The sequence below is a fragment of the Callorhinchus milii genome, unplaced genomic scaffold (assembly GCF_018977255.1).
Source record: "Callorhinchus milii isolate IMCB2004 unplaced genomic scaffold, IMCB_Cmil_1.0 Scaffold3, whole genome shotgun sequence".
NCBI lineage: Eukaryota > Metazoa > Chordata > Chondrichthyes > Chimaeriformes > Callorhinchidae > Callorhinchus > Callorhinchus milii.
The window spans coordinates 51,131,962-51,265,073 of NW_024704744.1; the positions used below are offsets into that span (position 1 = coordinate 51,131,962).

The 133,112-nt window shown below is 40.9% G+C and overlaps 1 protein-coding gene across 2 annotated transcripts; it reads right to left on the bottom strand.

The window, feature by feature from the left end:
- Nucleotides 1-4,087: 4,087 nt before the first annotated feature.
- Nucleotides 4,088-64,406, bottom strand: scara5 (scavenger receptor class A, member 5 (putative)). 2 transcript variants are annotated; one of them, XM_042333655.1, is made up of 9 exons: nt 64,198-64,406; nt 61,052-61,197; nt 56,004-56,135; nt 40,884-41,558; nt 27,373-27,453; nt 26,315-26,413; nt 24,942-24,995; nt 17,414-17,605; nt 4,088-6,147 (listed from the first exon to the last, which is right to left on the bottom strand). In XM_042333655.1, exons 2-9 carry the CDS (start codon nt 61,170-61,172, stop codon nt 6,011-6,013), a joined length of 1,491 nt encoding a protein of 496 aa, XP_042189589.1. In that variant the 5' UTR covers nt 61,173-61,197; nt 64,198-64,406; the 3' UTR covers nt 4,088-6,010. The 2 variants fall into 2 exon arrangements, with proteins under 2 accessions (XP_042189589.1, XP_007891089.2); XM_007892898.2 differs by having other exon boundaries at nt 26,306-26,413.
- Nucleotides 64,407-133,112: the final 68,706 nt, after the last annotated feature.

Consider the following 133,112-nt stretch of genomic DNA (forward strand, 5'->3'; position numbering starts at 1 on the left):
ACAGAATATACTGTAAAGTGAATTTACTATATTTGTGGGTGAAACGCAGCAGCCAATTACGCACAGCAGTGTCCCACAAACAGTCATGGATTGATTGAAGTGACCAATTTATTATTGTTTTTTTTCTTGAGGGATTATTATCAGGCGTGTGGAATAAGGAAACTTGCCCAAAGTTTCACCCTGCCGGGAATGAAACCCAGGTCTCTTGCTTGCGAGGCGAGTGCTCTAACCACTGAGCTACAGGACTCTACAATATGTTTTCAGTACTATAGTGTACCTGTACATTGAAAATGTATAGAAATAGTTCAAAAGGGAGTTAGATAGGCACTTGAAAAGGTAACATTTGCAAGGATATTGGTAAAGAGTGGAGGGGTGGGAGGATTGGGTAGCTCTTCCAAAGAGCACAATGGGCCGAATGGACTCCTTCGGTGCTGTAATATTCTATGATTCTATGATTCTAGCTGATACTAAGAGGCAGGTGTCTCCATAGACCAGTCCACAATGTAAATGTTAAACTTGTTATTGCCATAGAATTGTACATATTGTACTGGAATATACAGCAGTGGAAAACATCATTGCAACCTATCTGGTCAGTCCTAAACTAAAAAAAACATACAATACTTTCTCTCATACTTCTCTCAAATAATGTTTTCCCACATACCTACTAAATTCCCTCTTGAATATGCTGACAAAATTAACCTCCCTACTATAAAATGTAACATTTTGTTTTTGATTTTTTGTGTTTTCTTAAAGGAATACAGAGAGTAAAATATAACTTATAATCCCAACAAATGTGCAACCTCATTCTAATAAAAATGGTAGCCATATACCCAAAATGTTAGTATAAATGTGTTTCTGTTACTGCTAATTTTATTTGGACTTAAAATAAAGTAATACAGTCCCCCACAGTACTTTTACGGAAAAGATGGTCTATACAGATGGGAAGTTAAACTTGCAGAACACATAAACACAATTCATTGAAAGCAGATTTACAGGGGACAGTTTGGGGAGATAAGAATCAGCTGAGGCCTGTGGTTGACTGACAGGTGATAGAAGATATGATTCAGGGTGTTTGAGAAAACATACGCTAAATAAAAACTATCAAAATAGTGAAGAAGGTGTTGAAGAATAAACTCAGATTTGTTTTATCTGCAGTAATTCAAGGACCATTACAGCTAAACTATAGACACAGATGAGAGCAAGAGATGGCCATGAGGTGGAGCTATAAAATAATTTGCAAAAACAGATCTTTGCAGCTGGATGAAATGACAGTATTTGTAAAGGAGATGGTAACTCCTGGGGAATGATATAATAATAATAATCTTGCATTGTATCCCTCATCTTTCACGGTGTTCATTCAATCCCACAGTGTGACCTTATCTCCATACCCTTCCAGGTTTATATCCTTCACATTTATCTACTTCCCTCACGATGGACTCTGCATCTACCACTTTACTCTGAGAAAAAAAAATCCTAAGCCCTCCTTTCGCTCATCTTGTGACTATCTTATAACCCTAGTCACTGACTCTCCTACTAGTGGAAATAGCTTTTTCCTATTTACTGTGTCAAAACCCCTCTTAATTTTGTACAACTCCAACGGGTCCTCTCTCAACCTTCTCTGCGCAATGAAAATAGATCCAGCTTTTCCAATCTCTTCTCTTAATTAAAGCCCCTGATCCATGGTATCATTCTTGTAAATCTCCTCTGCAATCCCTTCCAAGGCCTTAACATCTTTCCTGAGGCAAGGTAAGGTTTCCGAAACTGAACACAGTTGCAACCTAACAGTAATTTGTACAAATTGAGCATTATTGCTTTACTTTTGTACTCAACTATGTATAAAACTCAGAATACTACACTATTAGCTTTTCACAGACATTTCTAGTTGTGCTTGCACTTTCAAGGACTTAGGTACCTGCTCTCCCAAGTCCGTTTGCTCCTTGAAGATACTGTAATTTAATATATACTTCCTTCCTTTGTTTTTTTTCTACCAATCACAAATCTCATCACATTTCATTAAAATTTATCTGTCCATTGCACTAATCTATTAAAGTCTTCCTGAAGTCTCTTGCCAGCCTCCTAACTAGTGACCAGGTTGGTATCATCAGCACTGACCCCTGCAGCATATCACTAATTACCATTTACCAACCCGAAAACTGCCAACCTTTTGGTGTCTGTGGATGGTGTGGAATTGATGACTTTATCAGATTCCACATTTTTTGTGTTTTCTTAAAGGATTCCAGAGAGTAAAACAGTCATGGATTATGTAGAAGTACATAGAGTACAAAAGCAAAGCAAATTATGATCCATATATTCTCAAAAGTTTTTTTGGGTCAGCTGGGTATCTGACACGTGCGGAAATCGATCACCATGCTTTGTTCTTGTCCTGCCCTCCACCCCTCCTGATCCCAACCCTTTGTTTGCATCCAAATCCGTGACTGTCCAGCAGCTTGGGACATCCTCCCGATGTGAAAGGCATTATCCAAATGTGATTTGTTGTTGTTTATCTTCCATCTCTGCAGCCACTTCCTGTTTTGCCACAAATCCACCTCACTACATCACACTCGACCCTGCAAATGGACTGGACAAAGCCTTCCACTGCACCCTCAGGAGCTCAGATCCATAAAGAAGAAGTGTTTTCACACAGGTCTTACCTGCCACAAGCTTGACTTGCTTTGGGTTCTTCCTGTCCTGGAGGAGAGGTAGTTAGAAGTAAACAGAGGATGAGTGTCTTTGCTCTCGAGAATAATTGTGGAGAAAGTGAGGTAAAGCATTAAGATGGAGTTGTGGTTTTAGGAGAATATCCCTAGATTTCCTCAAAGTAACATCCTTCCCCTGTTCAAGATTCACACATTGTTCTCTACTTTATTCTTGACTAAATTTGTGAATTCAACCATTTTAGTGCTAAAGGATAAGACCATTAATTCCATTGTCTAATAATTCTAAACAAATAAATAATTCTTGCATTTGATATAGTGCTTTTCACGTCTTCTATGCTGTGAAGTGAATTGACTGTATATTTGTGGGCGAATCTCGGCAGCCAATTGTGCACAGCTGTGTCCCACAAACAGCTGTGGATGGAAGTGACCAATTTATTATTGTTTTTTTCTAATTCTACGCAGCTTTCGTTATTACTGATCAGATACTAAGAATTGGGACTTCTCTCTTTCCTTGTTTTGGTCAGCAAGGTATCAGACACTCATGAAAACCTATCATCATGTCTTCAAAATCAAACTACTGAGGTTTCCACATAAGTATGGTTTCCTTTTGTCTGGAATGGAGTTTGCACTTCCTTCCCAGAGGGACTCACCCTGCTTACCTCGTTCTGAAGTGTTTAGGCGCAGATTGGGTCTCTTAAATTGCAAAGACTTTGATATAATAGAAGCTACAATACTGCAGTGTTTTTTCACACATGGTTCCTTTCTCTAAATACTGGATCTTTTGAAAAGTGAGCAATATGAGATCTCTTTGTGTCTCATGTGCACAGTTTAAAGTTATGTTTTCTGTAGGCCAGAGATATAACTTTTCCTTGCGAGTCACTGCACTGCCATTCCATTCCATTCTGTTGTCTAACTGAGAATTATCTAAATTCCTCACTCATCTGGTTATTCCATTTGAATGGGACGTGATCCATATCCACAGCAGAATAAAATTTAACGGCTGCACCATGTGCGTCTTGTAAAAATAATTTCTGAAATAAAGATTGGTGCAACTATTGTGTAGAGCTCTTGTATTTCCTTTATTTTATTATGATTTACCTAATATTGCTGCTTTGATCTGATTCCTTCCTTATGACCGTCTCTTAGCCCTTCAGTTTGCCAACAACACAAGCCTTTATTACCTAGAAATGCTGAGATGAAGTTTGTGGCATTTCTTGTGTTACACATTCCTTGTATTAATGTGAAATGCTGCAAGCTTTACCCCAGTGTTTGTGGAACATTGCGGTGTGAATGTTAGCTGCTACATTCGCCTACAAATACAGAGTCACTTCACTTTACAGAAATGTCAAGTGTCATGAAATGTTCTCAATGTTATTGATAAAATATCAGTATTATTATTTTATTATTGAAAGTAACAGAGAAGCACCAAAATCAATGCCACATTTTAATTTGCAATTATTTTACATTCAGTTTTGTAAGCTGACGTTCAAATAGTACCTGTAAGTATTCTGAAACCATTGCAGACATTTATGTACAGGTGGATGTGTGCAGCATACCATTCATTTGTTTGGGGTCTTACTATTAATGACTGAATTAACCACATTGTAACATAAAAATAGGAATTAATCACAATCTTTACAATTCAAATAAAAGTGAAATCATATAAAAGCCCATTCAGAAACTTAATTCTTTGTAAAAATACTCCCAAATTATATTGATTATAACTTTGTAGAAAACTAGCATTTCCATCTGTATTTTTGTACTGCTTTGATCTTATTCCTATTGTAGTAACTGGGTCATTCAAAGGAGTTACAATAAATGCATTCCCAAAACTTCCTTCCAGAAAAGCAGAAAACCTGTGTGGTGATAGATAATAGTTCTCCCGTAGCATTTTGCCACAGACATATTTGGCCAATTGGCTCCTTTCTATGCTGAATATTTTTATGGACTGATGTGAAAAATCTCATAGCACTAGAGCCAAATAGTGCCTTTTGCTTTGAACCACCACTTTTTGGAGCAAGTTTCATCAGTTGTTCTTCCCTCAGCTAAGAGAACCACACAATGGTAAGATGTATCTGGGCTACGTGGAATGATAGAGTAGAACTTTTAGTGGTAAGCTATTGAATACTCTACAGTGTAGTGCAGATAGGTTACATATCCTTTTAGGGGACAAAGTAGAGTATTGGGGATTTAAATGACACAGAACTGTTACAATGCAAAGTAGGTCACTCTATGTCCTCCAGACATCAAACTCTAAACATCCAGTTACTTTTATATTTTCTTCTCTGCAATTTTATTTTTCTTTAAATCAGTTTCCAACATGTTAGATTGAGGAATTGTTAGGCTTTGAGTTATGAAAATGATACCCTTCCATATTCAGAAGTAAGGAATATCATTACCAGAACTCTGGAGGAGAACGTCTCGAGGCCTGTTCTCACATATTATCGTTATTGTTAAGTAATATCCCAAAGTAGACCCAATATTTCTGATATGTGAAAGTGACATCTAGATGTATGTTACTATTATTACATTATTAATTACTTTTATTACAGTACTGCATATATCATATTGTTTATAATTCAAAAGTATAAACTTTAGACTGCATAATCAAATATTCAGCTTTGACCCTCTCTACAGTTTTAGCTTAGATTTGTATACAAAGAGAAGCCCAGGATGTTTCACCCTCCTCCAGGAAAGGGCATGATTTCCACTGAGCAGCAACTAATGACACGACTGAGATCAGAAACCTGTCACGAGAGGAATCATGAGCACAAGTTTGTATCACACCGCTCTTGTGCCTTGGAGCACCAATGCATTGCACTATTGCATTGCCAATTACAGATTATTCTTTAAAAACATGCGTGACATGACGCCGTAATACATCGACTATGTAACTGAATGGATTAAACTGCATCTGAGAAAATAAAGGTAACCAGTTCTGATTTTTGTCTCAGAGGCTTGGAGCATCAATCTGTCCCAGATATACACAACACAAATATTTTAATATAGCACCATAGTTGGAGCAAATAACAACAATTAATATTTATTGTGTTGTTGCTTATCAGAATTGGTGCCAGGATTCAGCAGATACTGTAAGGAAATCAGGCCTATTTCCTTTAGTAATTACCAAATAGCTTAACTAATATTTGTAATAATGACCTTATCACTTTCACACATAATACTTATGGAATAACATTGTGGATATTATGCCATCAAATTATATTGAAATGAAAAATAATGTAGGTTCGCTTTTTGTTAAAGTTTTCATATAAAAAATAGACCAAGATTAAAAAAATGAAGCCCAATGAAAGCTGATGATGCCCTTTAAAATGATTTAGGATGTTCTCCTTGAATCAGGTGACCTTGCAGGTTACTCCAGCATCTTCTGCATGACCACAGTTAGTTTTGCCCCATCCCGAGAATTTGCATTGAAGAATTGTGTCCTCTATTCCTTCACAGGCAACATCATCCATCCAGATACGACCAGTACCTGCATACAAAACAACACAGCCGGCCAGTTAATATTCTTTAGGAGACAAGTCAGTTTGCCAACAACTTTTTTTGTAGTTGACATTTCTCCTAGGAGAGATAAAAGCTAATCACAATGCCTGTTTTTGAGGCACCATCTGAAACACTGAAGTGAATGTTTTGAAGTTGAGCTGAATGGAGAAAGAAAGTTTACTAACTATTCCACATCTCTCAAAATGCAATACAAAACAGACTGTGGGGTAAAATTTGTTCAACTCTTTAATATCTTCCTTGCAATAAATTGCCCAAAATAAGGAACACATTAAGAACCACTGGAGACTTATTCTTTGCTTTCTGCCAACGTTCGTTCTCATACTCTGTACTCAATTCTGGCCCCAAAGCCTCCTGTTCTTCCTGCTAATTTACCAGTAACACGCTTAATAAAAAGTCCCAGGAAATTGAATTTACACAGTCAATTTTCTAACATAAGTAGTTGAAAGATTGATTTTATCCCAAAGAAGCACTTTTAACTCAGGATTGCCTCACACTCTACCAAACGCTGAGGCTCTAAGGCAGGAAAGGCAATTGCACACATTTTGCCCACGCCCTGGCAAACCCCGGGTGACAGCAATTCTACTCTGCCACACCCCATCATGTCTTAAATTTAAGATTACAAAATAAAGTGAAAAGGCTGCACTCCGACATTTGATTGCCGACTTATAATAGAGGGAGAAACAATTATAGTGCTAATGCTAAGGAGAAAAAATGACTGTGTTTCATTTCCATGTGACTTTCAACCCTCATATTGCACTTGAATGTGGAGTTAAATTGTAAGCATAAAATGATTGAGCCAATATCAGTTTACTTAATGTTACCAAATATATACACCACTTGCTTAGTGTTAAATCACACCTCTGCTACTGCATCAATGCTGACCTCTTTCTTTTCTCTTACTCAGTGTCCAACCCCACCACTACACGCTGCTCTGAGACACTATCTTGTGCGAAGGGCGCTATATAAATGTAAATTGTTATAGTTGAAATTGATAATATATTACAAAAAGGCCAGGTTGAGGTAACAGGAGAAAAGAGCAAGCTTTAGAAAGCCACTCAATTTGCCAAGTTGGTTTAGTTTGATTGATCTTGAATGCCAAGAGAATGCCAGCAACCCCAATGGTAGTATAGCAGTTTAAATGTTTTTTTCTTCAACAACAGCATGTAATTATTGTATGAATTACCTATATTAAACCCAGAGCATATAATTACAGCTAGGCATCATTAGCACTGTATAAATCCAGCCTTGAACTGTGCGTGCTAATGGACTGTATTGCCCTTCACTCTTTCACTCTGCCTCCACTCAGCACATGCATTCTCATCAATTTCTGTTTTGATCCAACATAATTAGTGCAATGAGAGGGGAGATCTTGCGTTCTGGACTATAGCTGCCATGGTCCGTTATCATGCATAGATTTCTCTGTTTGGAATGCTGCTAGATGTATTTTGCCCACAAAATACACAATCGATTCACTTTTCAGTATATTCTGTGAAGAGCTTTGAGATGTCTTGAAGACGTGATAAGACATTATATCAAATGCAAGAAATATATATTATGTGAAAACATTACATTAGAATACATTAGAATGTACAGTACAGAAACAGGCCATTCGGCCCAACTGGTCTATGCCGGTGTTTATGCTCCACATGAGCCTCCTCCTGCCCTTCCTCAACTAAGCTTTCAAGCATAACCTTGTATTCCTTTCTCCCTCAAGTACCTATCTAGCTTTCCCTTAAATACATCTGTGCTATTTGCCTCAACAACTCCTTGTGGTAGCATGTTCCACATTTCCACTATTCTCTGTGTGAAAAAATTTCTTCTAACTTCCCTATTTGATCTATTTGTGACTATTTTATATTGATGGCCCTGGTTTTGGTCTCCCCCACAAGTGGAAACATCTTCCCTATGTCTACCCTATCAAAACCTTTCATAATTTTAAAGACCTCTATCAGGTCACCCCTTACCCTCCTCTTTTCAAGAGAAAAGAGTTCAAGAATGTTCAGCCTTTCCTGATAGGTATAACCTCTCAGTTCTGGGATCATCCTTGTAAATCTCCTTTGCACCCTCTCCAATGCCTCTACATCCCTTCTATAATGTGGGGACCAGAACTGCACACAATGTTCTCAGTGTGGTCTAACCAAGGTTCTATAGAAGTTTACTATAAATGTCCTGCTTTTCATTTCTATCCCTCTAGAAATAAACCCCAATGCCTGGTTTGCCTTTTTATGGCCTTGTTGACCTGCTTTGCTACTTCTAGTGAATTGTCAATGTGTACCCCTAGATCCCTTTGCTCGTCTACCCTATTTAGGTTTTTATTCTCCAGGATGTATGTGACTTCCTTATTGCTTCTGACTAAATGTACCACCTCACATTTTTCTACATTGAAGTGCATTTGCCATTGAAATGCCCACTCAGCAAGTTTATTAATGAATGTCTTGCTGTAATTTTTTGCAGTTTTTCTCTGTATTAACTACTCTCCCCACTTTGGTGTCATCTGCAAATTTTGAAATTGTATTGCTGATTCCCAAATCCAAATCATTAATGTATATTGTGAACAATAGTGGTCTCAACACTGATCGTTGTGGAACACCACTGCCCACCCCCTGCCAGTCTGAGTAGCTACCCTTTACCTCTAATCTCTGTTTTCTGTTTTGTAGCCAGCTTGCTATCCATTCTGCTATTTTTCCCCTGACTCCACATGCTCTGACCTTATTCATTAGTCTATTATGTGGTACATTATTGAATGCCTTTTGGAAATCAAAATATATTACATCTACCGCATTACCCTTGTCTACTTTTTCTGTTACCCCTTCAAAGAATTCAATGAGGTTAGTCAAGCATGACTTTCCTTTTTGAAATCCGTGCTGACTATTCTTTATTATGTTTTCCATTTCTAGATGTTTTTCTATTACCTCCTTCAGTAAGAATTCCATTATCTTTCCTACCACTGATGTTAAACTGACAGGTGTATAGTTCCCTGGGCTTGTTCTATTTCTCTTTTTAAATATAGGTATAACATTAGCTATCCTCCAGTCCTCTGGCACCATTCCCTTTTCTAATGAGTTATGTATATGTGTAATAGTGCCTCTGCTATCTCTTCCCTCGATTCTTTTAATATACGCGGATGCAATCCATCTGGACCAGGGCTTTTATCCTCTCTGAGTTTCATTAGTTTTTCAATTATATCTCCCCTTTGTATCTTAAATGTATTTAAATTATTTTTGATCTCTTCTACTGTCATGTCCACCTGATCCGTCTCCACTGAGGCAAAGTCATTATTTAAAATTTCTGCCATATCACTGTGGCGGCCTGTGAGCTTATCTTCTCCATCCCTTAGTGGCCCTATTCCTATTTTGATTTTTCTTTTGTTATTTATATGTCTGTAGAATATTTTACTATTTCTTTTTATATTCCTTGATAATTTAATTTCATAATTCCTCTTTGCCTTCCTAATTGTTTTTTTGACTATTTTCCTGACCTCTTTATATATTTTTTTGTCATGCTCTCCCTCGTCATTTATGTATTTAGTGAATGCCTCTTTCCTGAGTCTCAACTTTGCCCTTATGTCTTTATTCATCCATGGTGTCTCATTATTATTTAGCTTTGTCTTGCTTTTTAGCGGAATATATTTCTCCTGGACTCTATTGATCACTGTTTTAAATGTTTCCCACTGCTGCTCTATCTCTTTTGTTTGCCAATATTGTTTTACGGTTTATTTTCCCAAGTGGAAAGTGAATGGAGGACAAATCAGATTTCAGCCTGTCAGAAGGTAGTATTGAAACAAAAAGCATGTCTTTCTGCTTAATTAGTTAAATCACAATCTATAAATCACAGACTATCCAGAACTCTGCAGCTCAAGTCCTCTCCCAGACCTGGCTCCATGAGTCTTTCACCCCCATCCTCACCTAGCTCCAATGATTCACCATTTCCCTGCAGATCAAGTTCAAGATCATTGTCCTCATGTTCAAATCCCTCAACAACCATGCTCCACCCTATCTCTGTGACCTCTTGCATCACTAGCATCCTCTTTTCCCCCTCTCTGGAACTCCATCCTGGAGTGTTTCTGCCTCACCCTTTAAGGATCACTTTGAAACCTTTCTTTTTCATCGGGCTTTTGGTCACTTATCCCCCTGTTTCTCAGCTCCTCCCCATACCAAGCTTGGCTCTGTGAAGCGCTATGAAAGATCCTCCCAACTTGAAAAGTGCTGGACAAATATGCTGTTGTTGTGTTAGAAATAGGTAAATAGGGTTATTCTCCCGCATTGGATAAGAAAACAATTTAGTATTAGCTGATGTACATATTAATCAAAGAATTTGTCCACAAGGCACTTTCAGGAAAATACAGGCTTCTTAAATGATGAACAAATTATAAACAAAACCACTAAGATATTATATAGCATGGTCCATGGTGTTTGGAATTGCATTTCAAAGTCTTAATCAAATGCAGGCATCTGGATGCAATCACCATTTCCTTAAAAGCCCTAGGGCCATCAATTACACATTTTATCACCCTGACAAATGCAGCTGTGCAGCTATCACATATCTTTTGTTTTCTAAACCAGAGAGAGAAAAAATGCTTTTGACATACTTTAAATAGCTCGGACTCACTGGAACTGTTGCTTTGGTCTTCTTTTTCAAACTGGCTATGTTGAGGGAATCAGTTATAACAATTCCATTTAATGCTCTCAGATTGTTTTTTGGCTACCTCCCTTGCAGGGCATTTCTAATTTATGTCAGTTCTAAGTACCAATAAAGGTGTCAGAGATCAATGTCTCTTTTCACAAATAGAACAGTTCTTCTTCTGTGCGTGGAAGAAAGAACCATTGTGTTATTTTCATCCTTTCTAGGATTTCAAGCTGCCAAATAGCTCTATCATATTTCATTCTGCCTGTATTTATACCAAATCTTAATCAGTGTGTGATATGAATCATATTCTTAACAATCAGATTATTTTCAAATCTCCATATTTCAGTACCAGATGCACCACTGAAACACAAGTTAGCTGACCAGTACATGACTGCTGTTAGTACTGGTTTTGTTCTTTGTCAGATTGTTCCATGGTTTAACATTTGCTTTTTGGTAAATGCAAAGAATCAACTTAATGCAGACTCTAAATTCCAGGGGCATCTGACTAATGTCAAAAATACATAACAATTAGATTAATGTGCTGGCAGTCCACTGTACTTGTCCCACATGGGACTTGGATTGGGCAATTCAATAATAGCTGGGGAAATGTAGTGTTTCATAACAGATTCAATGATTATGTTGTAATTGCTGTACGCAATTAGCTGCTGCAATTGGCCCACAAACTATACAGTCAATTCACTCTACAGTATATTCTGGAAAGTGCTTTGAGACGTCTCGAAGACTTGATAAGGCACTATATCAAATGCAAGGATTATTATTATGATTATTATATAGACATTACACTTTACAGAAACAGAAGCTTTATATCAAAATCATAGGTGTTATATCAAATACAAGGATTATTATTCTTATTATAAATACACTTTAGACAAGGTTTGATATTAGCATAATTTTTGGCTGTCAAAATGTTGTGGATCTACTGTGAATGTCTGAAACTCATTGGCTTAAACCTGACACCAGGTTTCTGATTCCATGCATAAGAAAGTGAAAGCAACAGGATGATATAAACTTAAAAGTATATGTTGAGCATATAAACAGAGGGCAAGAAAAAAAATCTGGTTTCAAATAGCCCTTTCACAAGCTCTGAAATGCACTATCTTACGAGTTTACTATGTAGAAAAGAATGGAAAGCTACAATATCATAAGAGTGATCCCTGTGTTCATTTGATCTACTGCCTTATAATGTCATCGAAATATTTGAAACTCCACAGCATTTCAGTGTAAAATGTATTTTCAGGTGAACTTGACAGCCAGCTCGCGCGCAGAAATGTTCTACAAACAGCCGTGAAGTGAATGATTGATTTTATCTGGAGGATTGTTGGCCAGCAAACTAGGAGAAACTCCCAATAATAACTGTCCAAGTGAATTCCAATGGAGTCAGATTCAAGGCTTTGGTTAACTGATTGTTGCAAGTGAATGACAATTGTCAGACTATCAGAATATATGGTTTTATATATTCTGATTGTCCTGACACCATAGAATGAACCATTTCCATTCAAACTGTGTTAAACCAGTAACATGTGAAGCAGCACTGAAATGGCATTATAATGACGGCTCTGATAGTTTTCGGATGGCCCATTTAATGTGATGAATCCTATTCTTTTCTGAATTTTTGAAATTCAGCTTCTAAATTAAACTATATTTAAATTTTACAACAGAATATTTATAGCCTAAGACTAATTGGAATTTTGGATCTCCCTTGTCTTTATGATCATGGATATCCTGCACTTGTCAGATGTCCAATGATCAACTAGTAACTATCCTCATTGTGTGTATGTAAGTGGTGTGTGCTGTTGGTGAGGTAGGAGGTGAGTGGGTCTCATTGCAGCTGAATTGGTTATCGGATTACATGCTTTGCAATGGATTGTCTGAATTGAGTTGCCTTCAGGAGCCCACTTTCTGAGGGAGGTAGATCTGCAGTACTGCAAGACCTTACAGACCAGCCAATTTGACACCATTTGCAGAACTTAGAGGGTCAGACTGTGCACAAGGACTATTTCCACTTGGCTTCCGTTAACCCTGCAAGCTAAAGCCCTAACTAGTAGAGCGATCCTAGCTGGTGAAGCAACAGGAAGTTTGCCAGACATCTCATTGAAAAGCTATTCAGTTTTAGTTGGTGAAATAGGCTAAACAGTACCCCAACACAGATTCTAGGGACCCCAAGCCTTAGCTCTGGCAAATCTGCAGCTAATTCTTTCCAGAATTAGGTAAGTAGGAAGAGAATGCACATTACATTCAAGACACAGGAAAAGTTCCATAAGTAGGTGGTTTGCATATGTGGAACTCTCAGACTGATTTCAATACTCTTAAGCATAGTAATAGGTTTCTGCATATATCAGTCACCTAGCTGACCCCCCAAAAAATACACTTCAGTTGAAATCAACTAATGGTTAAACATTTTGTTCAGTGTTCCAATTATTGCTTTTGGTGATATGACCACAAATGGGATTTCCTATCAAATAGTTATTGCTAAAAGTGTACACATAATGATAAACAGAATTTATACCCCTAACTGAACACAGATTGGGAATCAAATATGGGACCATCCTGATTATATGACTCAGTACCACATGGGACAGTCAGTATCCAAATTGAGAATTCATAAACAATATTCTTTATGAGTAACCCATGTTTTTTCCTGCTATCATTGCACATAGTGGATGAAGAGTTGTGTTCTTTGGCTAAAACCATAACACCGTATGCCAGTTATCAAACTTGTTTGTGGTTGCTGACTGTGATCAAGGGATGGAGAATGGAAATTATTTGTTCACTGACAGTGTGGTGACAAATGTGTTTGTTCTGCTTGTCACTTAGATGTATATGAAGTGTTGAAATACCATCTGGGAAGAATCTACACCAATACCCTTTTGTCTGAGTATAATGTTCTCCCTGGTGCTTTAGAGAGCAACTCAAAACTGATCTTGTCACATCTGGAAAGTCATAATTTTTAAATTAGAGCTAAGGTGGTTAGAAGTGAGATCAGAAACCATTTATTCACACAGATGGTTGTGAGAATGTGGAATGCACTGCCCCTGAAAGCAAAGAAGCAGAATCAGTTGGGATGTTTAAAAAAAAGTTTGGTATTAGGGGATATGGAGAAAAGGAAGGGGAATGGGATTAAGAGTACTCGCCTCGCAAGCAAGAGGACCTGGGTTTGGGTCTCGGGCAGAGCGAAACGTTCGGCACGTTTCCTTACTCCACACCCATTATTTACCTATCAGTATAAAGGAACCTGGTTGTTAGTCGATTGGTGGATCGCTTTTCCTGGGGTAATAATCCCTTAAAAAAATAATAAATTGGTCACTCAATCCACGACTGTTTGTGGGATACTGCTGACAATTAGCTGCTGCATTTCGCTCACAAAATATACAGACAATTCACTTTACAGTATATTCTGTGAAGTGCTTTGAGACATCTCGAAAGACATGATAAGTCGCTATATCAAATGCAAGGATTATTGATAAATTGGCCATGTTGTGGTAAACTGGCAGAGGAGGCTCAAAGTAGGCTATTCAGCTTCCTGTTCTCCTATGCATTCAAATCAATCTTTCCAGCTGACTTGTGCTTTAATTGTGAAGAGAGTGTGGCATGTTTACAATAATAACATTTTCAACTCTTTGTTTCCCTGTTTATGAACTGCATCATTAGTTTGGACAATGTTCAAAATGTGTTCCATCAAGTCTACGTGCGGGTTGTCTTTGAAACTGAGTTCTATAATAATATAAAATAATAATCCTTGCATTTGAAACGCGGCAGCCAATTGCGCACAGCAGTGTCACAAACAGTCGTGGATTGAAAATAACCAATTTATTACTGTTTTGTTTTGGAGGGATTATTATTAGGTGTGTGGAGTAAGGACACTTGCCCTGTTTTCGCCCTGCCTGGAATTGACCCCAGGTCTCTCACTTGCAAGGCGACTGCTCTAACCACTGAGCTACAGGACTCCACATCCTTATACCCACATAAATTGGACTTTGCATTCATGTGTCTGTATGACTCAAAGCAGGACATTTTCTTAGTTTCTGAAGCTATAGGTCTGGAACCATTTTTATACAAAAGCTAACATAACTCAAATTTGTTGCAGATGTTCTTTGCAAAGCTTTAACTTTTTTTATATATATACAGATCTCTGACTGGGCAGATTAAAGTTGGACGCTTGGACAGAGTTGGTAAACCAAAGCTCATTTGTCAGTTGCAGTGGTTCAAGTCTTTTCTTCATCCTAATTCCCACAAATAAAAAATAATCGGTCATCCATCTAATTGCCAACTATGGGACATTTGTGGCACAGATTAGCTACACATTTGCTTCCATAAAAACGCCAAATGGACTTAAAAGTAACTTCAAAGTAAAGTGAGGTGTTGAGATGTTTTGACATGATAAACCACATGGAAGTTTTCTTTGTTTCATTCTTTCTTCAACCGCTTATGTTAACAAATGCTGACTTGTTTCCATGTTTGCAGCCAAAATGCTTGTATAAATTAATCACTCTCACCTCTGCACTGTCTGTAGTTTACAGCTGGATTTATATTACGAGAGTGCTATACTAATCTAGTTCCTATATTGTAAGCATGCTGCATGAGTCCTGCATGCTTATAATATAAACCACATAATGAAAAATTGGTGATTACTTTGTGGTGCCCAGGATAGAGAACCCTTTCAGCTGTTATATATCTCGACCACCATAGCCACCACTCTCACTGCTCTCAGTTACTCAGTGGCAGCCGTTTTTTGTTCCGTACATTTGTAGAATCTTTAATATTGATTCTTTTTTCTGATGTAGTTCCAAGTAATTGCAGTGGAGCCAGATTTTTTTTACCAGGAAGCAAAGTCAACCTGCTGTTTATGTATATCTCTCAATTTTCACAACAATAACAATAACAAAATTACATTTGTATAGCGCCTTTCATGTCGGGAAGACGTCCCAAGGTGTTGGACAATCAGTGTTTTGGACTCAAGCTGGAGGTCGGGATTGGGGAGGGTGGAGGGCAGGGGAAAAGGAGGGTGATTGAAGGCACAGGCGAAGAAGAGGATCTTGAGACAGGTATTGAAGAAGGCAAGGGAGGGGGCGAGGCAAAAGGCCTGTGGGATGGAGGTCCAGAGGGTGGGAGCACATTGGTGGAAGGCCTGCCTGCTAATGATGGGGCGGGTGAGGTGGGCGACGTGAAGCAGGCTAGAGCACGCTGAGCGGATGGTTGGGGGTCAGGAGGTCGCAGAGTTAGGTGGGAGCAAGGCCATGGAGGGCTTTGAAAGTGAGGACCAGGATCTTGAACTGTACTCTCTGTGTGACGGGAAGCCAGTGGAATTGGGCGAGGATTTTAGGTAAATAAAACTGTTAAATGTTAATGGCTTTTGTGAATCTAGCTATCTTAAGAGTTACTGTGTGTGGGTTTTTGGGGGGGCGGAAGGGAGGAGATCAATAGTCATAACATAAGTAAGATATTAAGGAATACCAGGTCCAAAACACTGTCTGTCCAGCGTCTTGGGACATCCTCTCGACATGAAAGGCACTATACAAATGCAATCTTATTTTGTTATACATTCGCTAACAGCAGCAACTGTTTTGCTTGTTGTTTATGTTGGTGCATGGCAGACCCCATTGTGGCTTCATCAGTCATAATTTAGCAATTCACAAAGAATGCAGAAATCATGGTCCTATCTAAGACTAAACAGATAGTCCTTGGCATATTAACAATTGTGGATAAATTAACATGTTTTGGGGATTGCAGCTGTTTCAAGTTTCTAGACAAAGAAATCCTAAATGACTCCCTCTCGTTGACTATGCCAGGATTGGAGGTCCAGTCTTGTGGAGGCGTATCATTGACAGTATAGTCATTTAATGGTTCTTACATGTGAGCTTCAGCTTTCTTAAAGAAACATTCTTTATACTGGAATGTCAGCCTCCAAAAAGATGTCTTCAATGCACCATTAGGAGGTGCCAACAGACTCAGACACACTGGTAGGATCACATCCAGACTTGACTCTAGCACCAAGATCGAATGCAGCTCCATTACCCCCTCCCCCTTGCTTCTGATGAATCTTTGAACATTTAATTAATGCAGATATATTCTCCCCATATACACACTGGATTGCCTGGGCAATTGCACTTTTCCTATTGTTAGACCAGCAATGGTGTGAACCTCCTTGTCTCCCCTCCCAATGAGACTACCAGGAACTGAAAAAAAACATAATTATTGTTTTATAAGCATCCAATTTTAATGTTGTTGCTAAAGCCATATGAGAAAGCTATTTACTTGTTCACTAGTGAAATATTGTGATGGGAAGCCAGTGGAGTCAGGCGAGGATGGGGGTGGTAGGGTCACAGAGCCTGGCGTGAGAGAGGACACAGGCTGCAGAGTTCTGGATAATTTGCAGTCTATGGAGGGAGGAGTTATGTATGATTGTTTGATTAAAGTTAATTGCTTGGTCCACAACTATGACTGCTGTGAACTTGTACTTCCTTGACACCCCGTGTCCACTACAATATGTATTCGGACTGAATGAGGCATTTTCGATTAAATGCTATCCTGTCAATTGATACACATTTATATTTTTTGACAAAAATAACCATAATCAGAAAGCTCTTTACCTTGTCCAAATTTGTCTGCCGAATGAACTTCGGTAGCCTCTTGATAACCAAACATCTTGCAGATCACATCTCCATCAATTTTGTCCCATTTATCATCACAGACTGTTCCCCACAGCTTGTCGTAGAAAATCTCCACTCTGCCCTCGTGAGGTCCTGAGCCATTCACTAGCCTTAGGACTGGTTCCATTTCTCCTGATAAGCAAAACAGCAAGAAGAAATTGATCAGCTTTTGAGCTACTTGACATCTGGTTTGTTGTGAGTAGGTAAGGAATGACTCTTAGAATGTCAGTACTGACTTTGAAAGATGAGCTTATTTTATTCTATGCTGTTTGGTAAATCTGATATCCCCATTAATGTGTTTGTACAATGGGATTTCTTTAGTCAAAGTTCACATGGCCAGACTTCTAAATTAACTAAAACGAGAAGAATATGATGTGTACAGCATTGCAGACCCGAGCTGGTATCAAGCGGGAGAAGAGAGAGGAGAAGGAGGTGACCAATGGCATGGTCGAAGAGGAGGGTTTTGAGGCTGGACTTGAAGGAGGTTAAGGAGGGGGTGAGGCGGAATGATTGAGGGATGGAATTCCAGAGGTTGGGGGCAGAGTGGCTGAAGGCTCTCCCACCAATGGTGGGGTGGGTGGGTCGGGGACGTGGAGCAGGCCAGAGCCGTCTGAGCGGAGGGAGCGGGCAGGTTGGTAGGGGGTTAGGAGGTCACAGAGTTAGGGTGGGGCAAGGCCATGGAGGGCTTTGTAGGTGAGGACCAGGATCTTGAACTGGGATCCTCTGAAGGATAGGGAGCCAATGGAGTCGGGCAAGAAGGGGGGAGATGAGGTCACGGGCTGCAGAGTTCTGGATTATCTGCAGCCTGTGGAGGGAAGAGTTGGGAAGGCCGACAAGCAGGGCATTTGTATACTCGAGCCTGGAGGTGATGAAGGCATGAACAAAAGTTTCAGCGGCCTGAGGGGTGAGGTAGTGGCGGAGTCGGGCGATGTTACGGAGGTGAGGGAAGGCAGAGCGGGTCATGGCTTGGATGTGGGGGAGAAAAGACAGTTGAGGGTTGAACAAGACATCTAGGTTCCTGACTGGCTTGGTGAGTTAAAGTGTGCAACCATGAAGGTCGATGTTGCCAGAGCCTGAGGTGCTGAGGCACTGGCGCGAGCCAATCAGGAGAGCCTCAGTCTTGTTCACATTCAACTGTAGGAAGTTTGCCCTCATCCAGGACTTGATGTCCGTCAGGACAGCAGTGGTCCTGGAGTTGAGGGTGGAGGCAGAAAGATAGAGTTGGTGTCATCCGCATACATATGGCAGTTGACCCCATGTCTGCAGATGATGTCACCAAGGGGAGCATGTAGATATTAAAGAGGAGAGGGCAGAGCCCTGGGGGACGCCATATGTGACAATGCGGGGGATGGAGGAGAAACCGTTAGAAGCAACAAAGTGGAGACAGTGAGAGAGATAGGAATCGAACCAGGCAAGGGCAGGTCCGCGAAGATTAAGTAAAGAGGAGAGGTGTGTATGAGGATGGAGTGGTCGACAGTGTCAAAGGCGGCAGAGAGATCGAGGAGGACAAGGAGGCAGAGGGAGCCCTGATCACAGATGTTCAAAATGTCATTAGTGATTTCACTAATATTTGATAGGATCTCTAGGGTTAAAATCATGTTATGTCTCTAAAATAGCCAATATATAGAATGCTAATCATAAGAAGTGCATTCTGACATTGGCAGACACAATCCAGCCTGTGTTAACTCCGGAAGTGAATGGAGCGACACCTGGCATTGTTTGAATTTCCATTTGTGGGAAAGCATATGTCCAGCAATTTTGATTGCAGTCGAGCATTGCACTGAGTTGACTGCTGTATGTGTGTTTGCATTGATAATTTCCCCATAGGGTAAGCCACTGAACATGATTATATGTACAATAAAATTTATATTTATGGAGTGCCTTTCACATCACGAGGACATCTCAATGCTCTTGACACTGCTGGCAAGGCATCTGAACTGTGGGTGGGAGCATGTGCAAATAAAGTTATTTCGAAACACATTTAAATCCTCAAAACAAACTTAAGCAGGGAGTTGTTATTGAAGGATAAGGTCACGGCCTTCTGAAACTCCATTCTTTCCCAGTGAAAATTACAACAACCTTATTCCCAGGAGTTTAAATTGCCCTGTTTGTAACCTTAAAAAGCATCTGCAATAAACTGTGAGCAACGTTAATCTCAGAAATGAGTGAATCCTTAGTCAACTCCTGAGATATACACTTTGTCACATAACTCGGAGCTACCTTGAGCACTTGGTCACTAGGCTCAGGCCGGGCTTGTCCTGCCAGTGAGGCAATCCGGTCACTTGACTTGCTCGGGTGGTGGTGAAGACATGGTTCAGGTCCGCATTGTCCTTTGACAATTTGGGGCCTGGAAGACTTTGGGGGGGATTGGGGCTTGTCCCTGGGGACAACCCTCATTCCCAAAGTGGAACATTTTGATCTTATTTAGTTATTGGGGCGAGAGCAGGTCTAACCTCACTCACCAGTATAAAAAAAGACGCATTCAGTGGATAAGATAGTGACTTGGGAATTTACTTCATGCAGAGGGCAGTGAGATACTGGAACTCGCTGCCTGAAGCAGTGGTTGAATCGGATAGTTTTGATGTATTTAAGAAGAAGTTAGACCTCCACATGAGGGAGAAAGGAACAGAAGGATGTGGAAGTAAGGAATGGGTGGAGACTCATGTTGATTATAAACACCGGCACAGACTAATTGGGTTGAATAGTCTGTTTCCTTGCTGTAAATCTATATACTTCGAATCGTTATTGTGTTGTTCTGCTCTTTGAGCAAATATTTACTGATCATTAAAACAATGTTAGCAAGAGGCATGGCCAAAAATAAGAAAGAGAATCACATCAAGATGGCTGTGAGACATGCTTGGGAAAGCTCAACAGTAACACAGTATTATTGTTCACTTCAACTTCACGTAATATGCATTTGGGTAAGTAGTTGTATATTTATGTTCTCCTGATTTGAAAGGCACCATTCAAATGTAATTTATTGTTGTTATATCATTTAATTTACAGCATAAGTTATACCTTTAAGTAAATGTAATAATTTGGATAATTTCATATGTTGAACAGAGGTTTACGCCCTCTTGTTATATCTGAAATGGTTATACTATTTTTCTATATGGTTTTAAATGTAAGACAGGGGTGGTGGGGGATGGGGTGGGGGGGAATGTGGTGTAAGTGATATGATAATTATCACTGATGATATTCCCTCCAACTATTTGATGCTTTAGTGTAATTGCTTCACAAACAATGTTTTAATTTTTTTCACCTTGAGCTAAAAGAAGTAGGCTCAGATTTTCATGGAAAGGGAGTAAGTGAAAAAAAAGCTTCTATTCTCTCTTTACTTTAATATTTGATTTGGTCACAGATAGTTTGACTAAATAGTTATATTTAGCTACTGTTGTTCAGATTTTCATAATAAATTATTTTAGAAAAGTTTTCTTTCAACTTATAAATGCAAGATTGAAACAATGCCCAGGTGTCTCTCCATTCACTCCACAACAGGTAATGTCTGAAGCGGCTGATGTGACTTTCTTCTTGCAGAAGTAAATCATTGCAGGCCTTTGACTTTAATGTTCTGATTGAATGAGAGGAAGTCTTGCACAGATGTCCCAACTTGCAACAAAGGGCATGAAGAACTTAGAGTTTTGTTCCCAAATTCTGGTTCATCCAAGGAACATAAATTGAATAAGTAACAGACGCTCTAATCCAATTTATTGTGCAAACCTGAGGGCTATTACTATCAGGCCTCATGGAAGGTAGCTTGATCCATTTCAGTGCACACTGCAAGCATGCTCAAAAACTGAAGATTAACTGAAGAATAACTGTGGATTATGCTGAATATTTCAGAGTTCTGGAAATGCTTTAAATCTTATGGTTTATGGCTAGCAGATGCAGGTGCTGGAAATGCTTTCAAATGATTATGAGTCAAAGCAGCCCCACAGGACTTTGCATAACATTGCAATGGAAAAAATGTACATGCATGTGTTGCATACCTGCCCTAAGAGTAAAATGTTGAAATGTGGTTTGGTAATCTTTACAGGAGAATTTCCAAAAAGAATAATTAAATAGCAGCTAGTTAAGAATATACAAACAACAACCTCAATGTACATTAACATCTTATTTAATTTTAACATTGGCAATATTTTTCCCTCCTGGTGATTTAGTAAACAGCCAGTGGGCACTAAAACAACCCGAGTGCAGGTAACAGACCTACACTATAAAGACTTAGACCATTTACAAGATGTTTAATCAAGCAGCAGTTCTAAGGCTGAGGAATTGGCTATTAATCTTACTATAATTTGCTAAATTGTATTATGGATTATGATGGATGGTAATTTTATGATCTTATAACATGAACAACCCACAATAAGATCACACTACCAAGGTCAACAAGAATAAGACACTTGGCTCACATCAATACATTTAATATCAAGAGACCTGAGGCTGACATTCCTTTCATTGTTACACTAAGAGCTTTGACAGAGAGCCAGGTAAGACTCAGAATGTACTTTATAATACTCCATCATAACGCTCTGTCTATTCTTAGATGTCTTGGATAAAGGAATTCTAAAAACTTATGTTTTAAATCTTGCCGAGCTTTTGGCCCCATTGCAACTCTCCATAAATCCCTCACTCATGTACCCTCGCTTTCTGTTTTCAACCCTTTTAAAGACAATCTCTTTGATCATGTCTTCAGTCAATTGCTTCACAACCTCTCCATAGCCTCCTACCATCTTCCAATTACCACCTTGCTCAGGTTTCCGCAATATCTCTGTTAAGTGCTTTGAGATTTTATTTTTTGGTGAGAGAGGTTAGACCCCATTCACCCCTGTTAAGCAAATTAAACCAAAATGAGTTCCTCAAGGGAACGAGAGTTGTCTCCGAGCAAGCCGAGTGCTCAAGCTAGTTCCGTATTCCAGTGTCTCTACTTTCTCTTTATGAGGGTAGATCAAACTCCTCAAATCAGAAGTAATGCAATACCGATCCCAACCAACAGTGATCTGAAGGCATTGTTCCTGCCTGGAGCTTAATCCTCCCCTTGTGCATAATGGGGAGATTCAGTCATGATGTTGTATATACAAGTGAATGGCAAAAGGAGATCTTTCTGGCAGGCATATAGCCTAAGGAGTAACTGATAGAAACAGATACTACATTTAGTCTTAGCCCAAAGGAGAAGAGAATTATCCTATGTGAAAGATGCTATATAAGTGCAAACTGATATTGCTGCTGTTGGAGATGTTTCACCACTAAGTACAACCTGTGCACACAATTAGGTAACAATGTGCTTCACAAACTACTGAATTTTGACTGTGCTTTGCTCATCTCTACCCATTGCTACCCTCCCCTCCACACACCTTCTTCAACTCCCCACTTCCAGCTTGGGTGCACAGCCTGCTGTGTAAAACTCTTTGAGGTACTCTCCTAACGTGAAAAGTACTACATAAATTAAGGCTCAAGTCTCTTGATATTAAATTTACTGACATGAGATAATTTTTATTGAAGGGTCTTATTCTTCCTGAAAGTTAATTTAGTGACCTTGGTGGTGTGAGTTTATTGTGGATGCTCCTGTTATAAACTCATACCACTTTCATTAATCAAGTTACCATATGATTTTGTACTGAACTTTGGGCCTAAGTCCAAACCTTATTTCTAGGCCAGAAGAATGTGGATTCTGCATTTCTCCGCCAGGCAAATAATTAGTAAGGCTAAAACGTTAAAAGCCATTCCAACATTCCAGCAACTTGATTTAGATTAAAAATTTTGTTGCATCAAAAAAAGCAAGGTGGCCTGACTGAGTGGAAACACATAGCCAACAACAACAACTTGCATTTATATAGCGCAGGGGGGGGAAGCAGGGAGATCGAAAGCACGGTCGAGGAGGAGGGTCTTGAAATGGGTCTTGAAGGTAGCAAGGGAGGGGGCGAGGCGGAGGGACAGCGGGATGGCGTTCCAGAGGGTGGGGACAGAGTGGCTGTATTGTATGGTGATAATTAGCACATTGATTGATTATAAATCCCACAAATTTCATGCCGTAGATGCAGAATCTATAGGGTGACATTGGTTGTATTCTTCCTCGATATGGCATTTTAAAAAGCAATGCAGAGTGATGCATTTGGATGAACCAACAAACTTTCTTCAAATGAAATGTTCCTTTTTTTTAAATAAGTATCATTACTTTTCTTTCTAGCAACCACAGTAATGCCTTTCTGCAGCACTGACTGTCTGACTGTCCATCTCCAGTGCATCTGGTTTCTTAGAACCAATGCTTTGATACTTACACCAACAGCAACCAGGGCCAGAATAAATAAATGCTTGGTAAAGTGAAAGTTAGTGCTCATACTGATATTGATCAGATCCTATTTCATCACCAGAAGTCTGCTGAATCAGTGTCCTTTTTCCATGAGTCAATTTAATGGCTTGGTTATATCTATAAAGAGGGTATCTCTTCCATATTGCAAGATTAATAATAATTCTTGCATTTGATATAGGCTTTTTATGTCTTCTAGATGCAAAATGCCCACAAATTAACAGAATAATAGAATAAATTAAAGATTAACCTTCAAATCTACTAACCTACCTTTCACAAATTACTGTATTTTGGGGATAGGCTATTTCAGGTTTATGATCCTTATGAATCTTTCAGATTTGGGATCCTGCAAAACATCACAGGTAAATGGCAGTCCGGGGATGTTCTGGGCAATGCATTCCACATTATCACAATTCTTTGTGTGAAGAAATGCTTTCTGAATTCATTTTTAAACATCTTACTTCACCCTCTTCCCCCTGTGTTGTGGGGGTGAGTTATCCATAGATTTAGCACTGTTTTATTTTCTTGAAGTTTATTGCTCTCTATTGTATACTATATAGCATATAATTTATTTGTAGTGCTGCAGGACAAGCAGTGGTTGAGACATTGAATTCTAAAATGTGAGATTTGCAAATGTTGTTCAGCCATTCAATGAAAGCTCATTGGGTTTTTTCATTTTACAAGTGCAAAGGAGTACTTGTTAGTTCTTTGGGTGAGAATCTGGTAAGACTGGAAAACCGTTGCTGTTTAAATCTGGTCGCTGCTCAACATTGATCATTAATAGGTATTTTGCTTTGTCATCTGTATAATTTCACTAATCTTTGAATTGATATTTTGCTAACATCGGAAGAACTGTGCTGTACCAAAAGTGAAACACTGCATGTTCCCACTTGTCATCTTTTTTCTGTTGCTGGTAACTCATGTATGTTACCAGATATAAGTGCCAGCAGAGGCTCAGGGCTTCCCCACAGGGAAGTAATAAAATCAGATAGTAAGTACCCCTAGGCTGTGTATGGAGCCCTGAGGGTTGCATTTAAGCTACAGAGACCTGGGAACTGAGCATATGCCCATCCTCCTGTATCTGCATGTTATGGGAAGACTTACAGAACAGTGTAAAATAGTCAATCGATAAAAATAGTTTCACTTTTGTTCAGAGATTCTTACCCATATCGCCTTTGTCTCCTTTGTCTCCTTTTTTCCCTTTGTCACCTCTGCGACCTTGACAAAGAAGAGAAAGAACGAACATAAACATAAGTGTATACAAGTATGGTGATGTGAATTGAATTTAATAGTGATTTTCCTATATTTTAGGAATTATCTTATTTTAGGAAACAGCTATAACAAGAATAACAACAACTTGCATTTATATAGAACTGTGCGTCCAGGATAACATCTCGGATCATTGCTCCATAAAATATTAATGCTAAAAGAACATTAAAGCACAAATATTGGGGTCTAAGCCACAACGCTTTGAAGTGGGGTTAATAAGAAATCTGTGAGTGTGTCATACTGACATGCAGAAGCTTTCACTGACGTGATCTACTCTTGAAGTAGAGTTTCTGAGCGTTGGCCTGACTTGTGTAACACACTTCTAGTTACTGGATGGAGTTCCCCTCAGTAAACCTTTGGCCTCGGACAGTTGGAATTTCAGTTCTCCCGAGGCAAATAGACCTTAGGAAAATATTAAGCAACACAAAAATAACATTGTGCCCAACATAGGGCCTAAAGTAGGATTTCTTACCTCAGGGTTCAAGAAAATGGCCTCAATCAGATCCATAATGGCGGAAGCAATTTATCTGCATAGGGACACCACCTTCTGGTGTTTCTAAAAGGATTTCTAAAGTGTAGGAATGCATTTAAGATTCCCTCAAATTTTACTTCATAGTGTGTATTAATCACAATCAAAAACAGATGCTTTACAACAATAATAACAAAACTTGCATTTACATAACGCCTAGCATGTAGGATAGTTTCTCAAATAACTGTACAGTGGTGGGGTTGGACATGAGAAGCTGAACAAACAGGAAGCAGGAGGGCTTGGTGCCCATAGATGTGGTTGAAGAGGTGGTGTTGAGTATAGATAGTGTAAGGTGTTATTTGATCAAAATACAATAAAAGCTGCTTAAATAATAATCCTTGCATTTGATATAGCGCTTTTCACGTCGGGAGGACGTCCCAAAGCGCTTCACAGAATATACTGTAAAGTGAGTTGACTGTATATTTGTGGGCGAACGCGGCAGCCAATTGCGCACAGCAATGTCCCACAAACAGTCATAGATTGAAAATGACCAATTTAATTATTGTTTTTGGTTTTGGAGGGATTATTATTAGGTGTGTGGAGTAAGGAAACTTGCCCAAGGTTTCGCCCTGCCTGGAATTGAACTCAGGTCTCTCGCTTGCAAAGCGAGTGCTCTAACCACTGAGCTACAGGACTCCACAAGAGAGAGCTTGGAGATGGTAAGTTCAGGCAGTAGTATAATGTGCTGAAGTATTAATACAGGTTTGGGTGTGGATATCAAATAACATACCCCAACCACCTTTTTGTCCCTTTGGTCCAGAGTATCCAGGTGCTCCTCTCTCCCCCGGATCTCCTTTGAGGCCTGGTAGTCCAGGAAGGCCAGGCAAACCTTCTAACCCTAATAAAAATAAATAAAGCAATGAGTGATGGTTGGTACATTTTTTGACGTGTCTAAAGACAATCACATTGCATTTACACAACTTTTAAAGTTGAGGTAAACAGGTTCCCCCCCTAACAAACACTGCAATCTTGGGGTTTGCATAGGCTCAGGTTGGATGACAGCACAGGCCGCTTCAATGGTGCAGCGATTGGTTTTGGGTGAAACTATTTGACCAAAGTGCTGGTAAGGGGGTTGGGGGGAATTGTTCGCTCACACCAGTCATTGACTGGTATATCTCCAGCAGTGGACTATCCCAGTTATAATTATCACATTCCACAGCCAAGTCTTGCATTCTAATATTGCCATTAGTAAAGACTTGTAGGGTCCAGAGAGAAAATTATGAATAGAAACAATAATGTGAAATAATGCCATAATAATAATCCTTGTATTTAATATAGTGCCTTATCACATCTTCGAGATGTCTCAAAGCGCTTCACAGAAATATACTGTAAAGTGAATTGACTGTGTATTTTGTGGGCAAAATGTGGCAGCCAATTGCGCACAGCAGTGTCCCACAAACAGTTGTGAATTGAATGACCAAATTATTCTTCTTATTTTTTTTGAAGGGGTTATTACTCCCGGAAAAGTGATCCACCAATTCACTACCAAGCTGGTTCCTACTTACTGCTAGATAAACAGAGGTGTGTCAAGTAAGGAAATGTTTCGCCCTGCTTGGGAATCAAACCCAGGTCCTCTCGTTTAATTGGAAATTAAGTTAAACATTTATTACATGGGAAGACTTTTTAAAGAGTAGCAAACACCTTTCTTTACAATACACCTAGTGGCATCAGAACCATGCTAAACTACCTTTGGGAACTTATTGGTTCTTAAAGTGTTGGTTCTTAAAATGACTTTGCCAGTTTAAATGAAAAACAAATGATGTTTGTTTTGTGTAAAGTACTCTCAGTAACTCTTACCTCTTAATCCAGGATTGCCAAGTAACCCAGGAATCCCGGCTACCCCTTCTTCACCTTTGTCACCTTTTGGTCCAGGAGGCCCTGAAATATTGAATTCTCAATGAAACAACCAACAGCCTTGACATTGCTTCTTCAGGAAAAACAGAACACCACAGTTAATATCACAATTTAATCTGGTTTTGTAATAGCCTTTCTGTTTTTTATCAAAAAGGCTATAGTCATTGCTTCTCTTAACTTTTCAAATTGCTGCAAAGCATACCTTGCATAAACCTGGTGTGATCTGATGCGACCTGTGCAATCCTAAATACATTGACATTGGTGTCCAACCAACTGTATGAATAATAATGATAATAATAATCCTTGCATTTGGTATAGGGTTTTTCCATTGGGAGGATGCCTCAAGCTCGTCGAAGGAAATGCTTCTAAATTGCAGTGTTGTGGGCAAAATATAGGTGGTGCAAATGGATTTGGCTAATGCAATGCTTGCCTAGTCTTAATGGACTATTTTTAATATTACGAGCGATCTTACTGCACAACTTTATTAAGATTACTACGAGCATTCTGATAAACTACCCCGTGTGAAAATGCTTTACAAATGCAAGTTGTTCTGGTTGATTAAAACCTAACATTAGTTAGCAGATCTTTGCCCTTCTAGGGTTATAAACCAGAAATAATAATTCCATCCATTGGATTTCATCTCTATGTAATATTTCAGGACTTAACAAATAAATACCTTGAATCCTTCATACATAAAATTGGACAATCTCCTTCCACAGCAACAAAATGTTACTATATTCACTGGAGCAATTCAGTATCAGCCTGTTCACAGGAATACTACTATACTTCACAAAACCACTATAAACTGTACTGCTCCATAGACTGTAGGAACATTAACCAAATACATTAAACACTGCTCTAGAAAGTAAACACCATCAAACTGACCAAAAATAAAAGTAGAAACCAATAATAATATTAAATTGTTCATTTGCTCTCACGTTCTCTGTCTCAAGATAGACCTCCCCCTTTCTGAATTTTTCATTTGTAATTTATTTAATTCATTCTTTCCTCAGCTCTACTTACACTCTTCCTTACACTTTCACCACAGCTTCCTTTTCTCCTGACCTGCCTGCAGTTGTCCTCCATTTATTTCCCCCCTCAGCCAGTAATGCCCATTTTAATCTTTAAATGCTCCAGCTACTTTACAATATAGCCTCAATGATCCATTTACGATATACCCAACAAAAACAAGTAAGCAAAATATCTCCTTAAATTAAACAAAGACCCAATAGATAAACAGCATACTACACGAATGCCAGACTGAATGACATTTACCCATTTCTCACATGTATTATACAATCAATTATGCTAATTGCATAAATGGTATTGAACTGGGTGAACATCCTTATATCATCCCAGCAGTTCGGAGCTTGTGTTTATCTCACCTTGGGATCATCATATAAATCTTTATGAATCCTGTCTATCATGTATAATAGAAGTTTCAAGTAGCATAATAGAAACTGGATGCTTCTCTTTCCATAGACAAGATATCAGGGAGCCTCGCACAATGTTTGACAACATTATTCTGTAGTACTTGTGGGTTGTAGGAGTTTCTGAGTCCTCTGAGTTTTTTGGACAACCACACTAGCAGGAGAGGTCTCACTCTTGTTTGTATGAGACGCAGAGTTACTGAGCTTGAGGAGTGGTTGGAGCAACTCCATTATTTATGAGCAGGAGAATGGCTCCTGAAACATGCTCCCAAAGATAGAGAGGAAGAGTAAGGCAAGGTACAAGTGGAAAAATAAGTGACTATCACTCATGGTAGAAAGGGAGACGGATAGGGTGAATGTAGACAACTCATGTGAGTCTTGAACTGTCCACTAAGTATTAGCACAAGGGCAATTAGCTCTAGAAATCTGTGATGTAGCCAATAATGATGTCTCAGGGGAGGGCAATTATGAGCAATATTATTGCACCATGAAGAACAAGGAAATACCAAAGAAAATAAATACTGTGCCAAAGAGCTGGAGGGTTGTTAGTATAATACCTCTATTCAAAAAGGAGGAGAGAGATAAAACAGGAAATTATTAGCCAGTTAATCTCACATTCGTACATAAGAGCATAAGAATTTGCAAGGCGAAATAACACCAAGGTCCATCTAGTTTGCTTGACATGCATGCCCCAAATTATATACTGTATCCTGAGATAATATTTTCTAGCAGAAATCTACCTAATTTGTTCTTGAAACAAACAACATTTTCTGCTTCCATTGTATGCTTAGGAAGTCTGTTCCATAGGATTACTACTCGCTCACTGAAATAGTGTTTCACAGATTTTTTCTGAATTTAACCCCCTTCAATCGCAGGCTGTATCCTCTGGTTCTACTGTTCAGTACAAGATAAAACAGCTTATCATTGTCTACATCATCTATTCCCTTCAGAATCTTAAAGACCATAGACCTTAATCATACAAACTGCTCAAGTCTATAACAAATGATCAAATTAGTAAACACTCAAAAAAGGCAGGTCAAATTTGTGAAAGGCTGTCCATGCTTGACTAACTTAATAGAAGTTTGGGAGGGGCAATATCAGAAAGTAAAGATAAAGGGAAGACTCTAGTAGTGTAAATTTCTAGAAGACATTTGATAAGATGCTTGTGGCAAAACATAGCAGAAAGTCTTAGAAGTAGTCCACAGCCTTGCTCCTCCCAACCCCTGTGACCTGTTATCTCTGTATTGACCTGTCCATTCCCTCCATTCAGTGGGCTCTGGCCTGCTCCACCAAGGGCAGTCAGCTTTCAGCTTCTCTGCTCCACCCTCTGGAATTCCATCCCACAGTTCCTTCGCCTTTGAAGACTCTCCTCTTTGACCGCGTCTTTGGTCACCCTCCTACCCATACCCTCCCTGCCCACCACCCCTCCTGATCTCAAACCCCAGCTCAGGTCCAAATCCCTGACTATCCAGTGCTTGGGATGTCCTCCCGGCTTGAAAGGCACTATAAAAATTTAATTTGTTGTTTTTAGATACATATAGCTTTTTAAGATTAGGAATGCAAGTATGAACAAGAGGAGGCCATTCAGCCCATAGAGCCTGTTCTTTTATTTTGTTACCCATGAACAATCTTTTAATTCCATTTGGGTCTTCCATACCCTTTAAAACTCTTACTTTGCAATTATCAGTCTAGTTCCCTCTTAAACATAACAATTAATTTTGCATCAAAAATGTTACTTCTAACCAAAGAAGCTTTCAGTTGAAGGTTAAGATCTTTTGTTTGTCTCTTAGTGTCAGAGTGCAGAGTGTCTGGCTTGTCAATTCCTCTTAGTACTTTAACCTCAATCAGATCACTCATATACCTCCTTAGACCTAGGGAATATAACTCAAGTGCCCAGCCTCTCATCAAAGCCAATTTCTTCACCCCAGGCATTAATCTAGTGAATACAATAGATGCTCACCACCATCCATAGGGGTGGGCTCACAAAACTGATAGGATAAATCAAGACTATTTTCAGTGATTCGTGAATCAAGAATAAGGGACATAAATTTAAGTTAAAGGATTTTGTTTTGTACACAAGGTTAGAATATGAAATGCATGAATCGACAACAACCTTTAAAGGGGAATTAGATAAACACTTGACAAAAAACAATACTAACTTCAAAGAGCAGAGAAATGGATTTAAAACAAATAGTTCCAATGAGGGTGCCACATCAAACAGAATGCACCAAATTACTTCCTTCTTTGTTGTAAACTTTGGATAACACAAAGCAATGCTCTTTAATTATCTTTCCATTAGCTAGTCTAAGCCTTACAACAACAACATCTTGCACTTATATAGCGCTCTCCATGCAGGGGAGTGTCTCAGAGCGCTTAACAATGGTAGAGTCTGACTCCAAGCCGGGGGTGGAGGTGGGAGGTGACTGTAAGCACAATCAAAAAAGAAGGTTTTCAGGCAGGACTTGAAAGGGGGGAGAGAGGGGGCAAGGCAGAGGGATAGAGGGAGAATGTTCCAAAGTTTTGGGGCGTAGTGGCTGAAAGCGAGACCTCCAATGATGGGTGCGAGGGACAAGGAGGAGACCGGTGCCAGTTAAGTGGAGGTGCCAGGAGGTGGTGGATTGGGGAGTGAGGAGGTCGGAGAGGTAGGAAGGTGCCAGAGTGTGAAGGGATTTGAACACGATTGTGAGGATTTTGAAATCAATCCATTCGGTGATGAGGAGCCAGTGGAGCCTGGTCACAACTGGTGAGATGTGGGTATACGGAGTTTGGTCCAGGTCAGTATGCAGGCGGCAGAGTTCTGAATGAGCTGGATCTGTTGAATAGTGGAGGTGGGGAGATCGGCAAGGAGTGCATTTGAGTAATCCAGGTGGGAGGTAACAAACGCATGCACAAGGGTTTCGGCTGCATTTGGAGTAAGGTAAGGTCGGATGCGGGCAATGTGATGGAGGTGGAGGAAGGCGGTCCTGGTGAAGGACTGGATGGGGGGCAAGAAGGACAGCTGGGAGTTGAACCGGATACCTAGATTGCGAACTGGTTTGGTGAGTCTGAGAGAGAGCCCAGGGAGGTTGAGGAGTTCAGATCCGCTGGAGTGAATATGTTGATGGGAGCTAAGGAGTATGGCTTCCGTCTTGTCCATATTCAGCTCCAGGAAGTTTATACTCATCCAGGCCTTGACATCTGTCAGAAAAGCTGATAGAACATCGGTGGACCTGGAGTTGCTACTGGAGGAGGCAAAGTAGATTTGTGTGTCATCTGCATACATGTGGAAGTTTACCCTGTGTCTGCGGATGACATCGCCCAGAGGAAGCACATAGATGAGGAAAAGAAGAGGGCCAAGGAAGGAGTCCTGGGGTACCCCACAGGTAACTGGTTGGGGGCAGTAGGAGAAACCATTTGCTAAGTTGAAATGGAGGCAGTTGGTTACATAGGACTCCAACCACTAAGGTGGATGAGGGAAGAGCGGTGGTGAATGAGGGAGAGGTGGTGGAGGAGGATGGCATGGTTGACTCTCGAATGCGGCAGATCCAGGAGGATGAAGAGGCAGAGGGAGCCCTGGTCACAGGTAGAGAGGACGTCATTTGTGACTTCGCCTTATTGCTTTATTGTAGATCTTACATGATTTATTTATTTTAGAATCCTGTAAAGATTATTTACTTTTTAAAACTATTTGGCTACAACGGTTGCTATGTTCATTTCATCCCTGAACTTTGGTATTTCCATTGGGTTTTGCTCTTCACTCATTGCTGCTGACTTGAATTTATTGCCAAATTTGTGGTTCTTACAGAATGGCCACCGTCCAGGGCTGAAGTTTATAAAGTGTAACTTAACTACCTAGAGAGTGTTTATACTTGGCTGTGCCAGTCAGTGACAACTCATCAAGGATCATTTGCCAAACTTTGTGGAAAATTGAGTGCTGCTTGGTTAGGATGAGGGTCACAAGATCTCCAATTATGCAACCACATATCAAAGATTAAAATTCAATCTGCATACTCAAGGCATGTTCCCAAACTGCATGACATTTATGTGTTGCTCTGAAATATGACAAAGCAATTTATAAACAACTGGAACACTCAAGCAACGAGCCCAATGGAGTGAACTCACCACTGCTCTTTGGGACGTCCTGCTGACGTGAAAAGCGCTATACAAATAGAATTTGTTGTTGTTGAGCTGTGAAGGGAGTGAGTTGGGAACGGAGTAAGACTTTAGTGAAGGAATTCGGTGAGATTGGGAAATCCTTGTTGTTTACCAACTGAAATTTAAACTTAACCTAATAACAAGTCAATTAACTGGTATTAGATGTTAACTAAAATAAAAACAGAAGTCACTGGGAACACTCAGCAGGTCAGGCAGCATCCACAGAGACAGGAAAGTGAGTTAACGTTTCAGGTCGATGACCTTTCATCAGAACATACCTTAAGCTTGCAGTTGTGACAAAAGGTCATCAACCTGAAACGTTAACTCACTTTCCTCTCTCCATAGATGCTGCCTGATCTGCTGAGTGTTCCCAGCGACTTATGTTTTTATTTCAGATTTCAAGCATCTGCAGTGTTTTGCCTTTTGATTAGGTGTTAATTGTCAGCTAACCGGGTGAAACTAGTTCTATTTGAGGGGTATATAGAGGAGAGACTTGCAAAAGTCTCACTTGAGCAGAGAACCCAATGGAGCGAGCTGGGAATAAAGTAAGACTTTAGTGAAGGAATTTGGTGCAGAGGGGGAAGGAGGTGCTTATTTAAATTTGTTTTTAAAAGAAACTTCTGGGAATATGGCAGAACAGCTGAAGTCTGATGCATGAACATTGCGTGCCATGTGGGAACTCCAGGATGCTTTGCTTGTACTGGACAACTACCTGTGTAGAAAGTGCCTCCAGCTGCTCAAGCTCAGGGTTTCTGAGCGTGAGGAGAGGCTGGTGTCACTACAGTGCATACAGGAAGCTGAAACCTTTATGGATCACATGTTTCAGGAGGTGGTCACCCCACAGCCACAGAGAATTCAGGAGGAGAGTGAATGAGTGACCACCCAGCACGGTAGGAAGAAGAAACAGGCAGTGCAGAAATCCCCTGGGAGTGCGACATTCACAAACCGGTTTTCCGTGCTGAATACTGGTGAGGGTGATGATACCTTGGGGGAGTGCAGCCTTAGGCAAATCCATGGCACAGTGGAGCAAACAACTCCACAGGGGGTCACCGGGAATTGTGGCAATGCAGTTGCCATTGGGGATTCATTAGTCAGGGGGATAAACAGTTGTTTCTGCAACCGCAGATGTGAGTCTCTCACATGGTGTGTTGCCTCCACGGTGCCAGGTTGGAGGGTGTCATGGAATGGGGGCAGAACATTCTGCGGGAGCAGGAGAACAGCCAGAAGTCGTGGTCCATGTTGGAACCAATGACGTGGGAACGAAAAGGGTAGAGAACCTACAGGCAGAGTTTCAGGAAGTAGGGAGGAGACTAAAGAGCAGGACCTCAAAGGTGGTAATCTCTGGATTTCTCCCTGTGCTTTGTGACAGTATATATAGGAATAACAGGTTAATGTGTGGCTGGAGAAATGGTGCAGGAGGGAGGGCTTCAGATTCCTATGGCATTGGGACCAGTTCTGGGGCAGGAGGGACCTGTACAAGGTTGTTTTGGTTGCACCTGAACAGGCCTGGGACCAATGTTCTCGCTGGGAGGTTAACTAGTGCTGCGGGGGAGGATTTAAACTAAATTGGGGGTGGGGGATGGGCGTGGGGGACGACGACCAGGAAGTAGTATCAGAGAGGAGAAACAAGGAACATAGAGGACTGGGAGAGACAAATACCTTTGGAATAAAGAGTAGTCCAGAAAGAGGAGGGATCAGACAGGGGAGAAATGCAAAGCAGACTAAAACGGTTTTGGAGTGTATGTGCATAAATGCATGGAGTGTGACAAATAAGGTTGGTGATCTGCAGGCACAAACTACTATATGGAATTATGATATAATGGCAATAACGGAGACTCTTCTAAAAAAAGGGTATTAATGGGAGCTAAATATTCCTAGCTACAATGTATTCAGGAGAGATATGGAAGGAAAAAGAGGAGGGGCCTGGTAGTATTGATCAAAGATACTGTTCCCTGGAAAGGGATCATGTGAAAGATGAAATCTATTTGGTTAGAGTTAAGCAGAAGAGGAGCTGTTTCGCTGTTGGGTGTACACTATAGACCACCAAATAATAATAATAATAATCCTTGCATTTGATTTAGCGCTTTTCACGTCGGGAGGACGTCCCAAAGCGCTTCACAGGACACACTGTAAAGTGAATTGACTGTATATTTGTGGGCGAACGCGGCAGCCAATTGCGCACAGCAATGTCCCACAAACAGTCGTGGATTGAAAATGACCAATTTATTATTGTTTTGTTTTTTTGGAGGGATTATTATTAGGCGTGTGGAGTAAGGAAACTTGCCCAAGGTTTCGCCCTGCCTGAAATTGAACTCAGGTCTCTCGCTTGCAAAGCGAGTGCTCTAACCACTGAGCTACAGGACTCCACATAGTGGGAAGGAGATAGAGGAGCAAATCTGCAAGCAGTTTTCAGAAAGATGTAAAAACAATAGAGTAGTGATAATGGGGGACTTTAATTATTCTATCATAGACTGGGAAGAAAACAGTGTAAAGGACAAAGAAGGGGAAGAATTCCTAAAATGTGTACAAGAGAACTTTCCAGATTAGTATGTTTCCAGCCCAAAGAGGAAAGATCTAGTCCTGGAGAATGAAATGGGTCAAGTAGAGCATGTTTCAGTGGGAGAGCATCTGGATAACAGTGATCAGAATCTCATTAGGTTTATGGAAAAGGACAAGGAACAATCATAGGGGAAGATACTCAACTGAAAGAGGGCTTCAGAAAGTTGGAAAGGGATCTGGCCCAGGTGGATTGGAAACAAAGATTGATGGGAAAAATGGTAAATGAGCAATGGGAGGCCTTCAAGGAGGAGATAGTTAGGGTACAGACCAAACACATTTCCATGAGAGGGAATGGTAGGGCATGCAAAACTAGAGCTTCTTGGATGACTAAGGAAATTGGGATTAAAATGAAACAGAAAAAGGAGGCTTACGATAAATGTCAGGTTCAAAATACACACTCAAGAACCAAGCAGAATACAGAAAATGCAGAGGAGAACTGAAAAAAGAAATAAGAGGGGAAAAGAGAGCGTATGAAAAAAGTTTAGCAGGTAACATAAAAGGGAACACTAAAGTAAACATATAAAGTGTAAAAGGATAGTCAAAAGAAGGGTGGGGCCGATTAGGGACCAAAATGGAAAACGTCTCGTGGAGGCCGAGGACATGACTGTAGTACTGAATGAATATTTTGCATCTGTCTTCACAAAAGAGGATGTTGTCAATGTCACAGCAAAGGAGAAGGTAGAGAAATTGGATAGAATAAAAATAGATACAGAGGAGGTACTCTAAAAATTTAGCAATGCTCAAAGAAGAAAAGTCACTCGGTCCGGATGGGATGCATCCTAGGTTGCTGAGAGAAGTTAAGGTGGAAATAGCGGAGGCTCTGGCTACAATCTTTCAATCCTCCTTGGATATGGGAGTAGTCCTGAGGACAGGAGGGTTGCAAATGTTACACCCCTGTTCAAAAAAGTGGAGAGGGATAAACCTGGTAACTATAGGTCAGGCTGCCTATATATATATATATTGTCGGTGGTGGGGAAGCCTCTAGAGACCATAATCTGGGACAAAATTTAATTTTGAAAAACATAACTTAATTAATGACAGACAACATAGATTTGTTAAAGGCAAATTGTGTCTGAGAAACTTAATTGAGTTCTTTGATGAAATAACGGAGAAGATTGTTGAAGGTAGTGAGGTTGATGTAGTGTATATGGACTTTCAGAAGGTGTTTGATAAGGTGCCACATAATAGACTAGTTCGCAAAATTGAAGCCCATGGGATAAATGGAGTCCTGTAGCTCAGTGGTTAGAGCACTCGCTTTGCAAGCGAGAGACCTGAGTTCAATTCCAGGCAGGGCAAAACCTTGGGCAAGTTTCCTTACTCCACATGCCTAATAATAATCCCTCCAAAACCAAAAACAATAATAAATTGGTCATTTTCAATCTACGACTGTTTGTGGGACATTGCTGTGCGCAATTGGCTGCCGCGTTCGCCCACAAATATACAGTCAATTCACTTTACAGTGTGTTCTGTGAAGCGCTTTGGGACGTCCTCCCGACGTGAAAAGCGCTGTATCAAATGCAAGGATTATTATTATTATTATTATAAAAGGGATAATGGCAACATGGACACAAAATTTGCTGCAAGAAAGAAAGCAGAGGGTAGTGGTGAATGGTCGTTCTTCAGACTGGAGGGAAGTATAAAGTGGTGTCCCCCAGGAGTCAGTATTAGGTCCACTGCTTTTTTTGACATACATAAATGACTTGGACTTGGGTATAGAGAGCAAAATTTTAAAGTTTGCAGATGACACAAAACTTAGGAACGTAGTAAACAGTGCAGAGGATAATAACAGGCTGCAGGAGGACATAGACAGGCTGCTGAAATGGGCAGAAACATGGTAGAAAAAGTTTAATGCAGAGAAGTGTTAGGTGATGCATTTTAGAAAGAAGAATGAGGAGAGGCAATATACAATAAATGGTACAGTTTTAAAAGGGGTTCAGGAGCAGAGAGACCTGAACACAAGGGGTTCACATACACAGATCTTCGAAGGTGGCAGGACAGGCTGATAGAGCCGTTTAAAAAAAGCATATGAGATCCTTGGCACAATGGGCCAAATGGCCGCCTCCTGTGCTGGCATATTCTATGATTCTAACATTATGAAACTATATGGGGGGGAAGACCTAACTATATGAAAATTTTAAAACATTTGCAGATGGCATGGGTTAAATTGTTTGATTTCAGCCAGGCTGCTGCCTGTGGGGGGGTATAATTGACCTCAGCATCCCTATGTTAAAAAGCCAGGCATCCTGCTAGGAACTGTATACTTGCAGATGTGAGGTAAGAATAGGATAGTGTTTGGGCTATGAAGTTTCAAATAACCTGTTAACACTTAAGGACAATTCTCTGATCTGTAAATTCAAAGTTCACAATGTCAACTTCAATACATTTATCAGTTATTAGAGAAACATATCTTTTATGTTTAGACTTGTGCATAAAGAGTGTCTGCTTAGTTGAGATAGCAGAGTGGAACCATTCCACAACATACGTTGCCACTTTTAACGGAAGAATATTGAAGATGTATTTCAAACAAAAGTTATGTTTTGGCAGTAGTGTGACACAATAAGTTAAAAATAAAGCTTACATTTGTTATTTATCATGTCACACTACTGCCAAAACATTTTTTTTAAATATCTCCTCAATTTGTTTCCCCAAATAAAAAAAAACTTGCATTTGATATATCACATCAAATGTCTCAAAGCGCTTCAGAGAATATACTGTAAAGTAAATTCCAGAAATAATTTAAGCTTATGAAATCAATACTTTATTATTTCATCTACCTTCTCAGAACCTTATGCAATATCTTTACAGGATATTTTTTTGAAGCGCTTTGAGACGTCTAGAAGGCGTGAAAAGCACTATATCAAATGCAAGAATTATTATTATTATAAAGTGTAGTGACTTTGTAACTTGTGGATGAAACACGACAGCCAATTTGTAGACAGCAATATCCCACAAACATCCATGGAATGAATGACCAAATTTGTTTTGGAGATTGTTGGCCAAAATAATCACTGGAGGAAACTCTCTTTTCTGTTTTCAAATAGTACCATGGGATTTTTAATGTCCTCTGGGCAGGCAGACAAGATCTCGGTTTAATCAGTATTTTTGTGTTTCTTGTACCACAAACAAATGAGTTGAACTTGCTTTGTGCTACTTCTTTGTGGTGCTAAAAGTATTAATTTTAGCTCCATTGTTGTTTCACCCCCAAATTTATATAGAAAAAGAAGGAAGATTGAGAGCACAGTGGGGTTCACATGGGCCTTTTTTTGAATCCTCGGTTTGGATCCAAGCCAACTGATGAGCTGAATGTCAACTCACTCTATTGGCTTTACAGGTTCCATTGGCCTGAAATTTACTTTGTCTTAATTTTATCTTAAAATGGAAAAGTCTTTGCTCTATTCTCAATTTGAAAGCCATTTGTAATTAAGAACTGCAGGAAACCGGGTTCCAAATTGAAACTGAATTTTAAGAATTTTTTACAATTCTGAACAATCCATGCTAAGACTTAAATGAAATTCTGCAATCAATTTGTGAGTGGAATACAGGAAATATAACCTCAACATACATCTTACTAGTTATGGGTATCACAGCCCAAACTGTAATTCACTACTCATGCAGGGGACCATGTGATAGAGGGATGAAACACAAAATGGAATTGAGCAGAAGGGTACTCCACTGAGGTTTGGGGCTGATGGATAATTGTTGGAGCAGAGTGAGAGAGTTTTAATCTAGATCCAGAGCAATCAACCTGGCTCAGTTGGTAGCACTCTCACCTCTGAGTTAGAAGGTTGTGGGTTCAAGCCCCACATTGAGACTTTGAACTCATATAGTCTGGGCTGATACTCCTGTACAGTACTGGGCATATTGCATTCTTGGAGCTGTTGTACTTGGATGAGACATTAAACCGAGTCCCAAGCTGCCTGTTGTAATAGAAATTGAAGATCCCATGGCACGATTCGAAAAGAGAAATGAGTTTCTCCTCATGTACTGGCCAGCAATCCTCAAGATAAAATCAAGCATTTGATGGCTGTTTATAGAATACTGCTGTAAACTAATTGGCTGCCACATTTGCTTACAAATACAGTCACAACACGTAACAGTATATCTTGTGGGAGTGTGTTGAGATAACCACCTGACATGAAAGGCGCTATATCAAATGCAAGGATTATTTATTATAGATGTACTATCTCTGACCTGGAAGTGCTTGATGTTGACATTGAGTGCCAAAAAACAGAAAAGTGTTTTGCTTGCCAACATCAACTTTGCTCAATTTGATGTACATAAAATTCAGGAAAAGACCATAAAAAAGGAAATAAAAGCTATAAGCTCTGTTGACTCAGTGTGTTGAAAATCTAAAGCCATGGTCACGGAATGATGAGACACGAGTCCTGATCATACCTGCGGCACTGGAGCACTTTCAAGCATAGACCATAATAATAATGATTGTATCCAATACAGCACCTGCAAAGTCAAAACCAGGCAACTGCTGTTAAGTGTAGTGTCTGTGAATATGTTGATAAATGTGATAGCAAACATGCACATAGCAATGTCTCACAAACAGCCGATAAATTGATTTGTAAGTTTATCCAGAGGATTGTTTTTTGCATAGTGTGATGGGATCTGTATTGTGCACTCAAGCAGGCAGATGGGACTTTGGATTAACGTTCATCTTAATGACAGCACCTCAAAAAATGCAGCAGTCCCCCCCGTCAACCCCCTTCCTGTAATGTCAGCCTGGACTGTGAGCAGGTCCCAATATAGAGCTTCAACACACAACTTTCTGCCCAAGAAGCCGGAGTGGCTTTCCAACTGAGCCAAGCTGGTGCCATGCAAAATGATGTCTGGTTACAGAGTGGCATTGGTCAAGACATTTCTGCTCACCTTCCTAGACAGAGCTGGTGAGCTACTGAGGAGGCCAAAGGAAGGGGAAGAGGACATAAACAGTTTCTTTTTTTAAAAAAGACAGCGTTACTTTCAACAGCAATAACATAAATGTATCTGTTAGAAGCGGAATAAAAATTAAAATGTGATGCGAATATTTGAATTTTACATCCTTATAGACTCCTTTGAAGATGATCTTTAATGAAATCACTTCAAGAATAACATATGGCCTTCCTGTCCCTGACACAAATGCTTGCCAGAACAGGAAGCTGTGGGCCCTGTAGTGTTATATTCCTTACCCAAGATGAATACAGACAAGCTGAAGATATGCTTCAAATTGTCCAGTCATCTTTCTCCACCTCCTTACCTACCTTCCACAAATGGTAGTCCTTCAAGAGGGGAATGAAAGAAGAGAAAAAGAGCAGAATGCATTAAGTTAAAAACAGCTCATACCCTGGGCTAACGTTAGACTTTTCAAAGTAAGGGAATGTTCCCAATCCTTCAGCCTCAGGTCCTCTGTGACATTGTTCAGTATGGCTACCTCATTTTTCAGCTGTTTCTCCATTATACTCTGAATGGCCTTCAACATCCTTGCATCTTCCGATACATTTGCTAATTGCATTCGAAGCTGATGAATGCTTGTGTGGTGGCTGCTAATGTCCTCTGTGTGGGTGCCATTGACTGTACTGAGCGACCCGCATACCTCCTTTACCTGTTCAGTCAGATTTCCTACATTTGTTGTTATCTGTTTCAGGATTGTCTGCTGGTGCTGGAGTGCAAACTGTGCACTGTTTAAACCTGTAGACAAATTGTATGTCTCTTGCCTGTCTGTTGAACGAAACTCCTGTAAGTCGTCTTCTAAATCACTCACAGATGTGTTTATGTTGTCAGTCTGATCCTCCAAGATCTGTAACTTGTTTTCTAGTCTCCAAACAGACTCTCTCAGCTGAAGCAATAGGACTGAGTGGTTCTGGAAAAGTTCATGAAGTTTCAAAATATTATCCATGACATCCCCCCTGCGTGCCTTCTGCTCCACAGTTTGATGCATATCTCTGAAGCCTTCGCTTAGCACTGTAACATTATCTGTCAATATTTTCCAATCTGCAGTCAGGCTTTGATATTTCGGAACTGAAAGATATTAAGCAAAAGTTGTGTCAATACATTGCCCAAGCTTTTGATCTCAAGTATTTTACATTGTACTACTTGCCAAATCATGTTATGCTTGGAGAAGGTTTACATCTTGGATTAGAATTTCATTAGTAGCTGATTTACAAGTCTTTATCCATCAATCTATTTAAACATAAAACTCAGTAATTGAAACAAAAATACAACAGAAATTAGACTTCCAAAGGTGCTGTTGACTCCAGGAACTGATCGAATTCAGTTATGTCTGGATTATTAAAATATGGATAATGGACGAACATTTTATTCCTTCAATAAATCTGTTGAGTTCAATAGAAAGTAGAGTCAATGGTTTGGTACACTAGATGAGAAATATGTTTGGATTTAGTGTATGTTGTTTGGGGTGTTGTTGAACAGAAATAGACACAAATGTATATCGTTCAAAGCACATTATCTGTTATGGATAGCAATAATTCAGGCTACAAAGTTTACTGGTTTATTTGCATTGGAGTGTCGGCAGAATATAATTTAAAGTTCCAAGTGCCAACATTGCCAGCTTATGGCTTGAACTCATGATCTTCGGAGTCAGAGTGCTGCTAACTAAGTTAGGCTGACCCTAATGTTTTCTCCTGAAAACTGTGTCTTTCGCTGGAATATGGTTCCAAAGATTTTTATTATCATGTGTGAACTGAGACATTATTGAATTTCAGTGGGCTATTTCACTGGTGAATTACCATTGCTCCTCAAACCAAATCAAAGATGATAAGAAACAGCAGAATTTCAGTTCATAATTATTAACTGGTTTCTAATTTGAACACTCCCCCTTATCTACCAGCCCCTGACTTCAGCATAATGGTTTGGTCCAAAGCCACTTTTTTGAAAATGATTCAGTTGCCACCTTGAATCACCATTCAATGATAATGGAATAAAAATATTTTTCATCAACCCGCGAGATCTGCTTCACAGGACACCAACTGAATTAAGCCAATATCCTATATTTTGCTGCATTAAAACACACTATCCACTATGATACAGAATGCAGTCATCTTTGGGCCCAACCATTGCGCTGAAGCTGAGTGAGTGTTGGTGTTTAGAATCAAAATTACTCAGCAATTATCAAATAAAATTTCACTGTTACTCAACAAATTCATTGCGATAATTATATTATACCCTCTGGAACAAAACATCAGATTTTTTACTCTTGCCTCTTTTAATTTGCATTCTGTATCAATGAGCTATTGCAGTCAAAATACCTTATTTGATTTATTCACCGCAGTCAAACAATAAACTGGTTTCAATGAGTTCCCCTTCCTCCCCCCCCCGGCCCCCCTTAGTTGAAGCTAAAATCTTCCAAATCAAGTTGCTTTGTCTTCCATTATTTGCTCAGCTCCACCTCCCAATTTTAGTATTAATATTTGATTTACTTTATCATTTAAGAATTAAATGGGGAATTCTGTTTGCATATATAGAAAGCCATATGAGTTGAATATTTGTGAAACAAATATTTGTGATTTCTGAATGATGGTAACGGGCAAGAAAACCACCTAGCTGTATTATTTACACTTCGCTTTCAAAAACTACATTTAAGCAATTTGCAAACATTACAATACAATATAAAACAATTTACAGGTGTATATAGCACCTTTCACGTTACCAGGACAAATATTGCAAAATAGATACTTTTGATATTCATTAACTTCGAATCCCATTCACAATATTGCAAATTAGACTACTGTAGAGAGCAACCACTTATCAAATGCAAGGATTATTATTATTACATAAGATGTTCCATTATTGTATTTCATTCAGAAATTATAGAGAAGAAAGCTATGTAGTTCCATATTCCTTCGGAGTTAACATGAGATATTGGCAAAAACGGTGGGAAGAATCAAAAGACATCACAATGTGACAGAAGGCCAGTGAGGAAAACATCCCATAGCCACCTGGTTTACTGTTTTTGGAAGCTTCTGAAAATTGCTAATCTCAATCCAAACATCAAGGACCCAATTTCAGTTCCAAATCATCCAAGGAATCTTAAATGAATACTTTTCATCCCTTTGCAAATACTTTATAAATATCGCAGATTAGATCCCATTATCCATAACATGATTTATCGACGCATTTACAAGATTATGGATTCAACAGTTTGGGAGAGTCCTTCTCCCACAAGACTTGGGTACAACTCAACAGAAGCCTCAGGTGATCCAAATTAGGTAACTTTCATCATGAGTAACCATGCTCTATTTAACTCTCAACAAAAAAACTGCATTTGTTTATCGCCCTTTACGTTGGGCAGCCTTTCGGAACCTTAACAGTGGCTGAGCTCAATGCCGAGCCTGGGAGAGGGAGGAGGTGAAGTAAGCACAATCGAAGAGGAAGGTCTTCAGCCGTGACCTAAAAGAGGAGGAGGGGGCAAGGTGGAGGGATTGAGGGAGAGAATTGCAATGCTTCAGGGGGTAGTGGCTTAAAGCACAGCTACTGATGGTGTAGAGGCGGGGCTGAGGGACAAGCAGGAGGCTGAAGCCAATGGAACAGAGGCAGCAGGTAGTCGGAAAGGTAAGGAGGTGCAAGGGCGTGAAGGGATTTGTAGATGAGCGAGAGGATTTCAGAGCTCTAAATCTTTACTGCCAAATGCAGATGGAGCAAAAGGTTTCAGTAGCTACCTTGTTATATCTAGAGTGATTTTATTACTGTAAGCTCAACCTTACTACTTCAAGTAAGCAAATAAGCATTTGTAATCATTTAACGTAAAAAATTCCAGTGCACAATTCTGCTCATCCTTTAGTCTTTTCATTTGGATTCTTTTGGTCTCATTTTCACTTTATAACTTTATCTTTCCTTGTTTTTACAACCTTTAATCTATTTTATGGATGACTATCTACAGGAAGGTCATTCCTAGAGTTGTTGGCAAGCTAAGTGTTAAGAAAACAATCAATCTATATGGGTTCTAAACTTTACTTTGTTTTACAATATGGTCAGGTGCCAGTTATCTTCCAGCCGTGTTTCTGTTATAACAGGGAAATCCCATTATAAGTCCTCACTGCCAAGATTGAACTTTACCCAGGTTTGCATAGCTTATTTTCACATTGGCCAGAGACTATACCAACAGAGCCATTGGGGATGACAAACTATTTTACATATCATTGTTCAACATGGTTATGGATTATAAGCATCTGGCCCCAAAATAGCCTTAAAACAATCAGCATTGGTTTATGTTGGAAAGTGCTCAGTTAGTTAAAAGTGCATTAAGTATGTGTACATATTCAGCACATTCAGCTGTTGCCAATTTGAAGGATTCATGTAGAGTTGAAGATTTGTGCTTTTCTCAAGCCTTAGATCTGCCTACATTTTACAATTTCAACATCTGTTCCTTAAAGAAATATACAGGAAATTGTTTAAGTTTCTGGCTCAGTGACCACTGGACGGTCAAAATGTTTTTAAGACATGATTAAAGCTAAAATTTATGGGTTCACGACCTTGCTGGTAACACTCGTCATTTGTTGCTTGCTGTTCAGCATTCTGGTTTGGCCATGGCAGTACACATTGGAGTAAACATATTTGGAGCCAGTACTGAGCAGCTGAACATATAGAACTGGAACAGTTAGCTAGTGCTAACCGAGAAAGCCACAAAACGTGACTTTCAATTCATTTATTTTACAACTAATTTGGTTCTCGAGTAGCAAACAAGCTAAAATCACTAACTGCATGACAGTGAGTGAAATAATGCCAAGTTCAATGTATCAAGATGTGTGATAGTACACTTTGGATGTAAAAATAGTGGATGCAAATATTTTAAAAATAAATTCAATTAAAACAATAATAATCCTTGCATTTGATGTAGAACTTTATCATGTCATTGAAACTTCTCAAAGCACTTCACAGGATTTTCTGTAAAGTGTAGTGACTGTATTTGTAGGTGAACACAGCAGTTAATTTGCGCTCAACAATGTCTTACAAACTGCCGTGACATGAATGATCAATTTCCACCAGGAGAATCAAATACATATTATCAGTGCTCACTCTGATTACCATGCACTTCAAAGCAAAAACAATAACTATTGTAATTTTGGAAGGTAGACTATTTTCCAGTATTTTTTATTATCATAGCAGTTTACATCATAAGGATTTTATCCATGCAAATTGAGACTTCTCAGAACTCCATTGCCAGATGCCTCCAAATTTCTTCATCAGGTTATTTTTAGTCGTTACTGTGTTACATAGAACATGCAAAAATATACTTTGAAGCTTGACTAAACTTTGCAAGTTTATATGTCTTGTAAACTTTTTGATCTCAATATAGCAAACTGCCCATGTCCTCACCCGCATCAAACTTTACATTCCCATTACCCAGTCCTTTCCAGGGTACACTGGCTCCCTATTGCAGAACACATCAATTTCAAGATTCTAACACTTGTTTACAAATCACTTCAAGTCCTGGCACCTCCCTACCTCTTCAAACTACTTGCATCCCATTCTATCACCCACCACCTCCACTCAGCTGGCTCCAGCCTACTGCATGTCCCTCGTCTGATCCCTTCCCCCCCCACCCCACCATCAGTGGCCGTGCTTTCAGCAATTGCGCCTCAAAACTTGCCTCCTCCTTCCCCAACTTCAGATTACACTTGAAGACCCTCTTCTTCAACCGTGCCTATATGCAGTCAATTCACTTTACAATATATTCTGTGAAGCGCTAAGAGATGCCTCAGAGACGCGATAAGATGCTATATCAAATGCAAGGATTATTATTATTTTTATTATTATGCCTATGGTCACCTCCCCACTCAGTGTCAAACTCCACTACTCCTAAATGCTCCAAGATGCTATCCCCTATGAAGGGCGCCATATTAATGCAAGTGTTGTTGTTGGATAGCGCCATGAGATATTCAATGTCCTCCTGACCTGGCACCTCAGCTTAATCTCTCATCTGAAGACAAGCAACTCTGACAATGCAGTGTTCCCCCAGCACTGCATTGGAGTGTCAACCTGGACTATATAGTTCTGGTCCCAATGTGGCACTTGAACCCAAAACCTTCCGACTCAGAAGCGACAGTGATACAAACCGAGGCAGGCTGACTCACATTGTTAGGCAAGGCAATTAGTTGCTTGTAAATAGGAAGGCAATGCGTTAATAGTGATTTCTGGCTTGCCAATGGAACTGTGGGATTCAATCCAAATATGATAAAATGTGTGATGTAAATCATGAAAATATCCTAATTCCTCCAAGGGCAAAAGCTGTTTTGCAGCCCGAGTTTTGCTTTCTATCCTCTTGTCGTACTTTTCAATGTTTTGTCACAATATTATTGAGTTTGAATAATGGAAATTGTGCAATTTATATGACAAGAGCAAGTCACAAGTGTTTGTATATTGATACAGTTATTGATGTTGTACGTACTTTTGGTACTTACATATACCTACGGTATTGAATGGAATGTTACCCAAGAAGTGGAAGGCTAGCAGGTTTGTGAGAGTTTGTATGGGGTATTTTTATGTTAGTAAAAAAAAAGGTGATCTTTGGTTATGTGGTCAGAATAAGTATACAATCTACACACTCTGTTTGGTGGTGTAAAAGTAAGGATATCTGCATGGAGACGACAATGGATAGATTTTTGCTTAGCTATGGCAGCTTAAAGCATTCATTAATAATAATAATCCTATTGCTGGTAGAAATGGCAGAAAAGCTGAAGGAATCAGCCTTCAGTATTTATAAAATACTATTATATCAGTATGTATAATATACTTAGCTTAGGTTCACAGAAGACAATTTGTTGGAGCACATTGTGCTATTTTGGAAGACATTTGGTGAATTTACCTAGGAAGTCATCTACAACTGGAAAAGTATCAAATTGGACATGTGTGGCTAAATCGATAGGAATCTGAGTTGGATCAAGGGCCAGAGATTTCTTCGAGGACCTTTGTTTCTATTGGGTACACTCATCACCATAGGGGATAACAGAAGGTTTGTGGTTGAGGCTAGGACATGAAAAGTGAATTGTGGTGCCAACTCTTTTCCATGGATTGAAACAAGCTGACAAAAATGCACATCTTCCAGAGGGAAACAAGCAGAACTGCCAACAATAATTATATGTCGGATTCAACTCCCTTCAGGAATCTGAGCAAAAAGTTATACTCCATTTGTATTGCAATGGATTCCAGAAACACATGTTACATTGTTATTCTTCACAAATGTTGCAAAATTAATTCCAAAAATACAAGACATTTATCTGATGTTATTTCGAGAAGACAACAACAATAAAATTACATTTATGGAGTGCCTTTCATGTCTGGCTTGGGTGGGTGAGGGTTTTGACAGCCTGAGTGGTGAGACAGTGGCGGAGTCTGGCAATGTTACGGGGCTGGTGGTAGGCAGTGCCGTTCATGGCGCGGATGTGGGTGAGAAAGGACAGTTCAGGGTCGAACAAGACACCCAAGTTCCTGACTGGCTTAGTGAGGTTGAGTGTGCAGCCATGGAGGCTGATGCTGCCAGCGCATGGTGCGAGCCAATCAGGAGGGCCTCGGTCTTGCTGACGTTGAGTTGGAGAAAGTTGTCCCTCGTCCAGGACTTGATATCGGACAGGCAATCGGTCAGGCCGCCAGTAGTGCTGGAGTTGAGGATGGAGGCAGAGAGGTAGAGTTGGGTGTCATCCGCATACATGTGGAAATTTACCTCATGTTTGCGGATGATGTCACCAAGGGGGACATGTAGAGGGTGAAGAGGAGGGGACCGAGGACAGAGCCCTGAGGAACACCGCACGAGACGGTACGGGGGCTGGAGGAGAAGCGTTTGCTGCGATGAAGTGGAGGCGGTGTGAAAGGTCGGACCTGAACCAGTCAAGGGCAGAACCTTGGAGGTTGAGGTGGGAGGAGAGGCGGTGGAGGAGGATTGAGTGGTCCACCGTGTCAAAGGTGGCGGAGAGGTCGAGGAGGACGAGGGAGCCCTGGTCACACGTGGTCAGGATGTCGTTTGTGACCTTGACCAGAGCAGTTTCCGTGCTGTGGGCAGCATGGAAACTCAATTAGAGGGGTTCATGGAAAAGAGCATTTCAATAGAAATTATTCTCTATTCAAACCTCTTACATTTAAGCAAAATCAGTGAATGGGATGTACTGACAATATGTCTAACCGATCAAAACTACATTTTTACTTGTTTCCTGATCTCAAATATATTTGACAAATATCGAAAAGTTATGTTTGCTTAAGATAGGAATGTAGAAACATAAGAGTTTGGCTTATCTTATTTTCAAATAACATTTCTCCCTGTTTAACATATCTTCAAATGCTCATCTCCACAAAAAAAGATCAAATTCCCATTTGAAATCATTCATAATATCACTGCCTCCCTCGACAAACTGTTGTTTGTTAACTAGCCTCTGAGTAAAGTATTTAAATCTAAACTGTGTATATACTCTTTTGAAGTTTGAGACCATGCCTCCCTGTTGTGGATCTCTTGACCACAGGCCTCAAACTGTGAAAGAGTATATACACAGTTTAGATTTAACTACTATACTTAGAGGGTAGTTAACAAATAACAGTGCCATCCAATGCCATGCATTGGAGTTCCAGCTAATGGATCAGGGTATTGGAATGCCGCTTAGCAGACCGCCAGATTAACAAAACAAAACGAATCAGAATTATGCCAGTATCCTACTAACCAGCAGCCCATGATATGAGTCAGAACTCCAAAACACCATGCAATGGTATCTTGGGGCAAACATTGAGAAAGGTGTTGGGGTGGGTGTCACCATACGTTAAATAGAACAGATATTCACAGATAGGAAACAATGGGCAGAGAGAAACCTAAAAATGTCACCTTGTCTCAGTCTATAATGATAATTTTGTCTATAAATTTGATTACGGAGAATGGTGGAAATATTTTAATTCATTCTTGACTTGCAAGCTGTTTTTCCTTAGTATCTGTAAAGCAGCTTCTTAATTAAGACCGAGTTTAAGAATGTTTTACAATTCTGAACAACCTTAAATTTTAAGACAAAATAGTCTTATGAGCTAAGACTAAGTGGAATGCAGGCCTTCATGGTTTTGTAAGGTTATTTTTCACTTCTCCTTGCCTTTATTTTTCAGCTAGACTACGGTGAATTGCACATTCTGGGTTTTAAATAATTGTTTAAGAAGAGCCTTGTGCAGCACAGAAACAATGATTGTGATCTATCATTACAACGTAGCAGTGGCTTGTGACAGAATTAGCAGGGAGACCTTAGAAAGGGGTATTCATATACATTTGCTTATCTAGTTGCTCCCAATTTCTTGATGCTGCACTTTTAGCTTTCTGTGGAGAGAGCTTTCCTTAAATTATTCCTTGAAGCAAAACAATGCCTTTGATCATCTCTAGAATGCTGACATTTATCTTTGTTAGCATCACTATATGGTCGAGTTTGGCAATGAATACCACTGCAGGATTACAAGAAAACAAATCTGTTAGTTAACATTTCCCTCTTCTCTACTTCTAAAACTCCATGTCAGATGAAACATAATGTAAGATCATGCCTTACTGATTAACATATGCCACAAAATATTTAATAATAAAGCCCAGAGCAACAGCATAATATGGCTGTCATTACAGGAGTCCTGTAGCTCAGTGGTTAGAGCACTCGCCTTGCAAACAAGACACCTGGGTTCAATTCCAGGCAGGGCGAAACCTTGGGCAAGATTCCTTACTCCACACGCCTAATAATAATCCCTCCAAAGCAATAATAAATTGGTCATTTTCAATCCACGACTGTTTGTGGGACACTGCTGTGCGCAATTGGCTGTCGCGTTTCGCCCACAAATATACGGTCAATTCACTTTACAGTCTATTCTGTGAAGCACTTTGAAACGTTGAGAAGATGTGAAAAGAACTATATCAAATGCAAGGACTATTATTATTATAACATGCTCTTTGTATAGTTCCAAATAAGTGTTACAGGGAGTTTAAGCTTCGTGTGAATTTATTTTATTTTTTTTTAAAAATCAGATTGTTTACAAGCAGACTCTGAGGCACTAAAGGTTGCTATATAAACACATATTATTGTTGTTATGGGGTCAAACATGTGGAATTTGCAAAGCTTACAATGTTGTACAAATTATGTTTTCCATTTTGCCACTGAAATTGTATATTTATGTAATAAATTCACTAGCATAGGAACTTACAAATAAACACACAAGCCTGAACATCTTACAAAGGCCATTTTACAGCCAATCTTTTGGGGTACTTTACTCAGACAAAAGCAAAATATTGGCCATGATCACTAACTAGAAGTCATGATATTCACAATTCTATTCAGTGAGTTGTTATGAATTGTATAATTGTAGATGCAAAATGGAAATTACAATGGGGCAGAACTAACAATTTGCGAGTGCTGCACTTGAGATCCCATAAACCTGTGTATAATTTCAGATGTGTCATTGCATGACAAGAATACAATGAATCGCAAAATACTGCAAATGCTGGAAATCTGAAACAAAAACATAAGTCACTGGGAACACTCAGCAGGTCAAGCAGCATCTATGGAGAAAGGAAAGTAAGTCAACGTTTCAGATCCACAACCCTTCGTCAGAACTGGGGCATGTTGCGAGGGAGAGGCTTTTAAGGACTAACAGAGAGGGGGGGGGGGGGGGGGCAGGGCAAGGAAGACAAAGGAGAAAATGGGGTAGAGGACGGGATGATGGGCTAAAGATGTGTTAATGATGCAAAACAAAGGGGGAGGGATTGCAACAAAACAGGCAGACCAGATAGAGAAAAGGTGTGTCTGGGACTCAGATGATGTGGTAATGGTCACAGAAGAGGGGGAGGTGAGCTACTATGGTCTGATATTGTTGAAGTCAATATTGAGGCCAGAGGGCTGTAAGGTCCCTAGCAAATAAATGAGGTGCTGTTCCTCGAGCTTGCCCTGTGGCTCATTGGAACAGTGTAGGACACCATGGATGAAGAGGTCAGAGTGTGAGTGGAAGGGAGAGGGTTGTGCTCGCAGATAGAACGGAGGTGTTTGGGAAATTGGTCGCCCAATCTGGGTTTGGTCTCCGCAATGTAGAAGAGACCACATTGTGGGCAGCAAATGCAAACTACATTGGTGGTGGTACACATAAATCGCTGTCTCACTTCAAAACTGTGTTTGGGGAGCTGGACAGTGGTATGGGAGGAGGTGAAAGGAAGGTATTGCATCTCCTGTGCTGGCACAGGAAAGTGTCGGGGGCAGGAGAGCAATTGTTGGTGGTAATGGAGGAATAAACCAGGGAGGCACGGAGGAAACAGCTGATTCGGAATGCTGAGAAGGGAGGAGAGGGAAAGATATGTTTGGTGGTCGGATAATTATTTGTTGGACGTTTTCTCTCTCTGGTCTGCCTGTTTTGTTGCAATTCAACCCCTTTGGTTTGCATTATTAACACCACTTTTCCCTTTTTTTTGCAACCCTCCCCCTTTGTTTTGATTATTAACACCTCTTTAACCCATCCTCCCCTGTCCTCTACCCCATTTTCTCTTTTGCCTTCCTTGCCCTGCCCTGTTAGTCCTTAAAAGCCTCTCGCTTCCAACATGCCCCAGTTCTGACGAAGGGTCATGGACCCAAAACTTTGACTCACTTTCATTTCTCCATAGATGCTGCCTGACCTGTAAAGAATACAATGACACTGTTTATATCTGCACAAGTTGTATGTGGCTGCAATGCCTCTCTGATGCTCTTAATGTGTGGCTTTACTATCTCGCCCTTCATTTGTCACGGTAAGATCACAAATGCTAAAAACACGAGTTTTATAAAATCCGTTTCGCCGACAAAATATGTAGTCAATTCACTTCACAGAATATACTGTAAAGTGAATTGACTACATATTTTGTCAGCGAAACGGATTGAGACGTCTAGAAGACATGAAAAACACTCTGTCAAATGCAAGGATTATTATTATTATTTAGTGGAAAGAACTGAGGGGAATACAATAAGCTCTTTTGAATGTGTATGATTCTCTACTCTATGGTTTTGTTTGCTGTGAGAGGTCATCATAATCCATTGTAGTAACAGCAGTGGGCCTGCTCTCCCTTCGGTAACAATAGTTTATACACAGTGACATAACCCAGCATTTGGCAGCAATAACAATAACATGATAAGGCACTATATCAAATGCAAGGATTATTATTATCTCTCTTCTGAGATTCCTTCCTTTTTCTTAGCCAGTGATGCACAAATACATCACTGCAGTATATCCTCAAAGTGCTTTGAGATGCTTCAATTTCGTGATAAGGCTATATATCAAATGCAAGGATTACTATAATTATATTATATAATAGAATTTGAACCCATCAGTTTGTTTCCACTGGGTGATGATTATTTGTTTGGTCAGCTGGGGATTTAACATCGTGCCACGTTTTGGTGTATTCAAACTAGTTTGAGAGTTCCACATATGCATGTCATATTTGCCTGGAAATGTCTCTGTGTCTAGAATGGATTGAACCCTCTTCCCAGAAGGATGCACCTTGCTTACTTAATTCCAGAAAACATTAGATACAGGTTCACAAGAGGCAAGGCTTGGGGGCCTCTGAGTTTGGAAGAATCCCTGCCGGTCTCACCATCTAAGTCCTGCCAGACTGACTGAACTGCCATTAGCAATGTGGTCAATAAAGAAGCAAGTGTGGTCAATAAAGCAGGCCAGACCACTCCACATCCTGCTACTCCTTCCTATCCAGGGCATTGGAAGGCTTTTACTGCTGTTTGCCAGTGCTGCGGCTGCTTTTTAGGTCTGCGGTTTTAGAGTATCGGATTGGATGCCCATCCAGCCTCATAAAGTGCTTTGAGACATCCTCCCAACGTGAAAGGCACTACATAAATGAAAAATTGTATTGTACACATGTGTTTTAAACTCAGCAGGCAGGAAAGCGTGAGCCAGTTTGATTTGTGGATGCTGTTTTGAACCTGTTGCTGCTGGCAGGGCCCCTGCACGATAAGCTGAGTGGTTTATCAGGAGGAACAGAAGAAAGCCTCAAAACTGCAGAATATCTCCTTGAACTGACTCTGTGCTAGAAATACAACATGCTGAATAAATGACAGCTAACAGATGCTCCATCATCGAGATAGCGGGTATCCTGTTTTTAAGTGTCTTCTGTTATAATGTGTGTTCAGCTTATTTGTTTGCTCTGTACGTGCATAACAGTTGACATTGAGCTGAGCTGATACAAACGGTACCAGATGTGATTGAACTGTCAGTTTCCACAGCTTTGACTTGTGTGCTTAACTCTTTCCCTTCTCATTTTTTATTATTTGTCAATTTCTCTCATTTTCTACCTTCTTTTCTTAGGGTTGCAATTTTTCATGTTCACCTCATCATTCTGCCATGGAAACCTGGGATACTTTGTATTAAGTCCGACTGTCTCCCAACTATCTGGGAGACTTACTTTCACTTATTCTGCTTTCTTTCACCTCTGCATTGTCTCCCACCTCCTCCACAATTTCTCCCCCCACCAGGGCCTGCTGAGACCTTAGGCGCCCATTCATACTTCATCATCTGCAGAATCAACTATTCTAATGGTCTGCTCACTAAATTCCCCAGCTCCTCTCTACATAAGTTACAGACCACCCAGAACTGTATAGGCCTGTCCTTTCCTGCACCACAGCTCCTGGTGGGGGGAGAAATTGAGGGGTCCTGTCGCTCAGTGGTTAGAGCACTCGCCTCGCAAGCAAGAGACCTGGATTCGATTCCCGGCAGGGTGAAACCATGAGCAAGTTTCCTTACTCCACACGCCTGATAATAATCCCTCAAGAAAAATAAAGAAAACAATAACAATTTGATCACTCAATCCACGACTGTTTGTGGGACACTGCTGTGTGCAATTGGCTGCCGCGTTTCACCCACAAAAATACAGTCAATTCACTTTACAGTATATTCTTTGAAGCGTTTTGAGACGTCTAGAAGATGTAAAAAGGGCTATATCAAATGTAAGGATTATTATCACGCTCCACGGATCCATCTTCCCATCCTCACTTGGCTCCACTAACTCGCCATCCCCCAACACATCAGATTCAAGATCCTTGTCGTCACTTTCAATTGCCTCCAATAGCCTGCCCTATGCCTACGACCTCTTATGATCCCTCCGCTTATCAAACAGTGACCTGCTTCATGTTCCCCATCCACCCCGACCAACCATCCACAGACAAGCTTTCAGCCATTCTGCCTCTGATTTCTGGAACTCCATCACTGAGTTTCTCCACCTGACCCTCTCCATCACTGAGTCTCTCCACCTCACCCCATCCATCACTGAGTCTCTTCACCTCACCCCCTCCATCACTGAGGCTCTCCACTTCACCCCCTCCATCATTGAGTCTCTCCACCTCACCCCCTCCATCTTCACCTTCAAAATCTGCCTTATTTTGTCGGTGCTTTTGGCTCTCTTCCTCCCAGCTCTTCCCCCAGCTTGGTTGTGCGACTCAACATCAGAAGTACTACACAAGTGAAAAGTTGCTGTTGTTGAAGGTAAGCTTTGCTGAGGTGTGGTTCCACATACATCTGCAGCTCCTTGTTCAAAAAGCTGTTGGTCCTAGACAATGAGAGTCAGCAGACCATTCAACCATGGGTTATTACAACCCACACTGATCCTGTGTTTATCCAATATCCACACATATGAACACACTCACACACACAGACGCACATATTCAACAGGAGTCATTAAATAATGATTATGAGTGGGAAACCTGGCTCATTTCCTTTCTCCAGGCCAGGTGTGCTCAGGTCAATTGTAGTAATAATAATAATCCTTGCATTTCATATGGTGCCTTTCATAGCAATAGGACATCTCAAAGCACTTCATAAGATACACTGTAAATTGTAGTGATTGACCCACAGACAGTCATGAGTACAAGAACCCATATAGCACTCCAAATTCTGCCCCAACTGAGATCAGGACACAAACCTTTAACCTTCTAACTCTTTATAGCTGGATCTGAACAGTCAATTTACTTTACAGTATGTTCTGTGAAGCGCTTTGAGAAGTCTCAAAGACATGACATGCTGCTATATCAAATGCAAGGATTATTATTATTTACCCATCTAGGCCACCAAGGAAGCTGTCTTTTTTAATGTAATTTTGTTGAATGTGAAAGTTAATTTTTTTTTGTATTATACATTAAGTTCAGTTTGTATAGTTATCCTATATTTGCTTTCTGCACCGCTATCTGGAATTCCATCTGGGAGATCCTCTGACTCACCCCTACTTTCAAAGCCCACCTCAAGACTTACCTCTTTGATCTCTCTTTCCCCTTCTCACCCTCTTCAGCTGCATCTCCTGATTCAACCTGAAAAGGGAGACAAAATCCTCTCGACACCCCCACGTCCCCAGCTTGGGTGCCCAACCAGCTGTGTAAAGCGCTTTGAGACATCCTCCCAATGTGAAAGGCAGAATATCAATGTAAATTGTATTGTACTTCCCACTCCCCTCCCACAGAGAAAATGATTCTTCTGAATAAATAGGCAGGTTACCTGCGATGATGAAAGTTGTAATACAGACGAGGAACATGAGCAGATAGAGGATGATTACGGCACATTTGATTCCTGCCATTGAATTCCAGTGGTGGCGAAAGGTGCTTGGCTTCCCTCGCCTTCCGGGTGGTCCTTAACAAATGGAATTAAAAGTTAGAGGGTTAGACTTTGACCTTTTGCCATAAGTTCATTTCAACTGAAACTGCATGGAACATGTTAGCTAACAATAAAGCTCAGACCCATTTACAATGTGAAAAGCATGCTTGAAATCCACCATTGTAGGACATGAATTAAACATCTAAATCTATAAACTCTAAACAAGCTTGAAGCAAACTGAACTCAATAATAGGAAACAACAACTATAGCAATGGTACTAAGACTGTGAGCTCCTGGTCCCTGCAACACAGTACTTTATTATTGAGAAACCAAGGCTTATAGTGTGGGATATTGCATCACTGAATTCTATTGTGAAATACAAAAAAATACAATTAATCAGATAGTAGTAATTCAGTGTCGCCATGTGTGGATTTCAAAAGTCTTGATGTTTGTCATACAACAGCAACAATATTACATTTATACAATGCTTTTCATGTCAGGATGATTCAAAGCATTCACACACCTTGTTGGGAGCCCAACCAAAAGGGGTTGGTGGGGGGAGGTGGGGGGAGAAGGATCTTATCTCCGTGTTCAGGTGGATGTAAAAAATCACATGACACTATTTGAAAAAAGCAGGAAGTATTTCCCAGCTTCCTAGTCAACAAACCTCCAGCCAAAATTGACCTCTCTCCCTCAATCCCTTCACCTTGGCCCCTCTCTCCCCATTTTCAGATCACGCTTGAAGACCTTCGTCTTCTTCCGTGTCTACTGTCACCTTCCCCCTCCCCCCGGCTTGGCATCAGGCTCCGCCACTGTTAAAATACCTAAATATCTAATATTAATATATCTAAATTCGCGGATGACACAAAACTTGGAGGAAGTGTCAACACAGAGGATGACATTAAAAAAATGCAGCACAACATAGATAGGTTAGGTGATTGGGCAGGTAGGTGGCAGATGAAGTATAATGTAGGGAAGTGCGAAGTCATCCACTTAGGTAGCAAAATAGTAGAGCGGGTTATTTTTTAGAAGGGTAGACATTGGAATGTGTTAGCGTCCAGAGGGACTTGGGTGTCCTTGTACACCAATCACAGAAAGTTAGTTTGCAGGTGCAGCAAACAATTAGGAAGGCGAACGGTATGTTAGCATTCATTATGAAAGGATTAGAGTATAAGAGTAGGGAAGTCTTGCAACTGTATAGGGCCCTGGTGAGACCACACCTGGAATACTGTGTGCAGTTTTGGTCTCCTTATTTAAGGAAGGACGTACTTGCCTTAGAGGAGGTGCAGCGTAGATTTACTAGGTTAGTACCAGGGATGAAGGGGATGAGTTATGAGGATAGGCTGACCAATTTGGGCCTATATTCTCCAGAATATAGAAGAATTAGAGGGGATCTTATAAAAACCTATAAGATCATCATAGGGCATGATAGAGGAGATAGTGGGAGATTGTTTCCCCTGGTTGGAGAAACTAAAACCAGGGGTTACAACCTTAAAATCAGAGGCCAGCCCTTTCGCACTGAGTTGAGGAAGAACTTCTTCACTCAAAGGAACTCGCTACCCCAAAGGGCTGTTGACGCTCAGTCCTTGAACATATTCAAGACTGAGATAGATATATCTCTTATTGCAAAAGGGATTAAAGGATAGGGATAAGGCAGGGTTAGGTTATTAGCTGGAGTTAGATTAGAAGATCAGCCATGATTGAATGGTGGGGCAGGCTCGAAGGGCCGAATGGTCTACTCCCGCTCCTACATGTTATGTTATGTTAAGTGCTCCAAGACACTGTCCGGTATGAAGGGCGCTATATAAATGCAAGTTGTTGTTGATCATTAATTTTATTGCTGTTTGTGATACATTGCTACATGCAAATTGGCTGCCACATTCACCTACATAAACACAGTCTCTACACTTTACAATAAATCCCGTGAAGTGATCTTTTACATCCACCTGAACAGGGAGATAAGATCCTTCTCCCCCCACCTCCCTCGCACCCCAACCCCTTTTGTTTGAGCTCTCAGTGAGGTATGTGAATGCTTCGAATCGGCCTGACATGAAAAGACATCTGCCAGACGTGAATGGTGCAATAATCAAATGCAGGGATTATTATTATATTTTTTAAATAATTGATGGTTTCTGTCTTTTGTAGAAGACATTCATCAAAAATGGAAATAATATATTGATGTTTACTTTAGCCTAACCCTTCATCACCCTCCTGGTATCAGCCTGGCTCAGTTTGCAGCTTCTGAGTCAGAAGATTGTGGGTCCATGCCTCATGTCAAGATTTTGAGCTCCCAATCTAGGTTGACACTGCAATACAGTACTGGAGAACCATAGCATTGTCAGAAATGCCGTCCTTCAAATGACATGTTAAACCAAGGTCCTGTTCAGGTGGATGCTAAAGATTCCATGGCACTATTCAAAAAGATAAGGGGTGTCTTGGTGTCCTAACCAATAGTCCTCCAGATAAAACTGATCATTTATCTCATGGTTGTTTGTGGGACACTATATTTACAAATTAGCTGCCACATTCATCCACAAATACATAGTCACTAGATTTTACAGTAAATCCTGTGAAGTGCTTTGAGACATTTCAATAACATGATAAGGTGCTATACCAAATTCAAATATGACAATAAAATACTAGTTACATTTATTCAGCACGTTTCGTGTCATAGTACTTTACATGGCTGGCTGAGCACCTTATTCAGTATTATTGTAACCTTAATCCTTGATCAGGACCTGAACCTTTTCAGCTCTTGTTAAAAAAGCCTTAACTTTTCACGTCTCTGTGTAAAAATAAAACTCATCCCTGGTAGCATCCTAGTGAATATATGGTGTACTTTTTTTGTTTTTATATGCTTTCTATAATGGGTGCCTAAAGCTGTATACAATACTTTAACTGTGATCTGACTTGTATAAATTCAACATTGCCTCTTTGTTTTTGCATTCAATCCCTCTAGATATAAATCTAAGGATTGTGTTTTTTATGGCCTTATCTGCCCATGCTACGACTTTTAATGTACCTCCATATTATGTTCTCTGTTTTTCTTTTCCATTTTAAATTTTACCACTGAAGGTTTATTTCCTTCTCTAATTTAAAGAACTATGTGCTGCCCAATTATGAAACCCAAACCCAAGTCAGAAAAAAAGGCCAATGAGTTCATTGCGCAAACAACAAACACACATCATTCTGTAATGCTGGGTGTTGAAGCATTCCTGAAAGTAGCCTTGAGCAAGTCAGTGCTTACAATTTTGACCCTTGACAAAAGATTACGGAGTAACACGGCTTTACACAATGAATTGGATTTACAAGAATAAAGCCCATTCATTGTGTCACATCTATCAGAATCCAAGTGAGGTGAAACAAATAATCTGGGAAGCCATCACATGCTATATGGCCCCAAATCTACCCAATCTCAGGCTGTAGGATAATTTTGACTTAAAATTCAAGATTGCAGAGATTTGGGGAATTTTTCTTGTGGAAAATTGTCTTCTAAATCAAGACTGGATTTAAACATTTTTATGCCATCTTAAATTTTAAGACAAAATGATCTTACAAGCTACAACTTGAATTTCGGACCCATAGATTTGTTTCCCCATAAAGAGTTCTTAAAAACTGGAATGCCTTATCACAAATAACTGTTTAAGATGTGTTCATTATCAGCATTTAAAAGTGAATTGGACAAATGCTTGAAGAAAAATAATAGTGGAGTAAAGTGTTTCCTAATTAGCACAAGAAAATGTTCTCAATCACAGTAAATATCTGGGTAGAAATTCCATCTGGGTCAGATTTACTCTAATTACAGAGCAATTTAGAATGTCTAGAATTTGCCAAATTCTAGAAATTTTAAATTGCTTCATTAATAGAGTAAATCTAGACCCAGACAGAATTTCTCTGTATTTATTCCTTATTTATTAATATTATTAGGCATACAACAGTGATGACTGACCCGTCAATTAGATGTCAATAACAATAACAAAACAATAATCCTTGCATTTGTTATATTGCCTTTCTTGTCAGAGGTTATCTTAAAGTGCTGCACAGGATGTACTGTAAAATGTAGTGACTATGTTTTGTAGGTGAATACAGCAGTCAATTTACACACAGAAATGTCCCACAACATGCATAAGTGTAAAGTGCTTTGAGATACTAATTTTATCTGTTGGATTATTGCCCAGGACATTGGGAGAAACTCCTTTTTCTTCTCAAATCATGCCATGGGATCTTTAATGCCCACCTGATCAAGGGCCTCGGTTTAACGTCTTATCTGAAGGTCAAGTGCAAATCAGAGAAAGCTGCAGACGTGAATTTTCAAAAAGGCATCACTGCAAGTCTGATCTTAAAGTCACCCTTTCCAGTCAGGGTCAAGAATAGCGATTGTGAGTAGGAACACTCGCTGTTTATTCTTTCTTAGCCTAGAGTTCCTGAAGCCAATGTTGTATTACATCATTGCACTGGTTCAGCATAGTACCTCCCTGCTCCGGAGGCACCAAAAAAGATCTGTAACAGTATTATGTTGCATATTAATAGCTCATTTAGAACACCTCAGGTGGAAATTAAATTCGCTCCATCCTTTATGAGATTCCTGGAGGTCCATGCTTTTATTTTTTTGCTCATAAAAAATTATTCTGGAGCAAAATAAATGGGTGCTAAAATTGCAATTTTGGTCACTGTAAACCATGCACTGTGCCTCCATTCATTACTAATAAAACAGTTTAGAGCAGTACAGAAAATTCACTAAAATGTAAATTTATACATGTTTTTCAATTAACCACATTTTAGGAAGAAGGGTGCAATCATTTAGCAAACTTACTGTAGCACTGAACACAATTATAACATCTTGTGGAGATTGCAAATGAGAATCAGTTAACCTTTCATTACTCACAATTAATTGTTTACAGCCAATTTTGTGCTACAAAATGTGGATCGCTTCCACTGTAAAACATACATACTTTCTTCACAGAGATTGAGTTTTGAGAGATTCCTTCCATTAAACCCATCGAGTGATCCTTCGTACATTGAATCATTCTCAAGGAGCTCATTAGGAATGAGAGGCAGATCTTTGGTCTCCATTTATTTTGAAGACTGAGGATTTCACCTGAGAAAAATGCAGGTTAGTTAGGCAGATTGAAGAAAATGAGCAGCTTTATTCACATCCATTACCTCAATAATCCATCAGCTATATACCTAGCAGAATGTTCTCTGGAAATAGAAAATACAGTTAAAGGGAAAGACTTGATAGACGAGGGCTTTTTTCTTTAGAGCAAGAAGACTGAGAGGGGATATGATAGTGGTTTATAAGATGATGAGAAGCTTAGATAGGACACGCCAATGAGTCTGTGTGTGAAAATGTTCCCCTATTCTAGAGGGTATAGTTTTAAAATTATAACTGGAAGATGCAGAATGTAGAATAGGAGGAACATTTTCACACACGGAGTTATTGGAGTGTGGAATTTTCTGCCATAGTCAGTTGTTGGGGAGGCAACCATGTAGACATTCAAAAAAAAACTGGACATATGGTTGAGAGAGTATAAAGTTCAGGTTTGGGGAAAGGGCTAAAATATATGATTAAGAATAAGATCTAGGAAGGGAACTCGGGTGGAGTGTTGGTACTAACCAGACTGGATGGGCCGAATGGCCTGTTTCTGAACTATACTTTCGATGAATTTATGTATAGAGTGAACTCTAGGCCATCAATCGTCATTAATTATCTTTGATTGGGAATTGAAGTAAAAAATCTGAGGATGTCATGATTCTTAAATGTAATGAAATAGCAAATGAAAGATTTTTAAAAAAGGGCCTGAAATTTCATCTAACCTTAGCCCCTAAGACCATTTTGCCTTAACATGTAAGATCGTGCAGAATTGTGGAAAATTCTTAAATTCAGTCATAATTCAGAAGCCGACTTTCTTAAAGTGAACTGGCTTCTAAATTATGAATTTAATAATTTTCCATAGTTTTCCATGATATTAACTTCTCATGCAAAATGGTATATTTTTTTCTGTCAGAAGGGGTTATTGGTACAGTCTCCCTCTGCTTTAGACCAAATGTTCTCTGGCTGAGAAAGCAGCCAATTGACCTGTTCCCAGGCTTGTAGCAATACTGCTTTGGAGCTAGCTGCTGAGAAGCACGAAAGACTATCCTCGGTTGACTCACCATCTGATTTTCCTTTGCTCCCTGTAGGGACGATCTTGGCCCCCATTCATGATCTTCTTTAGCAGCTGAGGTAAAGAGCTTACCATGTGAGGAATTGGCACAACTGTGTGTTCTACCAGTCCCTGACACAATGCACCAGCAATGTACCAGCTCTTCTCCACCCTTCCAATAACACTGCATATTGTAGTGTATCACTTATGAATATTATTGCTGATTGTATTAATGCTCATCAATTAATGGATATGCTGCTAAAATTTAATCCACAAAAATAAAATTTAAAAAATAATTAGTCATTAATCTTTAGAATTAAATTTAAAGAAAACAAATTATTCTTACCATTGAAAGGACATATTCTGTGCTGTCATTTTAGTTCATCCAGGTAATGGTAATTCATGAGAGAGGCTACTGAACACAGGGAGTGAAAACCATTGAACTAAAGCCCAGAAAGATATTTTGGGTCAAGTTGAAATAAAACAAATCCAATTCATATTCCTTGAGCTCCTGACTGATGGATGAATTTGCCAAATGGTCTTTACACCTTCCTTGACATGCGTATTGGCATTTCCCCACATTCCATGCATGCATTTGCAGATATTTAACAATCTGCTGTATGTCTCACTGCACTGGCATTTGGTTATTTTATCCTCCCATCATTAATTTACCTCCGACATGATAAGCAACCAGATGTTGAAGCCACAGCAGCAAAGTGACATGTTTGTCTTAGTCTAACTTGTTTTTAATGATGTAATATGTATGTGGAGAAGGCTCAGTCCCTGGTACTCTAGAGACCTTGGCTTCTGATCCCAAATGGTCCAATGGAAAAGAATGCATGTGATTCCTCTGCCAGGTTGGCTGAGGCATTGGGAAGATTCTCCCCAATTTCCCAAGCACCACAATGTGAAATCTCATCTATCCTCTCCAGTGTTTTAAAAAAGTTTGCTAGACTGTGGGAATCGTTGTTATCTTTAACATTGGCAAACCCAAAGCAATTTCACCCACCCCTGGGAACAAAACACTCATCCTATGTTGTGAAATGCAGCAAGTAGGAGTTTTATTTTGTTGTTGTCTTTTTCCTTTCTCCTGAAGATTGTGCTGGGCTTCAGCTTCACAGGCAATAATGGTCCTCTGTTACCTTGTCCAAGTAACCATTCTTCATTTGTGAGGCTAGATTTTGAATGGCATGTTAGCTGTCATCACACCTGAGGTTTGTTCGCACACATATCCCCTCCCCCTCCCCCCCACACACACACAAAACTCATATACATACACAGAAACACAAACCACACACACTTTCTAACAGAGGTCACTGGATAGCAATCAGCAGAAGGAAAGCGAGGTGATCAGCACCGAGCAGTGATTGAGCCAAGAACCACCTTGTGTAAATGTCTCAGAACCACAATACGTACCACATTCACTCACTGACTCATCAGGGAAAACTCAGAGCATGTATTTGAATTTTCAAAACAAGAATCTTAGATTACTTAGATTACGGAGTCCTGTAGCTCAGTGGTTAGAGCACTCACTTTGCAAGCGAGAGACCTGGGTTCGATTCCCGGCAGGGCAAAACCTTGGGCAAGTTTCCTTACTCTACACGCCTAATAATAATCTCTCAAAAAAAATTTGGTGATTTCAATCCACGACTGTTTGTGGGACACTGCTGTGTGCAATTGGCTGCCGCATTTTGTCCACAAATATACAGTCAATTAACTTGACAGTCTATTCTGTGAAGCGCTTTGAGACGTCTAGAAGATGTGAAAAGTGCTATATCAGATGCAATGATTATTATTACAGTTCCTTTTAAGCGTAACATTTTTATGAATCTTAATCTTTTTTATTATGGATATGCATAGATTTCAAGCAATAATCAAAATGTAGACGTTTACTCTACCAAGCTTATATAAAACAAATCACTGTCCATTGCAATGTTTAAAAAAAGACTTACCTTTCTGTTAAAGTATACTTGTATTTTTGTCCTTGTGGGAGCAGTCAAATGTGTGTTGTGTCATTGAAATGGATTGATTCACAGTCCCTTGGTTGTGACCATTTTCACATTTTCATCAAGTACAAGTAAACTGACATGGGTTGTCATTTAAGTTATCAATGTAAAATCCTACACCCACATTGTGCCAGTGTTCTGACTACAATGATCCTGTTCCCAATTCAAAAAGTCTTCCTGGAAAGGAAACTGTGAAATAATGGGAGGTGGAAAAGATTTAAGGGAGGAGACAGAGTTCTGCATTAGGCTTACGTTCCCCACATTTTGTAATTCAAGAAGTTGTTATTACAAATGTTTGGTCTTTGCTCATCTGAGTGGAATGAAAATTGGTGCTCCCTGTTGATGCACTTTATCAAAGATGTTTTAGAATTGTATTAAAAGTCAACTAAAATATAAACTAATTCAGGTCTGTCCACAATATATGGTGCTGCATTTCCTTTTCACTGGTGTCTTGGCGCCGACTAGTGTTGCTGGTAAAAACAGAACATAATACTTTTACAGGCTGTGGTCTGCACGCCTGCTGGGGGAGAAATTCCACCTGGATCTACATTTACTCCATTAACGTAGCATTTCAGAACATTCTGAATTTTGCAAATTGCTGAATTCAGGCTGAACTTTGAAGTCTGTATTTGTGGTTCTTAAAAGTACTTGTAGAAAACTTGCCGGTTTCAAAATTCTAGCTGTGTTTAAGAATTTGTCAAATTTGGAATGTTCTGAGATGTTATATTAATAAATCCACACCCAGGTTGAATTTCTACACCCAACATGGCTTGTGCATATCAAAGGACTTTTGATTCTGAGTATTACTGGAGGTGGTTTATAGCAAGAATTATGAGAATAATAAATCTTTTATCCAGAGCACCTTTAGTGGTATTATTTCTCTATGTTTCCCACCTCCTGGTTTCCAGCAGTTTGAGGACATCTGTTGCTGTCTTTTCACTATCTACTTTGTTTCCCCCCCATCCGCCTTCTTAATATTTTGCAATTTCAAGATAAATTAGTTTGAATAATAATTTTATTTAGGGGCATAATAATTGTGTTTGGTTTTGAAACAGATGAATGGAGTGCTTATGTCATATGGTAAAGGCCACACCTATTTTAATCACTCTAGCTGTTTGTGAGACAATATTGTGGGACATTGCTGTGGACCCATTGACTGCCGCGCTCGCCTACAAAATACAGTGAGTACACTTTACAATAAAATCCAGTGAAGCACTTTATTATGACTATTGTGCACAACATGATGTGTACAACTTGGTGGGGAGGGAGTGGGGTGGGGGGGTTCTGTTTGGTGCTTTGCACGTAGCAAATTTATTGTTTTNGGTTTAGCACTATTCTGCTAAGGTCCACTTATAAATAAATGGAATGCAATTTGACATTACAAACATAAATAAGTACCAAGACAATGCAAATATGGAATTAAATAATGCTTTTAAATGTCACTACATTTATTCATATGCACACAGAGACCAATTGATTTAGCTTACCAAATGAAGCAGAAAAACACTTGGCTCAAGTCGACAGATCTACGATAAGAATAAACCCCCAGTGTGATTTAAAACTTCCTATTAAAAAAAGCTCAAAAATCACAAAGGTCAGTGAGACAAGTGTTATACTACCAATATTAATGTCAAACCACCAGATCATTTGCATCACCCTGGATTAAGATGGATGCACTTTCTATGTTCATTCTTACATCCTTATTTGGCAGGCTTCAAGTTTCAAACTTTAAAAGTGTGCTAAATCCATACCATGTTTACACTGATATATTGTTGGATATATCTGAATCATTGTATAAATGCACTTTAATTGAATCAGTGTGTGTATGCATGCATATATATGCACTTGGGGGGCAGTTTCCTCTTGAGTTACAGCTGTAATGTGCACTAAATTGAAAAGTAAGGCAAGATTTGCTTACACAGACTCTATTTAACTCTTTTGTTACCATGCATTTTCTTAGCATGCATTTGGTTTTAACTCTGATTGTGTGTTAAATTGGTGATCTTTTACAAGGTTCATTGCGCACTTACCTCAGCTTTGAACTGAGACCCGAGTTTCTTTCAGCTCAGCAGTTCTTGACTCACCAGCTGCAGCCACAGTTCCAAAGTATGAGAAGGTTGTTTTCCACTTGAAAGCTTATAAGGCAGTGAGTCCAAACTGTTGAGACAGGTTTTGCTCACTGTAGCTAAACATTTCCTTTACAGATGATCTCCTTTGTGGCCAAAGCAGTAATGTTGTTGTCAATGGTGCCGCCACATTTTCTTAGAGACAGTCACATTTAACAACATCTGGAAAATCTGGTGGAGATCCAATCTCCCATCTGAATGTTCCCCACTTGGTTGTTGGTTGAATAACGTTTATCACATTATCTCTCAGCTAACAGCAGGTGCTTAGTCTCCTGATGAGAAGTGAAAACAGAGGGAGGCTTCATAGCCTGCTTTGATTATGGATCTTTTAAAAACATTTCACAGAGTTGACACTTTGAGGATCCATTGCTTGAAAAGAGCCAGAACATATTCAAAGAAACCGCAGTGCAGCTTGTCAGAAAGGAATACTGTTAGCCCAAATACCAAGTTCTCTTAATTCCCTTCTAGAAGGGAGAAGGCTCTTCGGCTTCTGCTGCGCATCTGTAAGCACATTGAGAGAAAAGAAAGTGACATCTCCGCCTTCCTCATCTGGAGGAAGGGAAGGTCAAGTTAGCGTCAAGTTCAAGAGGAGTAAGGAATTGAAAAGAAAGCAGAGGACATCTTAAGTTCAGCAATAAAGTCAAAAGAGTCTTCCCCCCTGCAGATAGAACAAAATAGCAATTAGATAACAAAAGTATAATTCCACCTGCATCTGTCTTTGTGCGCATTGAGAGCAGCCTTGAGTTTCTGGACACAAAAGAGTAAAGCATGTGTTATAGTAACAAACATTGCTGCACAATTTAAAATTACAGCTTGATGTCAGGATTGTTGACTGTTTTTGTAGACAAGCATAGCAGTTATTTTGCACACCACAAGATCATACAAACAGCCCCCAAATTAATAAACTGGTCATTTATTTCTTGATTGTTTGTGGGATACTGCTATGTACAAATTGGCCTTTGTGTTCGTCTACAAAATACTGTCATTTTACAATAAAATCCTGTGAAGTGTTTTGAGAGGATCTCCTGATGGGAAAGAGTTGTATCAAATGTAAGGATTTTTTAAAAATAGTTTGTATCTAGTCACCGGGATCCCAGGAGAAAGTCACTTCTTTTGAATAATGTCATGAGATTTTTAAACATATTTCGAAAGATCACAAGAGAGGTTTGGATGAAAAAGACTCTTCTGACATTTGATTTCACGCTTCCAAACTTGAGATTGAAACCTGGTGAAATTCAGATCTTTGTTTATGCACATTATAGTCTCTTTAAGCAAGGAGGTCTTGCTGATGGTGTTAGGTAGGTATTACTAACCTGATGGATTTTCAAACCCTTCCATGGATTTCATCAAGTGACCCCTACAGTCTGTGAGAAGGATTAACAGAGACAACTGTATCAGCTCAGCCCTATCACCATATTTAACAGTCAATTAGTAACAACCAGAATCTTGACCACTTGTCTGTATGTTTCACAAGATCACAAGATTGGTTCGGATGAAGAAGGCCCTTTGGCCCCTCCATTCTCATCGTTCCAGAACACCCGTCCTAACATCGCCCCATCACAGCATCAAGCTGCTTTATAAATTAATCCAATGTCCTGGCCTCTACCACCTTTCCTGGCAACCTGTTCCAGTTGGTGATTACTCTCTGAGGAAAGAAATACTTCCTGGCATCTGTCTTGAAATTGCCCTTTAGGACTATAAATATGTTCTTTTTTACTGTCTTGTTATATTCTAAATTATACAATCTGGTTTGACCTGGGTTTACTTTTTTAGTCCCATTTAAAATTGTATACATCTCTATGAGGCCCCCCCACTGAATTGCATTCTCTCAAGACTATAAGATTCTTAAGGATCTTGACAGGGTACATATCGTGAGACTGTTTCCCCTGGTTGGAGATTCTAAACCTAGGGGTCATAGTCTCAGGATTAAAGGTCAGCCCTTTAGAACTGAATTGAGAAAACATTTCTTCGCTCAGAGGGTAGTGAATTTATGGAATTCTCTACCCCAGAAGGCTGTGGATGCTCAGTCATTGAACATATTCAAGACTGAGATCGATATATTTTTAAAAACTAAAGGGATTAAGGGATATGGGGATAGGGCGGGTAAATGGAATTAGGTAAGAAAATCAGCCATGATCTTATTAAATGGCGGGACACGCTCGAGGGGCCAAATGGACCACTCCTGCTCCTATTTCTTATGTTCTTAAGCCTGAAGAGCCCCCAGTTTGCCTAATTGTTGCTCATAGTTTAATAATCTATCACTGGGGATCATTCCCTCTGCTCCCCATGCCTCTATGGCCTGGCAGTTCCCTTATTTCCCCCTTATGATAAAAACTGTATGCCGTATTCAAGTTGGGGTCTGACCAGAACACTGTCTGGGGATCTAAACTCAACTAATTTAGCAATACTGCATAACTCAGATCCTGTTTTCCTTGTTTATTGCTGCTTCACCATTGTTTTGACATAGTGAGCGACAAGACAATTAGCACTCCTAGATCTCTTTCAGCTTCCCCTTTGGCATGTTTTAAGGTGCAGGATATTTACCAGCCTCCATCCAACTGTTACAAAATTACATTTAATAGAAATATACAGATTATAGTTTGAGAACAGAATATCCATTTTTAAGAATAGATTTTTACTGAACAGAAAGTTAGTTAGGAAAATTAATAATAATCCTTGCATTTGATATAGCACCTTATCACTCTATTGAGATGTCTTAAAGCGCTTCACAGGATATACTGTAAAGTGGATTGACTATGTATTTTGTGGGTGAAATGCGGCAGCCAATGGCACTCAGCACTGATAATTCTTATATCTGGTATAGTGCCTTCCATGTCAGGTGAGCGTCCCGAAGCACTTTACAGGATATATTGTAAAGCGGAGTGACTGTAATTTGTGGGTAAATGCGGCAGCCAAGTTCCACACAACAATGTCCCATTGAAACAAGTAACCAATTTTATTTGGGAAATTGTTGGCTGGGATATCGGGAGAAACTCCCTTGTCTTTTCGAATTGTGCCATGCAATCTTTAACATCCATCTGAACAGGCAGATGGAACTTTGGCTTAACGTCTCATTCGAAGGACGGCACCTCCGACATAACTTAGACAATGTGATTCCAAGTACCAACATAAGGCTTGAACCCACAATCTTCCGATTCAGAGGTGAGAGTGCTAGTGCCAGACTGACACTTGGCACTCTATATGATTATGGGAGTGGAATGTAATCTTAACTCAGTATTATAAGTTTCCTTCTACATTCCTACTGTTTGATGATAAATGGTGCTTTTTGATAGATCGTGGACTCAGGCAATATACAAATTGAGGATTTGACATTCTTTTGTTTGATCAATTTTCCTTCTCAATTTTGCAGTCCCTTGTATTATTAGATCTCCAAATGGTAATAAACACCTCTGTTGTCACCATTTACTATTTAGCAGAAAGTGTTAAAAAGTCTTGTACACAAGACTTCATATTTACTATGAAAAATATGTCTAACCCCCTCTGAATTGTTAGCTCCTCAGGGCTCTAAGGCCCAGTCCTGAGTTAGCTGATCTCAGAAGGGGCAGGAGTGGAGTATAATTGGCTTCAGCTCTATGAGCCAGATGGAAAAAGTCAGCTAAGTTTCTTGCTTCTGTTTGTTTTCTAGAATCCTTTGCTGGAAGGTGCACATGCGTGGATATTGGAGGTGACGATAAAAATCAGGTATGAAAGCTCACACACAGATAAAGGCCACTTGAAGAAGGTATAAAAAATGACAACCAGCATCTATGGAACCATATCCTTCGACGAAAACAAAGGAGCCATAAGAAAGGGTGGATGAAAGAAAACCTTAAACCCATTTGATCTCATTCCTCCAGAATGTACATATAGTCAAAAACATCTTGTTTTTATGTAATGTCGTTCACAGAGACTCAGGGAAAGATTTTTTGAGTCAGCCCAGTATCTGACATATGTGAAAACTTATCACCATGCTTAAGAGGATCCAAACCAAACTGAGAATTCCATGAATCCCAACTCACATGGAAATTCCAGATATAGATGGTTGGAAATAGAATGCACACTCTCTCCCTGGAAGGATGCATTTCTGCTTACTTAATTCCGGAAAGTATTAGGTGCAGTTTGGCAAAAGCTAAGGCTTGGGAACGTCGGAGTGTGCATTGGGGTATTGTTGGAGTCTAACCAGCTAAAACCACACAGCTTGCCATTAAGAGCACTATCTGTCAAGCTTTCCTGCTGCTTGTCCGGCTAGGACCACCCTACCAGTTTGGGCTTTGATTTGCAGGGTTAACAGGAGCTGAGTGGGAAGAATCCCCGCCCCAGTGACTGGTCTGCCCTTCCAGCTCCTGCTGATGAGCCAGGTTGTTTGGACTGTCATCAGCTGTGGCCTGGAATACTGTGGACCCGTCTGGCTCAGGAACTGGACTACTGAGACCACCACAGAGGGTGGGTTCAGATTCTGACATTCCGTTGCTGAACCTTGTAGCCAATTCAGTTCCAAGGAGACCCCACTTATCCTCCCCAAGGAGAATAGTCATTGAAAAAGGCACAGAGAGAAAGAGAGAGAGAAAACAAATAGTAAAATAGAATAAAAATTAGAATCAGAGAGAAAGTGTGTGTGAGAGAGAAAAAGGGGCTGACACAGTGAAGCACTGCCGAAGGAACATTTTTTCAGTTGGCACAGAGCAATGTTGTATTTTGCATGATGTTAAGTCATTCACATTGTTTGTAGAGGGGTCAGTCCCAATTGGTATGAATAAATGTCTCTCTTGTACAAACCAAACAACAAATTGCTGGCATAGTCAGGGAAATGCACAGCCAATTTTCCAAGTGTTCGGTTCATTCACTGTGACAGAGAAATAACAATCATGTTAGAATTACAGTTATTTCATTATTGGAAAGAGCTCTATGACTGTGATACTGTAATATCCATAGACTACAAGAAACAACAGTTAAAGCAATGTTAAGGAAAAGAAAACTACAATATTTTGAAAAAAAATTGACACTGTTCCTGCATTATTGTCCAATTTCTCAGTCAATAAAAAGACACAGCAGAAGATTAACACAGCACGTGAGTTACTGGATCCAAAGGAGGAATTGAAGGATGCAGACAACTCACTGGATGGATCCCTGAGACCCTGAACTTGTCCTCAGCACTCAAAGTGTTAATACAGGTCAAGGATGTTCAGGTAGAGAAGTATGTTAACTGGAAGAGGTACAACATTGGATTAAGATAAATGAAGACTGTGCAGCCTTTTCAGTCTTTATAAGCAGCACTTGGGAACTCTGAAGTAAAATTGCCTCAGACTTATCAGAGCTAGGTTTGGGTTTTATTTGACAACAGGTTAGTTTCACTTTGACAGTAACTCTTCTGGAAGCTCCCAGCTTTGGTGCTCTTTGGCAACATATTTTATTTAAATTGATCAAATATTCAGTAACTAAAATAATTCTAACATAGGCGAATTTAGAATTCTGTGTGTAATTCAGTCTTCAATCTTAAAATTCTGCTCAATTAAATCAATACAATATAATTTATTTTTCATGTCAGGAGGACGTCCTGAAGCATTTATATTTATGGAGCTTTTATTTTCATCTCAAGGTATGTTCCCCTTTTGTTGCCAAACCCTGGTGGCCTTTTGAAGTTGGTGGTGGTTCTGGTTTTTAAAGTACCAGAGGAATGCTCACATCCATGGGACCATTCTTTAGTAGGAGTCAGTAGTCTCAGAAAAGCAGGGAGGGAGAAAATTGGAATAAAAATATCAATACATGTGCAGTAAGCAGCCTACCTCATCCCCTACAGAACTACAACAAGCTCACCAAAATAAAACTTGGAATGCTTCGAGATGATAAGAGAACTAGATATGTGTAATCACTAAAATTTGGATATTTTCATCCAACAAGCTTTCTGAGAGCCACATGTCATAGGTAGAGAACCACTTAGACCATCAGAGAAATCAAACACTGAATTGCTATACAAATGGAATGATAGGAACATGGAGTAATTTTTCATTTACTTTATAACTTTACTGAATGCAAATTAGCTGATGTGTTTACCTATATACAATAATAACATTTACTTTCATATCTAATCAATTATATTTTCCAATATGCTTTGAGCGTTTTGGGACGTCCTCCTGACATGAAAGGCGCTCTACAAATGTAATTTTGTTGTTGTTGTGACGTTTATTTTTCATAAGAGGTGGTATATGCAGTTTTTTTTAGTCAGTAGTGTGTCTGACACACGCAGCAACCCATCACCATGCTTAAGAGTATCCAAACCAAACTGAGAGTTCCATGAATCCCACCTCACATGGAAATTCCAGAGATAGGTTGTTGGAATGCGCACTCTCTCCCTGGGATTTATCCTGCTTATGTAATTTCAGAAAGCATTAGGCTCAGGTTAGCAGGAGCCAATGTTTGGGGAGTCTAACCAGCTAAAACCACATAGATTGCTATTGATAGCATTGTCTGGCAAGCTTTCCTGCTGCTTGTCCAGCTAGGATCACCCTACCCGTTAGGGCTTTGGCTTGCATGGTTAACAGGAGCCAGGTCCTGTCGATGAACCAGGATGGCTGTGCTGTCGTCAGCATTGTCCTGCATTACTACGGACCCACCTGGCTCATTAACCAGTTTACCGAGACCACAGGGAGCTGGCCTGATTCCGATATTCCATTGCCAAACATGTAACCTTGGATCCAGTTCAGCTCAAGGAGGCTCCACTTACCTTCCTTCCCCAAGGAGGAGAGTCAGGTGGCAGATAAATGCAAGCTATTATTATTATAATAGTGAAAATTGATCTGTGCTTACCTCCACGGCTGATGCATTTGCCAATAAACAGCAAATGGTTTCTATTCCCTAGGGAAATTAGATAGGTGATTAGGTAACCACTGGAGGCCCATGGAAATTGGACAGATTTACAATGATATGAAAACAAACTGAAACTGATACCTGCCAATCAGTCCCACGCTGAAACTATAAGAGAAACTTATGAAACATGATTATAGATTATAAAGTGCAGTGAGAAAAACAATGAATGATTCCATTGTGCTAGTGCAACACTGTTTTCTTAAAGGCACAGATGCATTCAAAGCCGAACTGACCAAATAGATGGACATTTTGTTCCTTTTGGTTCTTTGCAGGAGACCTTGGCTCCATCAAACATACTTCCTTGCATTCAGCTTCCCTCATGCTAGTGTACAATCCTTGGACACTGACAGCTAGACACTGACATGCCCATTGTTAGTAAAAGCTTCTGGCTAAAACATATTAGCTTGTGCTTGCAAACAATAAGATCTTGTTTCTGTCTCACCACTTCTCATTCCAGGCTGTGACAAACATAAGGCACAAAGTTAATCAAATTACTCGTTTGCCAAGCTTGACCGTTGTACCTTAGGCAAAGGCGTGCAATGAGGGATAAGTGCAGGTTAGTGTTGCTGATTGTTTTTGTGCTGCTTTTAATATTAGGCGGCAGAGGAACAAGGCATAGCTGAATAGAACTGCAACAAGAGATTTTAAGAATTTCTATTGCTCAATGTGTTCAGCTCAATTCACACTGCAGCTGACCATTGGCAGGACACAATCTTCTTTGATGTGACAATTCTCACCTGTTGAAACATTCAGTGCAATATTCAAAATGTGGCCTCAAAATTCGATAAGATTAGAATAATTTTCTTTGCAGTTTTGCCCTAGACCTTGAGGACCACTCACAAAGCTGTAGATTTTACCTCAATGCTCCTGTGCTCAAGAGTTCAAAAATCATCCAGAGCTTCTGCTCCTGATTTTTTATCCAGTCACCCTACAGAGAAAGATCTGCATGAAAATTGGGTGAGAATCAGAATCTGTATTGGCTGAGGTGCCTCCCACGGTCTAATGATCTAGTGACACATACTGGGCTCACACATGAAGAATGGCCATGGATCAGTAAGAGTTATTTCCCTCAGGAGGAGGAGAGGGCAAAAAAAGACAATTGGCAAAACAGCAGCATCTAGCACCGTCTTTGGTTTTTGCTCATGCTAATTGCAGAGCTCATTCCTGTTCTACATTCTTCAGAATGAGCACTTCAGGACTTGATAATCTCTAACTAAGTTTTTCAAGCGAAGTTAAGCTTGTGCTAAAAGTTTGGCAGTATTTCTTATGGTTTTAAACCGCAAACAGCCAGTTTACTGGGTTCACATTTTATTTCAGATGTAGGCCTGTAAAATTAATGTTTTATAACACATGAATCTGTTATGAAGCAGATGTTTTTCACCCTGCAGACTCCACGTCGGGCTACTTTATATGGATAACAGTCCCATGTTCACACAGTACATTTATTTGTTCAGACAGCAGCAGTTTACCAGTATGAGCACAAGGTGGTACTGTTACAGATGCTGATGTTATTGAACATGAAATGCTAGCATATTACTGTAATGATAACATGAGTTCTTTTGACTTGGAATTCATTCATCAACAATAAACTGAAGCTTCCCCCAGCTGGGTTTTTTGCCTTGATGTTTTTCTAGGATTTATACCTGGTCTAATGGATTTTAACTGCATTATATCTGTAGGTGGAGGGTATTTCTCATCGATGGTTATGTTTTTATAAGTCATAAGTACTTTTCTCCAAGGAACTATTGAGGTGAAATATCACTAGATGGTAAAGTTGTTAAACCAGGTAAATTACCAATGAATGAAATTACATCCTTCTCCATTTGGTCTGGAAACTTAAGCATGGTGATGAGTTTCCGCATGTGTCACACACTCAGTTGACCAAAAAAAAATTACGATGTTGTCAGGTATCAAATTAAAGGTCTCTGTTTTGGGACTTAGAATCGATACTTTATTTCTGTTTTTAAACATTCTGATTTAACTATACTTACACAATTATTAAGTAATATATTCATTCTGCATTTACTGTGACATGTCGTAGCAAATCTATTTTCAGAACTTGAGTATTGTAATAATAATAATAATAATAATCCCTCCAAAACAAAAACAATAATAAATTGGTCATTTTCAATCTACGACTGTTTGTGGGACATTGCTGTGCGCAATTGGCTGCCGCGTTCGCCCACAAATATACAGTCAATTCACTTTACAGTCTATTCTGTGAAGCGCTTTGGGACGTCCTCCCGACGTGAAAAGCACTATATCAAATGCAAGGATTATTATTATTATTATTATTATTGTGCAGGCTGATCTATAAGACCTAGCCTGTAAGACAGCTGAATCATCCATTTGTGAGTTCACATCACAACAATTCATGGGAATTTCACTATGAAAATAGATCAAGTTGGATAGCAACCCTGTAAAGCAGCAAACATACTTCTTCTGTTTAAAATTATTCAATTTCACACTCCCATTGTCTTTGAATTCATTGATCAATAAGAAATAATATTAACACAGATTGGAATTTTTAATGCTCAACTAATCTGACAAATAAGGTCTTGGTTTAATATTTTGTCCAAAGGACATCTAAAATATTACAGTGCTCTCCCAACACTGCACAGATGTGTCACACTGCACTATGAACTCAAGTTCTGACATAGGTTATGACACAACCTTCTGATTCAATGGCAAGCATGCAACCAAATGAGTCAAGCTAACCATAGGTTTGTTTTGAGAATTTAGGAAAGTTTTGTTAAATGAAGCTTATTAGCTATTCCCAAAGTGAATCATTTGATTATTGGTTTTCTGACTTTAGAGCCAACTCCTTATAAAAACACACAGAGTTAATTGTATTGTAAAACTAACTGAACTAACTAAAAACCGCTTCAAAGAAGTTCATATCATATTTTTTCATGTCAAACACCTTATCAAACTTTAACAAAACTTAACTCTTTATATGGTGAGAAATGTGATAAGACAATTATCATGTACTGCATTATATCACATTTTTCACCCAAATGAAGTCTCAAGTACTTCCCTAACTAATACTTCTATTCTTGTCAATCGTGTTTTGTCTTTCTCTCTCGTTTTCTCTTGTGCTCCTGGATACGATACAACAAGTCTTCTCATTTGTCGGGTGACCTTTTACACACCTCTAACATTCTGAGTCAGAGATTTCTATGATTCTATCATGCAAATTCTCTCTTACGCATAAACAATCTTTTCATTTTCTATGTGATGAATCCAAATATAGTCTCATCTCAGAAATATAAGTCTCATTTTCCTCCCATGCTTCATAATCTTTCTCTTCGTTCCTCCTTACACCCAAACTGAAATAAAAAGTTATAATAATAAACCTTACATTTGATACAATGCCTTTCACATGGGTGTTGTCTCAAAGTGTACTGTAAAGTGCATAGTAATTGCAAACAACATTTACTGAGTGCGCCAATATTTTCAAGACCTCAAAATTGTGTAAAGAAGTGAAATAAGTAAAAAGTTAATTAATGCAATGTTCTCTGGGCAAAATATTGTGTTTAAAGTGTCAGGACACTGTTTTCACTTTTCATACCTTCCTTTCTCCTATGCTTTTAAAAGCCATCCAACCAAACCTATTTTATCTTGTCTTACTTATCGCTTCACTCTTCTTATATCCTTTAATGGTGCAAATGGACATCACATTTGCCTATAACAACAGTCACTATACTTGACGGCAATTACAGTAAAGTGCTTTGAGCCATTTTAATGCAATACGACTCCATAAAAATGCAGGTTCTTTCTTCTTTTCTCGATGTGAAATTAACCTCCCAACATCTGAATGAATATTCCCACTGGTCAGAAATCACAATGGTAAAGTGAGGACAAATAGATATTTCATTAATTTTCCATTCCACGATAATATATTAAGGCTATTTTCCTATTCACAATGTAATAAACAGAAATATGCCATTCAGAAGTTATTGTCCGGCTTCACTTTTGGAGATGCTTGTCATGTAGCCATGATTAATGGCATCTTTGTTTCTGGGAAAAGAAAGAATATATCGTTGCCCACAGAGCTGAACATAACTATTAGATCTCAACCACACGAGGAAATAAAGCAAACTCTTAGACCACGTATTGATATCATATCCAAACTGTTCCAGGATTTACAAAATAAAACCCAAACAAGTTTATAGGCACCATTTAAAATCTGAACAAAGACTCTATAGACTATTATAAAACATATTTGGGACAGAGTCATCTGTCCTGCTCTCTCTCTGCGAGGTAAATCTGTTACCTACCCTACCTTGTAACCTGACACTTTGGGTGTTCAGTAGCTGCTTCGGGAAGCAGAACACAACAGCTCATGAGATCAACACAATAAAAGTCTTTCAATTTAAACTAACTTTTACTAATTTGGTTTTGCAATGCAATGAGTTAATTTTTCACCTTTGCTCGGTTACTATCAAATAACTCTTTGATCTGTACATATCTTTATTGGGTGGAAAACAAAATAGACCATGGCATGTAAATAGGCAGATTAAATTTATGAAGGCATTGGGAGTTTATAAATCAAAACAGGTAAACACAAATTAAACCCATAGGGAAGCACAATGTTTCAGTAACTTCAGCCCCGCCATTTGGAACTGCCTCTTTCAATGCCTCCATCTCCCCCGCACCCTCCCCCCCCCCAACTGTCTTTGTATCCTATTTAAATACCCACCCCTTCAACCGCATTTAGTCAACTCCTCCAAGTCTCTCTCTCTCAGCACTCAACATTGTCCCTGTGAAGCTCTGCGAGATGTTATCCGACACAGAGGGCGCCATATAAATGCAAATTGTGTTGTTTTGGTTGTTGTTTCATCTCTGCGTGAAACCGATAGACGTTCTAGAGTAAAATTATAGATGTCAAGAATTGCCAAGATATTAGGGGTCATTGAACACTGAGCATCTTTGTTGCTATCCTCCAATGTAAGATCGGGTTAAACAATGGAATTTCAACTTGAAATTCAACAACATTTCTGGTTCATCTTCAGCCAAGTAAAGACTAAAATAAAGTTGAACCCTTTGATGACTTCTTTGTATTAAAATGAAAAGTATTTTTATGCCACGATTCTTCAAATTAAAAAAAAAGTTTGGCTTTGGACAGCATTAACAAATCCTGAAAGGGTTTGGTGCAGTCGGGTAGTGGTAGCTATTGGGGGTTCAGAAAGTAATGGGAGGGGGAAATGAGCCAGAAAACATGGAAAAGGATTTTTCAACACTCAAGAGTTGGTGGGCATGGGGAGAATGGAGGTTGCCCAAATAATAAGGATGTCTTCGGTGTTAAATCTCATTCAAAGAAATTGTGTTGAAAGTGGCCTGAAATTAGTATATTTTGTCAATGAATGAAACTGCAATCTGACACCCATGCAATGAAACCATATCTACCTCCTGTTGATTGGTGACATGGGTGATGCTGCATGCTGAGAACTTGCCTTGCAAAACCAATGAAAAACAGAAAGGGGAAACCAAGTGTGCCTGTGTGACTGAGTGTTTGAGACTCTTTTTCTCATATAACAACCTGCAGCAATACCAGGAAGTTGTTCACTGCCTAATGTGCCATATTTCAACCTGAGCTAGCTCATTTGTTGCAGAGTGTCCAGCATTGCTTAGAAGCATGACTCTGCTAGTTGCGCTCGCTATACTGTGCATCTTGTCTTTTAATTCAACACAGTCATGCAAAATCCCTGATGATTTAAAGGGAGCGAAGGCTCTAGGAGATATCATAATCGGGGGTCTCTTTTTAGTCCATGAAAAAGTTGAAAATTTAGTGGATCTTAAAAGGCCAGTGAATCAGAATTGTAAAGGGTAAGTGATTGATTTACAACAGTGTAAAAAGATTATACCTGTCATAGTAATGTAGGTCAGTGCATTATTTTTCTAAAATATTCATTTCAGATGATTACATTTGAGGCTCTTTTGCACAGTTTTGCTGATCTTTCAAATAGTTTATTGGCAAAATCTGTTTCTCATTTGCAAGATTTTTATTCCTACTGTTTTCCCTTAAAACCAGGCACTGGAATGGTTTGCACATGAATGAGGTTGTTTAATAATAATACTTGCATTTGATATAGCACCTTATCACATCTTTGAGATGTCTCAAATGCTTTACAGAATATACTGTAAGATGAATTGGCTGTATAGTTTGTAGGTTAAAGCACATTAAACATGAATATGACTAATTGGGTGCATAAAATCTACTAAATCTACTCTAAATCCGTTTTTATATTGTGGCTTTGGAGACGTAGCATGGGCACCATACTAGAGAGATTGTTCTGAGCCTCCACTGATATTACATTGGCTGCAGGCAGTGCTTGTGAGCAATGATATTCCACACTAGTACCAATGCCTTCATAACAACAACTTGCATTTATGTAGAGCCCTTTCCGCTGGACAGTATTTCAGAATACTGCACAGTAGCGAGTGCTGAGCAAGGTACTGCTAACATAATCAAAGAGTTAGGTCTTAAGGTGGAATTTAAAGAGATAATGAGGGATGAGGCAGAGGGATTCAGGCACGGTGTCTAGAGGTTAAGGGCATTGTGGCTAAAAGATGACATCAAACAAATATTGTGACCCCATCAGAGTTTTGTGCGTGCATGAACCACATTAGAAATTTACTTCTGCAATCTCCGATACCCATTTAATAACAGAGACTAGGAGACGCACCTGAACATCAGATGACTTTACTCCAGGTTTTTTTTCATGGTTTTGCTCCCATTATTTAGGTACCAACTGTCACTCAAATACATTTCTAATGGTGCTTTACATATGTGCAAAGGTCTAAAGGCATCGCAATACACCAATGATACAATGCAAAGTTACATTTAGATAACACATTTTATGTCAGAAGGACATCCCAAAGCACAAATATGTCAAGACATCCAATGGAATGCAATGGAACATTGCCAAGTCCTGACCTTCTGCTGCTGACTTTTTAATATTAAAGAGTTGGAGCTCCTGTTCCTGGATACAACAGAAAATCCAATTCTATCCAGGGATTTGTGAAATACAATACTGGAAAAACTGTCAACAGTGTAGTTAGGAATTGCCTCCAGAGGTGAGCTCGACACTGGAGGAGGAGGTACTGTAAAAGTGGCAAAGTAACTGTGTCATTTACTAAACTAGGAGTAACTGAATTCAAGGCAAGGAGTTTGAACTAACTAGCTAACGGATGAGGTAGCATCTAGATGCATGCTGTTTGTTACATGCAGGTGGGTATGACAGTCAACAACAGGCACAAAGGCAGCAAGATCTTTCCCAAATATCCTGAAATAAAGAGCGTGCTGGAGAAGACACATAAAATCTATAGCTTCTCCTGTAAAAATTGCTATACTTAACTGCAAAGTCTGCCAATCCATCATGTCCAAATGGTGCATGATTTGTACACATTAGTGGACAATCTCCTAGAGGTGGGACTCAGGATTCCTTTATTTTGAGGGCCTCATCAATCATGCAGTGTTTTCAAAATGAAGGCGGTCGATCGTTCACTGATAAGAGACCCAAGCTACGTAGTTAGTCTCTAGATTATACAGCATTGCACAATATCCAGACAATAACTGAGAATCAATACAATTATAAATCGTGCCCAATTCCACAAAGTTTCATGGCAAGTTTTGGAGTGGTGAAAATAAGCTCTCAATACTCAAATAGATCTGGTACTTGCTGGATCTGGCAAGATAGTACGTTGCACAAAAGCGAGCTGTCCCAACGTCTATCTCTTGGGGTAACTGCTGAGAAGCTCAAAGAACTTACTCTACTCCCCTCCATGTGGCTTGGCCTTGGTCATTGTTAAGCGCTCTGAGACGCCGCCCAGCATGGAGTGCACTATATAAATGCAAGTTGTTGTTGTACTGGTAGAGGAACTAATGTGAGAGCTAGCTCCACCCCACCAGGCACTGTAGCCTGATAGAGCTACTGCCTGATAGAGCTACAGTAGAAGCTAAATAACTATTAAGGTAAAAATTGCAATATTTGATGTTAACCTTATCAGGATCACTGAAAATTCTGTCCCTTTTGATGTCTGGCAATGTATGTCCTCCTCCCCCAGCTGTTTGACAAGGGTTGAGCCCACCTAGATTTTTCAAATGCACTGGTTTCCATTTGCCCTAGGTGCACTATCTACAGTATAGGCTGATATCAAATTCCTTTTTAATGACAAATTGGAATATATATAAAAAATTTCAGATATGGCTTCATTGCCTACAATTTATCTTTTTTATTTGCTGTTAATATTCAGGCTTGACGTGCGGGGTTTTGTAAGGATTCTTGCCATGATCCATTCCATTGAGATGGTGAACAATTCCACCCTGTTACCTGGAGTCAAACTGGGATATATCATACATATCATAAAATATGATACTTGTGCAGAGACCACAGTGGTGATGGGAGCTGCCTTGAAGTTTCTTTCCAATTCTTCAAGCAACTGTGTTCAAGTTCAATGCAATTATACAGATTATTTGCCAACTGTAAAAGCTGTTGTCGGATCAAGCTTATCAGAAGTTAGCATTGCAGTTGCAAGGATACTAAGCCTGTATCTTATGCCCCAGGTAACAATTTTTAATTGCTCTACTGTATCAATAATCCATAAAATTGACCATACTTGCATTTTTCAGATGGCACATGAACTTACAATAAACTATTTTTTAATTGGGTCTTTTTGTATGGGTCTGATTCAATTTTGAGTGGAGCAGCCAATATCAATCAGGCTTCTGTTTTTCATTTTGTTGTACCACTGGAAGCAAAGCAGGTTTGATTATTTTACTTATGAGGAAAGATTGGAAAGTTGGAAGTGTTAATAATGATAATAATCCATGCATTTGATATAGCGCTTTATCACATCTTTGAGACATCTCAAAGCATTTTGCAGAATATACTGGAAAGTAAATTGACTTTATATTTTGTGGGGAAAAGATACAGAAGATGGGAGAAAAACTGATTAAAATTCTGAAGGGTTTTGATAACAAACAAGGAGAATTGTTTCCACTAGTGAGTCAGTAACTGGAGGTTTACAGGTTCATGGGTTTCAAGTAATTACCAAAAGAGCAAAGAGAGAGATAAGTTTTTTTTAAAACAGATGGTTGTTAGGATGTGTACCTGGAACTGTAGTTGGAACAAAATCTATATTAGCTTTTAAGAAGGAATTCAATATTTGAATAGGTGAAATGTAAAGAGATGAGGAAAAGGCGATAGAGAGGGACTAAACAGGTAGATCTTTTAGAGCACCATTACAGACACAATGATAATAATAATCCTATAATAATCATTGCTTTGTAGGCAAATACATCAATCAATTTGCTCACAACATGCATGAAGTGATGGGTTGAATGGCCTCCTTCTGTCCTGCGAATTTCTATAGCTCTATGGTTCCATGCTCGCAGCAATATAAACACAGCACAAGTCACACGTACCCACAGGTTTCTTGACTTCTAAACATGAGTGCTCCCCAGGTACTCTCTACAGAAGCTGCAGACTATGAAGAACACTGTATCCCATTGCCCTCTCCCACAACAGCCTGTACGATTCAATTACCCCTATTTTGACTGGTCCACTGGCTCCCCATTCTTCATTAGATTGAATTCTAGATTCTCCTCACATTCAAGTGTCTCTATGGCCTCATCCCACCCTACCTCTGAGATGTCTTGTGACTGTGCTGCCTCAGTTTCTCCCCCGCTGTCCTTTGTCTTGGCTAGAAGTTTTTGATTGACAGGATTTATTTTGGGGTTTCTCTATTGGATTTACAGCCTTAAAAAAATAAGTTTTGACCCCACTTTATCACCAGAAGAAGGAGAAATCTAAAAAGTAAATGTGGCCTCTACCAAAATTATATATGGTGTTTAGGCCCTTTGTGGACTAGAGTTCTACATTGCACTAAGATAAAGAAAGGTTTATTTTTCCTTAGTTTCAGAAAAGATGAAATATTTTATTATACATGCAATATTTCTCTATATTTCTATGAGGAATTGTAAGTTATAACATTTGCATTAGAAATTTACAGGTAATCAATAAATAAATGATCCACTCAATCACTGGTCGCTCAATCCACGACTGTTTGTGGGACACAACTGTGCACAATTGGCTGCTGCGTCTTGCCTACGAAAAACACAGTCAATCCACTTGACAATATATTCTGTGAAGCATTTTGAGACATCTCAATGACGTGATAAGGCACTATATCAAATGCATTTGATATAGCGCTTTTCACATCTTCTGGACATCCCAAAGTGCTTCACAGAACACACTGTAAAGTGAATTGATTGTATATTTGTGGGCGAACGCAGCAGCCAATTGCGTACAGCTATGTCCCACAAACAGTTGTAGATTGAAAATGACCAATTTATTATTGTTTTTGGAGGGATTATTATTAGGTGTGTGGAGTAAGGAAACTTGCCCAAGGTTTCGCCCTGCCTGGAATTGAACTCAGGTCTCTCGCTTGCTAAGCGAGTGCTCTAACCACTGAGCTGCAGGACTCCTATCATATTTGTTGGGCATTGAAGAGAAATGCACATCTTTTGGTCTTTGTAGGAATCTATTTATACTCATCACAGTTAGTGCTTTTGTGTACTTTTGTTTCACTTGAGCAATATGTTTCACTGTGAAATATTTAAATCTTTTATAGATCAGCTGTTCATCGTCTACTGAGATTCTCAGTGATAAGACCCGATATCCTGCATTTTTAAGAACGATTCCCAGTGACTATTATCAAACCAAAGCTATGGCTAAGCTGGTTCACATTCCCCAATGGAACTGGGTGGTAACTATTTCAAGTGATGACAATTATGGTCAATCTGGCATCGACAATTTCATTGCAGATGCAGAGATCTTGGGCGTGTGCATCGCAGTTCGAGACGTTATTCCGTCATATTCCTCTGACAAGGTAACCAACGACAGAATAAAACAAATAGTCAACACTGTTGTCAACCAATCATCTGTGAATGTGATAATCATGTTTGCAAAAGGCTCTCACGTCATTAACCTGTTCAAGGAATTAAGTGTGTATAATGTCAACAAGACATGGATCGCTAGTGATAGCTGGTCAACCAACAGGAATGTTATTCATTTGGAGACAATCCACAAAATTGGGGATATTGTCAGGTTTACATTTAAGAGCAGGAACCTTTCCAAGTTTGAGAACTATGTGAAAACTTTGCCGATCAACTCTGCAGCGGTTAACACATTTCTAGAAGATTATCACTGGCTACGAAGCCTTTGTGTGGACATTCAAAACAACAAACTGGAGACTTGCATTTCAAACCTAACTCAGAATCCTAAATTCATTTGACATTCTAAGCACGATAAGCTCACGAAAAGAAGGTCCTGGGAAGATGACTTTCTGGTGAACAATATTGAACCAGGCTTTATTTCCAGCATACAATGGTGAGTCATAGCCCTTGCTCATGCTCTTAGAAATCTACTTAAATGCAACAAAGAGCTCTGCCAGAAATCATTTGATTTTACACCTTGGACGGTAAGTTTTTTTACACTTTTTTTAAATGTTAAATTACTACCCAATAAGTTTTGAAATTTTATGCCTCAAAATACATGGGAAGAAAATTTATTTTCAAGTGATAATAATACAATTCCCAGAGCAAGTTAGGACTCTTTGGTCTTGAGTGGAGACGATTCAGAGGGGACCTTGTGGAGGTGTATAAAATTTTAAATATGATTGGAAAGGAAAACTCAGAACAATAAGATGCAACAAGACAGTAGAAAACAGAGGACATAAAGTTTAGAGTTGCAAAGGGCAATTTTTAGGACAGATACCAGAAGGTTTTACAAAGAGGGCAATTTACACCTGGAATAGTTTACCAGGAATGGTGGTAGAGGCCAAGAAACTGCTGTGATGGGAGAACAGCAGGGTCCATATTCTGGAGGTATGAAATTGAATGGGTCAAAGGGCCTTCTTCATCTGAACCAATCTTATGATTTTATGAAGCCAAACAAATGTAGAACAAATCAGCATTCCATGCCTTCCTGCTATCCCAACTGCCACTGTTAATATTACACATCAACAAGTTATGCTGCTGTTTTATTCTGTCCAGGCAGACGTGCTTGAGGCTAAAAAATTGGACATTAAATGTGCAAGAGGCAATATTCCACAAACCTGCACTTTTGTGCTTTGGAAGCACATGGCCTGGATTGCTGTTATAGCAGGGATAGAAATCCAATCATTTCATTTTTACATTAATAGCTCCTACTTTAATTATAAAACTATAAACTCATGTATTATCACTTCCATATGGTACAAAACATCATTACATTCCCAAGATGATCTATCATCTTTTGCTTGGAGGAAATTATCAGAAATGATACTATTTTAGTTTCACTGCCAGAATAAAAATATGCTGTGCACTCAACCAATTCTTACAACCTACAGAGAGAATTTGGTCCAAATAGTCGTAAACTTTGCATTTTGTATCATATGTATAAAATCAAAACATCCCAAGCTTCAGATAATTGCTGTCAAGTGTAGGGGGATATCACTAGAATCTGTCCTTAACCTGTCAATGTAATCTCGACAAATTCTGCATTCCACAACAACTATCCTCCAGGGTTGTGGGTCACATTCAGTTGAAAGCTAACACAATATAAACATTTTACAGATTTACAGTCACGTGTAATCGGTCTGCTTCCAAGATTCTCCATAACATCTATTTGCTCTACTTGCTGTTCACATGCTACTACATAATACCCTTCCTCAAAACATCCTTCAGATAGAATTACATTGAATGATACGGCATGGAAGAAGGCTATTCTACATCTTCACCCCCTTTTCTGTAAATATCAGTTAAGAAACTTGAATTTTCTTGCTTCACTATGACTCCACAGTGGTCTTATCCCTCCTTTAACTATCCTCTTGCTTCTGATGTGCTGCTAAAATCCTTTGCTATTACCCTTTGTGTCGACATGCTGTTATCTTCACATAGTTCAAATGCATTTGGTCAGATACAAAAGGCATCTTTCCAAAACATATGAACTCTACCTTAAGGTTAGACAAAGGATCACTAAGGTAAGTTTAGAAAGCATACTCTAGTCACAGAGCAAATCCTACCTCAGCATCTGGAGACTTCAATAAAAAAATCTCAAAGGATCACAGAAATGTGAAAGGAAAACATGGTCTTCAGTGTAAACAATATTCAGCCTTAATGAACCCAAATCAGCTGGTTTCACTGGCTTGCCATCGTCTCTTGGCTGTAGAAAATACCTGGTGATATTTGAGAAAGAAAATAGCAAAAAAAATTTAAACAATTCCTCTACTGTTTATAAATGTCAGTAAAGTCCTAAATAAAGATTTACAAATAGTTAATCCACTTTATCAGGTTATCAACAAAGATTGCAGTCACATAATTGGTCAGATTAAAATTTTCTGTAAATTATGGAAAATATAAATGTCATTGACATTCAGCCTTTCAGGTCAGTTTTTATATTGTATATATTATCCTTTGCTATATAAGTAAGTCACATACATTATTTTCAGAGATTAAAAGACATTTGACATATTTAGGTCAAATTCAATTAGGCAATATCATTTGCCAGGAATGAATTTTCATATCCCTGTATTCTGTCCAGTTAATTTGGGTCACTTCAATTTGGGTCACTTCAGGTTATTTTATTGATTGTACCAACACTGCGGCAGTGAACTGCAGTCAGTTTTCTCTATTTGACATGGTGAGGAGCAAACTAGTTGAGCATTTCTTGTGAAATAAAATGAAGCTAGGTATTTGCTGTAATAAAGGAAGAAAAGGACTTTTTAATTGGCAAAACAGATACAAATTTTGGAATGACTGTTAAAACCAATTAAATCAAGAACATCCAATGGTAGAACATACACTGCAGTAGGACTGCATTAAAAAACGTTTACTGTCCGTCGCTCCCCCCATCACTGCAATTTAAGAAGAACAAACAACTTAATGCCTTTTTGGACGCAGTCTCCTGTAGCTTAGTGGTTAGAGCACTCGCCTCGCAAGCGAGAAGACCTGGGTTTGATTCCTGGGCAAGGCGAAATGTTGGGCAAGTTTCCTTACTCCATACGCTTCTGTTTACCAAGCAGTAAGTTGGAACCCAGTTGTTAGTCGATTGGCAGATCGCTTTTCCAGGGGTAATAATCCCTTACAAATAAATATTAACTTGGTCACTCAATCAACGACTGTTTGTGGGACACTGTTTTGTGCAATCGGCTGCCGCATTTTGCCCACAAAATATATGGTCAATTCACTTTGCATTATATTCTGTGAAGTGCTTTGAGATGTCTCGAAGACGTGATAAGGCGCTATATCAAATGCAAGGATTATTATTATTATACATGTCTGCCTGGAGATTTCCCCTCTCACATTGTACCAAACAGCTGAGAAACACTAACTTCCTCTTAAACAAAATACATATAACGCTAAAATTTTGTTTCTCGTCGAGGCCCAAATGCATTTAGTTTCCTTCCCCTTCCTGCCACCATATGCTAGCACACCAACCCAGGTGCTCTCACCTCAAACTTTCTAAAAGATAGATTGCAATATTGATGCTTTTTATATTGTCGTGCCAGAATGACAGAAAGTGAAGGCACTAAAACTTGTATTTTGCTCCATAACACAGCTGACACTTGCACATTTAGAAACCCTGGGATTTCAGCTTTTACATTCGATGCCTGTAAATGGCATGACATTATCTTTCACTTTGCACGTGCGTGAGGCCTTAAGAAGGTTTTCTTTATTCTGATTGACCTCTATTGAAAGAACGGTAGGGGCTATTTTACTCCTGGGTGTTTCCTCAGTTCCGTTACGGTTATTTACATGTTTGGGGTTTGAACAGCAGTGGTCCTGGAGTCGAGGGTGGAGGCAGAGAGGTAGAGTTGGGTGTCATCCGCATACATGTGGAAGTTGACCCCATGTCTGCAGATGATGTCACCAAGAGGGACCATATAGATATTGAAGAAGAGGAGACCAAGGACAGAGCCCTGAGGAACCCTGCACAAGATGGTGCGGAGGCTAGAGGAGAAGCCGCTTGTGAAGATAAAGTGTAGACGGTGTGAGAGGTAGGATCTGAACCATTCAAGGACAGAAACCTTGAGGTAAGAGGAGAGGCGGTGGATGAGGATAGAGTGGTCGATGGTGTCGAAGGTAGCAGAGAGGAACAGGAGGACGAGGAGGCAGAGGGATCCCTGGTCACAGATGGACAAATGTCATTTGCCACTTTGACCTGAAGGTGTTTTTGTGCTGTGGGTGGCACGGAAACCCGATTGTAGGAGTTTGTGAAGGGAATGAGAGGAAGGAGCGAAGCAACGACTCATTGCAGGAGCTTGGAAACGGAGGTTGGAGATGGGGCAGTAGTTTGAGACCAGGGATCGATCCAAGGAGGGTTTTCTCTAAGGATAGGAGTGATGATGGCTGTATTTAAAGGGGTGGGAACGGTGCGAGTGGACAGGGAGAGGTTTATGATGTCTGTGAGTAGTCGGGCAAGGAGGAGGAGCTGGGAGATAATGAAAGGGGTTGGGATGGGGTCAAGGAAGCAGGTGGTCCATTTCATGTGGATTATAGTGGCGGTGAGAGGAGGGCAAGACAGGTTCGGTGGTGTGGAGAGAGGGATGGGTAGGGGCTAGGGTGTAAGGGGGAGTTGGGGAGGGGATAGTAGTCGGAATGGCAGAGGCAGCTGAGCAGATCCCCTCAACTTTGGTTTCGAGGAAGTCCAGTCTCTCCTTGCAGTTAGAGGAGAGAATAGGCGAGCCGTGAGAGGATGGGCGGAAGAGGGTGAAGGAGCCGGGAGAAATACTTCGTAGCACCTTTGAGACATTTCGATGACGTGATGAGGTGCTATATCAAGGATAGTTATTTTCAAGGATGCTCAAGCCTAATCCAATTCCTTTTCTAGCAATACCAATTCACTCTGTCATGACATTTCTATTTCACCAGCTTGTGCTTGCTCATAATATCGAGCTGTAATTTTGTAAGGTATCTGCTTGATTTATCCCCGTTCAGCTCGTCTACAAATACACATTCAATAATATTTATTGTGAAGCACTGTGAGATGTTTTGACTTGATAAGGAACTTCAGTAAATGCAAAGATTATAACTTTTATCAACATTATCATCAATAAATTATATGCTCTGGTTCACCACTGAGTTAAATATCTAATCAACATGCACTGGATCCAAACTCAGGTTTCAAGAGTTAAAGGTTAGTGTTCTAAAGCAGTAAGAACATATATTCCTTCCAGGTCCAAAATGAGCAGGGACTAGATCAACTGAACAAGCATTGTTGTGTAAAACCCACAACCAGTCACATAGTTCTTTACAGGAGGATTAGCAGTCACTAAAGCTGTATCCGTAGACAATTAACTCATTGTTAGGTAAACAAAAGAGAATACATCAATATGTGATGTACAAAAGTGAATGAACAGTATAAAATAAAAAACGTTGATAGTAATTAGTAATGACTCGAGTAACACGTTGTTTACACTGATACCTGATGCTGTAATTATGTGCTCAGCATTCAAATGCACCACTTGGTAATGCACTAACTTTCCACCAAATTTTTTTTAAGACTTAAAACTGAAATCGAGAATAAATAAGTATTTTACTCAGAAGCGCAGGTTATTAAAACACTCTCTAGATTTTTATGTCTGATGTACACAAGCGTAACAGAACAACGGCAATGAGTGCAGACGAGCAATTCAAGTACAGCTATCATGCTGCTGTGAGCACAATTCACTTTATTGTCTGGACAATCATCTTTATGGTCTGAGGACATCCCTTTAGTAGCTTTTGTGGCTATGTTTCAAACGTACTCCCGACGTAAAAGGGGCTATATAAGTATAAATTGTATTATGTACTGCATTACATCTCAATTCATAAATTAGCACTCTGTTTAAGATGATTTTTTTCAACATATAAAATGATTGGACTTGTTTGCTTCTGTCAGTAAGGTGAAACGGTCAACAAAAATAAGTAAGAAATGGGCACATTTGTCTTTCCCCTCCTCCGCCCCCTTCTGCTCTTAAATCATCCAAAAGCTGTCCAAATTTCATAAACCGGGCCAATAGAAAAGTGCGGCTGCACTTTTTTTTCCCCCACAGAATTCCCTACCAATGACTCACCCACTAATGAGTAAACCACACGAGAAATACCAGCTGCGTATTTCTCCGCATTTTCCCGCAAAATTTGTCAAATGCCCTGCAATTTTTGGCAAATGTTTCCGCAATTTTCTATTGGCCCAGGTCATAAGACACAAAAATAAAGAGGCAGATATTGACTGCACAGTCACACAAGCCAACAGCTCAATAATTTGAACCTAAAACAAGTTAATCCTATTTCTGTGCTTGCTCTTACTTGTGAAATTGGTCAAATTTAGAGCAGTAGTTAGGGATTCAATTACTGATCCCACACACAAATGGCAAGCTCCCAGTTTAAAGAATCCAGTACCTGATCTGAGGAAATGATTTGCAAGCTTGGCTCAAATTGAATGAAAAACAGCTAAATGCACTGACAGTGAGGGCCAGTGTTGATGAGCACAAACATACAAGGTTATGATTTTCAGTGTGCAAAAACTTTTTAAAAAGCTAGGAGTCTAATGAGAGAAATGGAACCTGGCTTCAAGATGAAATGTTTGGTAATGCAGTATTCACTCTCTCCCACTCAGCTCCTTGAAAGCCAAAGCCCTAATGGTAGGGTAGTTCTCACTGGACAAACAGCTGGAAAGCTTGCCTGACAGTGCTCTCAATGCTACGTAATTTTAGCTGGTTAGAATTAGGAGATGTTTGTTATTATTGCTGAACATTACTTTTTGGTTTGGTGTGTACATCACACTATAATTCTCCACCCTATTGTAGAGTGCACAGGAAATCATGTTATTGGTCTGGGTGCACTTTGCTTCTGGTATAGTTGACCCGAGATGGTATTTAAATGCAAGTTGTTGTTTTAGACCCACACTAGGTCCAAGCTACAGGCAAACCCATTTTCACCAAAACACTTTCTAACAAATTTGCCTGTAATTGTGCTGTGAATGCATTTAACTGGAAAACCGTTTAACACTGACTGTCCCCACTCCCTGGTTTGAGAGTCCCACAGTGGAGTTTTGTTTCCTTTGTGGCAGGATATTGCCAATTAAAATACTAGCAGTTCCATCAGGGGGAGCCCTTGTTCCAGTCAGTCCTAAGTGCTCAGTTTTCATTTACTTAATTCTTTTCATTTATAGATTAGGAACTATTGAATGAAACAATAAAAAAGTATGGATATGATATTTTAAATGTAAACATATTGATTTAAAAAATGCCTCCCAAAAAGAGGGCAGGAAAAGGAAGATGAGGGAAATTTGCTGTCTGGCCAAGTCCTCCCCAAGTCCTGCATACAAACTCCCCAGTAATGTAGCACGTCTGTTACTTGTTTGAAAATAGGGAACTGATTACATCAATTTTCCCTGCAGATTTCAAGTAACAGAACATCTGCCTTCTCGGGAAACAAACAGGTCATTAGACCCTGCCACCACAGAATTCCACCAGCCCAAGTCTTTTCAAGATATTCTTCTACAGTGACTCATCTCTTGAGCAGATCAAGGAAGAACCTGTCAGCTTTTGTACAATAACCTTATCCAAATAGCATTCATAGTTCAAGACATTTATAATTATAATAATAATTATTATTTTGCATTTGAAATAGCACCTTATCACATTGTCTAGAAGTCTCAAATTGCTTTGCAGGACTTGTACTCTTGAGTGTAGTGACTATTTTGTAGACAAAATTACGTGGCAACAATTTGCATATAGCTACGGTTACTGAGAAACTCTGAACCGACTGACCAATTTTACCTGGAAAATTGTTTGCCAGGAGATACTCCCTTCTCTTTTTGAATAGTTTTGAATAGTGGGATCTGAAATGTCCACCTGAACAGGCAGTCAGGGACCTAAGTTTAACAACTCAGATAACGGATGGCCCCTCTGTATGTTTTTATTCTCATCAAAGCTACACGTTAGTCGGTGGCACTCTTGCCTCGGACTCAGAGGTTGTGAGTTTATGGCTGACGGCAGGATTTTGAACTCATAACCTAGGCTGAGACTCCACAGTCAGTACACTTACAATAAATCCTGCGAAGCACTTGGAGATATCTACCGGCCATGAAAGGCACTATATTCAATACAAGGATCATTATTAGAATTAAACACACATAGTTCTCACACACAAACATGCCAGGGCACCCATCTTTCCTCAGCTCCCTCTCTCTCTCCAATATCTCATCTTGAAGGACAGCACCTTCTGGAGCGCTCTCCAGAATAGTATTTGAGTGTCAGCCACCCTCTCCCCCTTCAATCACTCTCTCCCTTTCCCTCTGTCTCACTCTCTCCCTCCTCCTCCACCATCACTCTCTCCCTTTCCCTCTCTCTCACTCGCTCCCTCCTCCTCAATCACTCTCTCCCTTTCTCGCTCCTTCTCCCTCTTCCCACCCCATCTCCTTCCCTCCCCCATGGAGTCCTGTAGCTCAGGGTTAGAGCACTTGCTTTGCAAGCGAGAGACCTGGGATGGATTCCTGGCAGAGCGAAACCTTGGGCAACTTTCCTTACTCCACACACCTAATAATAATCCCTCCAAAACCAAATAATAAATTGCTCACTTCAATCCATGACTGTTTGTGGGACACTGCTGTGTGCAATTAGCTGGTGCGTTTCACCGTCAAATATACGGTCAATTCACTTCAGTGTATTCTGTGAAGCACTTTGAGACATCTCAAAGACATAAGGATTATTATTATATTTATTATTATAAACAGCGAGGAGGATAGTAGCAGACTGCAGAAGGACATAGGCAGACTGGTGAAATGGGCAAACACATGGCAGATCTAATTTAATGCAGGGAAGTGAGAAGTGATGCATTTTGAGAGAAGGAATGAGGAGAGGCAATATAAGATAAATGGTACAGTTTTAAAGAAACAGAGAGAACTGAGGATTCACACACAAAAATCTTTGAAGGTGGCACAACAAGTTGACAAAGCTGTTAAGAAAATGCCAATGAAATTCTTGGCTGTTATAAATAGAGACATGGAGTGTAAGAGCAAGGAAGTAGCTCAGTGGTTAAAGCACTCACTTTGCAAGCGAGTGACCTGAGTTCAATTCCAGGCAGGGCGAAACCTTGGGCAAGTTTCCTTACTCCACACACCTAATAATAATCCCTCCAAAACCAAAAACAATAATAAATTGGTCATTTTCAATCTACGACTGTTTGTGGACATTGCTGTGTGCAATTGGCTGCCACATTCGTCCACAAATATACAGTCAATTCACTTTACAGTGTGTTCTATGAAGCGCTTTGGGACGTCCTCCCGGCGTAAAGTGCTATATCAAATGCAAGGATTATTATTATTATGTTGAACCTTTACAAATCCCTGGTTAGGCCTCAGCTGGAGTTTTACATCCAAATCTGAGCACCACACTTTAGGAAGGATGTCAGGGCTTTGGAGAGGGTGCAGAAAAGATTTACAAGAATGATACCAGAGATGAGGGAATACAATTATTTGGAGAGATTAGAGGGCTGAGAGGATTCTCCTTAACAGAGAAGGTTGAATGGCAGATTTAATTGAAGTGTTCAAAATTATTAGGGGTTTTGATAGAGTAGATAGGGAGAAACTTTTACCAGTTATTTTAAATCTGTGTCCTCTGCTGGGTGGGGCGGTAACCAGAGAACACAGATTTAAAATAACTGGCAAAAGAACTAGAGGGGAGACAAGGAGAATTTTTTTTTAAAAACCAAGAGAGTTGTTACAGTCTGGAATGCACTGCCTGAAAGGTTGGTGGAAGCATATTCAACAATAGCTTTCAAAACTGAATTAGATAGGTACTAAAAGGAAAAAAATATGCAAGCTATGGGGTAAGAGTGAGGAATGGGACTACTTGGTAGCTCTTTCAAAGAGCCGGCACAGGTACAATGGGCCAAATGGCCTCCGTCTGTGCTATAAAATTCTATGATAATTCCAAATCGCAAATAGACAGAGCCAATACCACATTTTGTATCCTCATGGTCAGAAATCGAATGTTACTTGACTGTGTGAGGCAGTGAGCTCAGATACACAGCCCGGAATAAGTATCCCAAATGGTTGATTTGATCAGAGAAGTCGACACATTGGAGTGAGGATGGTTCAAGGGAATCAAATCAGTTTAGTTTTACAACCATTACAACCACGAGAGGGTGCTGTAGAGGGACCCGAAATATGAAAATTAGGTTCCCATACACCTCCTACTGCAACCTCAGTACCGGGATACCTAAAGCGCTTCATGTGGAAATTTATAATCATAATCTAAGTGTACTGGGAATTATAACAACAGTCCAGGATGTACTGACACTTGAGTGTGCTGGATTTAAACCAGCAAAGTCCTGCTCTGTAAACAGTAGCTCTATCCACTACATCATCAAGGCTGCCACTTCCCATCTGGACCACCTAATCTCATCCCACTCCTCTGCTCACTCCCCACACTCCTCCATATTCCTCTTTAAGCATCTAATTACATTTTTAAATAATTTATGGTTGACATCCTGCTCCTCGTTACAAACTGTCACTAGCAAAACTAAATCAGAATTAAAGCAAGACTCCTGAGAAAGGAGCCTGAACCTCAAATCTCATTTTGTACCAGCAAGCGTTTTAATAAATGAACAATGTGCATATTTTTCTATACTTGGTGTAAAAGGAGAATTATGAGTGATGTTATCTTTGTTCATCCACAAAATCAATTCACTTTATAGTACATCTTTAGCGCTTTGAGACTTCGACTATGTGATAAGGTACTATATCAAATGCAAGTGTTATCATTATCATCAAAGCAGCTCTTATTTCAATGAATGCATGTTAGGGTCATGGGTGGGTTATAGAGGACTGGCATTTCACCATTTGCAAAGTAAAAATGTTTCCTCTATCAATTGTAAGGAACTCAACCAAATATGAAATTGCTGAATCTCCCATATTACCTGGTCAATACCTCCATAACACAAACAACACATTGAAATTAGATGTATTATTCTGTTACTTGGTAACAAAAGTCTAGTTACTGTTGGTAACCTTAAAATATCATTGTAAATTCCTGTTTATTTTTGGTGGGCACTTTGTAATAACCCTTCAGATCTCTATTCAAATACATTTTCTGGTCATTAATGATCTGCAAATAGCTTCAGAGTACTGTAAGAATAGAGCAGAGTACAGTAAGAATGGAGCCGATTTCCTCGGCTTACATTAATTACTGGCAATTGCATTGGGATTTTTGTGACCAAAATGAGTGCCTTATCACATCAAAATATCCTCCAGATGTGAAAAACACTACATAAATGTAAATTATATTCAATCATAAAATGTCTCAAAGCATTTCACAGGCAATTGCTGTCAAGCGAAGTGACTATTTTTTTTCCGCAGGCAAGCATGTCCGTCATTTACAGCAGCAAGATCCCAAAGACTGGCATGGGATAAATATCTAACCTACGTGGGATGGCAAGTTAAACACAACAACAAGCGGCTTTGGGCCCAACATTTTCACAAAAGGGGAGGGAGGAGTTTACCTAATGAGCTAATCCACTGGGATATTTCCAGGAGCAGATTATCTGCCAATGTAATAATGATAACCCTTCTAATTACGACACTGAAAATCACATTTCCTCCATATTTCTATTTCTCTTTAATTCTTCATACAGACACCCCACTCATTAAAAGTGTCTGGGACATTGCTTTGCGTAAAATTGTCTGCCCTGTTCATCTACAAAATATGTATATTCTGCAAAGCGCTTTGGGATGTCCTCCCAACATTAAAGGTGCTAGACCATTTGTAAGAATTAATATTATCTATGTTAGTTAGGATTAACATACTTTGACAATGAATCTCCAAATTTTGGTCATTGGAAGACCTCTATCATGAAATGGTTAAGGCTTATGTTGAAGCAATGGAAAGGATCCAAAAACGATGCCCAGATCCCGCTACTGTCAAAGCCTGTTCTCACCTAAAAACAAATAATTAGCTCCTGGGCTTGCACACACCTTTCAATGAAAAAAGTAGACAGTATACATTGCATTATAGCATCCTGTGAAAAGTATAAAGCATTTTACATAAAGCACATCTCAAAATGTTGACAGATGTAATGGTGAGCACGAATAATAAAAATAATCCCTTGGTTTCATTTAACATCTATAATGTCAAATTATAGAAAGTGATGTACAGTAATTAAATGTAGTGACTGTGCATTTGTAAACAGCCTGCACCCACTAGCTCCTCCGTGACCCCCTCAGGCTTCCTCAACCTTCATATCAAATCCCAAATGTGAGGAGATCAAGGACTTCTCTTCTAAAATACTTAACAAATGCAATGCAGCCTTGTCCCCAAGATTGGGCCCGAGATTGGAATGGCTAGATAAACACAACAACAAGCAGCTTTGCGCCCAACATTTTCACAAAATCAGGTGAGGGAGGAGTTTACCTAATGAGCTAATCCACTGGGATATTTCCAGGAGCAGATTATCTGCCAATGTAATAATGATAACCCTTCTAATTACGACACTGAAAATCACATTCTCGCCCGAGATCGGGCCCGAGATTTCAGTGACAATTTATAACACATTTAAGAATCAGCAATAGCATTCATGAATATAACCAAGGATCTCAATTCATTCGTATTTCTTGTTCCACATGATGCTGCACAAATGCTGTAAACAAGTTATATCTGTACCATGGTTCATAGCCACTTTCTATAAAGAGATACATTTCAAAAAGCATTCCAACTCTCTCACATCATAGACCTAACCAAAGATCCGTTTAAAACTATAATGGTACAAATTCATTCAGTCACTTCCCATCAAGTGGGATTCAGTTTAACAGAAAGTCAACACAATAGATTCTCAAGGTTCAGACACCTCCTGACTTGTAGAGCAACAATGGACCCTGCTGAATACTTGATTGGGAAGATGAGTTTACAGCAAACAAAAGTTTTTAGTGTCAGAAAGTTAATTTGATGTCCAATAAATTTGATGTCCATTGTGGGTAAAATTAGAGACACTTAAGGATCAAATCACAGAGCACCTGGGCAGAAATCAAGTTATAAATGATAGCCAATCTGGGTTCATGAAGTGGAGGATTTGCCCAACTAAATTTACTGGTTTTCTTTAATGGTGTGACAAAGGAATTTGATAATGCTGTGGATGCTGTATATCTGGATTTCAGTAAGGCCTTTGATACAGTTGTCTTGAGGCTGCTACTGTACATAAAGAAAATGGGAATAAATGGGAAAGCATTACAATGTATATGTAAATGGTTGCCTGGAAGAACCCAGAGAATGTTGGTACAGGGAATGTCATCAAACAATGTGGAAAAATGTAAGCTACTTCACATGGGCACAAAACAATCCAGGAAGGGACTATTATTTGAATGGAAGGAAAATAATTTATTTGTTTGCTTACAAAAGTACCTATCCTTTTATTTTCCAAACCTAATATCAAGTGGTTTCCTAAAGAACTCAAGAAATAGAAAAATCTGGACTCCAAAATGTAATGGCTGTCTGTAGGACAGTGTGGGTCACACCCCAAACAAGGTTTATTTTGAGAAGGGAGCTCTACCCTGCACATCCATTTTCTCCAGACATTCCTCTCACACTCCCAAGTCCCCAGCTTAAAACTGGCACTCAACTATCCTTAGGGGCTGGTGTCCAATTAGTCCAGCCCTTGTTAACTCCCTTTAACAATAACCATAAAAGGCAGTGACAGGGTTTATCCTCCTATCACACTGTCATTTGTTGGACTATTTTCATACAGATAATCGTCCAGTGTGTCTTACTGCAAATTCCAGTGGACAAATATTAATATAATTAATGTCATTTAGTTTTTGTTTTCCCGCCAGATCAGTTGCATTCACATCACCGTACAACCATCTAGCAAGTGTGAATTGGTGCAGCCAATCACAGCCTGGCATACTCAAACCCATTCACAACTACAACAACTTGCATTGACATAACAGAGCAGCCTATGCACAGCAATGTCCTACAAACAGCCATGGAGTGTGTGTTCAATTTTATTTGGGGGACTGTTAGCTAGCACATCAAGAGACACTTCCTTCTCTTATCAAATAGTGCCAAGGGATCTTAACATCCACCTGAATAGACAGACGGACCTCAGTTTAACGTCTCATACAAAGGACAGCACCCACGGCATTTCAATGAATGTCAGACTCCATGGCTTGCACGACCCAACATGGTGATTCAACTCATAACCTTAAGATCCACAGGCGAGTGGTACCAACTGAGTCAGCCTGACACACAATGTCATTGTAAGACATCCATTGTAATATCTGATTGCTGAGACAATTTGTAACACATTTAAGATTGAGCAATTTCATCCTTGAATATAATCAAGGATCTCAAATCATTCTTCTTGTTCCACATGGTGCTGCACAAACACTTTGTGAGTCATGTATACCTGTGCTATGCTATATACCCATTTTCTGTGCAGAGGTACATTCCAAAAAGTATTCCAACCCTCTCACACCATACACCTAGCCAACAATCTGTTTTGGACTATAATGGTAGAAATACATTCACAGTCACTTCCCAACGAGAGAGATAGAACTTAACAGAAAGTCAACACAATAGATTCCCAAGATGCAGAAAACTTCCTGCTTTGTAGAGCAACACTGCCCCCTGTCGAGTACTTGAAGGCAAATGTTGCTAAGATACTTGGCTCAGATTAGAGAGACTGAAATATGACTGGCAACATGAAAATCCAATAATGTTGCACATGCTGCAACAGTGCTAAATAAGTTCTTTGTTTCAGTTTTTACTAAGGAGCAGACAGATAACCCATCTGATCTGGAAAGAGAACTCAAGGAAGCCACGGAGGAATGTTGCAATGCTATTCATATCACTATCAGCATGGTTTCAAGATCCTCATCCTCACCTACAAGGCCATTCACGGCCTTGCTCCCTCCTACCTCTCCAACCTACTATCCCCCTACCTACCTGCCCGTACCCTCCGTTCCTCTGGCTCCGGTCTGCTCCACGTCCCCCGCCCCAACCGCCCTACCATCGGTGGTCGGGCCTTCAGCCTCTCAGCCCCCAGGCTCTAGAACTCTATCCCCCAGTGCCTTCGCCGCTTCCTCCCTTTCCTCCTTCAAGGCCGGTCTCAAAACCTTTCTCTTTGACCGAGCCTTCAGCTCCCCTCTCGACTCTCTTCCCCTCCTCGCTCCCTCCCTTCCCTCCCCTCACCCTGACCATTTCCCCCTCCTCTCTCCCTCCTTTCCCTCCCCTCACCCTGACCATTTCCCCCCTGCTCGGGTCATGACCCAACTGTGCAGCGCCTTGGGACGTCCTCCTGACGTGAAAGGCGCTTTATAAATGGAATCTTGTTGTTGTTGTTGTTGTGGTTGCAAAACAGCTATACAGACTTAAAGTTAGTAAATCTCAGGGGCCAGATAAATTGCCTCCAAGGATCCTTGAGGAACTAAGGGAGTTCCTCAATGATCCTGACCATTTCCCCCCTGCTCGGGTCCCAACCCAACTGTCCAGCGCCTTGGGAAGTCCTCCCGACATGAAAGGCGCTCTATAAATGCAATCTTGCTGTTGTTGAGTAAGTTGCAGAAACACTGGCACAAATCAATGAACACTGGAGCATGCCAGAGGACTGGAGAAAACCAGATGTTACTTTTTTTTTAAAAATTAACAAAAGTGACCCAGGATACAAAACTACTAAATTTGACATCCATGGTGGGCAAAATTATAGACACTATTATTAAGGGTAAAATCATAAAACACATGGGCAGAAATAAAGTTATAAATGATAGCCAATATATACATGCAACTGGTTGACCAGAAGAACCCAGAGCATGGCAGTACAAGAAATGTCATTAGACAACATGGAAAAATGTAAGCTACTTCACATGGGCACAAAACAATCCAGCAAGGGACTATTATTTAACTGGAAAGAAATAATAGGTTTGTTTACTTACCAACATAACTATCCTTTTGTCTTCCAAAACAAAATATCAAGAGGTTTGCTAAGAACTGAAGTAATACTATCATCTGGACTCCAAACTCTCATGGCTGTCTGAAGGAGAGGGTGGGTCATATCTCTCTCTCTCTCTTCCCCCCAACAAAGGTTTACCTTACACATCCATCTTCTCCAAACTTTCCTCTTGCACGCCCAAGCCCCCAGCTTTATACTGGCTCTCAATTATCCATAAGAACTGGTGCCCAATTATCACAAACTCTATTCAAGCCCGATTGGAGTCCAGCCCTTGTTAGCTCCCTTTAACATAGGTTGATCACAAATAACTATAAAAGGCAGTGACATGGTTTATCCTATCACACTTTCAATTGTTGGACTATTTTCATACAGATAATCGTCCAGTGTGCTTTAATGTGTTTTCCATTGATCAAGATGAGAACAGTGTGTCTATAGTTAACAGATGTAATTTTTCAACTTGCATAATACCCTTCACGTGAGATGTATCTTGTAATAATAATAATAATCCTTGCATTTGATATAGCGCTTTTCACGTCGGGAGGATGTCCCAAAGCGCTTCACAGGACACACTGTAAAGTGAATTGACTGTATATTTGTGGGCGAACGCGGCAGCCAATTGCGCACAGCAATGTCCCACAAACAGTCATAGATTGAAAATAACCAATTTATTATTGTTTTTGGTTTTTGGAGGGATTATTATTAGGCGTGTGGAGTAAGGAAACTTGCCCAAGGTTTCGCCCTGCCTGGAATTGAACTCAGGTCTCTCACTTGCAAAGCGAGTGCCAAAACCACTGAGCTACAGGACTCCACTTGTAGTGTTTTGGAGACACTTTTGCATAGTAATCACCCAATCAAGGAAAGAGGGGAGGTAAGCATAGATATGGTCAAAGAGAAAGGTCTTTAAGGTAGTTAGGGAAGTCAACAATGTCAACAATTTCAATGAACAGTTTTGATCAGATGAGCTGACTTTGACTGTAAACCAGCTAAGGTAATCTCGACCCAAAGCCAATTTTCTTAAAAATGGCTTCTGCAACCCTTGTCAGCTATTAATCAGTGTTGATCTTAACACAGAATAAATTAATGGAATTTACAGAATCAACTAACTCTTGTCTTTACCTCATCCGTTAATGAGATTAAAATTAAGGTGTTTACCATGGAACTTTTAACTCAGGAAAAAAGGATGCAATTTCCTTTGGCAGCGCGGCCTGCCCAGATTGGTTGTACTTAAGAAAGTAAATAACAACAACAACAAGATTCCATTTATAAAGCGCCTTTCACGTCAGGAGGACGTCCCAAGGCGCTGCACAGTTGGGTCATGACCCGAGCAGGGGGGAAATGGTCAGGGTGAGGGGAGGGAAGGGAGGGAGCGAGGAGGGGGGAAATGGTCAGGGTGAGGGGAGGGAAGGGAGGGAGCGAGGAGGGGGAAGAGAGTCGAGAGGGGAGCTGAAGGCTCGGTCAAAGAGAAAGGTTTTGAGACCGGCCTTGAAGGAGGAAAGGGAGGAAGCAAGGCGAAGGCACTGGGGGATGGAGTTCCAGAGCCTGGGGGCTGAGAGGCTGAAGGCCCGACCACCGATGGTAGGGCGGTTGGGGCGGGGGACGTGGAGCAGACCGGAGCCAGAGGAACGGAGGGTACGGGCAGGTAGGTAGGGGATAGTAGGTTGGAGAGGTAGGAGGGAGCAAGGCCGTGAATGGCCTTGTAGGTGAGGATGAGGATCTTGAAATCAATCCTCTGGGGGATGGGGAGCCAGTGGAGGCGAGCGAGGGTGGGAGTGATAGTATGTTAGAAAAGACCCTGGTCACTTGTTCATACTCCAATAGTAAATATTTGGCAGCTTTCCTTTTTGATGGTACACTGGAGGATAAAATCTTATTTACATTATGCATTGGGATTAATAATGATAATAGACAACAATAATACTTGCATTTGATTTAGCACCTGATCACAAGTCTCAAAGTGTTTCTCATTAAAACTATGTGATTGGGTGTATTTTGTATGCAAACAGAGCAGCCTGTGCACAGGGATGTCCTACTAACAGCCATGGAGTGTGTGTCCAATTTTATTTGGGGGTATGTTGGCTAGAACACCAAGCGAAACTTCTTTCTCTGATCGAATAGTGCCAGGGGATCTTTAACATCCACCTGAATAGGCAGACGGACCTCAGTTTAACGTCTCAGCACTACACTGAATATCAGACTCCAGCCTTCCACGACCCAATGTGGAGATTCAACTCACAACCTTAAGATCTAGAGGTGCGAGTGGTGCGAACTGAGCCACCCTGACACACAATGTCAGTATAATATCCATTGTGATATCTGATTGCTGTGACAATTTGTAACACATTTACAAATCAGCAATATCATCCTTGAATATAATCAAGGATCTCAAATCATTCTTTCTTCTTGTTCTATATGGTGCTGCATAAATATGATATGTGAATCATATATACCTGTGCCATGGTCCATATCTATATTTTCCCATAACCTACAGTTGGTAGCACTCTCACCTCTGAGTCAGAAGCTTGTGAGATCTTGAACTCACATAGTCTAGTTAGGGAACACAACAGTGTCAACAATTTCAAAGAATTGTTTTTGATGAGATGAGATGACTTTGGAGGGAAGTTACCTCCAGTAAGAAAGTGAAAGAGGAGGAGTGGTCAGCAGCAGCCAGAGGAAAGACAAGGATAGAGGTCAGACGGTTGTTGACCAGAGTCATCGGAACAGGTAGTATGCTTTGATTCTGTAAATACTTATATTTGACTAATTGTTCAATTAAACTTTGTTACATCGCTTTAGATTTTCGGGTCATATTTCAAACTCAGGGATCGGAAATCCCAACAAATTAGGGACCCAGATGGGACACAACAACAACAACAACAACAAGATTCCATTTATAAAGCGCCTTTCACGTCAGGAGGACGTCCCAAGGCGCTGCACAGTTGGGTCATGACCCGAGCAGGGGGGAAATGGTCAGGGTGAGGGGAGGGAAGGGAGGGAGCGAGGAGGGGGAAATGGTCAGGGTGAGGGGAGGGAAGGGAGGGAGCGAGGAGGGGGGAAATGGTCAGGGTGAGGGGAGGGAAGGGAGGGAGCGAGGAGGGGGAAGAGAGTCGAGAGGGGAGCTGAAGGCACGGTCAAAGAGAAAGGTTTTGAGACCGGCCTTGAAGGAGGAGAGGGAGGAAGCAAGACGAAGGCACAGGGGGATGGAGTTCCAGAGCCTGGGGGCTGAGAGGCTGAAGGCCCGACCACCGATGGTAGGGCGGTTGGGGCGGGGACGTGGAGCAGACCGGAGCCAGAGGAACGGAGGGTACGGGCAGGTAGGTAGGGGGATAGTAGGTTGGAGAGGTAGGAGGGAGCAAGGCCGTGAATGGCCTTGTAGGTGAGGATGAGGATCTTGAAATCAATCCTCTGGGGGATGGGGAGCCAGTGGAGGCGAGCGAGGGTGGGAGTGATAGTATGTTAGAAAAGACCCTGGTCACTTGTTCATACTCCAATAGTAAATATTTGGCAGCTTTCCTTTTTGATGGTACACTGGAGGATAAAATCTTATTTACATTATGCATTGGGATTAATAATGATAATAGACAACAATAATACTTGCATTTGATTTAGCACCTGATCACAAGTCTCAAAGTGTTTCTCATTAAAACTATGTGATTGGGTGTATTTTGTATGCAAACAGAGCAGCCTGTGCACAGGGATGTCCTACTAACAGCCATGGAGTGTGTGTCCAATTTTATTTGGGGGTATGTTGGCTAGAACACCAAGCGAAACTTCTTTCTCTGATCGAATAGTGCCAGGGGATCTTTAACATCCACCTGAATAGGCAGACGGACCTCAGTTTAACGTCTCAGCACTACACTGAATATCAGACTCCAGCCTTCCACGACCCAATGTGGAGATTCAACTCACAACCTTAAGATCTAGAGGTGCGAGTGGTGCGAACTGAGCCACCCTGACACACAATGTCAGTATAATATCCATTGTGATATCTGATTGCTGTGACAATTTGTAACACATTTACAAATCAGCAATATCATCCTTGAATATAATCAAGGATCTCAAATCATTCTTTCTTCTTGTTCTATATGGTGCTGCATAAATATGATATGTGAATCATATATACCTGTGCCATGGTCCATATCTATATTTTCCCATAACCTACAGTTGGTAGCACTCTCACCTCTGAGTCAGAAGCTTGTGAGATCTTGAACTCACATAGTCTAGTTAGGGAACACAACAGTGTCAACAATTTCAAAGAATTGTTTTTGATGAGATGAGATGACTTTGGAGGGAAGTTACCTCCAGTAAGAAAGTGAAAGAGGAGGAGTGGTCAGCAGCAGCCAGAGGAAAGACAAGGATAGAGGTCAGACGGTTGTTGACCAGAGTCATCGGAACAGGTAGTATGCTTTGATTCTGTAAATACTTATATTTGACTAATTGTTCAATTAAACTTTGTTACATCGCTTTAGATTTTCGGGTCATATTTCAAACTCAGGGATCGGAAATCCCAACAAATTAGGGACCCAGATGGGACACAACAACAACAACAACAACAAGATTCCATTTATAAAGCGCCTTTCACGTCAGGAGGACGTCCCAAGGCGCTGCACAGTTGGGTCATGACCCGAGCAGGGGGGAAATGGTCAGGGTGAGGGGAGGGAAGGGAGGGAGCGAGGAGGGGGGAAATGGTCAGGGTGAGGGGAGGGAAGGGAGGGAGCGAGGAGGGGGGAAATGGTCAGGGTGAGGGGAGGGAAGGGAGGGAGCGAGGAGGGGGAAGAGAGTCGAGAGGGGAGCTGAAGGCACGGTCAAAGAGAAAGGTTTTGAGACCGGCCTTGAAGGAGGAGAGGGAGGAAGCAAGACGAAGGCACAGGGGGATGGAGTTCCAGAGCCTGGGGGCTGAGAGGCTGAAGGCCCGACCACCGATGGTAGGGCGGTTGGGGCGGGGGACGTGGAGCAGACCGGAGCCAGAGGAACGGAGGGTACGGGCAGGTAGGTAGGGGGATAGTAGGTTTGAGAGGTAGGAGGAGCAAGGCCGTGAATGGCCTTGTAGGTGAGGATGAGGATCTTGAAATCAATCCTCTGGGGGATGGGGAGCCAGTGGAGGCGAGCGAGGGTGGGAGTGATGTGGTCCCGAAGCCTGGTGCGGGACAGTACCCGAGCTGCAGAGTTCTGAATGACACAACAAGTAACAGAGTTTTTTTTACGAATAATGGTTAAGTACTTTATAAGGGATAAAATGGAAGAAGCTAAACTATGAGAGCAATTTCAATAGAGAATTTTGGATTATGAAGCAAAAATCCCAAAAGTGGTCCACATGTTGGCGGCAGAGGCCATTCCAACATTCCATCAGGCTTTAACCTGGATAGAAGACCAGGCAGTAAAGGATAAAATAAACCCAGGACAGTCCTGACATGCATTTTGAAGAATGAGGAGAGACTGCAGAGTTTGGAAAGGAACTAAAGCAGGCGCAGAGCGATGTTAAGCGCGCTCAATAAGAATCTACCAATCAGAAGGTGGAATTGAACAAGTAGCAGGAAGAGCCTGCCAGAGAAAAGAGAGATATGCAGATGTGCATGGATAGTATGCGAATGCGCAAAACTGAATTGAGTTTGCTGGAAGGAAATCAGCAGACTTTGGTAAACTTAGCGGCTAGCCAAAATAGGGAGGATCAGGAGCCCCTTTCCAGTCTTAAAAAGGTGTCAAAGGAAGTGGGTCAGCAAAGAAAGGTGGGCCCCCAATGAGCCCCTGATAAATTACCTAAACCTATCCACCCGATGAACCCCAGATGAGCATCCGATGAACCCCCGATGAGCAATTGATGAGTTGCCTAACCTGAGCTCCCGATGAGCCCCCCGATGTGACCCAGATGAGTTACCTAATAATAACTTATTCGATGAGGCCCGAAAGAGCTTCCGATGAAACCCAAATGAGCCCATGATGAGCCCCCAATGAGATACCTAACCCTGAGCTACCAAAAAGGCCCTGATGAGTTACCTAAACGTAACCTCCCAATGAACCCCCGATGAGCACCTGATGAACTCCTGAAGAGCCCCTGATGAGCAACCGATGACTTATCTGTTAGTATTTCCCCCAATGAGTCCCCGAAGAGCCTCCGATGAGACCTGGATGAGCCCCTAATGAGCCCCCAATGAGTTACATAACCATAACCCCCCGATGAGCACCCCATAAGCCTCCGATGAGTTACTTAACCCTGAGCCCACAATAAGCGCCCGCTGAGTTACAGAAAACTAACTTTCCGATGAACACCCAAAGAGCCTCCGATGAGCCCCCGAACAGTGACCTAACCCTAAGCCCCTGATGAGCTCCCAATGATTTACCTAACCCAAACCTCCCGATGAACCCCCAATGAGCACCCGATGGTCCCCCGATGAACCCCCGATGAATGATCTAACCTTGAGCCCCTGATGATCCCCCGATGAGTTACCTAACCCTAACCTCCTGAGGAGCCCCAGATGAGCCTCTGATGAGTTACCTCACACTGAGACCCCAATGAGCCCCTGATGAACTCCGGATGAGTTATCTAAACCCTGAGCCCTCAATGAGCCCCCGATGAGTTACCTCACACTGAGAATCTGATGAGCCCCCGATGTGTTACTTAAACCTGAGCCCCCAATGAGACCCCGATGTGCCCACGATGAATTAGCGAAGAGCCATTGATGAGTTAACTAACCCTGAGCCCCAGATGAGCCCCCGATGAGTTACATAACCTTCAACACCCGATCATTCCCCGATGAGATACCTAAATCTGAGCCATCGATGAGCCCCTGATGAGTTATACAATCCTAACCTCCCCAATGAGCCCCCGATTTGCAACCGATGAGTTACCTAATCCTAACCCCCTGATGATTCCCCGGAGAGCCTTGGAAAGCCCCAAATGAGCTCCTGATGAGCCCCCAATGTGCCCCCGATGAGTTACCTAAGTCTGAACCCACGATGAGCCCCTAATGAGCCCTCGATCAGTTACCTGAACTGAAGTCCCGATCAGCCCCCGATGAGTTACATAATCCTGAGCCTCCAATTAGCCCCTGATGAGTCCACAATGTGTTACCTAACCCTGAGCCCTCAATGAGCCTCCAATGAGCCCCTGATGAGTCCCCGATCAGTTAGGTAACCCTGAGCCCCCAATGTGCCCCTGACGGGTAATCTAAGCCTGAGCTCATGATGAGCCCCCGATGAGTTTCCTAAACCTGAGATCCCAATGAGCACCCGGTGAGCCCCCAAACAGTTACCTAACACTGAACCCCTGATGAGCACCGGATGAGGCCCCGATGAGCCCCCAATGAGTTACCTAATCCTGAGCCCCTGATGAGCCTCCGATGAGCCCCCAATGAGTTACCCAGACCTGAGCCCCAAATGAGCCCCCGATGAGTTACCTAACCCTGAGCCCCCGATGTGCCCCAGATGAGTAACCGATGAGTTTCCTGATCCTAAACCCCCGAAGAGGCCCCGAAGCCTCTGATGAGACCCAAATGAGTCCCTGATGAGCGCCCAATGAGCACCCGATGAGTTACCTAACCCGACGCCCCGATGAGCCCCTGATGAACCCTCGATCAGTTACCTAAACTGAAGCCCCGATGAGCCCCCATTGACCTTAAGCCTGAGCTCACGATAAGCCCCGGATGAGATTCCGAAACCTGAGACTCCGATGAACAACCAATGAGCCCCTGATCACTTACCTAACCCTGACCACCCCCGATGAGCCGCTGATGAGCTACTTAACCTGAGCCCCTGATGAGCCCCGGATGAGCCCCCGATGTGTTACCTAAACATAAGCACCCGATGAGCCACCGATTAGTTGCCTAACCCAAGAACCCCTGATGAGCACCCGATGATTTAACCTAACTCTGAGTCCCCGATGACCCCCACGATAAGCCCACGATGAGTTACCTAACACTGAGCCCTCGATGAGCCCCCAAAGAGTTACCTATAACAAATCCCCAATGAGTTACCAACCCTGAGTCCCCAATGGTCCCCCGATGAGCCCCCAATGAGTTACCTAACCCTGAGCACCCAATGAGCCCCCGTTGAGCAACCTAAGCCTGAACTCACGATGAGCCCCCGATGAGTTTCCTAAATCTGAGACCCCGATGAGCACCCGATGAGCCTCCAAACATTTATCTAATCCTGAGCTCCCATTGAGGCCCCGAACAGCTACCTAACGCTAAGCAGCCGATGAGCCCCTGATGTGTTACCTGAACCTGAGTATCCGATGAGCCCCCGATGAGTTACCTAACACTGAGAACCCAATGATCCCCTAATGTGCCCCCGATGATTTACTGAACCCTGAGCACCAGATGATCCCCCGATGAGTTTCCTAAACCTGAGACCCCGATGAGCACCCAATGAGCCCCCGAACAGTTACCTGAGCCCCCGATAAATTACCTAATCTGAGCCCCTGTTGAGCAACGGATGAGGCCCCGATGAGCACCCGATGAGTTATCTAATCCTGAGCTACCAATGAACCGCCGATCAGTTACCTTAGTTGAAGTCCCAATGAACTCCCGATGTGTTACCTAACCCTGAGCCCCCGTTGAGACCCCATTGAGCATTCTAAGTCTGAGCCCCCGATAAGTTTCCTAAACATGAGACCCCAATGAGCACCTGAACAGTTACCTCACATTGAGCCCCTGATGAACCACCTGATGAGCTCCGATGAGTTACCTTATCCTGAGCCCCCAATGAGCAATGGATGAGGTCCCGATGAGCCCCCAATCAATTACCTAACACTGAGCCCCCGATGAGTTACCTAACCCTGAGCCCCTGATGAGCCCCCAATGAGGCCCCAATCCATTATCTAACTCTGAGCCCCCGATGAGCTACCTAACCCTAAGCCCCTAATGAGCTCCTGATGAGTCCCTGATCAGTTACCTAACTCTGAGCCCCCAATGAGCCCCGGATGAGTTAAATAACACTGAGCCCCCGATGGTCCCCCGATCAGTTATTTAACCCTGAGCCCCTGATGAGTAGTCTAAGCCTGCGCTCATGATGAACCTCCAATGAGCCCTCGATGAGTTTCATAATCCTGAGCCTCCAATAAGCCCCCAGTGAGTCCCTGATCAGTTATCTAACTCTGAGCCTCCGAGAAGCCCACAAAGAGTTACCTATAACAAATCCCCCGATGAGTTACCTTACCCTGACCACCCGATGAGCCCCTGATGAGCCCCCATTGAGTTTCCTAAAACTGAGACCCCAATGAGCACCCGATGAGCACCCGATGAGCCCCCGAACAGTTATCTAACACTGAGCCCCTGATGATCCTCCGAAGAGCCTCTGATGAGTTTACTAACCCTGAGCGCCAGATGAGCCCTCGATGAGTTACCTAATCCTGAGCCCTCGATGAGCACCGGATGAGGCCCCGATGAGCCTCTGAAAAGCTACCTAAGCCTGAGACCACGATGTGCCTCCGATGAGCGCCCGATCAGTTACCTAAGCTGAAGCCCTGATGAGCACCTGATGAGTTACCTAATCCTGAGCCCCTGATGAGCCCCGGATCAGTTACCTAACACTGATCACCCGATGAGCCCCCGATGAGTTGCATAATCCTGAGCCTCCAATAAGCCCCAGATGATCCCCTGATGAGTTTCCTAACACTGAGCCCCCGATGAGTCCCCGATTATCCCCTGAAGAGCCTCTGATGAGTTTACTAACCCTGAGCGCCAGATGAACCCCCGATGAGTTACCTAACCTTGAGCCCTCAATGAGTACCTGATGAGGCCCACATGTGCACCTGATGAGTTACCTAATCCTGAGCCCCTGATGATCCTCCGATGAGCCCCCGATGAGTTACCTAACCTGAGCCCCCAATGAGCCCCCCAAGAGTTACCTAACACTGAGCACACGATGAGCCCCCGATGAGTTACCTAACCCTGAGCACCCGATGATACCCCGATGAGCCCCGGATGAGTTACCAAAACCTGAGCCCCCGTTCGGATTTCAGATTCCGAGAGTTCGAAATATGACCCGACAATGCAAGATGGTGCAACAATTCTTTTATTATAAGACAGTGAGCTTAATAGTGTGTAAAGAGCATACTACCGGTTAATCCATTTTGAACAAAAGTGGAAGAAAATATTTCTTGGCTGTTGTCACGCGCTTGCCCTGGTTTCGCTGGTGTAGTTCCCTCGCTCCCCTCCTGCCAGCCGGAACTAACTGACCTCTCTCTCTCTCTCTTCACCAATTATACCCTTTTCTGGACTCTTGCCAGATACCTTCTTCCCTCTCACAACTTGTCCTGCACGTTCTCATCCTAATCAATCATTGGCCTGGCGCCAGCCTGACCGGTGTTGATAAGGTGAGTCTCCATTGTCTTGCCTATTATGATTTATTTGGGACGGGCCTATTGGGAAGTGTACTCCTTATCTTCCTAGGCCGAGCACGTGATGTTTTGCAGACCTTTTTCTCTCCATTTCTAACTGGTACCCAAGGTTACAATAGCACTTAGGACTCTGTGTCTGGAGAGAGAAGAGATAACGGGTACCGTGGTTCCAGCCTGTGCCACATTCCATTAGTAAGAAAGCTAATTTGGTGGCCATTTTGACCTGTTAATACAATTAATTAAACATATCTTAAAAGAATGGATATTAAAAATCTTGTTCTATTCTAAATGATTATAGGGGAATCCCTATATCCCAACTCCCCGATGAGACCCCAATGAGCCCACGATTAGTTACCTAACTCTGAGCCCCCGGTGAGTAACGGATGAAGCCCCAATGAGCCCCCGAACAGTTACCTAACACTGAGCCCCCGATGAGCCACCTGATGAGCCTCCGATGAGTTACCTAATCCTGAGCCCCTGTTGAGCAACGGATTAGGCCCCGATGAGCTCCCGATGAGTTATCTAATCCTGAGCCCGTGATGAGCCTCCAATGAGCCCCTGATCAGTTACCTAGACCTCAGCCCCCGATGAGCCCCCGATGAACTCCCAATGAGTTGTCTAACCCTGAGCCCGTGATGAGCCCCAGTTGAGTAATCTAAGCCTGAGCTCACGATGAGCCCCTGATGGTCCCCCGATGATTTACCTAAACCTGACCACCTGATGAGCCCGATGAACCCCCAATGAGTATCCTAAACCTGAGACCCCAATGAGCCCCCGAACAGTTACCTAATACTGAGCCTCCGATGAGCCACCCGATGAGTTACCTAATCCTGAGCCCCTATTGAGCAACGGATTAGGCCCCGATGAGCCCCCGATGAGTTATCTAATCCTGAGCCCCTGATGAGCCTCCGATGAGCCCCCAATCAGTTACCTAGACCTGAGCCCCCAATGAGCCCCTGATAAACTCCCAATGAGTTACCTAACCCTGAGCCCGTGTTGAGCCCCAGATGAGCCACTGATGAGTTACCTAACACTGAGCCTCCGATGAGTCCCCGATGAATTACCTAATCCTGAACCCCCAATGAGGCCCAGGTCCATTATCTAGTTACCTAACACTGAGTACACGATGAGCCCCCAATGAGACCCCAATGAGCCCACGATTAGTTACCTAATCCTGAGACCCCGATGAGCCTCCAATGAGTTACCTAATCCTGAGCCCCTAATGAGCAATGGATTAGGTCCTGATGAGCTCCCGATCAGTTACCTAATCCTGAACCCCCGATGAGCCCCCAATGAGACCCCAATCCATTATCTAACTCTGAGCCCCCGATGAGTTACCTAACCCTGAGCCCCTGTTGAGTAATCTAAGCCTGAGCCCATGATGAGCCTCCAATCAGTTACCTAAACTGAAACCCCGATAAGCCCCCTATGAGTTACCTAATCCTGAGCCTCCAATAAGCCCCCGATGAGTCCCTGCTCAGTTACCTAACACTGAGCCTCTGATGGTTCCCCGATGAGTTACCTAACCCTGACCACCCAATGAGCCCCCAATAAGTTTCCTAAACTTGAGACCCCGATAAGCACCCGAACAGTTACCTAACACTGAGCCCCCGAAGAGCTGCTGATGAGTTTGCTAACCCTGAGCGCCAGATGAGCCCCCGATGAGTTACCTAATCCTGAGCCCTCAATGAGCACCAAATGAGGCCCCGATGTACCTCCGATCAGTTACCTAACCTGAGGCCCCAATGAGCCTCCGATAAGTTACCTAAGCCTGAGACCACGATGTGCCCCCGATGAGCGCCCAATCAGTTACCTCAGCTGAAGCCCCGATGAGCCCCGGATGAGTTACTTAACCCTGATCCCCTGATAATCTTCCGATGAGTTACCTAACCTTGAGCCCCAAACGAGCCACCGACGAGCCCCCGATCTATCGCCTAACTCTGAGCCCCTGGTGAGTCCCGGATGAGCCCCCAATGAGTTACCTAACCCTGAGCACCTGATGATACCCTGATAAGCCCCCCGATGAGTTATCTAAACCTGAGTCCCCGATGAGACCCCGATGAGCCCACGATTAGTTAACTAACTCTGAGCCCCCAATAAGCCCCGAATATTTACCTAAATCTGAGCCCTCGATGAGCTCCTGTTGAGTAATCTAGGCCTGAGCTCACAATGAGCCCCCGAACAGTTACCTAAAACTGATGACACTTGCGAGTCATAAATACCTAAGGTGAAGAGGTTGAGGATAAACAGTGGAGCTCTGGGATTCTAAGCCATGTAGATCATCAGTTAGACAGAATTATTTTCTCTGAGGTATTCACGCTTGCCTCACAGTGTCATTCTTTCTGAAGGAGTGTAAATTATTCCTCATAGATGGGCACAAGTTGGATCAACATAAAATGCTCTTCAATGCCAGCATTTAATATTTACACTAGTCTACCATTGGCTTCTTGGATTAGTTCCACTCAAAATACACGTAAACTTTCTCCCCTGACTCTGCACTATGACTGAATACATCCTAATGTGGCCACTCTAATTATATCTCATGATGCCATTCAAATATCCCTGTCTGGAACTATTTGACAACTGTACTCAGCCCAGTCCCACCCCGCTAAAGGAAGTTTCTTCTTGGTTATCTTGGCTTAGATTCACTTTCGATCAGCTAAAGTTAATTCAAAAGCTCTAATTGATTGGACATTCAGTTCAGTTGTTGTTTGTAGGACATTGCTGATGCAAATTAGCCTAAAAAATAAGAAGAATTTGGTCACTCAATCCACGACTGTTTGTGAGACATTGATGTGTGCAATGGGCTGCTGTATTTCACCTACAAAGTACAGTCAATTAACTTTACAGTATATTCTGTGAAGCATATTGAAACATCTTGATGATGTGGTAAGGCGCTGTATCAAATGCAAGGATCATTATTATAAAAACATTTATTTTATTTCTAATTAGGTACATTATGTAAAACTCTCCAAGATTTTCTTTTAATGTGACAGGTGCAGTATAAAACATAAGTTGCTGTCATCACTGATAGAACTCACTTTGTGTAAGGCTCCCTCTCCAAGATATGCCTCGCTAGAACATGTTGAATACAGCTCCTCACACAGGAAGATACAATACAGTATAGCTTTTGATGTTACATAACACAACTTTTACAATAATATAAAGATATCCAAAGTGGAGTCTGCCTGTGCCCACAACTAAACGTGAGTTCCAGAGACGCCACGGTTGACCTTGGAAACGTACAGCAACAGATTCTCTCAGTGAGAAGAAAATATCACACATGATTGTGGGGCAGCTCAAACTGGATTTTGTGATAACATTGAAAATTCTTTCAACATACTGTCTGAGGTTTTCCTGAAATAAAATCAAGGTCAAGTCATGATCATTTCCAAATAATTATTCTAAAAATTATAAACCAAACCTCTGAGATGTTACCCCGTGTGAACGGTGCACTATAAATGAAAATCGTTGTGGTAATCAATGGGTCGTGTGCTTAACTAAGTTTAAAATTACTTACATTACTAAACACAAAAATTTAATTCGAAATATGTTGTAATAGAAATATACTGCAATAAAAGGAAGGCTTTACTGTATTGGATTCCAGATTTTCACCATCAACAGGGTCAATTTCACACGGCTTGTGAACTTCACACATCTGTAAAAGAAAGCGAATAAATGCTTTCCCTAATTAGGTTAAGGGGTGAAAAACAGCTTTGCCCAGTCCGTACCCAATAAAGCAATACTGTATTTTCATGGCGCTTTCTTTACCCCAAAACTATCCAAGGCTTCTGTCTGAACTGAGAGTTGGTAAAACTGGCTCCACTTAAACTGCAATAAATGCCACCAGTGACGATGCTGCCTTACTCAGCAGAACCCAGTCGATCAATAGTGCCTCTGGAGGTGGACATCACAGACTCCTGAAGTAGGCCTTCATCTCATCTCTTTTGAACGGGAACTGCATTGGATTGCAAAGTGAACTATCTTCGCTACTAATGTTTTTTTATATGGTGGGAGACACCAGTGATGAGGGCATTGGCTATGTGTGACCTCTCAGATAGCAATGAGTTTTATTAAATCTCACAGGCATTGGGGACATAAAACAAAGTTTGTATTTGGAAACAACTACGTATGAGCTAGTTCACACATCTGCAGTTGTTTCCATATCACTTTTTTGGATTTTGGATATCACCGGCCCAGTAAACAGGACAGCTAGTGAGCAGCTCGCTAACAGGTATTTGAGAGCTACTTCTAATGTATCCTGCAATGTAAACAAGACCTAGAAAGCATGGGGCAACTTCAGCACAAACTCAAACAGAAAATCCTACCTTTCAGATAGTCAGGTTTACTACAGATCTCAGCTAGGTTATTAGAAATGTCAACAAAGGAGGCTATTCTGCCCATTGTGCCTGTGCCACTTATTGTGATTCAATGTCCTCATACCTTTATTATTTAACTGTCTGTCTATATTGCCTTTGAAATGAAATAAAACATTTTCTTGTTTTATTTGTATCCTTCGTAAATTTCTTTAAAAATCAGGGCGGGGGAGGAAATAACAGACTGCGCCCAGATAGTTACAAATGCCTCCTGAAATTACCTTTACTTAACAACAACAAGATTACATTTGTATAGCGCCTTTCATGTCGGGAGGATGTCCCAAGGCACTAGATAGAGTACAGCATTTCAGACCCGAGCTGGGGTTGGGGGGGAGGAGAGCGGAAGAGGGGTGGCCAATGGCATGGTTGAAGAGGAGGGTCTTCAGGCGAGACTTGAAGGAGGCTAAGGAGGGGGTGAGGCAGAGTGACTTGGGGATGGAATTCCAGAGTGGCTGAAGGCTCTCCCGCCAATAATGGGGTGGGTAGGTCGGGGGCCGGAGCTGGCTGATCAGAGGGAACTCGCGGGTTGGTAGGGGGTTAGGAGGTCGCAGAGGTAGGGTGGGGTGAGGCCATGGAGCGCTTTGTATGTGAGGACCAGGATCTTGAACTGGATCCTCTGAAGGATAGGGAGCCAGTGGAGTTGGGCGAGAGTGGGGTCACAGAGTTTGGTGCAGGAGAGGTCATGGGCTGCAGAGTTCTGGATTATCTGCAGTCTGTGGAGGGAGGAGTTGGGAAGGCTGACAAGCAGGACATTTGCATAGTCGAGCCTGGAGGTGATGAAGGTATGAACAAGAGTTTCAGCGGCCTGAGGGGTGAGGTAGTGGCGGAGTCGGGCGATGTTACGGAGGTGAGGGAAGGCAGAGCGGGTCATGGCTTGAATGTGGGGGAGAAAAGACAGTTGAGGGTCGAACAAGACAAGGGTCGAACTGACTTGGTGAGCTGTAGTGTGCAACCATGGAGGTTGATGCTGCCGGAGCCTGAGGTGCCAATCAGGAGGGCCTCAGTCTTGTTCACATTCAACTGTAGGACATTTGCCCTCATCCAGGACTTGATGTCTGTCAGGACAGCAGTGGTCCTGGAGTTGAGGGTGGAGGCAGAAAGATAGAGTTGGTGTCATCTGCATACATATGGAAGTTGACCCCATGTCTGCAGATGATGTCACCAAGGGGGAGCATGTAGATATGAAAGAGGAGAGGGCCAAGGACAGAGCCTGGGGGACGCCAGAAGTGACAGTGCGGGGGCTGGAGGAGAAACCGTTAGAGACAATGAAGTGGAGACGGTGAGAGAGATAGAAATTGATCCAGGCAAGGGCAGGTCCGTGAAGATTGAGTAAAGAGGAGGCGGTGTATGAGGATGGAGTGGTCGACAGTGTCGAAGGCGGCAGAGAGGTCGAGGAGGACAAGGAGGCAGAGGGAGCCCTGATCACAGATGTTTAAATTTTGTCATTAGTCATTACCAACACAGTTGATCTCGCCATCTTCCTCAATCACCTCTCCTCCCTCATCCACCTTAGTGGGACCGCACTCACCTAGTTTGAATCCAACTTGATCCTCTACCATCATTACTCCTCCACAATGTTTTAGCAAAGTACCGTGGCCGCTACTTTTTTTAAAACAATAAATTTCCATTTATATAGCACCTTTCACGTCAGGAGAGCTAACATTCTTGCTTTAGCACGAAGCCTTGTTTAAACTGGAAGCAAGACATGTAATAACAATAATCTTTACGCAACTTGTTTAACAATAAAACAATTTTTATTAGTAAATCTCAATATAGGATCCCTACTGCTGCGTATTTCTACATGCTCTATGATTTAATGAGATACATTTTATATCTTCCCGAGTCAGATTAACTGCAGCTGGAATATTTTTGCAGTCTCCACTTCTGAATCAGCTGTTTTTTCTCTTAAATTCGCTTCAATTTCTTTTGGTCCAAACAGCAGGTATCAAGGCAAATATTACTGGCCTGCAGTCCCCACAACTCATATGCATGATTTGTAGTGCTGATGTACCAAGCTGTTATTTCATATTACAGAGATATAACATACTTATATACATGTGTATACTATGAAATAAAGAGAAGAATCCCAGGTCTGCATCTCCAAATCCTGCCAATAAGCCAGGCTGGCCCATCTGTCACCAATAGTACTTTGGAGCATTGTAGTCCTGCCTGAATCAATATTTTATTCTGGGTTATTTTAACATGTCAGGAATGGCGAACTTTAAAAGTTTCAACTATCCCAGTGATAGCAAATCTAGGCAACAGAGCAACCAAATCTTTGTGAAATACAGTCAGAAGGAAAAGGGAGTTTTATATTGCTAGCAATTTACTAGCAAATTATAAGAGATAATGATTACTGACAGATTCACCACAATGTGTTATTCATTCTGAATATCACAATAATGATTCAGTAATGATATTAAACATGATGTATAATAGTGATATTTATTACACATCATAAGGATTTAGGTCAAGTGACAGATGCTAATCATGCCAACTCTGAACAAGTTTCAACCTTGTGCTGCCAATTAAAACTACTGTACTTTATTTTAATATACAATTTTAAAATTCACCATTTTGGTTTTGTTTGTTTTCTCATCGAGTTTTCTATTCAAGCTTTGTTTCTGCCACTAATGTTTTATAGATCAGGGTCTCCTGTGACCACCTCAGTCAAGGTGAAGGACCAACAAGGTTGACAGAAGGTGAGAAAGTTCTATACTGTGTTTGTTGGAATAATATTCACCGCTTTAGATATGCTTTTAGAGAAGACACCAGTTACCTCAATCGAATATCAGGCTTGAGGTCATATTGTTCACAGGTGTTCAAGATGTTAACCTACATGAAAGGTTTTATATTATCTGAATTGAGACATTTGACTATTGCCTTAAAATCCTGAAGCTTAAGCAGTATTTATTCAGGTAAATATTTCTTGCAAAAGTGTGAGTGTGGGTGTATGTATGTGTTTTCCAGGCCATCAAAAAATATGTAAACACCTTTTTATTGAGAAGCCAAGGTAATGAACCAAAGTACAGGATACCAATAAAGATGACAAGATTACAAAATAAGATAAATCAAGAAGTAGTGACAGATTGTCGAAGAACGAGAAACTTAAAGTAGGGAATTCCAGTTCTGAGCCCCTAGAGAAAATGAGTTGAGTGTGAGTTTCTGTTATTAACAGCAACAACAGAGTAAAATTCAGAGAAGCAAAATGCATAGTAGTATTGAAGAAACAGAGGATGACAAAAATATTGAGGCAGAGAGATCTGAATCTAAAGGCAAGATATACAACATAAATCAACTTTGGTGAAGATACTCCACATGGTAGTCAGTTTTCAGTATTGTGACTATGTGCACGTAATGTGATTTCCATTGTATTCACACATGATCAAAATGTGATAAACAGAGCAGCACACAGCGCATCAGACCCAAAGCGTGAATAAAAACTGTTCAGAGAGGAAAATCAGGATAATAAAACAATGCAGTAACTCCAGAAATGTCTGGTTCCATCTCCACTCCCCTTAGTGTTTTCAGAAGGAACATTGGCTAATAGGAAACATTTAGTCGACACACTTTGAATCAAATGGAAAAAGGAAAGAAATTTAGTTTACAAAATAAAATAGAGCAAAACAAAAGAGCCAAGCTTTGTATCCTGAAACAATATAGTTGTCATCTTAGTCCAGACCTGTTTGAGAAGTGCCATCACATCATCCAGGTTAATTAAATCATAGCAAAACAGTTGAAAAGACTTACCACTGTCTTTAGCATCTTTTTGTTAATTCTCTCAGACATGCATTTTTAAAAAAGGAATGCAACTGCAAGTGAAGCGCTTGCAAAAACATGTACTTCCATTACTTTTGAATACTATGCCCTCCTGAACATCTAATATATTACTTTCCCCACATTTAGGGGCAGATTTAAGTCTTATCAGCTTTGAGGCAGCCACCCTCTTCCAGCAGGGAGAGCACCTCCATCGGATCTATACAACTGGCAGCTCTCCTTGTGAGAACACAGATTGGTAAAGAAACAAGAGAAAATAAAAAAAGCTTAAGAATATAACCGTGAAGACGAATGAAACTATTTGCAGGCTTTCCCTTGTACTTTCCCTCAGGCGCTGACAGCATCAGCATCCACCTCTCCACCTCTCAAAGCCAATCAGGAACCTCGGTGTTCTGTTCGACCCTGAGCTGTCCTTTCTTCCCCACATCCGCGCCACAACTGGCACCACCTTCCATCACCTCCGGAACATCGCCAGACTACAGCATTACCTCACCCCTCACGCTGCTGAAACTCTGGTCCACACCTTTGTCACCTCAAGGTTGGACTACGGGAACTCTCTCCTCGCCGGCCTTCCCGCCACCTCCCTCCACAAGCTGCAGGTCATTCAGAACTCTGCAGCTCGTGTACTGTCCCGCACCAGGCTTCGCGACCACATCACTCCCACCCTCGCTCACCTCCACTGGCTCCCCATCCCCCAGAGGATCGAATTTAAGATCCTCATCCTCAACTACAAGACCATTCACGGCCTCGCTCTCTCCTACCTCTCCGACCTACTATCCCCCTACTTACGTAACTGCCCGTACCCTCCGTTCCTCTGGCTCCGGTCTGCTCCACATCCCCCGCCCTAACCGCCCTACCATCGGTGGTCGGGCCTTCAGCCTCTCAGCCCCCAGGCTCTGGAACTCCATCCCCCAGTGCCTTCGCCGCTTTCTCCCTTTCCTCCTTCAAGGCCGGTCTCAAGACCTTTCTCTTTGACCGTGCCTTCAGCTCCCCTCTCGACTCTCTACCCCCTCCTCGCTCCCTCCCTTCCCTCCCCTCACCCTGACCATTTCCCCCCTGCTCGGGTCCCGACTCAACTGTCCAGTACCTTGGGACGTCCTCCCGACGTGAAAGGCGCTCTATAAATGAAATCTTGTTGTTGCTGTTGTTGTTGTACTGGGTTTATCCAGTGAAAAAGAAAGCAAATGGGAATGGCTGGCTTCAACCATCAGCATTATACCTCCAGCTCAATGTTGGCAGGACAGAGACCCTCCTGCTTGGCTCCCTCCTCACCTCAGCCGCTGACACTATCACTATTCACGGCTGCACACGTCACCTCATTGAGCCAATCTGAAGTCTCAGAATCCTTTTCGACTCTCAGCTATCCTTCAAACCCAACATTTGTGCCATGACCTCTGCCTTTCCACACCTCCACAACATTGCCCGCCTCCACTACTGCCTCTCACCGCAGGCTGCCGAGACCCTGATCCACGCTTTCATTATGTCCCGGCTTGACTATGCCAACTGCCTGCTCACTGGACTTCCCAACTCTTCCCTTGACAAGCTGCATATTATTCAGAACTCTGCAGCTCCTGTCCTCTCCCGCACCAGGATCCAGGAACCTATCACCCCAGTTCTTGCCTGGCTTCATTGGCTTCCCATCCCTCAGAGAATCGAGTACAAAACCCTCGTTCTTACCTTCAAAGCCCTCCATGGTCTTGCTCCCCCCCTACCTCTCCGACCTCATAACCCCATATCAGCCCGTTCACTCCCTCCGCTTGGCAGTCACCAGCCTGCTTCACGTCTCCGGCACTTCCCGCCCCACCATTGGCGGTCGGGTATTTAGCATCTCTGCCTCCACACCCTGGAACTCTATCCCACAATCCGTCCGTCTCACCTCCTCTCTTGCCTCCTTCAAGTCCCGTCTGAAGACCTTCCTCTTCGATCGTGACTTCGGCCACCCTCCCATCCCCACCCCACCCCCATCCCTCCTGACCCCAACTCCCAGCTCAGGGCCAAGCTTTCCAATGTGAAGAGCACTCTACAAGTGTAATTTGTTGTTGTGGTTGTTGTATACAGTACTGTACTAATGGGTAGAAGATACAGGCCCTGATTCCAAGTCCTGCACGAGGTTGGCTGGCACTCCACCCAGTGGATCTAGTGGTACTACAGTATTTTCAGTAAACTGAGTTTGCAATCTATTTTAGCTAACAATAGAGGTTTAGTGATGATCGTCACACAACCTCCTTAAATGATGGGAATTACCAGGTATAAATGTAGTGAAACAACCATACTTTTAGCACTAGGGTAAGATGACCTCCAATATCACACCTCCACAAGTCTGAAGAGAGAAACTGTAAAGTGAGAGTCATGTGTATGTTAAAACATTAACAGTTTGCTCTGTGTTATAATTATAGCCTTTAACAATATTTTTTTCCCTTAATGGATACTGTAAAAATGCTTTAAAGTGATTAATTTGGGGTTTTCATAAATAACGTGGCAACTATCCCCAGCAGCATCATGCAAGATGCCAATAAACATCTGAAGGAGAAAACATAGATAAATAACTAGATAGATAAATAAAAGCTCACCTTGCATCGTTGTATCTGCATATTGAGATAATGAATCAACAGAAAGTGACCATGTACTATAAATTAATAGTGTTCTGGAGATCAGATTACCAGAGTTTACAGAAAATATGATCAGATTTACTAGTTAAGTATCTTCATCACCACCAGATCACTAGCTGGTGGCCATCTTAGGTGAACAGGGTTTCCTTGGAGCTGAGCGGCCTAAGGTGGATTTGCATACTCCAGCGCATTGCTGGTGACAGACCAGCCAGTCCGGCTCATCAGCAGGACTTGGATGTGCAGACATTGGGAGCATTGATGTGTGCTACGCACTGGTAAACAAAGTGACATCAGCAGTGCTCCCTGCCACGTGCGCAACACTTCACTTCTCTAGCCTCCTAGCTATTTGTCAATAGACCAATTATCCCAGAAGCACTGACTGACAGACAATTTTTAGTATACTCCTTATTACTCAGGGCCTGAGACTATGGAGCTGATCCATCAGCTGACAAAAGGTCATTGACCTGAACGTTAACTCACCTTCCTCTCTCCATAGATGCTGCCTGCTGAGTGTTCCCAGCAACTTCTGTTTTTATTACTATTGAAGATGCGAAAGCTGTATTGATAAATGTGTGGTGGCTTTGGCCACAGCAGTTCCACAGTTGGTATTTCAGCCTCAGCACATAAACTTGCCCCCAAAATACCCCGATAGAGATACTGTCCCTTAAAGTTACAAAATGTGAAAATAACTACAATCGGTGCAGGCAGAGAGATACTTACGTCTATTTCGTACAGTCATAGTATCGTTACAGCACAGAAGTCCAAATGGCCCATCATGTCTGGCTGTCTCAACCTATTCTCATAGAGTGACAAATACTCCTGTTTATAATCTGGCATCACCTCCTGGAAATCCCAAAGGATACATTAGTTGTATAATCAACTTTTGAAGGGCAGAAGGAAAGTATAAGTCAATAATAAAATAGTAAAAACAGGTAATCGGTCCAACAAAGCACAGATTAAAATGTGAACATGTAACCTCAGGAAATCCAGAGTTACATTCAGGACATAATTCTTAACTACAGCTGACAAAGAGATTAATTATAATAATAATAATAATAATAATCCTTGCATTTGATATAGCGCTTTTCACGTCGGGAGGACGTCCCAAAGCGCTTCACAGAACACACTGTAAAGTGAATTGATTGTATATTTGTGGGCGAACGCGGCAGCCAATTACGCACAGCAATGTCCCACAAACAGTCGTAGATTGAAAATGTCCAATTTATTATTGGTTTTTTTTGGAGGGATTATTATTAGGCTCTGTGTGGAGTAAGGAAACTTGCCCAAGGTTTCGCCCTGTGCCTGGAATTGAACTCAGGTCTCTCGCTTGCAAAGCGAGTGCTCTAACCACTGAGCTACAGGACTCAAGGAGCATTGTCCTTTTCTGATGTGACACATTATTTCTGACAATACTGAAAAGGAAAGGTCCGCCTCAGAATACAAGCATACTATGTTAATAAGATTTCACTTGGCAGTAGCATATATTATAGTGTAGTAGAAATCTCTTGTCTGAAAGAAACTCTTAATGATCTATTCTGCTGGTTAATAGAAGACTGATTAAATATTCAAGCACATTAAAGCCATCATTAAAATGTTATAAACTCCTGATTAAACATGCATGCAGTGTCCTGCACACTAATGTTAGTGGATTATTGGAAAGAGCACAATTTCGTCAGATTAGATTTCAATTTTCATCTGATGTGTTTGTCTATTATTCTACTAATAAACAAAACCCTACAAGAATGTCAGAGTTTATTTTCAGTACTTTCACAGTTTTTCAGGGGGGGGATGGGAGAAATCACATTGTATTTTCTTCCCTTCTTCATTCGATCTTCCACCCAGCACACCATTTACCATGTGAGGGGTGGTCAGATCTCTTACTCCTAGGCCGCTGTTAATGCCACGTCAATTAGAGTTGACTGCTGACAATGATCATCCTGTAACCAATAAACAGGATGCGAGCTGACAGTCACAGCAAAAATAGTGGCAGAGACAATGCCTTTCTCTCTAGTTTATAGCTTGTGCAGTATATCCACTTCACTTTTGTTTCTATTATCTAAACAATTTTTTCGGCAGTTTTTCTTTTTATTAAACAAACCACACAACTTTAACAAAACAATAAAATGGCAGGAAAAAAACTTGAGGCAGGAATGAGGTACAGCTAATAGGAACATCAAATGGCAGGCAATTTATTTTCATAAGGAAATGAAACATTACTCAAAAATGGGCGATACAGTCAACAACAACAACAAATCACAAATAAACTCTGACATTCTTGTAGGGGTTTGTATAGTGCCTTTCAAGTTAGGAGGACGTCCCAAGGTGCTGGACAGTCAGGATTCGGACTCTAACATTTTTTCTTCTCCAAACAAGTCAGTACTCGTTTGAAGAAGGAAAATCAATTGTCTGCTCCTAATAGATAACTCCTAAATAATTCTCTTCAAACTAACTAAACACATCTAGAATTCTATTTTATATTATTAACATATATTCTCCTCTGGATCATTACTCGATCCCTGCCCTGACTAAGGTATTAGAAAAGAGACATAAAAAAATACATGAAAGAAGTATGGGAAAGAAATTTTCAAGGACACCCCACCACATTGAGCCTTTTAGCCACAGCCATACTGAAACACGTATACTACTTTATCATATTTCACAGATACTGTTAATAATGGTGCATCATCCCCTTGTGGATATCTCAGTAATGAGAGCAATTCACTGTTCAGCACATGCAATCACCATCTGTGTTTTTTTTATTTAAAACTCATGGTGACTGAAGTCCCAAATAAGAGGAGGCCTGGCTAATAGTCATCCTTTTGTAGTGAGTTTCACTGCACTGTGGACAGTACGTAATATCAACTACTGAACAAACCTTTGCTGCACTTACCAATTCAATCCCACTGACTTCAGTGATAAAATTGTAACCAACCGTTTTGGTTCTGTGCATTCTGTGTAATTAAAACTTTACCAGCCTTAATAACAATTACATTTAATAGCCTCTACATTCTTGCCTTCTTCTGGGGCAGAGGGTATTAAACTGGGAACAGAGAAACAGTTGTTTACCTTTTAAGGCGTCCACATTACACCCCTTTCCCTTTCTTGTCAAACAATCTAGTTGACAAAATAAGAAAGAATACACAATTACTTTTCAAACGTACATAAACTAACCGTGGTTAATATCCAACCACACACATTTCTTACACAATACTGAAGCCACATTAACATAATACCTGCATTGAATGAATGAATTTCCAAAATTAGGGAACCAAGCAGATACTCTCCCTAAAAAATGGTCACAACCCAATTCCCTTGTACTAGATTCCCCCTTCTTCAATTAATGTCAAGTGTCTAGACATGTCATTGTGAACAGGCTCTTATAACCAAGTCCTTCCCTTTCCCTCCATGTGGTTCTAAGGTTGCCCTTCCTGCTTTCCCACAACTGAGTTGATTGCTATCTATTTTGGTGCAACTTGTTAGATTTTAAAGCTCTCACATGCTCTCTCTATATGAGACTCTTTACTGCTATTCCACATTGTAATATTTCGCAATAACTAGTCGAGGGAGAAGCCAATGTGGGGAATTTGTATTTGCTTTGTGGGTTGGCAGAGGACACTGTTTTCTACACAATACCCCATTGGCAGAGTGGAGCAGGGGAGTCACTTGCACAAAACCAATCTGCCCATTAAAGGTCAAGAATAACAACTAAATTCATAAACATCTTGTTTTTTTTTCCCCCCTGGCAGAAAGCGTTCTGTTCCCCTTTCAAAACGGGCTGCAATTCTCCCAAAAGAGCCCCTTTGCCCTTCATCTGGAAGGGACTCTCAAACAGTCCTATTAGTGGGGTTTGTGAATAGTTGTCTATTGGCTTATTTCTCGTAGATATTCTTAAAGAGGCACCATATGCTTTCAGAGAGGTTTTGGGTAAGCTCCAAACCTGAACAGATTTCTCTCAAAACATTTACAAATCGGATCAGGTTTGTGCTCCTTCTGATGCAAGAGCTGTTGCAGTATGAACCACCGCAGTGCGATGTTTCCAAGGACATTTGACTATTTATTGAAGCTTTAATAAACTATTTTACTTTTATTGCCGACCTGATCAGTGGCACAATGGCGTCACTGTGTTACAAATCTGTCGTGCCTGCTTATAACCCTGGAAAAGTGACATCCAAGATGAGAATGGCCCTTTAATAGATTCCTATTTAACAGCTGAATGCGCTTCAGTAACTAATCCCTCCAGTGAACTGCAGAATTGACCTCATCAATCTATGACAACATCGCAAACAGACTCAGACGATATGTAGTCTCCCTGAGTATGAATCCGAGTTTAGGAGTACTTGTTTCTCGAGTCTGATAACTTTGCACAAAATACTGCAGGATTTGCTTTCCCTTGTGGACCAATATATTTTACCTGAGTGGTAATAGCGTGACAGTACAAAGCTACATATCAGATAAATATCTCCAAGAACACAAAGGTTTTTGGCTGGTAACACACAACAAATAGTTTTGGGCTCAAAGTCAGCTTGTATTGGCAGGTTTGGTGTTGCACTGTTCCCTTGGCTCACGCACAATTTCTGAAATGATTTCTGGAAAGTTACAGTATATTAAATCATTGTTGAACCAATACCAAAGGTATAAATGACTATCATATTGTTGTTAAATACACCATAAACTCCCTCATAATATTTGCATTATTATCATACTCAGACATCTCTACATACAATTCTGCCGAGCTAGTACAATTTTCTTTACAACGTCACTTAACAGCTGCTTTATTGATACATGTTAAGTTATGTTAAAACATACAATACAGCAAACCTTGGCTCAGTTGGTAGCATTCTCACTTCTGAGTCAGAAGGTTGTGGATTCAAGCCCCATGTCGGGTCTTTAAACTCACATTGTCTAGGCTCACACTGAAGTAGGATTGAGTGCTTTGCTGGGCATGCACTGTATTGTTCAAGGACCCATCTCTCAGATCAGACTTTAAACCAAGGTCCCATCTGCCTGTTCAGGTGGATATTAACAATCCCATTGTACTATTTAAAAAGGGAAGATAGTTTTTCCTTGTGATGAACAATTCCCCAAATAAAATTGGGAATTTGCTTCATAGCTGTTTGTGGGACATTGCTGTGCACAAACTGTCTGCTGTTCACTCCCCCCACATAAATCCCAGAAAGAGTATGCATCAACAATAACAACAACAAAAAATTGCATTTATTTTGTGCCTTTCACATTGGGAGGACATCCCAAAGAACAACGTTGGAAGAGAAAGAAAGAGAACAGGTAAACTAACATCTCTGTTCAGTATACAACAAAATTGAACTACAATTAACAACACATAATATATATTTGGGATTTTAAACCACACAGCTCAATATTTGGCTTCAGAGCAAAATTGTTGTAATGGTAATAAAATGGTAATTGCAAAATTGTAAAACTTCTGATACACAGTAATCAGTTGGAGAACCATTGGGCCACAACAACAACTCACATTTATATAGTATCCCTGACGTAGTGTGGCACTGAGTGTTCAGACAGAGGTTGCGTGGTACCACACAGCTGGGACTCCATGCTCTCAGCTCTACTGCTGTGGAGAGATGTCAAGACTCAAACCAATGATGCTCTGGAACCACTCACACAGAGCTGAATAAAAAGAGCACACATTGACTCACCCATTAATATCTTAACTTCAGGAACTTGAGTTCTGTTACTCCCTGCACAGGAACTCACCAAGTGGAGAATCACACAATAGAACCAGAGTCATGCAGTTCCACAGAACAGTGCAGTATTGCATCAATAAACAACATCAACAGACCAGCGAGCAGAACCACACATTATTCTTGTAAATTTTAGTATGTGGCAAAATGCAGATTCAATCCTGCAGTTCGCTAATCCCAAACTAAGCACCAAAGCAAAGCACCAAGACAATGCTTTCCTACACAGGGAAAGAAAATAAGAAGCTACGCCAAGTCAGTGGCCCTTTGGCCCCCTTTGCCATCTGATTAGCAAGTAGCACTGGAAAGCAACAAGGCAGCACTTGCGAGCACTCTGAGTTAGCTCATAGTGTACAATCTCTCATGCGCTGATGGCTACAAAGAGCAATCTTTTCATTGCTTTGGTACGTGACATCGCAGATGTGGAGCACAAGTTTGCCACAAAGATTTAATTCTCACCTGGAACGTACTGCACAAAGAAACAATAGATAATATTCAGCAGTTACTATTCAGTAATTTGGGATACAGTGGTTTTATCTGAATTTGGGAGGAATTTGGCCTTTGTTTCTTAACTTTTTTACAGAACCTAAAGTCAGAGTTTTGAAAAAAATCAGCCTTAAACCTATCTGTGGCCCCAATACTGAAATACCTTTCGGAGTATTAACTATCAGCTTCTGGGGAGAAAGGACAAATGATGACATTAGACAAGTTTCCTTACTCCACACAACTCTGTTTACCTAGTAGAAAATAGGAACACGGCAGATAAATATTCAATTGGCAATTGCTTTCTGGGGGTAATTGGCTGCCATGCTTCACCCACAAAATATAGTCAATTCACTTTACAGTATGTCCTGTGAGAGCTTTGAGATTTCTCATCGACGTGATGAGGCACTATATCAAATGCAAGGATTATTATTATATATTTGACCGGTAACTTTTTCCTAAGGAAAAAAACTTATGGAAAACTTATTAAATTAACTGAGCTCTTGTTCCTTGTTGTAAATCCAATTCCTGTTACAGCTGCCCACACTATCTGAGTAGACTTTTGGTCAATCGAGGATTCCTTGTCTTGAATTTATAAAATAGTGCTTTACTTTATTGATCAGAAAAAGGAAGTTTATTTGCAAGTTTCATTTATAGCTTACAGTTTAGTTTGACATTTTCTTAGCAACAAGGTGTTATTATATTCAGAACAAAGTCCTATTTGAGTCACTCAGCTTTCACTAGAATATAGAAGAATTAGAGGGAATCTTATAGAAACCTATAAGATCATCAAAGGGCATGATAGAGTAGATAGTGGGAGATTGTTTCCCCTGGTTGGAGAAACTAAAACCAGGGGTCACAACCTTAAAATCAGAGGCCAGCCATTTAGTACTGAGTTGAGGAAGAACTTCTTCACTCAAGGGGTGGTGAATGTGTGGAACTCGCTACCCCAAAGGGCTGTTGACGCTCAGTCCTTGAACATATTCAAGACTGAGATAGATAGATTTCTTATTGCAAAAGGGATTAAGGGATATGGGGATAAGGCAGGGTTAGGTTATTAGCTGGAGTTAGATTAGAAGATCAGCCATGATTGAATGGCGGGGCAGGCTCGAAGGGCCGAATGGCCTACTCCTGCTCCGACATGTTGTTATGTTATGTAATTAACATTGACACCATTTAGAGGAAAAATCTATTACACTATCAACAGCAGTGTTTAAATGATAAAAGCACCAAAAAAATCATTTATATACAGCACTGAGAATGAAATATTAGGCAGGTGCTCAAACGTCATGTCTAATTATATGTCACGTCTTGTAGATTAAGATACTGCATCAACTTGGTCATAGTTTTTAATTAAAAATAGATTTTTATTCAGCTTTGATATTGAAAACACAAAAGACATTTTGTAGCACTGCAGTTTCTCTCAAATAAGTATTCCAAATGTCATTTCTTTTTCTTTCAAATCTTTACCTTTCCTTCAATATGTTGAAAATATATCAATATCAGAAAATATGATAATAGACTAGTGCAATCTGTGACTTCCTTGAACTGCCCAGTACTAGGTTGGTCAATATCAGATTTGGTTTCCTTAAAGCGTACAAATTCCTTCACCATTCTCCCCATTCTTCCGCGCCTTCCAGACTTTTGCAAACCTTAATTAAAACAATAATTGGTTTCACGGCCTCTGCCAATACTGCTCCGGGGGAGAGAGAACGAACTCCACAATATTTTAGTCAAGGATGAGATCTCAGCAAGTGGAGATTGAATCTGCTTCCAACTAGTCTGTAATGTTACAACAAACTTTGGCCTCGCCAGTACAGGATGAGTCTTGTACGCAATCCAAATATTTTTCACCAGAAGGTTGTGAAAATATTGAATAAATTCAGTGGCATAACAAGGCCCCAGGGTGCAACACTTTAAGAGCCCCTTTCCTGATTCCGAATTCTAAAATGTTGCTTATCCTTAACCTTCTTCATCTCCTTGTGTTCTCTCTCCCTCCCTCCACAGTGAGGAGTGAGAGAACGCCAGTCGTTCCACCACCAATGGGTTGGGCCCCACAACCATGTGGGCACTGACATGGCTGCACAACTTGCACCATTGTGGTTAGACGACTGAACAAATTGCCTCAGAATACCACAGATAGCGGGTTAATTGAGGGCATTCAAGAAAGATACATAGAAATTGTAGCCTGTAAGTATATTAATGGAAATGCAGAAAAGGTGGGGAAAATTAAAGTGAATAGTCACAGTTAATGCCAGGGCAGGCTCAGCATGCCAAATGGCCTTTTCTGGTTTCTGTTTGATTTCTTGTCTGCTATAAGCTATTTTCACCTGCGGATTATTAGCTATGGAAAAACAAGTGAAATGCTATAATTGCCCTGGGCCAGGATCAACTTTCACCCTATCTCAATACATTTTGATCCCCTGTCTCAGTCATCTTTGGCACCTTCACAAGTGGAGCAGGAATGTTTTACTTGACTTTTAATTTTTTTAAAAAAATTGAAAACGGTAGTTAGTATCCTGAAACGAGTGGAGAGAAAAAAAGTTATTGTTAACCAGACCAATAGTCTACAAGGGCCAGAAGTGCTCATTGTTCTTGATGTGTAAATTCATTGTTATCTTTTTGAACATTCATCTCTTCATTTTACACTACTGGGCATCTTCTTAACATAGATATCTGTAGAATAAAGTTCTCCCTTGAAAGATAAACTGGAATCCCAATCTCTCCCTTTGCCCGCTTGCTAACAATCTTAACACTGATGTCCTCTAGTCATGGACTAACTGACCAGTAGAAACAATTTCTCTCTTTCTACTCATTTTTTGTTTTACTTAGGTGTTAGCATGGTTTAAATGGTAACACTCTCGCTTCTTGGTCCGAAAGTTTATAACTTTGGTATCACCTCCTGGAAGTCCTAAAGGATACAATAGTTATATTAACACCCCCCATCAACACTCCTCATAATGTTAAAAACCTCTATCTGGTCTCTCTTCAACCTTCTCTGTTTCAATGAAAATAGTCCCAGTTCCTCTCATCTCAGTTCGTAGGCCTTCCAGTATTGTGAAAGACAGGTGGAATCTTTCTTTCGCATCCAGTCTTTTTCGGACCGAATGTGCAGTCGAAGAGGAGGGTCTTGACACATTCCTTGAAGGAGGCAAGGGAGGAAGCAAAGCAAAGGGACTGTGGAATGGAGTTCCAACAGATTGGGGCAGAGAAGCTGAATGCCCGACTGCCGATGGTGGAGCAGGCCAGAGCCTGAGGGAACAGACATGTTGATATGGGGTTAGCAGATCACAGAAATAGGCAGGAGGAAGGAGGGCCTTGAAGGCGAGGACAAGGATTTTGAAATCTATCCTCTGGGGGATGGGGAGCCAATGGAGCTGGGTGAGGGTGGGGGTGGTAGGGTCATGAAGCCTGGTGCTTGAGAGGACACGAGCTGCAGAGTTCTGGATCATCTGAAGCTTGTGGAGGGAAGAGTGGGAAGGCCAACAAGCAGAGTTGTCAGAGTAGAGTCTCACAGACCAGTGACTGAGGACTGGGATTCTTCCCACTTGCCTTGCAATAACCTTGGAGCCAAAGCCCAAATGGGTAGGGTGGTCCTAGATTGTGAAGCAGTGGGAAGCTTACCAGTGCTCTGCAATGGTAGGTTGTGTGATTTTAGTACGTGAGACTGGATCAATTAGAAGGTTGTTGGTCCAAGTAGGGACTTGGAACTCATATCGTCCTTTCAGTCTAAGATGACACTCAAAGGTTGTGCTGCATTGCTGGAGGTACCGTCCTTGGATGAGACTCGAAACCAAGGACCCTCCGCCTTTTCAGTTGGTTGTTGAAGATCCCATGGCATTATTCAAAAAGAGAAGGGAGTTTCTCATGGTGTCCTGGCCAACAATCCCCCAAATAAAATTGTTTTTTCACTCCTTGACTGTTTGTGGGAGATTGCTGTGTGCAAATTGCCTGCCGCATTCATCCACAAAACTGTCACTCCGCTTCACGCTAAATACTATGAAGAGCTTCGAGACATAATCTTGACATGAAAGGCGTTATATCAAATGTAAGGATTATTATTAATGTCTTGCCCCAGAGGGATGTACCCTGCTCAACTCAATCCAAGGAATTTAAGTGCAGATTGGCAAGCCAAGGTTTGGGGACTCCAGGGTGTGCATTGGGGTACTACTGGAGTTTAACCAGCTAAAACCACACAGCCTACAATTGTAGAGCACTGGTAAGCTTCCACTAGATTATCCAGACCTCCACAGAAGATCAAATCGATTCCCATTTTTCATTGCCAGGCACATCACCTTGAACTCAGCCCCAAAGAATTCCTGCTTACCTTCAGCTTCACCCACCCTCCAAAGCATCACTCCTTGAACATAAGACATCTAACAAGCACCAATGCAATCCTTGCACAGGTTCAGTCCTTGCTAGGTGGACAGTAGACCAGATGGATAAGACTTGAGAGCTCCATGATGAGCATCTTAAAACGTCACTCTCCATTTTTATGCTATCAATACTATTTTGCGTCCTCTGTTACTACTCTGACCTTTCTTCTCAAGCTCTGAAGACACTCTTCCACATACATTTACTCCTCATTACATTCACAAACTATTCAAACTAAAACTCAATTACTCAAGACTTTACTACAACCTCAACTACTGACCTCCCTTCTTCTTTCTCTTCCGTCGTCCAATCAAATTCTTTGTTACATCTGGCACTGGTTTTATTAAACTCACGAGACTTAAGCATGAATTGAACCCAGCAGGATTTGGACCCAGGAAATGGATGATTTATTCATTCAGAAAAAAAGGTGATTTAAAATCCATATTATTCAGTCATGTGACAAATAAGGAATTCAATCCTATTTTAAGCAGATTACTTCTCTTTGCACCCCCTATAATTGGCAGAGGTTTTTAATCTACTGGCTTTAATACTGTTACCAGCCTGTTGAACTCCTGCTGTGAAATTGAAATGTCATTGCTACCGCTAGACTATACATTTAATTAGATATAACAATAAGTAATAGATTTCACCTGCTGTATGGTGTGAGTGGTGGGGGGGGGGGGGGGGTTCACAGGGGTTAATGAATAATAATCAACAATGAAAGCCTTGACATTTTTCATCGGTCTAGCCCAAGAACACTGAAGTCAGTTACACCAAGTGCACTGTAGATCTGACTCAGATCACCTATCACAGAACAGAATGGGGATCAAACCTCCAACCTCCTTGCTTGCATTGCCCAGTGCTACAGATTTACCCACTGACTTTAAGCAGCTCTCCTTATTCAATCTACAAAAGAAAAATATTAGTGACATGCTATCACGCAGCTAGGAACATTTAATTCGTCAATTATTCCACTTCAATCAATAGATCCACACAGTCAAAAGTACAAACTCGAATACAGCTTTGTGATTAAATATAGATCACCGTTCACAGCCAATACATTATTACACTATGATGCCCAATGCTTTGCAAAGCATTGGGCTTCATAGTGTAATAATGTTTGTAGTTTGCTTTGCATCTGCTCCAGTTCAATAAATCTGTCAATTAGTCAGCGATTTCAGTGTTTCAGTATTGCAATATTGCTAAAAGACTTCTGGAAAACAAGCCCTGAATA

Excerpts from the sequence above, each read along its gene's own strand:
- scara5 (XM_007892898.2), bottom strand. The coding sequence starts at position 61,172 with ATGGAGACCAAAGATCTGCCTCTCATTCCTAATGAGCTCCTTGAGAAT. Across the intron at positions 41,559-56,003 it reads TACAACTTTCATCATCGCAG|TTCCGAAATATCAAAGCCTG; the intron begins GTAACCTGCCTA and ends AATATCTTTCAG. Across the intron at positions 24,996-26,305 it reads GGGACAAAAAGGTGGTTGGG|GTCGCAGAGGTGACAAAGGG; the intron begins GTATGTTATTTG and ends TTCTTTGTCAAG.